General features: G+C 39.1%; 4 protein-coding genes across 13 annotated transcripts in view; 3 read left to right on the top strand and 1 right to left on the bottom strand.

Moving 5' to 3' along the window:
* Positions 1-680: 680 nt before the first annotated feature.
* On the top strand, positions 681-85,474 carry LOC130904318 (uncharacterized). 6 transcript variants are annotated; one of them, XM_057817032.1, is made up of 25 exons: positions 681-809; positions 20,199-20,320; positions 48,674-50,513; positions 50,596-50,787; positions 53,471-53,591; positions 53,875-53,968; positions 55,597-55,683; positions 56,060-56,176; positions 57,956-58,054; positions 58,201-58,352; positions 58,438-58,576; positions 58,687-58,809; positions 58,990-59,187; positions 60,763-61,397; positions 62,699-63,118; positions 69,085-69,334; positions 71,511-71,600; positions 72,464-72,730; positions 74,671-74,841; positions 74,921-75,098; positions 76,289-76,405; positions 83,283-83,528; positions 83,606-83,835; positions 83,912-83,966; positions 84,130-85,474. In XM_057817032.1, the coding sequence occupies exons 3-24, from the start codon at positions 48,881-48,883 to the stop codon at positions 83,945-83,947; spliced, it is 5,595 nt and encodes a 1,864-aa protein (XP_057673015.1). In that variant the 5' UTR covers positions 681-809; positions 20,199-20,320; positions 48,674-48,880; the 3' UTR covers positions 83,948-83,966; positions 84,130-85,474. The 6 variants fall into 6 exon arrangements, 5 of the variants coding, with proteins under 5 accessions (XP_057673015.1, XP_057673007.1, XP_057672998.1 ...); XM_057817024.1 differs by lacking the exons at positions 681-809; positions 20,199-20,320 and adding exons at positions 25,524-25,780; positions 42,433-42,492; XM_057817015.1 differs by lacking the exons at positions 681-809; positions 20,199-20,320 and adding an exon at positions 25,524-25,780.
* Positions 85,475-87,768: 2,294 nt separating this feature from the next.
* LOC130929615 (protein-glutamine gamma-glutamyltransferase 2-like) lies at positions 87,769-99,501 on the top strand. The gene is made up of 15 exons (XM_057856936.1): positions 87,769-87,778; positions 90,425-90,610; positions 90,681-90,914; positions 91,028-91,146; positions 91,232-91,360; positions 91,485-91,653; positions 91,751-91,883; positions 91,975-92,078; positions 92,167-92,255; positions 92,977-93,130; positions 96,973-97,061; positions 97,303-97,486; positions 98,584-98,744; positions 99,072-99,208; positions 99,299-99,501. Exons 1-15 carry the CDS (start codon positions 87,769-87,771, stop codon positions 99,462-99,464), a joined length of 2,064 nt encoding a protein of 687 aa, XP_057712919.1. The 3' UTR covers positions 99,465-99,501.
* An 8,189-nt stretch (positions 99,502-107,690) lies between these two features.
* szrd1 (SUZ RNA binding domain containing 1) lies at positions 107,691-116,174 on the top strand. Of its 3 annotated transcripts, XM_057817102.1 has the most exons (5): positions 107,691-107,940; positions 108,913-108,962; positions 109,094-109,235; positions 112,982-113,257; positions 114,218-116,174. In XM_057817102.1, the coding sequence occupies exons 3-5, from the start codon at positions 109,150-109,152 to the stop codon at positions 114,327-114,329; spliced, it is 474 nt and encodes a 157-aa protein (XP_057673085.1). In that variant the 5' UTR covers positions 107,691-107,940; positions 108,913-108,962; positions 109,094-109,149; the 3' UTR covers positions 114,330-116,174. The 3 variants fall into 3 exon arrangements, with proteins under 3 accessions (XP_057673085.1, XP_057673078.1, XP_057673093.1); XM_057817095.1 differs by lacking the exon at positions 109,094-109,235 and having other exon boundaries at positions 107,698-107,940; positions 114,218-116,168; XM_057817110.1 differs by lacking the exon at positions 109,094-109,235 and having other exon boundaries at positions 107,881-108,026; positions 114,218-116,170.
* atp13a2 (ATPase cation transporting 13A2) overlaps positions 115,571-144,179 on the bottom strand; it is a 37,944-nt gene continuing 9,335 nt past the window's right edge. For 2 of the 3 annotated variants that reach the window (XM_057817072.1, XM_057817065.1), the window contains 28 exons: positions 143,933-144,011; positions 142,713-142,880; positions 141,740-141,798; positions 141,563-141,629; positions 141,394-141,473; positions 139,424-139,501; positions 139,117-139,186; positions 138,869-139,003; positions 134,499-134,565; positions 134,202-134,333; positions 133,856-134,017; positions 133,107-133,217; positions 130,686-130,732; positions 130,428-130,616; positions 130,085-130,291; positions 129,853-129,963; positions 129,177-129,333; positions 127,945-128,056; positions 127,741-127,865; positions 127,478-127,638; positions 126,966-127,058; positions 126,775-126,854; positions 125,784-125,936; positions 125,539-125,635; positions 125,229-125,452; positions 121,891-122,042; positions 118,218-118,390; positions 115,571-116,193 (listed from right to left, as the gene is read on the bottom strand). In XM_057817072.1, coding sequence (XP_057673055.1) covers positions 116,029-116,193; positions 118,218-118,390; positions 121,891-122,042; positions 125,229-125,452; positions 125,539-125,635; positions 125,784-125,936; positions 126,775-126,854; positions 126,966-127,058; positions 127,478-127,638; positions 127,741-127,865; positions 127,945-128,056; positions 129,177-129,333; positions 129,853-129,963; positions 130,085-130,291; positions 130,428-130,616; positions 130,686-130,732; positions 133,107-133,217; positions 133,856-134,017; positions 134,202-134,333; positions 134,499-134,565; positions 138,869-139,003; positions 139,117-139,186; positions 139,424-139,501; positions 141,394-141,473; positions 141,563-141,629; positions 141,740-141,798; positions 142,713-142,880; positions 143,933-143,935 — 3,378 coding nt within the window. In that variant the 5' untranslated portion in view covers positions 143,936-144,011 and the 3' untranslated portion in view covers positions 115,571-116,028. The remainder of the gene's footprint in view (positions 116,194-118,217; positions 118,391-121,890; positions 122,043-125,228; positions 125,453-125,538; positions 125,636-125,783; positions 125,937-126,774; positions 126,855-126,965; positions 127,059-127,477; positions 127,639-127,740; positions 127,866-127,944; positions 128,057-129,176; positions 129,334-129,852; positions 129,964-130,084; positions 130,292-130,427; positions 130,617-130,685; positions 130,733-133,106; positions 133,218-133,855; positions 134,018-134,201; positions 134,334-134,498; positions 134,566-138,868; positions 139,004-139,116; positions 139,187-139,423; positions 139,502-141,393; positions 141,474-141,562; positions 141,630-141,739; positions 141,799-142,712; positions 142,881-143,932; positions 144,012-144,179) is intronic. The other variant, XM_057817081.1, reaches the window with a different exon arrangement.

Below are 144,179 nucleotides of genomic sequence, written 5' to 3' on the forward strand. Positions count from 1 at the left end.
AGTGACCTGAAAATGCCCCGAAAATCGGACCGAATGACTGTGAATGTTCTGGTTTTCAATGAACGAACGTTCCCAGCCTAAATGGATTGGGTGTCGAGCACAGTCAATGGCAGGCAGCCTTTTTTTGTTGTTGTTTTAATTGACACCTTTTTAAAACGATATCTCAATTCTTGACAGGAGCATATCGATAACATTTTGAGATACAAAGTATCACGATATATCACCATTTCGATATTTTGTCACACCCCTACATGTACCCAATAAAAAGTAGCATGAAACCAATGTTAAAATCATCATTTCGCTAGTAATGTACAATTTCCCTCTGCGCATGCGCTGTAATGTGATGTATGCCCATCTGATGAGTATCCTGATATGTTGGGGTACCCAGGCGTAACCAATGAGCTGTCAACCCTATTGCGGACTGCATTAGAATGTCTAGAAAAGGTCAAATCAATGTCATTTTGCATTGTAGGTACACACTGAAATTTCACCCCAAAAAGTTGCTCGCTGTATTTTTGTTGTTGTTGCTTGTTTGTTTTGTTTTTAAAACAATTGTTTCAATTGCTCAGTTGTTTCGCATGTGCTCGTGCAGCGTTCTCTCACCACACCAGGGAGTGAGGGAGACTATAGCAAGCTCTTGGACCACCACTGACCCACCCACCTTCAAACCACATGCACAACCCTCGCCTCGTTTCCTGCTGTCTTCAGATAAACTTCGAGAAAGCCGAATATTTTCATTTTTGGACCTGTTTGCTAAGCTCCATCACCAAGCCTCCTCCTCGAGGTGCCAGGTGCGACACCTACTTTAAGTAAGCGCATTGATAACTTTCCATCATTGTTTCGTTTCCAAGCGAGTCGCACAGTTTTTAAATTTTTGTCAAACCTAGTGTTGAACATTAGTCGAGTTTTCTAATAAGTTGATATTTTAGCAGGGTAACTAACGCTAACACCTGCCATACCTTTGCACTTTTTTATTGTTGATTTTCCACTGTGCACTACTATGTGGACATGTTTATTTTAAGAAAAGCATTAGAAGGGGAACAATTGAAGCAACTGTATACTTAACTGATTTATATCCTACTATAATAAACTACATTAGGAATCTTACCCAGAGATGGCGCTGTTTCCTTTTCTTTCTCACAGGTTTATACAGTCAAACTCGAAATTATAGGCCTACCCCTGACAAATTTGGATTGAACACTTTATTGTGCAAGTGATTATTTTTGGTAATAATAATAATAATAATGATAACAATAAAATGGCGACAACATACGTGTGTCATGTAGGGCACATTTGGTATCCATGTGTGGCTTTCATGAACCAAAAGATGATGTCTACATACAGTGGTATAAAAACGTTTGGTGTTTGGATCAGCAACTTTACTTTGATATATCAAGAAAACTGATGGACAATGTTATATGTCAGAATAAAATGGGAACCCTTATCATTTTGATAATTGGCACTAGTTTATTGGAAACCAAATTTGGCATGTGATTTAGATGTGAAAATTTGAACCTCATTAAAAGATGCATGCAATCAAATGCATGACCACACTTTTTTATACCACAGTATAGTGGTACCTCTATGCACGAAATTAATTGGTTCTGGAAGTAGTTTCATCACTTGAAAATTCTGTAAGTAGTAGGCTTGTACACTATATCGTTTGAACATCTCCATTGCAATGTGCGCATGCACAATAGTCTCATCGCAAGGTGTACGATTGTTTTTTTGTTTTGTTTTGTTTGTCATATAAACATTTGTTTTTCTTCATAAAAGCAGCAATTGTGCAGAGACATGGCTTCATGGGTCCCTTTTATATACACCAATCTTCATCTTTCACAGATTTTTGTACCCGAGTCCAAGACACCTGGTTTTGAGAATCTGCCGATACCGGGTCCCAATCCGATACCGAAAAAAAATTTTAATAAAATTTTTGACAGCCTCTCACTTACACAATAAATGATTTGCCACAGCACACTTCAGACTGTGTACCAAGTTTAATGATGATTAACACATTTGTGCCTTTGATCGTAGCGCTACCGAGGCGTCTCTGGCCAGATCAAAGCCACAAACCTGTCAGTCATCGTTAACTTTAAGTACCAAATGCCAACTGCACTGGTGACTAAGAAAAAGTTTGTTTGCACTGTGTTTCAAAAAGGAGGGTGAAAGCCTGTACGAGCATGAATCAGAAAAACATAAAAAAAATTTTTTTTACTTAAAAACCTGATTCCAATCCTCTGAAAATTGGCGCGATCAGCCCAACCCTATTTCAGATCATGTGATCGGACCGGGACATCTTTAATGAATACAATGTTGTCATAGTGAGTCAACCAAAGTCTTGTCAAAAAGCTATTCAATTCTAGTGAAAATTCTTCTAGTTTTAATATCGCAATATAAAAAAATTGCAATTTCAGTTTTTTTCCAACAGCCCTAGCAAGTAGAGACGTGTTTTCCATGTAAATGCCCTAATCCGTTCCAAATCCCCCCGAAATTCAAACATAAATCTTTTATAATGCATAAAAATGCATCAAAACATGTAACAAATACGTGTTACGATTACATTATTGTGCAGTAAATAAAAATAAATATAAATAAAAAAATATAAAATGAGAGTTGTGCATAAGGTAAAAAAAAATCAAGAATAGAGTAAAGATTAAAAGTTAATACACTCATGTAAACCTGTCGGAACACAAAGGTCGAATTAAGAAAATGCTGGGATACACACTTACACATACAGTAGGGTCCCTCATTGCCAATTGGATGCAAGGAAGATGCTAGGCAATAGCCAAGGCCCAGTGGCAGAGCAGCTATAAGTATGTTATGTTCAGTAAACTGGGAGCTGTGAGTACCAGCCATACTGTATTTTTGCCTTTTGTATCTTGAAATTTCTTTCAAGAGGCAATATTTTCCTGTTGAGGCGTGTTTTAACCTGAGAATTCTGTATGTACAGACGTTTGTAAATAGAGGTACAGTACCACTGTATGTGGATTCTCGGTCTCAAATATAATTAGATAATTTTGGTATGAATCATTATACTAGTTTTTCACGTTACATTTTGACATTTTACATGAATAACTGCAATTATTTGCAATTGCTTACATATTGATGACAAGCAGATCTCGCTACAGCCACTAAGCTCCTCATAAATCGCACAAAATTACGTAACAAAGTCAGGTTCTCTCTGTAGCAATATTGGTGATATGTGAGTATTTTCATGGCAGTTTCTAACAGGAACAAACCTTTCAAGGCTGTGTGCATTACTCACATTTAAGAGATGAAATGTGCATGAACCAAGCTTCATTCCCTGAGTTATTATTGTATAAGCCCACTGTAATAGAAGCCTTCAAGTGTTCAGTGGTCCTCCTGTGTGACCTGAACACTTCACTGGTTGAAGCAGCTGCTACTGCCTGTCTGCGTCTTCTCGGCCATGAAGGCGAGGTTATAAATAAGAGGCTGGAGGTGTTTGTTTGGTTTTTTTTCATGTACTTGTGTTGTTTGGCCAGCTGCTAAGAGTGTTTGTTTGTCTCCACTCAGTGCAGGTGTACTCGCTGGCTGGCCTCTAGATGTTCTGTTGAAAGCTTATTTCAAGGCTCACGCTATTTGTGCTTCATTGGCATCACCTGTCTCTATACTGCAGTGCCTTACTTCCCAATTTTGATTACCACAGTGTCCGTAAAATTCCTATTTAAAAAATGCACCCAAAAAGTCTGAAGGAGCTTCATGTAGGGCTTTGCAACACCGTGTTGCATTTTCATGATATTATCCCATATTGTACCTTTTTGGGAGAAGCATCAATTACTTGTGGCCTTTCATAGTTCGTTTGTCGCTCGGCCTCCGAACACTGTAATTAGCACTTACATACAGTAAGTCCATGGTCTGGCAGATAACTTCAGTGGTTCACACACATGATCTGATCTACTGCTACTTTAAAAAGTTATTTGACGTGCATGCTTTATGCTAACAAAACATCAGTGTTGCTTTTGGGAGCCCTTTATATTTTTGTCTTAGTCTAACACTAAATAGGCCTAGGCATATTTTAGTCATTTCAAAACGTGTTTGTCTTTGTGTTGTTTTAGTCGACAATTATTCAAAATATTTTTATCTGTAAAATTCATGTCTAAAAATAAATAGATAAATAAATGAAGGCTTTCAACAATTTTGAATGAACCTCGACAAGGATGATGCCAACTTCATGACGATAATAAACACGCACCAGGAAAATACTACATTATTTTCAATTAATTAAACCCACCCAGACGTCACAAACTAATATCTATACAGTTGTCTGAGAGTTTAAATGGATGATCTCAACGCTTAAGTTAATGCTAATGCTACAGTTTACATTTAGTGTGCGATGATCATTCAGCATAGACCTATACAAATTGCATATTCTCTTTTGGCAAGATAAGACAAATCTTACCATATGTTTCAAAACAAGCAAGCCTGGTGAGGACACCGGTGAGTCGGGAAGGGCACAGCATGTCACGAGTGACACAACCAAACAGCGCTACGATGCAGGCTGACTAACTAACCATTTAATAAGTAAATGTCACACATTGTGAACTTATGACGGAAATGATGGCGCATTTTTGTCTCGATCTTTTCTTGTCAGACGAAAACTGGCATTCTTCTTGTTATGATTTAGTCCCCCAAGACACGACTTTAGCTCCCTATTGTCTTGTTATCGTCATGAAAAAATGGTTGTTGACGAAATATTTAGGTTATCGTCATCTTTGAGAAAAACAACAGTGCAGCACGTCAAATCTCGACACAAAAATTGTCGGGTTTTAGTGTTTGTAGAAGAATCACAACTCTAATCAATATTGACAGACAGCAGTTTGAAGCCATCAGATTCACACATTACTGGATATATAGTGGTACCTTTATTTACGAAATTAATTGGTCCTAGAAGTAATTTCGTTAACTGGAAAATTCCGTAAGTAGGGACGCATTTTCCATGTAAATGCCCGTATCCGTTCCAAGCCCCACAAACGTCAGAAAAAAATATTTTATAAAGCATAAAAATGCATCTAAACATGTAAAAAAAAAATACATGATATAATTAGATTATTGCACACTAAACATAAAATGAGAATTGTGCGTAATGTAAAAAACAAAGAATAAAAGTTAATACACTCACGTAAAGCTGTCGGAACACCTCAAGGCCCGAGAGCTGAATGAAGAGGACGATGGACACATACAGTAGAGGTCCCTCTTAGTCAATTCGATGCCAGGAAGATGCTAGGTAATAACCAATGGCAGAGCAGCTATAAATATGTTACGTTCAGTAAACTCTGGCAACTGCGAGTAGCAGCCCTTACTGTATTTTTTTGCCTGTCGTATCGTGAAATTTTCTTTCGTATCAAGAGGCAATATTTTCCCATCGAGGCGTGTCGAACCTGAAAATTCTGTACATAAAGACGTTTATAGGTAGAGGTACCACTGTATACAGTATATATTATTCTTACAGTGAATGCAATGTTTGGTTAATTGATTGATTGATTGATTGATTGATTGATTGATTGATTGATTGATTGATTGATTGATTGATTGATTGATTGATTGATTGATTGATTGATTGATTTCGAGCCATAATGAAGAAATACAACGACAACAAGAGTAATATTTGTCCTACTAACTTTGTGACAGTGCATGCCTATGCTGACATGTAACTTTCTGCTTCGAATGTGATGTCTGCTTACGTCACACACAGTAAGAATGAAGCTTCAACAGTCTTTTGTGAGAATAAGCCACTAAAAGCCAAAGAAAAAAAAAGTATGCAAGTCTTTCATGAAATATGTGTCTGGCCTCTCAAAACGTTGCGGCATTTTTAATTATGATCATGATTCCACATTGGAACTCTGGTTACGTTTAAGAATTTTATTCTCAGGGAGGCATATGTTCACACAAATTCCTCTGCAAGAGCAATGCACATTTTTTATTTGTTTTTAAATATCTCACCAGCTTCTTGGTTAATCCTGACTGAGCTGAATGTCTCATGATGATTTATGACCAGCAGGGTCAGAAGGTTTCACAGCTTCAGTTGGGTGGCCAAAATAGATGGGTGCGTCTCCTTTACTCCCGCTTCGGCCTCAATATGTCTCCCTTATAACAATGAATTGTCACTACAGTGCTACAGTTCCGAAAGCATGTTAAACACATATCAGTATTGGGCCGAATATGAGCCTACCAGCAAAAACTGGAATGCTGATGTGTCTGAATGCCGTGTGATATTTTTTTCTGGTGTGTGCTGTGTGTGTGTGTGTGTGTGTTTTTTTTTATATATATATATTTTTTTATCCTCTCCCTGTATGAAAAACATTCAGGGCTAACAAAAGTAAATTATAAACCTGTTTAACATTTTTAATCTCAAATCATTATGTGTATTGGAAAATTAGCACCAAGTCAGGCCATGGCAGATTCTCCGCAATCGTCATCTTGACTGTCCAGTGTAGATCAGCTAAGTCAGCAGAGAGAGAAGCCAACCATGGATGATCACTGAAATCAACCTTAAATTTTTCATGATTACAATTGATTAATCGCTTCTGACTGGTTTGGACACCCTTGTGTAACCATATAAAAGTATGATTGCCTCATACTATGACATAGACACAACAAATAATGGTAGAGTGGCACCTCTACTTACAGTACGAACATCCCAGCATATGAATTTTTCAGTTACGACATGCCTCAACGGGAAAATATTGCCTGTTGTTATGGAGGAAATTTCAGGACACGACAGGCAAAAATACAGTATGGGCTGCTACTCGCAGCTCCCAGAGTTTACTGAATGTAACACACTTATAGCTGCTCTGCCATTGGTTGTTGCCTAGCATCTTCCTGGCATCCAATTGGTTAAGAGGGACCTCTACTGTATGTGTGTATCCCAGCGTCCTCTTCATTCACCCCCTTTGGGGCATGGTGAGGTGTTTCAACAGCTTTACGTGAGTGTATTAACTTTTATTCTTTACTTTTCGTTTTTTTGCAGAATGCACAACTTTCATTGGATAGTTATTGTGCATTAATCGAATTGTAATATGTTTTGATGCATTTTTATGCTTTATAAAAAAATTATGTCTGAATTTTTGGGGACATGGAATTAGACATGTGCCGATTACCAGTTTTAAGGTATATCGTGGTATGAAAACGTCAAGGTTTCCGTCATACCGTTCCCAAGGTATTAGCAATTTTTTATGTCCCAAAAATGCATGGAGAAATCCCTCCCTTGCAGCTGTAAGGCTCAACCGTCCCTCACCGGTTGTTGCGCAGTGTCAGTGAGTCAGCTGTGCTACACTATTGCTGGAGGAGGTGAAGCTCCTGAATGTTTTCCCCCATGGAAGAAAACAAAATCGCTGGTATGGGAATACTTTGGTTACGGAAAAGTTACAGGCGGCCGCGACTTAGAGGAGGAGGGCCAACTGACATGTAAAACATGTTTGCGGAGGGTGGCTGCCGAGGACGCAATACCTCCAATACGATTTCGCATTTCTACAAAATTAAAGGTTAGTAAACACAGTCATGAACGTTTACCACCAGCTACGAAAGTTAACTCCAGCGTGTTTAGTGTGTCTAGCGGTAGTAAAACGTGGTGTTTTTTTTCTCTCTGGCAACTGTGTTGAGAGAATGTGTATAATGTAAATATGATGCGACTGATACACACTACTTTTTATGGAATGTAATTGAATTATTTATTTTCTGATGGTAATAATGTCGAGCTGTGGCTGTGGGTTTATTCATTTGAATTTTATTTAGAATATTTTTTTATTATTATTATTATTATTATTTTTTTTTTTTAACTTAACATTATATTTATGTTCCAATTTGCTAATACGTTTTGAAAAATAAAAATCCTGTTCAATAAAAAAAGTCTTTACTGTATATCTCAAGGTAACACATTTTAGAGCTGTAAATGCAATATTGTGATACCGTGAAACCGTAATATTTTGGTTTTAGGTTATCATACCGTCAGAATTTTATTCCGGCCCATGCCTACTTGGAATGGTTGAGGGTATTTACATGGAAAACACACTTCTACTTATGGAAGTTTCAGTTTGCGAAACTACTTCCAGAACCAATTAATTTCATAAGGAGAAGTACCGCTGTATCTGGTTTTGACATAACATGCCATTGAACAGTTTTTGTTCTGCAATTATTCTAATTCTTAAGCCAAGTTGGCTAGTGGGATTGAAATTCACCTGCTTGTGGGATTTTGGCTGGTGTTAAAACGTGCGCCCCATTTCTTGCTTACCATTTGAATACAAAAACCCAAGTCCGCAGAAATGGCCTACCTTAGTAAATGAGTAATAGTAGTAATGCAGGTTTGCCGTTTTCTATGTTAAGGTTTACCACTGTTAGCTGCACGCATGCAATCAACTCAAGCTGACATTAAGCTACATTGTTTGGGTCGTTGGTTATTGCTAGTTCTGACTGTTTCGCTTTGGGTAGATGACTGGATGGTATTAACAACTAACAAGTTAATCAAAAAGTGTTTTTAACCACAGTTTTCATTGGTTCAATGCATGAATTGTATCAAATCAGATAAAAAATGACCGCAATAGGGCTCATTGCATTGTAGTTATTACTAGCCTGGCACAGGCTTCCACAATACGATATCAACACATAATCCTGATACAATGTGGTAATGTTAGTAGTTTACCAACAAAACATAAAAACAGTCCACTCCAAAACAAAGCTTGTAGATCAAAATAACATCACAACACTGTAAGTTTAGCTGAAGACAAAGCAACCTTAATTGTCTTTACTGTATCTTGGGAATTTTGACTTCTTTCATACAAGACGTACAGTAGTGTGGTTTGGATAGGCACTGAAATACTGCCAGTGGCTGCTGTGTGGATTGCAACCTCAGTTGTGGTAGGAGAAAAAAACAGACATGCGCTGTAAAAGGAAAGTTTTTTTTCCCCTCTGCTGACCACTTGATTATACTGTATATCTACACACAGACATGCCCTGAACACAAAGTATTTTAAGTTTAAGCTGAATGCATTGGAAAATGTGTCTTTTTCCCACGGTTAAGTTGTGTTTTTTCTATGTGGTCGTTAATTATGCAGCTTGCATGTCTCGGTAGCTGATTTGAGCTTTTTTTTTGTGCGTTCTTCATACAGTGATAATAGATTGTCCCTGCAGTGGGTTCTGTAATCCTTCTAGAGCGGTGCTCTTTGTAATTCGTACCCAATATTCATGTGACAAAATAAGAACATTGCACACTTTAAAAAAATCGGATACATTTTCCAATCAACAAAACGCTAAAAACATCATAGTGGTTGCAAAAGTTTGGATTTCAAGCCACTGTACATATAAAATAGCACTGAGTTATACTGGGGAAATCCATTACAATATTTTTTTCCATACAAGTTAATATCAACAAAATTATCCAGCGAGTGAAAGCCGGGCCAATGTTTATTCTGTATATCCTGGTAGCCTCTTTTTTTCCTCCTCAGACAGAACTTTTTGTCTCTTGTTGCTCTGCCATCTTTGCAGCATTTGCGCGAAAGCATTCGCATCAACTTCCGTCTTTATAATGAATGGGGAAAGGAAGAAGTGATGTATGCTGTAAAGCAATCAGCACATTTGTAGTTTCTTTTGTGTGGCAGGGATCCTGCCACCCTCCTCAAAGATAATTAGTGCCAGTGAAAGCAATGTAAACCCCCTCAAGATATAAAAGAGGTGTCATTCAACGAGTTGTGAGTCGACATATAGACCCTACTCACATGACGTCACAACCACGCCTCCGCGCCATGTTGTCCGTATACTCGTCGTGTTGATGCATTACCGCTACGTAAATTCCTCCTATTATGGCGTGTTTTTCTGCTCGTTAACATTAATAATCAAAATGGTGAAGGCGTGTATGGCGGTTGGTTGCAATAACAGAGAAGATAGACGGAGAGACTTGAAGTTCTACCGTATTCCGAGAGACCTGGAGAGGAGAGCGAGATGGACTGCTGCAATTCGACGAGAAAACTGGGCTCCAAACGATTACCACGGATTATGTAGTAGTCATTTTATATCTGGTAAGATGCATTTAATATATATTTAGAGGGTTTTGGGCTGACAACCACAATTAAGATCATTGCGAGGCTAATCGCCGACAACATACAGTTTCAAATTCAAGATGCTTATTTCTTCCACCATCATTACATTTTGAATAATATTTAGCTGGTACCAAGTGAAAGAAGCTGGCCTCGTCTACGGATCATCAGTTAAACAGGTGTGTCCAAACCTTTTGCAAAGGGGGCCAGATTTGGTGTGGTAAAAATGCGGGGGGCTACCTTGGCTGATTTACATAGAACGATATATTTAAACAAATTTTAGCAAGCCCTTCTGTGTGTCAAATTTGCTTTTTTTATTTTTTTTAATTCATAATTTCAACAGTCTCGTCTTTGTGGCTTTCTCTTTCGACACTCGGACTCTTGCGAAATACTGCTGCTGTGAAAAAATAAACTAGCTTCAAGTTGCTATAATTTCTCGCTGCGTATCTTCCCTGTAATGTTGTCGTACGTGTCAGCGTGTCTTGTTTAGTAATATTGCGTCACACCGAACTCTTTGAAAACAGCGACTGTCTCTTTGCAAATGAGGCAGACACAGTTGTTGGGTGTTTTATTGAAGAAACAGTCCAATATCCACCTATCCCTGAAGCGTGGGCCGTCGCAGTTAATTTTTTTTTTTTTTTTTTTTGATTGTCGCCATTTTAGAAATCACACAGGGTAATGTTGCTTAGAGTGCTGCTCAAAGTTTTTCAAACTTTCGTGAGAATAGGCTGATTTTGTGTGGACAAGATAGTTGTAGATATCAGGGTAGCAGATATCAGGCAGAGAGGGCGAAGACAGCGGGTCGAAAAATATCGATTTAGGCATCAAATATGGATCTGGCGAATGGATAGACTGAAGCTTTTCCACATAACGCCCTTTATGCAATGCATTCAATGATTTTACAGCGTCTGAATGCACCGAGGCTTCCATGAATTGCTCTATAAACTGAACGACTAATTGAAACCATTGAGAATAGGGCTAAACAGAGACAGACAATATGGCGGCCGGATACAGCGAGACGTCATTCTGTCACGTTGGTGAGTAGGGTCTATTATCACAAATGTTATGCAAATATTTTATAAAGGTTGAACAGCTACTTAGTGCTGCTTTAAGTACAGTACTTACTTCATGTCAGAATTTTTCTATTATATGGAACAATATAGAAATCACAATAGAATTGCTCACTAGTGACCTAGCTATAGAGTAATGTGGTACAAGTTACACTGAGTTGCCATACATTGTGTGTCAGTGTGTCTGTGGGGGGGGCGTGTCATGTGTAATTGCACAAGTGGAGAGGGTGCCACTACCGTCTGCACTGTATGTATAAACAAAGCTTTATATAAAGTTTGATTGATGATTGCTTTTCAGTGAGCGAAAAAATGTGCTTACCACCCTACCATCCTTACAGTTTACTAAATGACTTATTTGCAGGTTTGGCCGCAGGAGACGATTACTACAAGTTGACACATAAGGGATTTAATGTGGATCGTAATTAAAGTAGACAGGAAAGAAAAGTAGCTGTATGAAGTTAAAACCAAGCAAAACACATCTGCGGACTTAGCAGGATTCCCAAGTCTTTCATAGTTTTACTAGATTTTTCCCATAGTGTCTAAAATCAGTCCACATTTTCTTTGAAGCGGTACAAACCAGTTCTTTGATTTTAAAGTTAATCCACCGAGCCTTCTTTTTTGAGGCACCTTCTCTTTGAACATTTCGTCATGCGACTCCCCATGCGAATCCCCCTGGACTCTGGATTTCTTTTTATTTTTGTACACATGGATATGACCTTTTTCTTCTGATCGTTTGAATCAATGTAATGTGTTTGGATTATCTTCTTGTGTGCAACATACGTCCGAAAAAGGCCAAGGTGTGGACAAGAGGGACAACACACAACAGTCGTAGTACAAGACCAAATAATTTGATTCACTTAAAGGGCCTTCAATCAATTGAATACAATATTATGAAGATATTTTACAAAATCAGTGAAATTTCACCTAAAGTTATGAAAATAGACAAAGCCAAATTGTCATTTTTGACAATTCTGAAATGTTTCAATTTAACGGCATATCAATGTTTTGATGTCTTGATCTAAATCAATGTATCGTCTTATACTGTAAAATAGATACAGTATACTGTAGGTACTAGGGATGTCCCAGATCCGATCACGAGATTGGAAATCGGGCTAATCGGGCCATTTTTCAGAGGATCGGAATTGGGTGAAAAGAATCAGCTTTTTAATTTGAATACAATATTTTGCCTTAATCATTTTTAAGGGCTAAAAGTCACGATATAATCCAGAAAAACAATGGCCAAAAGTATTGGCACCCCTGACATTCTGTTAGATAATAATTTCTCCCAGAAAATGATTGCAATTACAAATGCTTTGGTAGTAATTGAGTGTATCTTCATTTATTTTTCTTGTAATGAAAAAACACAAAAGAGGATGATTTTTTTTTTTTTTTTTAATCATTATCATTTTACAAAAAACTCCAAAAATGGGTCAGACAAAAGTATTGGTACCATCAACCTAATACTTGGTAGCACAACCTATAGACAAAATAACTGCAAACAACCGCTGAGTTTCTACAATGCTCTGCTGGGATTTTAGACCATTCTTCTTTGGCCAACTGCTCCAGGTCTCTGAGATTTGAAGGGTGCCTTCTCCAAACTGGCATTTTCAGATCTCTCCACAGGTGTTCTATGGGATTCAGGTCTGGACTCATTGCTAGCCACTTTAGAAGTCTCCAGTGCTTTCTCTCAAACCATTTGACCCAAGTGTGTTTTGGGTCATTGTCCTGCTGGAAGACCCATGACTTCTGAGGTCTATCCCCTGGGCGGAGCCATACGGAGGTAGATTTGTGTCTTTATTATTCGATCAAAAAAAGTTGCTTCAATTAAAAAAAGAAAGTTCAATCAAAATATATATTTTAAACCATAAAAATGTCGCTTCAATCAAAAAAAAAATGTGTTTGAATGCAAAAATAAATTTGAAACTCAAAAAAATGCATGTGAAAGCTATTTTTCTTTGATTGATTTTTTTTTTTTTTTTTTTTTTTTTTTTTGGATTGAAGTCAGTGTTTTTTTTTGTTGTTGATTTGTGTTTGGGCCACATTTTGGCTAGGACATTTTTGTCTTTATTATTCAATCAAAAAATAAGTTGCTTAAAAAATATATAGATTTTCAAAAAGAAAATACCTTCAATCAAAAAAGGAAAAATTTCAATCAAAAAAGTTTTTGAATGCGAAAAAATATTTGAGATTGAAAATTTTGCATTTGAACGCTTAATTTTTCATTGAAAAAGTTTTCTTTGATTGAAGCAATCCTTTTTGTGTTTGGGCCATTATATGATTAGGACATTTGTGTCTAAATCATTCGATCCCCAAAAAATTTGCTTCAATCAAAAAAAATATTTTCAAAGAAAAAAATCGTTTTTTAATTTTTTTTGTGTAATAAATATATTTTCTTAATTATTTGCAAAGCAAATGACCATCTAAGGTGCTTGAAAAAGAATTTTTAACCCATTATAAAAATATATATTTTTGTTAATTTCATTCATTTTTGTTGCAGTTTTATTGCTTTACAACTTTTATATATACAGTATAGGAAAGTGAATTACATGCAATGACACTTTTAGGCCACCGGGGGGGCCTGGCCCCCATGGCCCCCCCTTAAAATCCGCTTATGGCCACAGGTAAGTAACAGGTGCTGTTAATTACACAAATTAGAGAAGCATCACATGATTTTTCAAAGGGTACCAATACTTTTGTCCAGCTCATTTTTTAAATTTTGTGTAAAATGATGATTTAATTCTTTTCCATTCTCTTTTGTCTTTTTTCATTGCAAGCAAAATCAATAAAGATATTACTACCAAAGCGTTTGTAATTTCAATCATTTTCTAAGAGAAATTGAGCATTATCTGACAGAATTGCAGGGGTGCCAATACTTTTGGCAAGCAGTGTATACGTTTTATATTGTGCAACACTCCCGGAAAAAACCTGAAGAGGAAGTACCGTAAACAATACAGTACAGTACTGTAACATGTTTGGAACTTTTGTTTACAAAAGAAAAAAAAAAAAAAAAGACTTTCATTTTTTCAGTACCAAATCCGGACTCGGTATCGGAGCTTCTCAAAATCAGGTGACTCAGACTCAGGCTTGAAAATATGCGACCGGGACATCCCTCGTACATACTGTGTATATCTGTAGTGTCACAGATTACTTGAAAAAGTAATTTAATCACTGATTACTGATTATGCCTCAAAAAAGTAATCTAGTTACTTTACTGATACTTTATTATCAAAGTAACTCAGTTATTTAAAAGTAATTTATCAGTTACTTTTTAACCAATCTTTCTCCCTTTGCTGCCTCAACATAAGAATGACAATCGAAAAATGTCATTGCATGTCATTGAATTTGTGGCATGGTAATACACGTGACCCGTTTTTTTTTTTTTTTTTTCCGTCATCCGATTAGAAAACGTGACATTTGATGTCACTCCCAAACTCAAGACAAGGGCGTAGGTTTACATAGGGACGGTAGGGACATAACTCTACCACCTTTTCAGGATGCGCAAATTGTCCCCACCAACTTTTAAGCAACCTTGTTTGAATTTTATAATGATTATAATTCATGATAGTTATTAATGATAATAATTTATAATGTTTTGTTGTAAGAATAGAATTGACCCTTCCATTATTAAGTGAAGTACTGTATTTTCATTATGTTCAGACATACATTTACGCCTTTTCACTCGCTGAATGTGCCGTCCCATTTTTTCCCTTCAAACGCACGTTTGATTGGCTGATGACTCGAACAAACAAACATGCACACTCAAGCAACCCCGACAGAAATGCATGTCAACATGCCGCGGGATATTAGGGATACGAGGGATATTAAAAAAATATTTCAGCCAGTCTCAGCAGCAGCTACTGTAAGTAGACCTCAATGTTGTGGAGGTGGGGAACACGCCACTAATTTTGTTACTGAAAGTCCGACCTGCATCACAGATAGCATAAAATTAAACTGTGTGAACTTGCTAACCTGCAAAACTCGAGTAGGAAGATAAGTGTCCTCCTGTACTGTATGTGTTTTCTACGGTTAACGTTAATTCAATTGTGCATTCATTGATTAATTAGAATTAATTATTTTCTCCATCATTCATTTAAAAATTATCTTATTTGCAGCCTATTTAGACATTTCTTTAACCCCCCTCGCCCAAAAAAATAACACACACAAACACACAACCACTGTAAATTTCCTTTATATGAAGAAAGAGGGATTTCCCCCATTTTCTCCCTTGAAAATAACAATTTTAACTTTTTTCCTTTTTTATGCAGGCAACACGTCAGCATATTTGTGAGAAATGTAGCCCTGACCCCCGTTCACCCAATCTGTTTGGTCTTATTAATATCCCGTCCCCAGCAAACACTGTATATGCAGGTTATGCTGTTATAGCGCCCCAACCAATGTTGAGTCCAAACCTGTGCCCTTGACTCAAGAGCAACATTTCTATTCGAAATGCTCTTCGTACATGACTACAGTATTCTTCATTCTGAAATATGTATACAGTATGAGGCAATAACAAAATAGTAACGCACAGGCACTAAGGAAACCAACTTTAATCAGACTACTGGTTTGGAAAAATGAACCCGTTACGTTACTGACAACACTTGTATATATGAGATTTTATGATAATCTATGAATGGTATAACAAACCACGATTGCTATAATAGATGTAAAACCATTTATTCATTCATTTTCCATGCCGCTTTTTCCTCACAAGGGGAGCGGAGGTGCTGGAACCTATCCCAGCTAACAACGGGCAGTAGGCAGGATACACCCTGAATTAGTTGTCAGCCAATCGCAAGATGTAGAACTAATGTTTTAAAATATTTTAAAATGATTTTTTTTTTTTTTTTAATGTTTGAAAGAAGTTTTCTAAAGAAGTAAGAATGTGAAAATACATTTTTGGCACTGAAAGTCTGGTTTCTGAAAGTTGTTTGAATGTGAATCATTTAACTAGGACACCTGCGGTTGAAAATAAAACTGATGGATGAATGATTTTGGTGGATTTCCGCTTGACTAATTTCTTTTCGAGCATTGGGAAAAGCAACAGAAAGCCATTTAATCCTCAAGCCATCAACTCCAGGCTCTTCCTGTGTAGCCTTACATTGACCCCAGTCTTTCTCACTGTAGGAGATTTATCTGCAACTATGCTAAGTGTCGAACAGAATGCTAATGAGGTGCGAGCTGCTAAGTCAGAGTTTCAAGATGCAAGCTTGAAGTTCTGAGCATGTTTGGTGTTAAAAATAGACTGCCCTGGCCTGAGGTTCGTTAGTTCCATCATTGGATGGGATTAGCAGCTTCTAAGCACTCTGCTCCATTAAAGTTACAAAGTACACAAACACATACTCACACCCAACCTCTTCTGGCATAAAACATTGTCATCATACATACATATTTGCATGTATATGCGGAGAGGCAGGTTTGTTTTAATGTCTGCTTGTATTCAACTCAACATCGCACAGTCTGAGTGAAGATAAAGAAGACACAAAGATGACAGGCCATGTCTAATAAGATCACACACACTGCTGCCACTCATACTTCCTGAACCGTAACAGCTATTATGATGAAACGGTATAAGCAGGCAGATAATACTTCAACCTCCTTATAACTGTATTAAAAACTACTTTTTGACCGGTGCGACATATTCTCCAACATACAGTATAGTCCGAAAAATGCAGTATTGCTTAAATAGTTAACATGCCGATGCAAGAAATGGGACAAGGGCAATAAGGCCTTCACTGCATCCGCTTGATTCAGCAGCTTGTCTCCTGTGGCTGACACACACACACACACAACCACATACACTCTAAAAGCGTCATTCCCCATTGTGACTAGTGCATATTTGCCATGTCACCCAGAAGAGTCAGTGCATTAACAGAGCCTGGAGGAGGAGGACCAGAACCACCAGAGCACTAAGAGTACAACGACAAAAGCTATGGCAACAAAAACAACAAAACATCCAAAAGTCAAGTTCAGGCTGTATTTAATTTCCATCAGTTTCAATATTGCTTTTCTATGGTTTTACTTTGTGATACTGTTCGGATCCTGTTTTTTTTTTTTTCTATTAATACTGAAGTCCAAAGTGTCTGTAAATTAAGCAACACAAACAATACAACGGTTGTGTTCCAATGTGCTCATAGTCATCCAAAATGAACAGCATTTTAAGTAACCATGAATTTCCCAGGGATGTTTAACTCATTTAGGATTCCGTGTACAGCTGTATCCAATGTTCTTTCCTTGACAAGGCACTGTTTAAATGTAGGAACTAATTAAGGCTGCAAAAACTAATCGATTAAATCGATTGATAATTAGTTGCCTACGAATTTGATCATCGATTTTTGCGGCAGCTATGAGCAGTGTTGTTAATAACGGCATTACAATATAACGGCATTATTTTTTTCAGAAGTGAGTAATCTAATTAATTACTATTCTCATCTTGGCAACGCCGTTCCCGTTACTGAGGATGGAAAGGCGTGGGTTACTATGCGTTACTATATTGGTTGAATGACGCGAGAAAAGTCTGAGGGAGACGGACTCACCGAGACGACAGAGCAGACCAGGAGTGGGGAGGAGGCAAAAAAATTGTGACGCCGAGCAAACGCGATGCTAGGTGGCGCCAATTATACCTGACTGTAGCCGATAGCCTACAAACTACGCTCACCTGATATGGTAGATATGGTAGACATGGTAGATATCACATATATATAGAACTAGATGCGAAATGACAGACACGGCGGTGTTAGCAACATGTACAGTATAGGAACTAGATGCGTTATTAAACAGCTGCCACCTTAAAGCAGTAGACTTCTTAGGAAGGCTCTGTTGTAGAGAACCTTCCTAGCGAACCTAAGTAACTTTGTATCTAAAATACTCCTGAATCGGCAAAATCTTGACTTGAATCTATCTTTAAATGATGAAACAGTTTTAAAATTTCCACATGTCAAAAGTAGACAGAAGGGAACTCATGCAATAATGGGAGCAATTTTAACAACTTTTAACAGTTGATTCAGGGTAAATTAGGGTAAAGAATTGGGCTAGGGCCAATTGTCCCAAAAACCTTTTAAACTTCACATAGAACAAAACACAAAACAAAACATGAAAGGTAACACCAGTTACTTTGCCAAGAAACTAATTACTCTTACATTCAGGTAACTGAGTTATTAACACAATTACTTTTTGGGAGAAGTAATTTGTAACTGTAATTAATTACTTTTTTAAAAGTAAGATTAACAACACTGGCTATGAGCAGTCCCGTTTGGGTCCTTGTTTGTTTGTGAATAGAGCAAGAGAGAGAGAGAGAGAGTTCACTGCTACACTCAGGTTAAGTTGCTGAATCAATAATTATTCACATAGGAGCTAGGTTGTCTTGAGTCGTGTGTGTTGTTGGATCCAGTGTGCCTCCATCAGAGGAAAGTAAATGAAGCCATTTGTATTCTTTGTATTCTTTGTTAATGAGACGTGACTACTAAGCACGGACCGCTAACCTAGTTAGCGATTATGCTAATCATTTTCTTAAGTGTTTGTTTATATTGTGTTTTGGTGAAGCATACTAGCACTTGAGTTACTGTTAGATAGTAACGTTGTCTCATTTCTTTTTATAAAGAAACCACACACAAACCCATTCATATAACAGCTCAGTCTCCTTTCAACACAAACTCCCATTCAAATTGTAAATTGTCATTCAAGATAGTGTGCTTTGAAATTGGATTTTGATTGTATTTAGGAATAACTGTTTGATAAAGTAAACTGATTCACTACAGTCTGCCTCCTCCTTATTTGATTTTGTTGTTTAGTTTGTTTAAAGAAAATAAATGAGTCATTGATACCATTTATATCAGCGCTTTGCCCTCAAGAAAAAAAATGTCAATCAGTAGCACTTTTTTTATTTTTTATTTTTTTTTATTTGAATGATCAGGACTTTCATGTGATTTGTGTACTGAGATTTTATTTTGTGTTTTATACTCAGAACCTTTATTAAAAACTTAAACAAGTTGTATGAACTTAAAACAGGACAGTTGTAGAGTACAGTTAAGTCAGGAAGCCGTAATGAAATAATATTTTTGAAGGAAATAGTCATCCATTTTGTCTTCATTGTTATTTACGACATGCCTAAAACAACTTCAAGTTAAATTGTGAAGGTAATTGAAAAAAGTGACATTTATCTAATTAATCGTCCAATTAATTATAAAAAATATTATATATTTATATATTATATAATTATAAAAATAATTGTTAGTTGCAGCCCTATAACTAATAAATGAACCTGATATTTGCATCGCAAAAAAACTGATGATATTTGCTTCTAGTACGAATAACCTGGGGAACAGCTACTCATAATGTTAAAGGGACAAGCATCACCTAATATAAATGACCTTCATGTGAAAGACTATTGTTCAAAGCACGGTATACAAATCGTGAATTTCCTAGACCCCTGATAATGGAAAAAAATAACATTTAAACACACACAAAAAAATAAAAGCCATTTTCTCACGTCAGTTATACTCACACATATAAACACTGATAGACCCGAACGCAGATTCATGGGACGATGGGTATTACTGACGTCACAAAAAAAGGTGGGATGTCTGGGATACTTGCACTTTTGAAATGGTATCGCCTTTGATCAAATGTCAGCCCCCGTTTTGGCTAGCGACTTTCTGGAAATACTGGGTTTTATTTAGCTTTTTCTCCACTATTACGCATCAGAGAAATAAAACAAGAATCCTTCTGCTGGGATGCACATAATAAAGATGTTTTCTGTACCTTTAAGTAGCCCTATATATACAAAATGGTTTTTGAGTCTGTTCAGTTCTAATGTCTGATGTCTTTTGTTGACACTAATAATGCGCAGACATAAAAAAAACAAAAAACAACAACAACAAAAAATGCATTGTAACATGAACGCATGTATTCTAAATTGTTAACCGACAAAACAAAATCCCAAAATCAGTCTGGCGAAGATTAGTTTCAAATTAACTCCAGAGTGTTTTGGTTGTAGTGAGAACAAAAATATTACCCCAAAACAGTTCTTTTGAATGTGAAATGTTGAGTTTTCACTTTTACGAGCATATTTCAAATTTGCACACAGGTTGGTGCCCTCCGATGGACTTGAGAGCCAGTCGGCGTCTTTTTTGTCTGACCTGTCCCTGCCTGGACAGTTCAAACCAACAAAGATGAGACGTTCCCGGGCCATCACAACAGCTGCACTTGGTATGATGTTTCACGCATTAGCGTTTCCCCTACTGTTGCCACTACTGTGTTGCTGAGTCATGTGCGGCTCCATCGTAGTTAAGATCTCCTTGTTGTATCTTTTATGCCTTTTATCCCTGTTAATAAGATTCAGGTTAGTATGAAAAAAACATGTAATGATATTGTTTTGGTTAAGTGTTCCCCAAAGTTTCAAGACAAGATGAACCAAGCCATTGCGTTAAACACACGGGCAATATTGTTGCTACCCGTGTTAAATAAAAACCTCCAGTCAGTGCATATCACTGGATACCTTATACTGTATTCCCATCACATACCATTGCACACTCACATATGCACAACAGGACCACATAATTATGTTCAGTCTTGAAACCAATAAACTAAATTAAAACATGACAAATGTATTACAGTGTCAATGATTAGAATACTGTAGTAGAATAGGACGTTGGTAACCGGCCCTCACCATAACAAGCTAGTCCACGTTGCCCCAACCATACAAATGTCCTTTATCTGCAACTTTTCCAAGCTGTTAGCATTTCAACAGCACAACAATGAGTTTATTACTGAACTCATATAAAATAGGCTGATATTAAAAGATACAAACTTAACCTCGCTGATCCAAAGAACAAGGAAATAGGTTGAGTTCTTCCCAACCATAGACTTCATAATGATATTGACGGAACACATTCCCCAGACACTGTCCCACACTCCGCTTCAGTCGGTTGCAGTTATTCTCAAAACATGCAGCGATCCAACGCCAGATTTAGACTGAGAAAGCACAAAAGCTGCTCGCATACAAACAGGAAGGATTGTCTCAGGAGTGATTTTTTCGAGGATCTAAGGCAGGGGTGTCCAAACTTTTTGCAAAGGGGGCCAGATTTGGTGTGGTAAAAATGTGGGGGGCCGACCTTGGCTGACGTCCTTTATGTAGAACAATATATTTAAGCAAAATTAACAAGCCATTCTGCGTGTCACATTTATTATTTTTTAAATCAATAATTTCCACAAAGTGTTGCAACTCGCCTTTGTGGCGTTCGCTTTCATCCCTTCTCGCTGTAAAATTAAACTAGCTTAAAGTTGCTACAATTTTTTGCTACGTATCTTCCCTGTAATCTTGTCGTACATGTCAGCGTGTCTGTTAGGTAATATCGCCTCACATTGAACTCATTAAAAACAGTGACTGTCTCTTCGCAAATGAGGCAGACACAGTTTTTGCGTATTTTAGTGAAGAAATAGTCCAATTTCCACCTATCCTTGAAGCATCGGCCGTCGCAGTCAACGTTTTTGTTGTTGTTGATTGTCGCCATTTTAGAAAATTGGGAGTAAAATGTCACGCGGGGTAATGTTGCTTAGAATGCTGCTGCCTTTTAGTGGGTAAATGAGAAGCAGCATTTAGTGTGGTAGTGTGTGTCTGGTAGCAGTACTGCTGAGCAATTTATTAGGTCTGTGTGCGGGCCAGACATTATTGATTTCATGACAGAGGCTGGGGGCCAGATGAAATTTGACCACGGGCTGCATTTGGCCCCCGGGCCGGACTTTGGGCATGTCTGATCTAAGGTAATTGTTATATTTTTTCGTACCATGCTTGCATTTTGAAACAGTGTGAAAAAAATCCAATGGGAAAAATTGACCGCTATGGCATTCGCGTCATAATTCGAAATATTTACGTAAAATAAATGCTAACTGCCTGTTTTTTTGCTTTTAACCAAGAATCCAGACTGTTTTACGTTCATATCTATGAAGAATTCAGCGATTTAAGCATTTATTCACAAGAATGTTCAACGTAAAAAGCTATGTGTGGTGATAAGGCGGCGCCACAGTGGCTTAAAGACTAGCAGCACATTCAACATATTTACGTAAAATAAATGCTAACTGCCCGGTTCTTTATTTATTTAAAAAAGAATCGAGACTGTTTTACATCCATTATATTATGAAGTCTATGTCCCAACATAGATATTTCAAAAGTTCAAGATCATCAATAGATGCATTTCAAGCTATTTAATTTTGATACTATGTCAAAATAACAAAGAAACTAAAGCAGCCATTACAAAATTGGATGAACCCATTTGAAAAGGAAGCCGAACATCCTTTAGAAATAATTTTTTCGTACAGTGGTACTAGGCATGTGCCGGTACGAAATTCTGATAACCTGAAGCCAAAATTTCACGGTTCCACGGTATTAAAAATTAAAAATAAAAACCTTTTTATTTTTCAAAACATATTAGCAAATTGGAACATAAGTAGAGTATAATGGTAAGTAAAGATAATTAGAAAAAATAACAAACAAAAAATGGATGAAATATTCTAAATAAAACTAAAATAAATCCTAATAAGTCCAGTCCTTTAGGTGAGCCTAAACCCACAACCACAGCTCAACATTATTACAATCAGAACAAAATAATGGAATTATTTTCCATAAAAAAGCACGTGTGTCTGACTCGTATCATGTTTACATTATACATACACTCTCTTTCTTAACACAGACAGTTTCCTGAAAGAAAAAAACACAACATGTTTACCAATGCTAGACACACTAAACATGCTGGAGTTAACTCTCGTAGCTTGTGGGAAACGCTCATGACAGTGTTTAGTGCCAGTGCCAGAAAAAAGAACGAAGCCTACAAAGAAAAGAACACAGTGCCTATACTCAAATATTGTGGAGGTCCAATGAAGTTTTTGGGTAGTTTTGCTGCCTCTGGCACTGGGTGCCTTGACAGTGTGCAAGGAGTCATGAAATCTGGAGACCATCAAAATGTTTGGACTGCAATGTAGGATGTAGTGTCAGAAAACTGGGTCTGCGTCAGAGGTCATTGGTGATCCAAAACGACAATGACCCAAGACATACTTCAAATAGCACCAAGAAATGGTTGGAGACAAAGCGCTGGAGAATTCTGAGGTGGCCATCAATGTGTCCGGATTAAAAGCCCATTGAACAACTATGGAGAGATCTCAAAATTTCTGTTGCAAGAAGGCACCCTTCAAATCTGAGAGACCTGGAAGAGTTCGCAAAAGAAGAGTAGACCAAAATTCCATATGTGAGGTGCACGAAACTTGTTGATGGTATTAGGAAGTGATTGCTTTTTTGTTATTTTTTCCAAAGGATGCGCAACTAAATATTGAGTTGAGGGTGCCTAACAATTTTGTCCAACCTATTTTTTGAGTTTTGTCTAAAATTGTGTCAATTTTTACATTTTTCCTTTGCTGTTGTGTTTTTCCAATGCCCCCCCCCCCAAAAAAAAACGCATTCACATTTGTAACATTTGTAATTGCATTAATTTCTGTGAGAAATGCTGTATTTATATATACTGTATATATACAGTATATATATACGTATATATGTATATATGTAGAACACAAAAAGCTGGAGAAATATCAAGGGTTGAAGGAAGAGTTGGAGAAAATGTGGGGAGTGAAGGCAACAGTGGTGCCAGTAGTGATCAGGACACTAAGGGCCGTAACCCCCAAGCTGGGTGCACAACTCCAACAGATACCAGGAAAAACGTCGTCCGACGTCTCCATTCAGAAGAGCTCAATCCTAGGGACAGCTAAGATCCTGGGCAGAACCCTCAAGCTCCCAGCCCTCTGATAGAGGACCCAAGCTTGAAAGGAGAGACCATACCGCCCGGGTGGGCGACACGACGACCCCCAATTTGGCCAACTTTCAAAATTGTCCGATATGCATGTGTGATACACAGGGGTGAAAGTAAGCGGGAACGGTCAGGAACGCAGTTCCGGTATAAGACTCAGGGCCGGAACGCAGTTCCGGTATACGGTGGTTTGATTCCAAAAATATGACGGCAACTGTCAAAATGCTATGTAAAAAAAAAATACAAATGCATTTCATCTCCAAGAAGAAAACAATCTATACCAATCAGATTTACATGCCGTATTTTTCGGACTATAAGTTGCAGTTTTTTTCATAGTTTGGCTGGGGGTGCGACTTATACTCAGGAGCGACTTATGTGCGAAATTATTAACACATTATGATATCTTTTAAATGAATTTTGAATGAAAATCAGTTTTTTTATGTGTTATAGAAATAACTGACCAAAAAGAGTTTTCTTTGCATTTCAGTAGTTTTAACCCAAATTAAATAGATAAATACAATTTCTGGCTCCGTGGCGATCTTCACGTCGGCAAGAAATTCAAACCACTTTCACCCCTGGTGATACATCATTGGAAAGCTTAAAATCTCAATTTTCTGGGGGAAGAAAATTTTGAACAGGAGGGCATTTAAAAAAAATAAAATAAACAGCAAAACCCAACTGGAGGTGACAGCACACGAGAGCATAATTAAAGACGTCATAATTTTAACGGGATATTATCGCGCACTCACTTTGTAGCAATCCAAAAACTCCATGTAGCATGTATCATCAAGTGTCAAGACACAGATATGAATGGTCACAGCCGGATATTTTGGGGATTATATGGGTGAAACACGGGAATATAACAAGGGTCGCGATGCAGAAATCGTAGACATCAAGGAATAGTCGAGATGTTCTTTTTCATATATTTACCCTTTTAAACGTTTTTTTTCAATTTGTCTATGTTTGGATCGATTATTTATCATCAAAAATATCGGGGAAAATGCGACAGTAACAAAATAAAATAAAATTAAGCCATAGCTATGAGGTAGATATCCGTGACTTATTTAAAATAACCCTTTTTTTCACTGTGATTTAATTTGTTTAAAAGTTTAAATTGTGCGAGTGAATGATTTTTTTAAAGTCTTTTTTTTTTTAAATGAAATATTGGACATTAATTAATGATTCTAAGCTAAAAATGACAGATATTTTGAATCAGAAATATAATTACCTTCTTTTTATGGCTGGGTTGAAACGAGCGGTTGCGCGACGTCTGTAAACGAGGGTTTCCAGGGTAAAACACAAAAATTGAAAATAGTTTAGGGGTTGAATACGCCATGAATCTGCTATGGCAGCATATAAACATATTGTTCTATCAAACACAACAGTTCTTTTGGCTTAAAATACAGCAGTTTATTTTAAAGAGGAGTGCAAGAGCAGAAACTGCTTTTTCAGTCTTGTCTGTGTTTTCCGCCATGTATATATGTGTATAGATACCAGTGAAAAAATATGCACTTGGACAAGCTACAAGTTTTCTCTCCCCCTTTCCTCCACCCTCTATGTCTCTCTCTCTCTTTCTCTCTCGCTCTCTCTCTTGCTTGCTATTTCGCTTGCACCTCTCCTCATGTTTGGTCACACTGTCACTTTCTGCCCAACATAGCGGCCGCCATTCGGCACACAGCTGCTGAAAGAGAGCGTTAAGGATAGAGAATCAGAGGGTAGAACTGAGAATTGCCTGACTACATGAAGCTGAAAACAAGGACTTGGCGAAAGCTTAAAGCTGGTTTAAAGTTGACACTAAGGCTCACAATTCTCAAGCTCGGATTGCTCATCGGGACACTACTATGAAGAGCGGGAATGGAAACAAGACAAAAAGATGGTAATTTTGTGACATTCTCCTGTGATCTTGAATGTACTGATCCTTGTCAGACTTTTAATATAAAATTTAATCATACGCTGGGGTTTGATCCTGGCTTTTTAACCTTAGAAATAGTTATCATTTGGAAAAAATTGACCAATTTCTCTGAAAAAAAAATGAAAAGGTGAGGTGGGATTTGCTATTTAAGTCCAGTCTAAAATTAATATTTAAAGCGCTAGACAATGTTTTGATCAAGTGCATCCCAGCGGAAAGAATGCTGTTTAATAATTAGGAAAAAATAAATAAATAGAATTTCACTTTTCTGCTGTGTAAAATTTTAAAATCACAGTTGTAGCCAATCAAATGTGAGTATTTCAGATAGTCCGCCATTGCTCGTTACATCAGTTATACCCACAATTTCCTTGGCCAACGCAATGGCAATGCTGTTTTCAAGAAATTGTTTGGAAAAAGAATTATATAAAGATGATAAAAACAATATAAAGAAAAGTATAATGTTGTGTATTTTGTCCTAGTACTTGTGTTGCTATCGGGTGTTCTGTGTTGCTGTAGATGGTTTTAGATGGCTGGTTCAGTTTGGCATATCATCTGCTCTGCTGCTGTGCTCTCAGTCGTGTAGTGTTAGTAGTCATTTCATACCCGCATTTTACCCCAGGAAAAAAAAAAAAAGATATAACAAAAATGAAGGCCGTGCCAGTATGCCACAGGGTTCCCTTTCGGCTGTACGAACAGGACAGAGGGTAAATGGAACAGTCCAATGCTTGTTGGATTTTCTTTTGTTCCCTACTATTATCCTTCTTGAATTGTCAAATTGCTTTCAATTACAATCAGTAATCAAATTCTTCTTCTGTCAAAGGAAACATCCAAGGCAACTTGGTTGTCTAATGTTCACTTTTCCCTTGATTGTGAAAAAAAATAGATGCGATGCAAAAGGAGAGAAAACATTATCTATACCACATTGAGTATACATAATCAGAGTTTACAACCTGTAATTACAGTAGCTATAAAATTCCAATACGACAACAATAAAAATGATGACATAATGAAAACAAGCTCTCAAATTCATCACAGTTTATCCTGAATGATTTCACAATTATCTCAGATGCCAAAATAGAAACTCCATGCCAATAAAATTTTAGGCATAGACTTCATAATAATATTGAGGGGACACAGGGCTAGGGGCTTATTAATAGGGGGCCTATCTCCGTCAAAGCTGACCGAGTGGAAACACGAAGAGCTTTTTATGTTGAAAATTCTTGTGAATAAATGCTTAAATCCCTGAATTCTTTATAGATATGAACGTAAAACAGTCTCGATTCTTTGTTAAAAGAGCAAAGAACCGGGCAGTTAACATTTATTATACGTAAATATATCGAATGTGCTGCTAATCTTTAAGCCACTGTAGCGCCACCTTATGATCACAAAGAGCTTTTTACGTCGAAAATTCTTGTGAATAAATGCTTAAATTCCTGAATTCTTTATAGATATGGACGTAAAACAGTCTTGATTCTTTGTTAAAAGAGCAAAGAACTGGGCAGTTAGCATTAATTTTACGTAAATATGCCGAATGTGCTGCTATCTTTAAGTCACTGTGGCGCCGCCCTACCACAACAAAGAGCTTTTTACATTGAAATTCTTGTGAATAAATGCTTAAATCCCTGAATTCTTTATTAATATGGACGTAAAACAGTCTCGATTCTTAGTTAAAAGCAACAAAAAAATGGGCAGTTAGCATTTATTTTACGTAAAATATTGCGAACTACGACGCCAATGCCATAGTTCCTAATTTCTCCCATTGATGTTTTTCAGAACGTTTCAAAATGCACGCATGGTACGAAAAATATAAGAATTACCTTGAATCCTCGAACAAATCACTCCTGAGACAATCCTTCCTCTTTGTATGCGGTACAGCTTTTGTACTTTTTCAACCTAAATCCGGCGTTAGATCGCTGCCTGTGTTTGAGAATAACTGCGACCGACTTTGACCGACTGAAGCAGAGTGTGGGATGGCCCCTTAGTCAAAGGCGTGGCGCAGTGTCTGGGGACTTTGTCCCATCAATATCATTATGAAGTCTCTGGTATAGTGTTGCTAATTTGTGTTTGTACGTTAGCACAGGCTGCTTCCTATATCCTCCCGAAATTCTTCCATATGAGCATTAATATTCTGAAAGATACTGCATATTACAAGATCATTTCCATTGAAAATGTTCAAAATGCCCTTTTAGTTTTATTTTTTTCTAACGCTATTATAGTTTTTCTTTTCACTTGGCTTTTGAGACAGACATATTTGTCATTATTATGCAGCACGTACAGTAAATGAGTTTTGCTCTGATTGTGTTAAATTTAAATATGGGAAAATACTTCACTCTGAGTCGCTGTTGGTGTAGTGTTACATTTGACTGACTTCAGTGCAGGCAGCATGGGATCGATTCCCACTCAGTGGTGCTGTGATTTTGAGTTCAAAGGCTTGTCTGTCTCTGTGTGTGCCCTGCAACTGGTCGGGGACCAGTTGAGGGTGTAGTCTGCCTTTCGCCTGAAGTCAGCTGGGATAAACTCCAGCACCCTGCCAACCTGGGCAGAATAAGCGGTGTTCAAAAGGGATGGCTTCACTGATTAGCTATTGGCAAGATCACCGAGGCCAAGAATTTATTATAAAAAGATCAGTACAGTAAAACCAGAAAGCATCACTTGACAAAACAAACATTGTTGGTCTGTCATCAACATTCCTGCTGGGGATCTTTCCAAACTGGTATGACTTCGAAACGCGTGACAAGTCTTTATGCTTTAAAAGTCTGCCTTTATAAGGGTAACTTTCGGTTCTTTTCTTCTTCTTCTCTAACGCCAGTCCAGCTTCCAAACTGAAATGTTCATGCAATGCAATCAATTGAACTATAATTTATCAGTTTTACCGTGCTTTTAACAGTAGAGTCAAAAGGAAATACGGTATTCATTCATTCATTCATTCATTCATATCAAACATTTTTTAAAGAGAAAGACTTTTGCTGTTTATTCAAGTTTATAGACCTGACATAACAACAATGCAACTGTTAAAGCAGCACTGGAAAAACAAGGCAAATCCACAATTAATTATTACATAGTAGAGTACAGAAAAAAATAAAAACACTTAAAATAAGAAATATTATAAAATAAATTGCTCAGTACTCCCTTTTAGCCAAAATAACTGCACTGCTAGCTCAGGCGCAAAAACACATTCACACTTTCATGTTCGGGAATCAAAACAATATTTCATTAAAAGTCTTGTTCTCCATCTTTTTTCATAAAATGAGGCATAGACTTCATAATGATATTGACAGGTCACATCCTTCATACACTGCGCCTCGCCTTCAAGTAGGGGGCCTCCCCACATCAAGAGGAGTTATTCTCAAACACATGTACGCAGAAATCTAACGCCGGATTTAGGTTGAGAAAGTACGAAAGATAGTAGTTCACAAGATTTACGTAAAATAAATGCTAACTTCACGGTTTTTTTGCTTTTAACCAAGAATCGAGACCGTTTTACGTCCGTATCTATAAAATATTCAGGAAATTAAGCATTTATTCACAAGAATTTTCAACAGAAAAAGCTCTTTGTTTTCATAAGGCAGCCGCAGCGCATTCAATATATTTATGCCGAACAAATGCTAACTGCCCGGTTCTTTGCTGTTTTAACAAAGAATCGAGACTTTTTACGGCCATATCTATAAAGACTTCAGGGATTTAAGCATTTATTTACAAGAATTTTCAACGTAAAAAGCTCTTTGTGGTAATAAGGTGGCGCCACAGTGACTTAAAGACTAGCAGCACATTTGACATATTTACGTAAAATAAATGCTAACTGCCCGTTTTTTTGTTTTTTTTGTTTTTTGCTTTTAACCAAGAATCAAGACTGTTTTACATCCATATCTATAAAGAATTGAGGGATTTAGAATTTTCAACGTAAAAAGCCCTTCCACTCGGAAACACTTGACGGAGATATGCCCCCTATCAATCGACCCCGCACCTCGTGTCCCGTCAGTATCATTATGAAGTCTATGAATTAGGTTTTTCAGTATTGTTCAGCCGAATGTTCCTGAATGCATATCAATACACTTTGTGTCAGAGACATATTTTCATAATCTACAGACGTCATCGGTATTGGCGAGTACTAACAAAAAACGTGCCGATGTTGTGCAATATGTACTTTTCGAGATCTAGTGTTAGACCGCTGGTTGCCCTACCCAAGATGGCCACCAGTTACGTAAACCGCTGTAAAAATGGAGTGCTTGTTGACCCTCCCAAGATGATGATAGACACCCAGTCGTGTGGTGTGCAATCATCCTTCTACTCTGAATTTCAATGAATTTAGATGTAGTCGACGTCCAATCCATTTGAAGTAGCAGCGAATGAACATTCCCACTACAAATGGATTGGACATCTGGCACAATCAATGGTAGACAATGAGTTAAGCAGTGGCTCACCAAGCATGATAGCATTTACCCTATTTTTTGCACTATTAAGCGCATTGGAGTATAAGACGCACCTTTAACAAATGGCCTATTTTAAAAGTGTTTTCAAATATACGGGCCATCGCATTATAAGGCGCAGTAGTAGTAGTGGTTGGGGTTCCGTTATGCATCCACTAGATGGAGCTGCGCTAAAGTGAATGACATGCCATGTCAAGATTTGAAGAATGCATTCATGCAGGAGTACATTTAATCTTTAAATGAAAATTCCGTAATTATTTCTTAAACGACATATTTTAAGGTTTTAGTTACTATGAATAAAATATTTTCTTCCATCACTCTTAGTTTTATTGGATTGTTAAAAACTTTTGGGTCACCTTGTTGTTATTGTTGTAGTTGTAGTAGCTTTATGCATTGCTAAATCATGTCATGATTAACTAATTTTGATCCATATCTAGGGCGCGTGTGATTATACAGCGCACTGTCGGCTTTTGAGAAAATGCTTAGGTGCGCATAATAGTGCGGGGTATGCTAATAATGTACTTTATATTCAAGTTATTATGCAGAAATTTAGTATTCGAAAAAAAAACGTTATTTTGTTATCGGTACAGTATGGTCAACAACCGATAAAACACAGCCGGGTGTCTGGAGCCAAAAAAAGATATCGGTGCAACACTAGTTCACGCTCTCACATGAGTGATCTAGTTGGAAGGCAGCGCCAATTTCCTCGTCCAAATCAATGTACTGTATTTTCCGGACTGTAGGTCGCACTTTTTTTCATAGTTTGGTTGGGCCTGCGACTTATGTGTTGATACTTATACTTAAGGTGTGCCCTGTACTTCAAGTTGGTGCAGTTGTTCAAAAGTGAAACATAAGATGAAGACTTGAATGATTTTGGTGGTGATTTGTAGTGAGATCGAGGGTTTGTTTTGTTTATCATTATCTGAAGAACTGTTAATATGTTAACAGATACTTAGTACTTTGTTCTCTGTTTTATTACTACTATAATCAGAGATGCGACAGAAAATTCGGCACTGAAAACAATCATTCGTGAATAGCTAAAATTGCATTTTTCGTTTTTCGGCTAATAGGCCAAAGGTTTACCACCGAAAAGTGTGAAGAACCTAAGTCCTCTTGTGATGACGTCATCAAAACACGGCGAGCTAACACTACTGGCTCACAGCCAACATGTCCGTTGTGAAAGTGTTTTGAGGAATCAAAGAAATATATCAATTATTAAATGAAGAAAAATGAAATAAATTTGCTTCATTGCTGCTACACGCTCGTTCTGAAGTTACTTTCCATTGATGTCCCGCATCACACCGAGTACAGTGTATTTGAGCCTATGCATGAGTAGCTTGTCAAGTAGCTAGTCAATTTGTCTACTGTTCGCTTGATTGAAGTAGTATTTAAATGAATAGATGTGCATTTGCTGTGGTTTAGTACAATACGTTTATAGCACGACCACTTCTTCTTTTTTGTCACTTTTTTCTGTGACTTCCACTCCCCCTTCTGCCAGTCGCTGTTTAATCCAGCTGGCAGCGACTTCGCTCAGGTTCGTCGCCGCTAGAACTCGGCCCACTCGCCTGGCTCTCGATTGACTCCACTTGTGGCACAAGAAAATGCCAAGTCTTATTTTAAGGAGTTGGAGAGATTGTAATAGCCTTGTAGAGTGTTTTACTATTTTTTTGTTGTTGTTGTGAACTACAGTTCCACACAAACGTACATCGAGATCTCATTTAGCTTAGCAATTGGAGGCGTGAGACCCATTTTTCGAATGTCCCAAACTTGCTGTTAGTTTTTCTGATGGGGTGCAAAATCTGACAGAACACCTGGAACACACCCTGCCATGGATCAGAGTCTGCACCTTTAATCTAAATGTCTCGAGCCTCATTAATCGTAAAGCAATGAAATAAAATACTTTTTTTTAAAAAGAATGAAATTTAAAAAATGAATGATATACATGTGTACTTTTCGTCGTTCGGTTTTTCGGCCAAATGTTTTCGGTTTTCGGTTTCAGCCAATAATTATGCTTTTGGTACATCCCTAACTGCAGTTGTATGAAAAAGTATCTGAACCTTTTGGAATTTCTCACATTTCTGCATAAAATCACCATCAAATGTGATTTGCTCTTTGTCAAAATCACACAGATGAAAATATTGTCTTTTTTAACTAAAACCACCCAAACATTTACAGGTTTTCATATTTTAATGAGGATAGAATGCAAACAATGACAGAAGGGGGAAAAATAAGTTAGTGAAACTTCTGCCTAAGGAGACTTAAAGAGCAATTGAAACAAATTTTTACCAAACATTTTAAGTCAGGTGTGTGCCCAATCACTGATGAGTGGTGTCTTGATGAAAGGCATTGTCTGATGTGCATCATGACTCGGTCAAATAGCCGTCTGAAGACCTGCGATCAAGGATTATTGATTTGGATAAAGCTGAGGAAAAATACAAAACCATCTCTAATACCCCTTTCCCACTGGCCAAAAAACCCGTGTCAACCCGCTAACAATTGGCTTTTGGTGGCAGTGGGGAAGGTGCAGCGACCCGCCTCGACCCGTGTCAATCAACCCGCCAAGCGACCCGCGTTAAAATCACCTCGGCTCTGATCGCCATGCAGTGTGAAAGCAAAACCCTGGGTCAACAGTCAACACCCTAATCTACGTGGTGACGTAGGCTAGTACGTGATGCGTCATAACAAAAAACAAAAACCATGTGCTCTAGCCCGGATCCACATACGGCGAACAGTCGGTGTAGCAGCGTTAGCAATAGCCATAACAGACGAAACAAAGGCTCTTCTACTCCTCCTGTGACATACACGACTCCTTTCAATTTCAAACCAAAATTTACGTCGCCTACGTTGCCTCAGCACAAGCACAGTGTTGATCCTTTGCTGCATTTCGACCATTTTGCGGGCAGTAAAACGCATGAAAACAGAGAACACAAACGGAAAGGAGGCTTCCATGTTGCTTTGCATTGTTAACTTCCTTGAACTGAATGAATTCGGTCGCACTTGTCGAAGCGCATCTTAGCGTGGTGACGTCACGCACCTTACACACGGCTGAGGATGGGTGGGGGTTAGACGGGCGGAAAAAAAAAAAAAAAGACACGGCTTTTTTCGTCAGTGGGAAAGGTGCCAAATGCCAATTGCTAGTGGGATGCATCGGCTTGGAAAAACGCGCGTTGACCCACTAGTTTCAGTGGGAAAGGGGTATAAAAGTCTGAATGTTCATCAATCGACAGTCAGAGAAGTTGTCAACAAATGGAGAAAGTTTGGCACTGTTGCTTCTCTCCCAAGGAGTGGCCGTCCACCAAAGATGACGCCAAGAGTTCAGCGCAGAATACTCAGAGAGGTAAAAAAGAACCCTCGAATGTCTGCTAAAGACTTGCAGAAATCACTGAAACATTCCAATATACAATGGCCAAAAATGGTGTACATGGGAGGACTCCATGGAGGAAGCCACTGCTGTCTAAAAACACATTGTTGCTCGTTTAATGTTCGCAAAAAGGCACTTGGACACTCCGTAGACGTTTTGGCAGAATATTTTGATGAACCAAAGGTGAATTGTTGGGGAGTAACACACAACGTCATGTGTGGAGGAAAAATGGAACTGGTCACCAAAATCAACACCTCATCTCCACTGTGAAGCATGGTGGAGGGAGCATCATAATTTGGGGCTGTTTTGCTACCTCAGGGCCTGGACAGCTTGTAATCATCAATGGAAGAATGAATTCAAAAGTTCATCAGGATGTTTTGCAGGAAAACCTAAGGCCGCTTGTTAGACAGTTGAAGTTAAAAAGAGGATGGATGCTGCAACAAGACAATGATCCAAAACACAGAAGTAAATCAACTTCAGAATGGTTTCAGAAGAACAAAATACACGTTCTGGAGTGGCCAAGTCAAAGTCCAGACTTGAACCACATTTAGATGCTGTGGCATGACCTAAAACAGCGATTCATGCCAGACATCCCAGCAATCTGACTGAACTACAGCAGTTTTGTAGAAAACAATGGGCCAAGATCAGTCCTGATCGATGTGCCAGACTGATCTGCAGCTACAGGAAGTGTGTGGTTGATGTTATTGCTGCCAAAGGCAGGGCCACAAAATATTAAATGTGATGGTTCACTTACTTATTTTCTCCCCCTTCTGTCATTGTTTGCATACTATCATTAAAATATGAAAACCTATTAATGTTTGGGTGGTTTTAGTTAAAGCAGACACTGATTTTCATCTGTGTGATTTTGACAAAAATCAGATCACATTTGATGGTGATTTTATGCAGAAATGTGAGAAATTCCATAAGGTACAGATACTTAATCAATCCACTGAAAAATATAATGTTTGTGCTTGGTCCCTGATTAAATAAAATGACCACTGCAAAATTTGACATGTGCGAACTGTTTCTTTCCTCTTCATTGTACCTCTTTTGGCTGGTGCAACTTATGCTTGGGTGCAATTTATAGACTGAAAAATATGGTCATTCGCTTAGTAGTACTACAAGTATATCAAACCAGAGTTAACCTTCCACTGAGCAAAAAAGTTCCTTCTGCTGCTAGATAGAGGATGAGCTCCAGGGAATGTAAAGAAGCCATCTTGTTAAAGTGAAAGAATCGAACGATTCACTTTTATTGATATGTTTGGCTCTGTCCATAAATTTACCAAAACCTGGTCGAAAATTCCCCTTACTTGCCACAGACACGTGCTGTTCTTTTTTTTTTTTTTTTTAAGATTTGGATTTAGAAGATAACGAGTTTAAAAAATAAAAAATAAAAAATAGGGCCCATGGTAGTTATTTTTGTGTAATTTTGGAGGCCATTTAATTTAAACAATTATATATAGTAATTGAGTGAAATGGGAGATAATTGTCTGTTACAAATGAATATATGCATATTATTAACATGGAGTTAGGAGAGGACAGCCCATTTTGTAAAAATGCCCTCAGACAGCATTGTCTTTATCCACGAAGTCCCGCCGAATCTTTTATTTATAACGTCATGACAAGCAGCCATTTGTGTTGCAACATGCATGAAGTGTGACTGCATGCCGCACAGTGTTAGCGCTAGACTGTTTTGACTCAAGGTGAAGGTTTCACGTTGCCCAGCATCAGGCTGGATTTCACAAGCCTTCCCCATTTATCTGCTGCACTTCCTGGTATGTGAGTCATGCAGAAGCTACACCATACTTAAAAAATAATCACCCCTAAGAATATTGGTTCAAAGACTGACTGTCCTAATACAGTGTTGACTTACGGCTTTACTTCCTGGCCCTGCTTGTGAGCAAAAGATTTTTTTTTCATTACAAATTTTTCATACACAAAAATAGAGTTATAATTAGAATTTTTATTTTATTTTTTTCGTTACCAGACAGTGTTGAAAACTAAATTCTTTGTTAGGAAAAGTCACAAGTACTGTAGTGTTGGCAGAATGACGTCAAGAAACTTTAGGCCATTTTCTCTCCTTTTTGAGTACGGGCCAATGAAAGCGAACAAGTGTTCTTATTTTGTATTTGTGTTGGGTTTATTTTATGTTCAATACGCCAAAGAATGTGCACTTACAATTGTGGCTGTACTGCATGAATCATCATGATGGCTCTTCACTCCAAAATCTTGTACCGTAATTTTCGCACTATAAGGCGCACCTGACTATAAGCCCCCACCTACCAAATTTGACCCGAAAACGGCATTTGTTAATAGATAAGTCGCGCTGGACTATGAGCCGCAGCTATCCTCCCTGTATTATTGGATATTTATACCAAAAGATATCAACCAGTAACACTTTATTTGACAGCTGCATCATAAGATTGTCATAACTCCATATCAACCTCTATGAAGCTTTGAACCAATTGGCTGCAAAGCTTCATTGCTCCAAGAAGCTTCATTTGGCCATCACTGCTCCCCAGTAACGCGTTACTGTAATCTGATTACTTTCTTTCAGTAACGAGCAATCTAACGCGTTAGTTTTTCTAACCCAGTAATCTGATTAAAGTTAGTTTCCTCAGTAACTGTACGTTACTATTTTGTTTTTGCCTCATACTGTATATAGAATGAAGAATACTGTAGTCATGTACGAAGAGCATTTGAATAGAAAATACCGCATTTGAGTTTGGGAGTGACATCACATCTCACGTATTCTCATCGGAAAAAAACGGGTCACGTGCAGTACCATGCTGTATGCGCGCCGTCTGCCACATAGCCTGGCTAGTGGCTACCTGTCAGGATGCTAACAGTAAAGGAGCCGGAGAGATACAACAAACGGCTGCATTTGCTCACTGGAGATACAGCCATTACTTCACATATCCGTCCAGTAAAGATGACAAAAATATCTCTGTGCGTTGCAAACTCTGCGCTGGCTCAGATGGACTGTCAACCGCTATATACTCGACATCCGATTCAACAAGGAAGCACCTGGAATTACAGCACAACGCGTCGCCAAAAAAACTCAAAACAAGACGACAGGTAACGAGACAGCCAGCAACTAGCCTTTATAATATGTGTAATTATGTACATTTTATAGTTAGAGTTTATAATCGTAGGTGGAGTTTTACATTTGTGGGACTGCGGGGAGATGCATGTTGAAACGAAAGTCAAAAGTTTGGACACACTTCATAATTTTTGCGTTTTATATATTTTCACTGCCATTGTAAATTCTCACTGAAGACATCAAAACTATGAACGAACATGTGGAATGGCAAAAAAGTGAAATAACTGAAAACAGGTTTTGTATTCTACATTCTTCAAAGTATCCACCTTTGAGGTGTCTCCAAACTTTTGGCCAATACTGTACAGTGGGGAGAACAAGTATTTGATACACTGCCAATGGGTTTTGCCAATGGGAAAACCCATTGGCAGTGTATCAAATACATACATCTTGATACTGTTCGAGTTCAATCAGCTGTTGAAGTTGTTGTTGGTAACGTTTGAAAGCTTAGGTTTAAAAAAATTCTAAATATCCATCTTGCCTCCTCTGGTGTAGTTTTGGCTAAGCAAAGCAAAAGATAGTCTCAAGGTGTTAGTCACATGATCTGTTCGAAAAATGATTTTGACCCATTGTGAAAACTACGTTGTAGGATTTTTGTTCATTTCATAAATTTTTGTTGTTTCATTGCTTTACAACTTTTATAGACAGCATTTTAATGGCTAAGTCTTTATTTCAAAGGGGAAGTTCAGAATTTTTTACATTGGGCTTCATCTTGGAGTTAGCGGGGATTTAATTAGTCGTTGGACTTTATTTAAACAAATTTCGTGCAGTTTGTCAGTTATTTGTTAGTTTCAAGGCTCCGGGATGGCTAAGCTAGGGCGAGTCAATGGTGGTTGAAATCAACTCCATCGACTAATTAAACCCCCGCTAACTCAAAGATCAAGCATTATGTGAAAAACTCAATTACACGTGATGAAATTTTTCTGTTATTTTTATGTTGAGGCAGCAAAAGGAGAAAAATTGGTAAAAAGTAACTGATACGTTACTTTTAAAGTAACTTAGTTACTTTGATAATAAAGTAATCAGTAAAGTAACTAGATTACTTTTTTGAGGTGTAATCAGTAATCAGTAATTAAATTACTTTTTTAAGTAATCCGTGACAACACTGCTGCTCCCTTGACAGAGACAGTCAACCTGTAATGCCACCTGTAATTCACACTGGTGTCATCCTAGCATGCATTGCAGCGCTACAGATGTAAATAAGCATTAAAATTCATGTTTTGTGCTAATTATTTCTTCAGTTACTCTTCCAGTTGTTTTATTAATTGCTAGCTCTGGTATTTGGTAAAACTTTATTTGACAGTGGCGCCATAAAACTGTCATAAGACCATCATAATTATGACATGACACTGCCATGAGCATTCATGAACGCTTATGACAGATGTCATTTTGTGTCATCCAGCAAATTATCTCACTTTTGAATAGATGTTAAAGATCCGAGCTGGACATAAATGGAGTGTTGGTGACATAATTTGCCGAATGATATTTAATGACATATATCATAAGCATTTATTAATGCCCATAATATTGTCATAATCATGTCATAATTATGAAGGTGTCATGGCAGTTTTATGACGCAGCTGCCAAATAAATTGTTACTTAATAACCCCAAAAAATTAACAAATAAACTGCAGTGGACGCAGGATTCAAAATGAGGGAAAAAAGTAGCGGCATACAGTCCAAAAATTACGGTAGTTTGGGACGGTTGTAAATTGGAAGTCCTTGTAAGAGTGCCACTCTACTTTGTCTTTATAGTGTAAAGCCCATTGAGAATGTGAGGGTAGTCCCTGACTGCATGTGTTTTTCCTGTGTTGTTCCACCTTCTAGCTGCAGTTAGGGTGTGCCCAGCTTGCACATAAGGCTTATTTGTTTGCCACTGGCTCACTGTAACGACGTTATGCTGGGAAGTGAATTTTAAAATACCCGCCCAGCCCCTCTGTAGGTTTGACTTGGCGGGATCATGAGTGAGTGTATGTATTTATCGTCCCACCTTGCCCTGCCACCAGCATGGCTCACTGTAACGACGTTATGCTGGGAAGTGAATTTTAAAATACCCGCCCAGCCCCTCTGTAGGTTTGACTTGGCAGGATCTTGAGTGAGTGTGTGCATTTATCGTCCCACCTTGCCCTGCCACCAGCATCTACTATTCCGACCTCAGTGTTTGGGAATTAGTTTCTATGCTGAACATCTCTTTTTCTCTCTTCAGAAAGACATTCTTTGTGATTTAGCAGTCTGACTCTGTGTGCTTGTCTTGGTATGGAATATGACTATTGAGTTTAGGTATTATTGTTCAGTTTCCTTCATTAATATGACATTTCCCTCGGTCGTTCAAAGGAGGTTTTGTTGGGTCTCATGACTTTGCTCATTCACCCACCGTGATTAGTGTTTGCCACCCAAAGACAATACATTAAGTTTGGCAGAATAAAGCAAACACATACAGAAAAATAGCTGTGGCCATTGAACTGTCATATTATATATAGGCTTCACTGTCGGATTATACTTTATGCTGAGTGCTTTACCGTCATGAAAGCTTTCAGAGAAATCACACAGAGATGCCAAATAACGCGACATAATGATTGCTACATGAAGTCCGTGCCCAGTCCACTCATTAATTTCAGCTGTTTCGACAAGGTTAGAGCCGCTATCCGACTCTTTCACGTTCATTTGTAGCCGCTGTTAGCCGCTAGCGTTAGCCTGTGGCTTGGCTACCAGAAGAAAGTACTGAAAGCATCCTCTCCTGAAATCGTGAGAACCAGGGAGGACAGCGGGTGAAAGCCCGTCTGGAACCCGCCAAGAGTTTCCTTAATGTCGGGTGAAAGTTTGGCGAAGCTAACTTAAGCCCGACTCCATCCTAGCTGGCGTTAGCCTACCGGGCTTCTGTTTGTTTGGCTTCTGAAAACCACGTGACTCCATACGTAAGCACACTGTCTGCTTTCTTAAAGGGGAATGAACATAGCCGAACAACACAGAGTCAAAGCGGGATGAAAAGACTATATTTTCTTGTTTTATTAAATTACCGAATTTGCCGACATGGTCAAAATTATATCGGTCATCGTAAAGAATTTCGGTGACGGTAAATTTTCGGTTTACCGCCCTGCTCTAGCCGATTATCAGCGCCAATATTTGGAAATTTGACCTTTATATGAAAAAGATACAGACGTGCCTTTCTCTCCTGAGTATTCACGCTTCCTCTGATTGGTTAAATGGTAATGGTTAATGCAGTTTAGGGCTGCAACTAAAATTATTTTTATATCATCAATTAATAGAATGATTAATTAAACGATTAAGTTATTAATCGGATAAATGTCACTTTTTTCAATTCAGGAATTTGCGTTACTTTGAAGATTATTAATAAACATAAAATTCTCCAATTTTAAGATAATATATTCCTGTCCCAAATTTTAGACTTTCTTGTGTTTTCGTATGTAGCATCAGAGGTGTTTTGACCTATCACAGTGACAAAATAAAGTCTCTTCATAACACAAGAATCTAAAAGCAATAGAGGGCATTTGTGTTTATTCTAAGATCAATTGTTTGCAGTTTTGTTAATCTTAATTTGTTACAGTTACAAATTACTTCTTCCAAAAAGTAATTTAGTAACTCAGTTGCCTCATTGTAAGAGTTACTCAGCAAAGTAACTGATGTTACCTTTCATGTTCTACATCCTACATTCTACAGGTATAACTTCTTTCGCATCAAATATGTTTATCTTAACTGATTGAAGAATAACAACTATATATAAAGTATTTTAGAGCATTTGGTATTTATTTGGATCAACTATATTAGTCTGTTAAGAAAACACAAATGTAAACTGACCATTAACCAGTACAAATCTCTGCAACTGTATGTTAGGCCTATTGCACGATAAGCAGAACACTCTTCTTAAATATTCCGTAACGTAACAGTATTAAATATAATGCAAGTTTGAGAAAGCTACCTTTGAAATTCTCTGGCCCCGCGCCATTATCGCTGTCTTGTTGTGTTTGCCAGAGTGTGCAGTGAAGCAGGGCAAGATCCGCCCACCTAGCCAATCATCATCACGTTTGCAACGGCATCACCACCCCCTTCTCTCCTCCCCCCTCCCGCTCTGCTCTCTCCCAGGCAGCTGCTGTGTGACAAAATCATACAAATCACACTTTATTCAACCAAATTGTAGTCAGTGTTGTCACAGATTACTTGAAAAAGTAATTTAATTACTGATTATGCCTTAAAAAAGTAATCTAGTTACTTTACTGATTACTTTATCATCAAGTAACTAAGTTACTTTAAAAGTAATTTACTAGTTACTTTTTACCAATTTTTCTCCCTTTGCCGCCTCAACATAAGAATGACAGCAGAAAAATGTCAACGCATGTAATTGACTTTCTGATAATTGAATATAAAGGGGAAGATACATAAGGCTTAATCTTTGAGTTTAGCGGCGTTTTAATTTGTCAATGGAGTTGATTTCAACCACCATTGACTCGCGCTAGCTTAGCCACTCCGGAGCCCTGAAACTAACAAATAACTGACAAACTGCATGGAATTTGTTGAAATCAACTCCACCGAGTAATTAAACCCCCGCTAACTCAAAGATTAAGCCTAATGTCAAAAATTCTGAACTTCAGGTTCGGGTTTAACAGCATATCAGTGCCAATGTAAAACAAAGCAAATTGACTGCACAATAATCAACAAAACACAAATAAATTGCACAGTGCAATAAACACATAGGTGGGGGCGGGCACTAATGCGCACGCACAGCTCGGAAGTATACACACGCGGTCAATTTGGCCACAAAACGTGGCACCAGCTCAGCACTTTACACTCAATCGGACTTACAGCACATCCCAAAGACGCAAAACAAACATGTCACCTGATGGCATAAATGTGCAAGACGAATGTGATGTAGACCAGAGGTCACGGAAGCACGGACCTCGGTCCGGTTCCGGACCCCCAAGCCGACTGGACCGGATCTCAAGCTGTCGCGACTAATACACGTTGTAACAACAAAAATAATTTTTGTCTGCGGGTTTGCAGAGCTGGAGGTGGGCAACAAACAAAAACCTTAGTGGTGACGCGCGTGAGCCAGCCAATGGGAGTGAAGCATTTGAAAGTTATTTTTAGAACAGCATGTCTCAGGGGCAGTTTACATGGCGACTCTGCGACACAAAGACGCAATGACTGAGTAGCGGACTTGCCTTGCGTGCATATGGTGTCGGCGAAGACGGAAGGCGAAAACGAAAAATTCTGAATCCTGCCTCCAAAGTGGAAGAATCCGATTGCCGGGAATTGAGTGGGGGTTTCCTCGGCATGCATATTAAAGGCTCCCGCGGCGCGAGACCGCGACGTTAACGTCAGCATTCGTACACGTCACATTGGGCGTGCGCAGCGGTGCTACTAAACATTAAAAACAGCAAATATGGCGGAATGTTGGCTTTAATTTACTGTTTTAATAATATTTTTAAATCAAATATTTTGAATGTTTCAATTTTTGTGCCTTTTTGAACAAAAGAAAAATGCCATTGCTTCGAGTGGGCAGGCATATTTTTTTCCGGGCTGAAGGAGCTTGGTGGGGTCAAAGTGCATCATTCTCTGTCGTCCTGTAAATCTGCGATGCCCCCTAGGGCCTGGCATGAATACTACATCGTTTTCATGCAGAATTGCGACATTGTTCAAATGGAGACACAAATTTGAAATTTTTCGTATTCTCGGAGAGTCACCATGTAAACGGCCCCTCACTCTCGCTTTCCAGACTTCGCGGAGTGACAGCCAAATACTGAGCCGAATGAAGTTGGAGGAAGAGGCGACAAAGGTACGGCAAATGGCGGCTCAAAACTACGCAAGATTGAAGCAGAAAACAGAGTGTTTAAGGAGGAGTGGACCAACACATTTTTGTTCATTTTACCTGGTGGCAGCACAAGACTGCTATGGCTCATCTGTTCAGAGAAGGTAGCGCTTGAAAAGAGCAGCAATTTGAAAAGGCACTATGAGACGAAGCACGCAGCTTTTTCGCAAAGTTTCCTTATGAACTCTGCCATCCGTTTTCAAAAAATAGCGGTATTAAGGGCTCAATACGATCGCGCCTCAATGCTCATGGTTCATTCATTCACTGCACAGCAACGCGCAAATGAATGCTCCCTCAGAATAGCGTGGATATTGGGTCAAAACGAAAAGTCTTTCAGTGATACACCGATTGTCAAAGATTGTTAGAGTGCAGTTGCTTAAACTTTGCTTCATGGAAAGCAAAAAGAAGAGGTCTGTCAAAATATAAAGCAAGTCCCCCTGTCAGCATCCACATTTAAAAAAAAAAAAGTCTTGAACATGCTCTTATGTTGCGATTTAATGATTCAATAAAAGCACTTTTTAGTTTTATGCACCTTTTATATATTATTTACAATTTTGAATGTTGTAATTATCAGCATGGCCACATAAAGATACGTTTGTATTTTTTGAAAAAAAAAAAAAAAAAAAAAAGAATTTGAAATATTTCCGGACCCGAGATTGTTGTAATTTTTTAATTTCGGACCCAGAGGATTTTTAATTCATGACCCCTGATGTAGACAATGCTTGCCAACTTGGGGCGATGACTACCTGGCGTTGCAAAAGCAAAGCTATGAAACGGCCGCTCATGTAGTGGATCCAACCTATCGCTGGAACCCACCAGAATGAAGGAAAAATACTCACCTTCATTCATTGACGTACACAGATCCACATTTCCTCGCATATCTCAATAGGTGGCTGCACTAGCATTTTCAAAATGCTTGTCGTACATGACTACAATATTCTCCATTCAACATAATACTCTAAAACTGTTATTAACAACCCTAATTGTCAGTTATTCCAATTATCCATAGGAGGTGTCAAGGGATCATTTCCTCTCAGTTGTTGACAGGAACTTCCATGAAATCCCAAATGCGCAAAGACTATTTCTGTATCCGTAGGATAGTGGTCAAAGATATTAAAACTGTCCTCATCTCTCACAAAGGGTCATCTTATCCTCAGTAATATGAGTGTGGTCATTTATTCCTTGGGCTGAATGAGCGCAAGCTACTGTTTATACTTGTTGAGACGTACGTTTGCAAAAATGGGAATGTTGATTATTAGTTTAACTTAACTTGCATTTAGGTCTCATTAGTAATCCTAAACAAATATAATTTAAGATTTTTTCTCACGGAAATATGACACTATTCTGACAACATGGTATGCACTGTCGGTGTCCTTCCTCATTTCTGCTCCAAGTGTAATCTCCCTTCTCCCTGTCATTGTGATGACCATTGTTCTGTCCCAGAGGGGTGTGGCAGAACTGAGTCATGGGGTTTTGTAGACACGCTGAGACCATTTGCGGACAGTCGTCCAAGATGATAATGCAAGCTAATGAGATGGTGAGGGACGAAATAAACATGCAGTGGCAGATACAGAATGAAAAACAAAACCACAGAATGCACTGTATGCTTATTACATGATGATCCTACAATTCTTAAGGCTTGCTGTCGAGGAGATAAATTACAAAAGTCAGTTGCTAAGCAGACATAAGTCCATAATGTCAAAGTCAGCAAAGGCGCCATTGTCGGATACCTCGAAAAGATGATTTTGGAGAGAGAACGAGAACCAAAAGTGGTATTTGCCATGTGGCATTTTTTTTCTTTTTTTTTTTTTTTGCCATGTTGCAAAATGGATTTTGCCTTGTGGCATTTTTTCTTTGCCATGTGGCAAAATGGATTTTGCCATGTGGCATTTTTTTGCCATGTGGCAAAATGTATTTTGACTGTGGCATTTTTATTGGTATGTAGCAAAATGGATTTTGGTTTGTGGCATTTTTTTTTTGTATGTTGCATTTTTTGGGAGTTATATGGCATTTTTGCAGGCCATGCACGTCCATGCCATTGACAGCTATGCAGGTCCAAATTTTCTGTTCATTTAAAATGGGAGAAATACATGTGGCTGTGATTTTTGTCTATACACTTACCTTTAGAGCGCATTGACATTCAACTGGCACCCAAGTAAGGCTATGGCATTGACGGCTATGCACGTCCAGATTTTCAATTCATATAAAAACGTGTGGCTGTGATTTGTGACCATGCACTTACCATTACAGCGCATTGAAATTCAACTGGCACCCAAGTCAGGCTATGCCATTACAGGCTGTGCACGTCCATGTACATTACAAAAAAAATGGCACATGGCAAAATCCATTTTTCCACATGGCAAAAAAAATGCAACATGGCAAGTGTGATTTTTATATATAATTTTATTTGCTGTTTCGATTACTTTGCTTTTATGTTCTATTAACTTAATGTGATTTTTATGATCTTCATGTGCTCTAAAGCACTTTGAATTGCCTTGCGTTGAATTGTGCTACATAAATAAATTTTTCTGGTCTTGCCTTGCCTTGCCCAAAAAAAATGTCACGTGGCAAAAAAAATGCCACATGGCAAAATCCATTTTGCCTAATAACAAATACCACTTTTCGTTCGTGGCCCTGCTGTTATTTTGACCGATTATTGTCTTGTCTTTGGTGTGTGATGATTTTTTTTATCCCTCATTTTAAGTTCATCGTGTACAATATTTACAGTTGTAGATCCTTGCATGGTCAACACCAAGTTCGACCAATTAAGGTAATGTGGCATGTGGGAAAGAATCACAGTCACTGATGCACTTTGACATGATGCCAGTAGAATAATAAAACACGCAATGCCTTTTAAAGTTACCAAAAATGTCTGGTAAATTTGACACAACACAGAGAAGTGCATTGTTAACAAGACTGCCCAATTTGAATTTGAGTAAAAATAATCAGCAAGTATATAAGACGAGGCTCCACACTCCTAAAAAATAGAGGTCACCTTCCAGCTGCAGGACTGTGTGGGTGTGTCTATTGAAGCCAAACTTCAGCTGTCAATCGATTAATAGTTTCACGAATAACAACTTCATAGTTACTCAGGGAAAGAGGAAAAAAAGATTGGCTCCTATCCAAATTCGACTCGGTTCCCATTCCTCATATATAGTAGCGTATCCTCATCATATTCAGGCTACTACTGCCTTTTCCCCTTACTTTCTGTATGTTTTGCATCAAGTAACAAACTGTATGTCTAGGACAAACAAATAGCTCAGACATTGACTTCACGCCAGTACCTCCATATCACCTCTCCTGATGCCATACTCCGCCTCATCGAGCCTTGGCATACATGTATTTACATTAACCCTGAGATCACTAGTGGGCTAAATAAAGTCAGGCCTAAATGTGTTAGGAGGTCAACGGAAATCTGAAGCGCTAAACCTGCGCCCATAGCCGCCTGGAAAGCAGCCACCACACGATCCTGTTTACTGGGATTGTTTGACTATCTTTTTTGACAGAGAGCACCAAATGTTTGAGCTTCCTTCAACAGGTGACTGACCTGTGCGAAGTAACAACAGCATGAGGAATGTCGCAAGTTCCAGCCATCCTCATGTTTACTGCATTCAGACACAACTATAATTTTGTTGTAAATGCATGAACACTTCTCATTTAATGTGGACCATGCAATACTAAACACTGGGGATAAATTGCTTCTGATACTGTAGCATTGTTTCAAATCATGAGTATATCCACTACTAATTTTACTCATCGCCACATGCCCGCCTCTTTCCACCAGGCTAACCCAGCACAGCCAAAACACAAAAACCAGAATGTGTGTTTTTGAATGATGTGAAATTTTACTGTATAGGGCCGAAAACACTCAGGTGATTTGAAGTTCCGCTCTAAGACCCCCAATTTGGCCAAGTTTCAAAATTGTCCTATATGAATGTGTGATACATCATGGGAAAGCTTAAAATCTCAATTTTCTGGGGGAAGACAAATTCTGAACAGGAGGGCATTTAAAAAAAATTTTTTTTTTAAATAAAAAAACGATTAATACCCTAAACCCTAACTTGAGGTGAGAGTATGATAGAGCATAATTAAAAACACCATGATTTTAACGAGATATTATTGCGTACTTACCTTGTTTCGATTCAAAAACTCTGTGTAGGCTGTAGCATGTCTCACCGAGTTTTAAGACACAGCTGTGAATGGCCACAGCCAGACTTTTGGGGGATTTTATGGGTGAAACACGGTAATGTAACAAGGGTCGCAATGTAGAAATCGCAGACATCAAAGAGTGGTCGAGATTTTCTTTTTCAAATATTTACCCTTTTAATTTTTTTTTTTTTTTCCTTTTCAATTTTTCTTTGTTTAGATCGATTAATTATTTATCATCTAAAATATCGGGGAAAATACGACTAACGAAAAAAATAACAATTAATCGATAGTTATGAGGTAGATATTCGTGAACTATTTACAGACACTATATTTTTCATTGTGACGTAATTTTTTTAAAAGTATAAAATATGCGCGAGAATATATATTTTTTTGAGTTTAACTAAATATTCTACTACAATTAATGATTCTATGCTAAAAATGATAGACATTTCGAATAAAAAAAATAGAATTTCTTACCTTCTTTTTATGTGTAGTTTGAAACAAAAGCGTGTTGGTGTAAACGGGGGTCTCCAGAGTAAAACAGACTCAACAGTTCTTTTGGCTTAAAATACAGCAGTTTTTTTTAAAGAGGGGTGCAAGAGCAGAAACTTTTTCAGCTTTGTCTGTGTTTTCCGCCATATACATCTACCAATAAACTACAAAGCAGATTAGCATGTCATGGCCCAACGCTAAAAATAGGCAAGTCTTTATATAGCACCCCCAAAATTTGATAACCATTGTAATTTTTGTCAAAACATTTTGGAAACAAAATGTTTGTGTCCGTTTGTAAATGACATTGCTTATTAATTACTTGTTTTATTATTATGTTAAATTTTTATTTTTATATGCACACTACATTCTCATTTGGTACAGGGGCTGACCAGTATTAAGTACCCTAATTTTCGCACTATAAGGCGCACCTGACTATAAGCCGCAGCCCACCAAATTTGGCACAAAAATGGCATTTGTTCATTCATAAGCCGCATTGGACTATAAGCCGCAGCTGTCCTCACTGTATCATGGGATATTTACACCAAAGGATTTTAACCGGTACAACCTTATTTGACAGCGGCATCATACTGTCATAAGACTGACTGTCATAAGACCAAATGAACCATCATTAAACTTTGAACCAGTTACTGCAAAGCTTTATTGCTTCAAGAAGCTTCATTTGGCCATCACTGCTCCCTTGGGGGAGACAGTCAACCTCTGCTGCCACCTGCTATTGACTGTTGTCATCCAACATGCCTCTTAGTATGCATTGCAGTGCTACAGATGTAAATAACAATCAAAAATCATGTTCTGTGCTAAATATTTCTCCAGTTACTGTTCCAATTGTTTCATCAATTGCTAGTTATGGTATTTACTGACACTTTATTTGACAGTGGTGCCATAAGACAATCATAATTATGACATGTCTCTGTCCTGAGCATTCATGAATGCTTATAACAGATGTCATTAAGTGTTATCTGGCAAATGATCTCACTTTTGAATGGATGCAAAAGATCGAAGACGGACAAAAATTGAGTTAGTGATAAAATTTGCCAAATGACACTTAATGACATAAGCATTCAGTAATGTCCATGATAGTGTCAATCCATAATTTTGATGATCTTATGACAGTCTTATGACACCGCTGTCAAATAAAGTGTTAACCTAAAAAAATTAAAAAAAAAAAATAAGCCGCACTGGACTATAAGCCACAGGTATCAAAATGAAGGAAAAAAGTAGCGACTTATAGTCCGAAAATTACGGTAAGTAGTGTCATTCAAAATTGAGTATTATCGTCTTTTTTAGGTCCATGTATTTGACCCTGTTCTTGTAATGCATTATTTGTGCCTTATTGATGTACTGCTGTACACCTAAACAAACATTTCTATAATAAAACAACTGTAATGTTAAGTACAGTGGAGTGTAATACAGTGTCTCTGACTGGATATTTTGGTTGGGTACAAATATTTTAAGGCGAACAATTATTCTTCTTTCTGTCTCTCTCCAGAATCCTGTGTTGGTGCTGTAGTCATTCATCTTCTTCAATCCCATGAGCCCAGAGTGAAAACTTTCTATAAAAAAGGAGAAGAGCTGGGTCTTTGAAAAGAAGCAGTCAAAGACATAAAATAATTCCGGCAGCCATTACCTGCATACTGCGGACCAGGATGAAATCCTGTTATTATGTGGACCTAAAGCTGTGTCTGACTTAGTGGTTATGCCACAGAGCAGTAGGAGTAGCATGGCCTCTCCTCCCCGTTCTTACGCTCCGTCACATCCTCCCACGCCTCATTTCCCAAATAATTCCTCGTCAGGTGTTCCTTTTGGTCTTCCTCTTTCAAAGGAAACTAAACCAAATCCGTGTCGTGTAACTCAACTGACCTCATTCTTGCCATCTTTTTCACATCCCTCGACCTTATCGCTTGAGACCAGAATTTGTCCGGCCAAGCATGGCATCGCGGTGTCGCTCTGCCTGGTGGATAGTCGCACTGCTTCCTCGTCCGGGCTTGCCAGTGACAAAGATATAGAAACGGAGCCAAAGCCAATTGGCTGGGTGTCCCCTAATACTTGGGACAGCCGCTTTGATGAGACAAAACTAAATACAACAATGGATATCTGCAAACCAACAGCTTTGTGCAAAGTTGAAGATAAGGGTGACGTTGAAAACACAAAGCAATACAGTCATTTTTCAGAGCAGATACCCGCTGAGGCAGACTATATCGATATTGTGCAGGCATCCTTGCTTTTTGGATGCACTCCATCAGCAACAACAGAACAGAAATCAGAGGTGCAAATGCAACCAAAAGCTCAAGTGGAGTCACATATGCAAACCACAAGTCAGTCAAAGCCACATAAAGAACAATTGCTAATTCATTTAACAGAGAAAAGACAAGCATGTAGGTATGGTAGAACAGAGGCTGCTCCATTACAACATGCAAACATGGCAGTTGAACCTTCAGCCACACTCAACCGTTTTCAATCCCATCAATCCTACCCCGTTGTCTCCGAATCATTTCACCACGTGAATAGCGTCCAGTTCTCAGAGCGAGAGACAAGTAAACAAGCGAAAATGGCTTCCCAAACAGAGGAGGTGAAGTGCCGTCATCGGGAATCCTACAGAGCAGCGCTCCAAAATCCTGTCACTGTTAAGTATGAAAAGGCCAAAGCAAGGATGTTGGGTGTTGTGCAGGAGGATGGAGAAATCCCGTATTGCGATGGCGGAAGAAGACAATCAGAGACTACAAGCGGTTGCCCTCAATGTCATGACCAAAAACGTATCCATGAATTCAGGACCCGAATCCAGCACTATTCAAATGCAGATAGTACCATCTCTATGGAGTCAGTACAGAAAAACACTGCTCCATTTTGGAAACAAGAAGATGCAAACCCAGTTTTCCGTATGCCCGACAAACTCGGACAAAATAAGGGTATCCATAGGACCTCTGTGCCTTTTCAAGCACATTATGACAAATCTTACACCGTTTTACAGAATGGAAGTGGAACAAACTTTGAAAGAGCTTTACAGCACACCTGTGATCCTACAGAGGCACATGTGCTTTCCACCAATCACCATAGCACTCCCACTGGGGCGAGTCCGACTGTCTCTTCGCCTATGTCACCACAAAAGAATAAACAGGAAATGGACGGAAGATGTTCCTCCCTCTCTACCGCAGTGGTAGACACCTCAGAGAAGTGCCAGTTGGTCCTTGTGGATGGTGAGAATGTTAGGAAGGGCCGAAACGATAACACCCGTGCAGATGTGCCTCAGCTTCACGTGGTCAAGTGTAAAAAAAGCACAGCCTTTCGACTAGTTTCACCTAAAATCAACAAGATGAAGGTCACCATTCCAGGTAGACCGCTCACAAACTTTATACTTATGTTTATAATAAACGTTTCATTGTAAATATGACAGATGTATCCATCCTTTTACAGATAGGGTAAATAAATCCACCACAAATAGAAAGACGGAGAGCTCCTCAATAGATTTTTCGATTCTAGCAACTGAAGTCAAGAGCAACTGTCAGCCGTCCTCTGTTCATAACAGTCACAGACCGGACCACCTTCCTCTGGGATCTCCAGATCACAGAGATCACCCACTTTATCAAGGAGTAGCAACACTCACAGGCAAGTTGTAATAGTCCTCCAATCCTCTGTCCTTCACTAGTTCTTCCAGTCAACATACTACAGTAGATGAGGCAATTTTATTTGAATACCTGTAAATACACTGCTGGCCAAAGTATTGGCACCCCTGCAATTCTGTCAGATAATGCTCAATTTTCCCAGAAAATGATTGCAATTATTAAATGCTTTGGTAGTCATATCTTCATTTATTTTGCTTGCAACGAAAAAACACAAAAGAGAATGAAAAACAAAAAATTAAACCATTACTATTTTACGCAAAACTCCAACAGTGGGCCGTACAAAAGTATTGGCACCCTCAGCCAATACTTGGTAGCACAACCTTTAGACATAATAACTGCGAACAACCGCTTCCGGTATCCATCAATGAATTTCTTACAATGCTTTGCTGGAATTGTAGACCATTCTTCTTTGGCCAACTGCTTCATGTCTCTGAGATTTGAAACTGCCATTTTCAGATCTCTCCACACATGTTCTATGGGAATCAGGTCTGGACTCATTGCTGGCCACTTTAAAAGTCTCCAGTGCTTTCTCTCAAACCATTTTCTAGTGCTTTTTGAAGTGTGTGTTGGGTCATTGTCCTGCTGGAAGACCCATGACCTCTGAGGGAGACCCAGCTTTCTCACACTGGGCCTTACATTATGCTGCAAAATTTGTAGGTAGTTTTCAGACTTTATAATGCTATGCACACGGTCAAGCAGTCCAGTGCCAGAGGTAGCAAAGCAACACCACAACATCAGGGAACCTTCGCCATGTTTGACTGTGGGGACCGTGTTCTTTTCGTTGAAGGCCTCGTTTTCTCCAGAGAACATTCTTCCAAAACATTTTTGGCTTTCTCAGGTAAGTTTTGGCAAACTCCAGCCTGGCTTTTTTATGTATCTGGGTCAGAAGTGGGGTCTTCCTGGGTATCCTGCCGTAGAGTCCCTTTTCATTCAGAGGCCGACGGATAGTACAGGTTGACACTGTTGTACCCTCGGACTGCAGAACAGCTTGAACTTGTTTGGATGTTAGGCGAGGTTCTTTATCCACCATCCGTACAATCTTTCGTTGAAATCTCTCGTTAATTTTTCTTTTCCGTCTACATCTAGGCCACAGTGCCATGGGCTTTACACTTATTGATGACAATGCGCATGGTAGACACAGGAACATTCAGGTCTTTGGAGATGGACTTGTAGCCTTGAGAGTGCCCATGCTTCCTCACAATTTTGCTTCTTAAGTCCACAGACAGTTCTTTGGTCTTTCTTTTCTCCATGCTGGTAGACACAAGGACACAGGACAGATGTTGAGTCAACTTTAATCTATTTGAACTGGCTGCAAGTGTGATTTAGTTATTGCCACCACCTGTGTTATGTGCCACAGGTAAGTAACGGGTGTTGTTTATTACACACATTAGAGAAGCATTACATGATTTTTCAAAGGGTGCCAATCAGGGGTCGCGTTAACCGGAAATTTTCCGTCGTTGACCGGTTTTTTAAAATGGTGACGGAAAAAACTGAAGTCCGTCAGTCATTTTGACAGGTTGCAATTCACACCCCAGACCACAGGGTGGCGAGTTAGCATATTAATTAGCTATTGTCTCTCTTAATGCATGACGTCGTTGGCTATTCTGTCAGAATATTGTAGTGTAACCGGGGTCTGGCGGCGGCACCGTGATTGACACATCAACGCGAGGTTCTTATTGGTGCACCCGGTGTGCCAGCGCGTCATCCAATTGATGGACAAGATTGCCGCCTGTGTATAGACCCCAATCACATGACGTCACAACTCCGCCCCCCTGACCGGAGCCACCATATTGTGTGTCAGCCCGTCATGTTTATACATTACCGCTACTTACATGCCTCCTATTACGGCGTGTTTTTCTGCTCGTTAATATTAATAATCAAAACAGCGAAGGCGTGTGTGGCGGTTGGTTGCTGTAACAGAGAAGATAGACGGAGAGACTTGAAGTTCTACCGTATTCTGAGAGACGCGAAGATGAGAGCGAGATGGACTGCTGTAATTCGCCAAGAAATCTGGGCACCAAACGATCACCACAGACTATGTAGTAGTCTTTTTATATCTGGTAAGATGCATTTAATATATATTTAGAAGATTTTGGGCTGACAACCACAATTAAGATCATTGTGTGACGTTGGTGATTGGGGTCTATATCGTTGCCTCCTTTTCTTTGGGGGCGGAGTTGTTGGCGGTAAGCAGAGTAAAAAGGGAGAAAAATACCACTACTTCCGTGTCTAATTTTTCGCCGCCAAGCAAGCGTTACAATATTAATTAAAAATGAATAAAAACTAAATACTATTGAATATGTCATTATTATCATTTTAAAAATTTAAGTGACGGGTAAAAATAGACTATGACCGGATTTTTTTGACCCTGTCAGTCAAAATGACAGACAACGAAAATGTCTAGCGCAACCTCTGGTGCCAATACATTTGTCCTGTCCATTTTTGGAGTTTTGTGTAAAACGATAATGATTTTTTTTTTCATTCTCTTTTGTGTTTTTTATTGCAAGCAAAATAAATGAAGATATTACTACCAGAGCATTTGTAATTGCAATCATTTTCTGGGAGAAATTGAGAATTATCTGACAGAATTGCAGGGATGCCAACTTAACAATACTTTTGGCCAGCAGCGTACATAATACAATTTTTCATTTCGCTGATCCCTGCAGGAGGCAGAGATAGGATGGGTAGGGCAATCACTGAGCTCTACGGAGACCACCAAGGATGGCGATCCAATGTGACCAGCCAGGAGCTCTTGGAGATGTTGCTGTACTTCCACTCTGTCATCAGGTGAGCTCTAACAGGGCAACTGACACAAACATACAAAAATCCCTAGAAATATTCTAATAGCCATGGTATTTGTAACGTAGCAATGACAGTGGTACACAGAACAACAAAATTAACTGCTCGAGTGCTCAATACAATATGTCTGAATTTACATTAAGTGGAAAGTAATTGTTCATTTATTACCATACGTAATCAGAACTCTGTGCAAGCAAGAGTAAATCAACAATAAAAGGCAATGGATTGGAAATTCATTTGTGATATGCCTTTCATGTCAATTTATCTTCAGGAGAGAAATCAGAGAAGCTGGGATGACTCTTATCTTTGATGCCAGGAAATCAAATCCTCTTCCACAGCTGTACAAGGCTTTGATGCTGCTGCAGGTACGAAACACACAAACATCACAACTGGAAACTTAACCACTGTAGTTCAATGGGGAATAAAAACTAATTGGGATGAGGGAGTCACACAATTTCAAAATTTGAGAACTTTATTATATTTTTCACCAAAAAAAATCAGTGACAAGATTATTTATGGTTTTAAATCACCTCATAGCACTTCCCAATAAGCTTGCCAAGATGCTATCTATGCTATTCAAACCATTGCTGCTTGCTATTTTTGGATTGCTATGATACGCACCATTGATGTTCTAGTCCCAGCATTTCCTTCCTAGTTTTTTGCAACATGCGTGACTATAATATTAATACAGGTAGTCCTTGGGTTATGAACGAGTTTCATTCCTATGCTGGCGATGTAACCCGAATTTCTGTATAAAATGGAATTAACACTTTTGGTACCCCTAAATACCCGCTAAATCTCAAAATAGCCAACCAAAAACATGTATTAAAAGTCACTGTACTGTCCTCGCCAAGACGTTGGAGCTAAATCCGAGCTAGACAGCGAGCTAAACTGTAATCTTTCCCCTCTCTCTCACTCGGTTGCGAGACTTCTTCGTGTGGGCATGTGCGCCAATACGTTCATTTTCGTGTGGACATGGGCTGAAAACAAAACAACAAGTCAACATTAAAATCCAAATACACATTTTGCCAAGGGGCAGAACAGTCATATTTAGGGATGGGAATTGATACGATTTTTACTATTCCGATTCCATTATCGATATTGCTCAACGATTCGATTCTTTATCAATTCTGTTATTGATTCTAATTTGGACTAATAGACTGTATGAGGTTCTGGGTTCAATATGTTTTATGGTTCATTCGCCTCGAGGTGTCGGTTAGAACACAAGGAGCGGAAAGTGGAGTTGGTCTTTGGCACTTTTAATCCAACTTGGCAACAGGTACAACTATATACAGGGAATGGCACTTGATATGAGAATCACTCAATGAGCAGATGAGAGCATGCGTGGAAAGATGTTGATGTATTTGACTATTTGTATGTGTGTGGAAGAAGACTGGAATGTGTGGGTTCATGTGTTGTCCTGAAAGGAAAGAAAATTACATCATATTAGTGCTGATGCAATAAATAATGCAAATTGACTGTGGAAAGAAAATTACATCATATTAGTGCTGATGCAATAAATAATGCAAATTGACTGTAAAGCAGTCAATGACACACATAAATGACTTGCACAGTATAATGAACTTAAAGGTGGGGGGCACGAGTGCGCGCACACAACCCGGACGTACGCTACGTGCACGAATGGTCATCTTGGTCATAACACTGGCGAAAACTAAGCACTTTACACTCATATGGATGTACAACATCATCTTAAGATGCTAAACTAACACATCCCTCTTAACACAAATGTGCAACGCGAATATAATGCAAACAACACTCTCCTCGACGGAGCGAGGACGAGATGGAGCAAGCAGCCGACGTAACAGTAAAAACATGAAACGGTCGCGCTAATTCATTTACAAATTTATTTTTAATTTTGTGATTCCATAATAACACAATATGCATTTGGTCACAAATGGTAATTATTTGTCAAATTGTAAATGCTATTATTTAACACCGATGTTATTTTTTAATACATATTGATTTTATGCAGGAGCACTCTCCCCAAGCAGTAAACAGTTTGGTTCTTCTATTGGACAAAGAAAGCAGCGCCCTGCCAGACCGATGCCCCACTATTCAGGTTCATCAACTCATATATTACATTTTTATACTTGATTGTTTGTTGACCGACATTTATAAAGAAAGGAATCATATCTAGAACAGAAGTATATCATAGTGTATACAGTATATAAGTGACTGTTACTGAACTGAAAGAGAGTAAGATACCCCTTTGCTAAATTGCTGCTTGCATACTCACCTACTATAAAATACACCGGTTTTCGATGATTCAGAGATAGCGTTCTTGTACTTCAGGTGCATGTTGTTCTGCTGAAAATCCTTTGCAAGCCATTTATAATTTTGTAAGATGGCAAGGTTGTGCCACCTATTCTAAAGTCTTATTTGACTCTCCACTTTCACACTTGTAATGTTGCCATTTCTTTGTGCGGACCCTGCAGACTGAAGTGGTGACATCATTGAAAGCCTTGACCAAACTGGTGGAAGAGAGTCAACGGACATTTCGTCTGGATGGAACACTATGTCACAACCAGAGCGACTGGATAGAACTTCATCGGGTGAGTAAGCTAGTACTCTGCATGATGCTACTAGGCATGTGCTGGTATGAAATTTTGACTGTATGATAACCTTGAAGACCAAATGTGAAGTAAGGTTGGCCAACCATGTTTTTGAATAATGTCAATGGCTAAACAATTATAAGCAAATTTTCGTTATATTTTTTAACGCAACCCTTCTAGATTCCTTGTTTAACCCATAGCAACGCCCTTGACAACGAAAATACTTGTCTTCGACAATCTTCGGAAATTATGTGACACAGAGAACTGCGAGGGAAGTCCGTCATAGAACAGTATTGTTGCATTGCTTCTCGGTAAGATGCCACGGTGGTGTGTGGCGATGTATTGTTTTCAATTTAAAGAAAAGTTGTATGAGTGGCCAAAGGATAGCAGGGCACGTAAATGGACATCTTTCGTTCGCACGAAGCGAATGAATTTCACGCCATCATCGAGTAGTGTTCTCTGCTACAAACACTTCGAAGATGCCTGCTTCCTCAACCGGTCTGCTTAGGATCAAGGATTTGCAAAAAAGTAAGTGTGATTTTTGGATAGATGACTGATGACTTTGTCAAAGCACAGCTGCCAACTGTTGTGGAATGAACAGTAGAAGGTAGCGACGTTTGCCGAAAGGTAACTCGAGGCAAAACCCCGATCGTGTTGTGGAATGAACAGTAGAAGCTAACTCGTGGCAATCCCCAATCATAGTTGTATTGAGTTCATTTTGCCTACACTTATAAATTCGTCAAAACTTTTCTTTTATCCCAGGCAATTGTAGGTGGTTTATTTACCTGACATGTTTCGGCAAACACTTCCGCCTTTGTCAGCGGGTCCAACGGTGGAAGTCTTCGCCGAAACATGTCAGGTAAATAAAAGCTAACGTCGCTAGCTTCTACTGTTCATTCCACAACATGATCGGGGATTCGTCAAAACTTTTTTTTTATCCCAGGCAATAGTAGGTGGTTTATTTACCTGACATGCTTCAAATCATAAAAATAATAACAGCCTACCAATCTTGTAATCTCGATGGGTCTTGTCTCCATTCCATGTCAGGTAGTCTGGGCACATTGTTTGCATCCTGATTAGCGTCTGGCTAATACATGTACAGTCCAACATTAAATTCCAACCTCCTCCTCTTCCTCCAACTCTTCAAAAACTTGGATCTCCTCACTTGCGCTCGATCTATCGCTTATATCGCTGTTTGAATCATTGTTTAAAGGGCTTTGTATGGCGGCCGTATGGAGCGCTGCCATCGCTGTTCTCGGTGTGACGTGTCACTTCCGGGTTCGTCCCCTTTCAGGCTCGAACTTCGGAAACGCGATTATTTTGTCAAATGTACAACATATAAATTATTTTTTTCATGCTTTATTTGTTGGACAATATTTAATTAATTGTGACCCTATTTGGCATTTTATGAAATTACTTCACATTTGGTCTTTAAGCAAAATACAGCGGTTTCACGGAATTGCAATTGTATCTCTAAAATGTGTTATTTTGAGATGTATGGGTTTTCACAACATATTTGCAAATTGGAATGTCATGGAACATGCCTGCATAGGTTTTCTCCAGACAAAACAACAACAAAAACATACATGGTAGGCTGACTGAACACTCTAAAGGGCCCATTAATGTAATTTTGTGTATGAAAGGTTGCTTGACTATATGTACCCTGCGATTGGCTGGCAATCTGCTGGTAAGGGCTCCAGAACCCCTGTAACTCTCGTGAGGATAAGCAATCGCTAAGATTGAATGAATGATTGATGACCAAATCTTTCATTTGTCTAGAAACTCTTTCCATTTGCGTTGGATCTTCATGACGCCTCCAGTCTGTTGCAAAGTGCAATAAGTCATTTAAAAGCTCCTCAGGGAACGGATTGTGTGCAGGTATTGTATTTACTGCAATCAAAGTCAGTTTTCCCAATACCCATAAATGGAATCATACAGTATGTGATCAGTGCTCAGTAGGTCAAGGAGTTATTTATATCCCGTAGATATGGCCTCAGTACCAACTGTGCTTGTTTCCCCTGCAGAGTGTTCAGCAATGTATGAAGGACCAGAGGACTCTGATGCGTGATGTACTGGAGGACAGTCGATTGGTCAGCCTGCAGAGAGAGGGTGGGGCCATCCTGGCGAGGCTGAGGAAAGAAAGTGACATCAGATACCCTCACTGTGAGGATCTCAGGTGAGCTGGAGTAATTCACATACTGCTTCTTTACATTTCAGTATCGGGTTTTTACTGAACTAGAGTGGCTTTGTCCTCCATGCAGTGATGCTGTGGACTCACTGACTAGCCTGTACAACCATGTGGAGGAGCAGGTCCACATCCTTGTACATAGCTCCAACAAGTCTCTAGAACACTTGGAGTATCTGTTGCAAGTCAGAGAGATGGAGCGTCACTTCACACAAGTTTGTACTACTACTTTTAAGACATCAGACATGACTGAAATAATATTTTTGATCCCAAGGTTATCTAAATGATGCATGTACCTGAGCAAAGCGATCTCTCCCATTCACAGCTCCAACAGTGGTTTTATATAGAGGGAGAGCGCCATCTGCAGGAAGCTAAATCAGTAGAGGAATCTGGAGACCAGTTAGAGCAGATCCTCAACAGCTTTACTGCTTTTCTTTTGGATGCTAACGTGAGTACTGTAATACCGGTAGTCTGCTTGTGAGCATTATGACTGTGACAAGCGCATGGACATTCCTCGAAGAGAAACATGTTAGGAATCTTACATAATACTTTCAATAGTATGTGGGGTATGAAAGTTGCCAGTACTGACCGCAGATAAGGATTTTTAAACTTTTCTGTCCCTTCACAGGATCGTAGACACCATGCCATGTCATTAGCGCAAGACGCGGAACATCTCCAACAGGCTGGGATGTCGTACCCAGAGACGCAGGCGTTCAAAAGCAGAGTCTGTGCATTCAAATCGGACCTGGACGACTTTCTGTGTAGAGCGGAGGCGTGCGGCAGGGAGCTACAAATCATGGTCAATGTGTGTGACTTTTGTGAGCAGGTAGGTTTGCAACTGTTTAATCATTTATTGTGCAATCAGCAGTGTTGTTAATCTTACTGAAAAAAAGTAATTAATTATAGTTACAAATTACTTCTCCCAAAAAGTAATTGCGTTAGTAACTCAATTACCTGAATGTAAGAGTAATTAGTTACTTGGCAAAGTAATTGGTGATAATTACTTTTTTTATTTTCCTCAAAAAAACAAAACAAAACAAAAAACATTGGCCACACTATGTGAAGTTTTTTGTGGAGGTTTTTGGTACAATTGGCCCGAGCCCAATTCTTTACCCTTTACCCTGAATCAACTGTTAAAAGTTGTTAAAATTGCTCCCATTATTGCATTAGTTCCCTTCTCTCTACTTTCGACATATGAAAGTTTTAAAACTGTTTCATCATTTAAAGATAGATTCAAGTCAAGATTTTGCCGATTTAGAAGTATTTTAGATAAAAAGTTACTTAGGTTCGCTAGGAAGGTTCTCTACAACAGAGCCGTCCTAAAAAGCCTACTGCTTTAAGATGGCGGCTGTCTACTAACGCATTTAATGCCATGTCTGTCATTTTGCATCTAGTTATATCTATATACAGTACATGTGATATCTACCATGTCTAACATATCTACCATAACATGCGGGCGTAGTTTGTCGGCTATCGGCTACAACATGTATTATTGGAGCTACCTAGCATCGCGTTTGCTCGGCGTCACAACTTTCTTGCCTCCTCCCCGCTCCTGCTCTGCTCTGTCCTCTCGGTGAGTCCGTCTCCCTCAGACTTTTCTACCAGTATAGTAACGCATAGTAACGCATGCCTTTCCGTCCTCAGTAACGGTAACGGCGTTGCCAAGATGAGAAAAGTAATTAATTAGATTACCCACTACTAAAAAAAATAACGCTGTTAGTAACGCCGTTATATTGTAACGCCGTTATTAACAACACTGGCAATCAGTGGGTCAATTTCCCAAATTTACTAAAGATTTATTTAACATAGCATTGTCCTGGTCTGGACGCCTTTCAATCACAGTAGTAAGAGAGATTGAGAACCATTCACACTTGAGGCTGATTTATGCTTCTGTGTAGCGGTGATTGCGGACCTACGCCGGTAACACAGACCCGATTTACGACCTGGCTACGAGTCACGTCAATGCACGTGACATGAACGTCGAAGGACTGTAATTGGTCCGCTCAGAACGTTGTTTCCGGTTCAGCACAACAACACCGTCGTCTTCTGTGTCGCCTATGTTTCAACATTTGTATTGACAACATTTGTTGTTCAATATTGATTAGCTGCAGCTGCAAATACACATGTTCCATCTCCGTTTCTTTTGCTGTCAATGACCGAATTGCTGTCAATGACCAAAGGCATTCGACAAGAGTCCCCCAGAACTGTACAAAGACAACGCCACACTTCTCTGGTGGCAAGGCGGTGAATTACAGAGCAACGCGTTCCCTTGACGCAGAACTTTGAAGGCTCAATGACGGCGTTGGATCTACGCTGTTGCTCCGCCGTCACCGGAACGCAGAAGCATAAATCAGCCTTTACTTTGCGAATACAAGTAAAACTGTATCATCTTTTTCAACAGGCCACATCTCTGGCTGTTGATTGCATCCACTATCTCGAACAGAATCAAACCAGAATCTCTAACACCCAAGATGGTAAGCCAAGGACAACACTTTTCAGTGAAATTCATCAAAACGAAGACTCTGAACTGACCGGCAGCCAGTGTGCCATCAGTGTATTATCGTCAGACAATGACAGTTCTATCCTCCAACTCTTCCAAGACAAGTTACTCCAGTTCAGCAAAGAGAGATTTCAGGAGGTGAGGGCCCAGGCCAGCGCCTTGCGTGGCTCCAGAGGGATGAAGATCTGGAACGCAGCATGGCTGCGCTGCCAAGAGGCCCGGCAATTACTTCAGGATAGGATGCACGATACCAGTGACAAGGTCTTTGACAGGCAGTACAGTGGCTTATGTGGGCGTCATTACGTGGATGTGGCCAACACCCTAAAAACACTCCCTGGTAGTCTGATGGTGCCGTCAACTCCAGGGCCCTGTCATCCAGATTGGGAGAGCATTGTGTCTGGGCAAGTGGATTTAGAGAAAAGAAGACCAATCCTGGGCAAGAACAACACAACTGAAACCGCATGTAACGTTACCATCACACCTGAAGACAAAAATGGCAGTCAGGGATCAAAGGTCAAATCAAAGTCATCAAACAGGTATGAAATCACTTGATTAGAGGTAAGAGATGAAACAATGGCTACGTTTACATGCGCACATTTATCCAGATTAAAAACCTGATCGGAATAAAATGCTTCATGTGCACACCCCACTCGGATTATTCTAAACCGATCAAGCCCATTCCAATCAACATTCTATTCAGAACTAGAAGGGTGGTTTATTTCGATTTATAATCTGATTGGTGCGCATGAAAACAGTTCATTCCAAAATTCCGGAACAAATCGTCTTTACCGAGCATGTCTGTGAGGTCAGTACAAGTAGTCCCCAGGTTATAATGTACCCGACCTACGTGATTTTTTACTTTACGACGCTGGAGTCTCGGCCGCTATTTTGTGTCCAGTTGTTTTTTTCTTGCCAGTACTGACCGCAGATAAGGATAACAGTACCTAATTCCCGTTGCCGTTCTTCATGTCAGGACCTGCAGTTTCTTTCAGCTGAGAGATCTGCCGTTTCCTTGTTCTCATGCTGCTGCTTCTCCCTCAGCACGACTCCTCTTGCGAGTCCCGGTCCGTTTTTTTTAGTTCGAACGGTGGGCTCGCGTTGAAAGAGGCTACGCTCACGCCCTGAGCAGCCATGAAATCCCCTCTCTCTTGGCTCCCTGGAGCCTTTTTCTCTCTGCTCAATCACAAGTAAAGCGAAAATAATCATTTACTATAATGGGTATTTAACACAACGTGCCTCACAGCATCTTATTTTTACTTTATTTTATTAATATGACGTATAATACATGATTTTGGATAGTTATTTTGACATTTAGGAGGTATTTAGGGGTACTTTAGGGCTTAATTTCACCAGTGTAGGAACGGAACTCATTCGTAACCCAGGGACTATCCATATACGCGTTTCTGTTATTCCCAGAAGCTTGTAGAAGCAGAGCGAGCGGAAGTCAGGGCCGACACGAAACTGAACTGGTCTCCATCCGAGATGAACACGGTGCTGAAGACATTACAAGATCTTACAATTATTGAAAAGCCTGACAGTCAATAAACGGAAAAATATGCAAAGTAATGCTAACGTTTTAAGTGACTCCGGCTTCATCTTCTACTATTTCCAGTATATTTGGTCAATATGCGCATGTCAAAATAATTTGTTCTCACCATACGCGTAATGCCTAGGTGTCCATGAAATAGTTCATCCAATCATAATTTTAATCCGAAGCTGATCTAATTAAAGAAATTTTGTCCACGTAAACATGGACAATGATTGAACAATTTGAACGAAAAGAAACCAAAATAGATCATGCTGCTGCTAACATTTGCATTATTTCCTCTCCATTTAGGTCAGGAAAGACAGCGTTGCGTGAGTCGAAGAGAAGTAGGACGAGAAGTGATCGAGACGCCGCCGCCCTTTCGCAATCCCACACTGTCGGCTGCCAGTGGTTCCCGTGGGGACGAAGCCCACGAGCTGAGTCCCAGGCCTCAATTTTAACACCCATCGAGGCGTCCGGGTGTTCCGTGCCCGCAGGGGAGCAGGTTCGACCGTCGTCCTCTTGCTCCCGCCACGGTCAGCCATCTTGCCGGATTCTGCAAGAGGCTCAGAAGTTTCAGCTCTCTCGCCACGGAAGCTTCTCCGAGGGCTCCTGCAATCAGGGTGCTGCGGAGGGCGGGGCATATCTCAGCAAACACGGCAGCTTGCCCACTGGAAGGGGCGAAGGAACGTTTTGTTTGGAAAGGCCACAAGAGCGCACTAACAATTCTCTGTAAGTCATTTTTTAAGTTATTGTTGAAAATGATTCAGTGTAAAGCACAATTCAGTTTATTTGACTAACGTGATAAATTTGCCTGCTAATCTTATGGATTTTTTTGTCTTTAAGCTTACAATGAAGTTGAACAGGTATTTTATTCTTCTGATCTTATCTACTTTCAGTCACTTCCTATTGATTTTAGGGCCTTTTCAGGTCACCTACCTGTTAACTGATTAGCTGCCATTGACGGCGCTAGATGTGCAATCCATTTGGACTGAGAGGGGTGAATGAACAAATGTTCATTCAGGACTGAAAGATGAGCATTCACACTAGGGGTGCGACAAAATATCGAAATGGTGATATATCGTGGTACTTTGTATCCCAAAAGGTTATCGATATGCTCCTGTCAAGATTCGAGATATCGTTTTTAAAAAGTGTCAATTAAAAAAAAAAAAAAAAAAAAGGCTGCCACTGACTGTGCTCGACGCCCAATCCATCTAGACTGGGAAAATCCGTTCATACAAAACCAGAGCATTCACAGTCATTCGGTCCGATTTTCAGGGCATTTACAGGTCACTTGCTTTTCATTTTAGGGCATTTACAGGTCATTTCCTGTTGAGTTTGAGTCACTGCAAGTTCATCTGGGTGATTTCCAGGTCACTTCCTGTTCTGTAACGCAAAATAAACAGCAAGGGACCCATAAAATACCCTAAAATCAACAGGAAGTAACTGAAAATCAACAGGTAAATGACCTTAAATGGCCCAAAATTAGTCATTGCCTGGCATTGGCTGCCACTGACAGCCATAGATGTTCAATCCGTTTGAAGTGGGAGGGATGGCTGCCTCCCAGTTCAAATGGATTGGACGTCTACTAGTGATAAACTCATTCCAATTCACAGCAGAAACTTGTTTTTCTATTTATTAGTTTTTTGCAGAATATCTTAGAATGATTTCCTGACCAATCTATTGAAAATCGTTGTATGGCCATATTGTCAGATCATTGTTATCGTGAGCTTTGTTTCGCAAATCGTATCGTATCGTGAGGCACCAAGAGGTTCCCACTCCTAATTCACAGTCAGTCCTCCCAATATAAATGAAATGGATGTCTATTGTTGTCAATGGCAATTTGTTAATTTTGGGTCACTTCCCGTTGATTTTAGATCACTTCCTGTACATTTTGGAATCTTTCAGATGGATTTTAGCAGTTCTGGGTCATTTCCTGTAGAGCTTGGGGTTTCCAAGTTACTTCCTGTTGATATCCGGTCATTTTTTCCCATTTAAAATGAATGGGGACATTGGGTATACAGTAAATATGGGCTGTTTTTGTCAAATTTTGTTGGAAGTGCGCACTTTTGTGCGCCTTAATATGCTGAAATGTTTTAATGTGTAAATTATGAGTTACAAGGGCGTAAGTTTGCATAGGGACTAGGAGTGGGAACCTCAGGGCACCTCACGATACGATACGATTCGCGATACGAGGCTCACGATAACGATTATCTCACGATATCACGATACAGCGATTATCGATATTTTGGTCAGAAATTGGATACATGATATTCTACGATACAACTGTTAAAACGGAAAAAAAGATATTTCAAAATAGAAAAAAATACTGTTTAAGTCATTTATTAAACAGTGACACCTTTTCTGTGCAGCATTGCTGTAAAATATCAATCTACTGCAAATTGTGCACTTACACATAGAGAGGAAACAAACCACAACCACTGATATCTCTTGGAGAGATTACAGTGTTTCCCATCAATGAACGAGACTGTGGTGGCCCGCCACAGTCTCGTTTGGGCCCGCCACAGTCTCGTTTGCCCCCCCCCCCCCCCCCGCCGGAAAAAAAAAAAAAAAAGATACTAATCAGATGCGTCAGTCAGCCGATTACACAGCTGTAGCCCACTCCACTCTACTACCCGCGCGAGCGAGAGCAGCATTTTAGAGTACTATTTTATTTATTTATTTATTTAAGAGACGCAAGGGGAACGAGTAGGAAGAATGCGAGAACGAGCGAGATAGCGAGAGATAGCGGTCGCATGTCGTAGCAGCCCGCTGCTATTTTGTTATTGTTTTTCTTTATTATTGTTACCACAATCAAGTGGGTAAGCAAATACAGACTTCTCTCCTTCTTCCCCATATCCGGGGCATTACAATAGTTTGGATCGGACTTTTCGGCGAAAGTGAGCGGTGGACGGCCGTCTTGGACGGAAAGCAAACTTTGATTGAACTTGCGCGGAGAGGCGGGGCCCAAAATAAAGCCTTGCTCTATTTTCAGAGCGTTGGTCACAGTAAAGTATTTATTAGTTCAAGCAGAGTAAAATGATACATATTCACGGTACAAGAACGTCGTTTCCGTGTCCATCGATTGGTAAGAAAAGGCTGTACGAGTGACGTGTGGCCGCTCCCGTCGGGGGGACATTTCGCGTGGAGTGGCTATTTTTCGGCACAACACCGACGCGCCAACTTCAGACATTTACGGCTGACGAAACTTGGATAAATGCGCCCCCCCCCCCAATTTCGCGAGCTCTGGGACACTCGAAAAATGGCTCTCATACCTCTCCTTGCTAAGTTAATGGTACCTCGATGTGCGTTTGTGTGGAAATTTAGTTCACGAACAACGGGGAAAAAACTATTCACCTTCTCACCGAATCAAGAAAAACTCTTTACACGGCCATTAGAATTCCCCCAGTCCTGTAAATGGGTCAGTTGACAGAAGGACTGTTATTGTTGTGGTAATGTAGTACTTATGAGGGTCAAATAAAAATGAAAAAGGAGGGCTACGACGGCGGTCTGAAACCCGCGGCTCTTGGGCCGCATGCGGCTCTTTAGTGCCGCTTCTGAGCTTTTTTTTTTTTTTAATGGAAAAAGATGGGGGAGGGAAATATATTTTTTGTTTTAATAAGATTACTAGGAGGACAAACATGATACAAACATTCTTTCAATTCATTAATATTGGAATGAAAAACTTGTGGTGTCATCGTACAACAGAGTAGTCACGTGGTGCGCTATAGGATCCACTGCAGGGAAAATAAACATTTAATCATGAAGGCTAATTATGTATTTCTAGCCAACTTAGTCATTTTTATAGTAGGCTAATATAGCTAGTATTGATAATTATAAGGCTTGTACAAGGCTTTTAATTTTTTGCTGCTCCAGACATACTGTATCAATTTGTTTGTTTTTTTTTGGGGGGGGGGGGGGGGGGGGGGGTCAAAATGGCTCTTTCAACAGTTTGGGTTGCCAACCCTGAGTCACTACGAGATGTAAGTCGTACTATTGCTACGAGAAAAAAAGTCGCATTATTACATAGGGTAACGTAGCTGTAATCAGCAACATATTTTACATACATGTACCGTAGCTGAGAGCTATAACATTAGCTTAGCTAATGAAAGATTTCAAATATATCTTTGTTATGGTTCTTCTTGGGGGGAAAAAATAATGAAAAGAAAAAAAAAAAATTCGCCGTGGCACGACATGGTGTGGTTGTCCGACTCCGATGCAGCCCACCACCACAGTTTCAAAAAATCCTATGGTCAGAGACCCTCCCACCACAGTCTCCTAAAATCCTGTGGGAAACACTGGATTATGATGAATGGCACCCTTAATTTCCTTTAAGTTTTAAATCTTAAAAAAAAAAAAAAAAAATCAGTGCTGTAGGTGTCAGTCAGCAGTTGAGCTCGGAGAGGGGCAATGATAAAATTGGTGGGTCTTTTCTTCGTATATGACCTTTGTTGCCAAAATCGTTGGTTTGAGCATTTCCACTGTCTGCTTCAACATTTGAGATGTCAGACTTGGTCAGTCACATTCTTCCTCACCTTAAAAATGACAAAATAAAACAAAAAATATTAGCAACTTAATAGCTTTTGAGTTGGAATCCAGATATATATATTTTTTGTGTTGGAAATATTGAGTGAATTACAAAACATATGAATTGAATCTATAGAAATTAAAAATGCAATAATTACCTATTTTTAATATGTAGGCTACATTAATTATCAAGCACATCACTTTATATATTTTGGAAGCTATTCTAACCATTTTTGTAACTTATTGTATCAAAATGGCAGTAATAGGAGTTTGTGTAGTAAACTAGATAGAAAGTGGTTCTCAAATAATATCAAATAAATCAGTAAATTCATGTGGGCTTGCTCAATATTTATTTTCATCCAGTTTAGGGTCCTAGTTTATTTTATATCATTCAACACCAAATGTCATCAAAATAATACATGAAAATTAAAAATCAATTGCATTGCAAAACTTTCTTACCTCAAGTGATGAAAGCAAAGCAGTGAAGAAATCGAGAGGCTGCAGCCAGACTCTCTTGGGGAAATCCGGTGTGCAACTCGTCATCAGCTCCCAGTGGACCTTATTTTTGTTAGACAGTTCTTGCATACAGCAAAGTCCTTGTTCACCTTACTTCCTTTCTGGTTGGTGTAAAATCTGAAGTGTGTCCCCATGTATGATTTGTAGCAATATTTTCTCATTTTTTCCTCCACCATTCTCACGAAGCTTTTTTATTTTTTCAACCCACTTGGAGCCTTCTCTCTTCTTCTCTAGACGACTTGTGCGTACTTTACCTTCACCGCCACTCCCGAGCGCCCCTAGTGGACCGCCAAGGAATTGCTCAACAAACACTGAGGAGTTTACAGCATCCATACTCCATTGTATGGCCAATATGTTAAATAAAAGTATCGATACTTGGCGGGAGCATATCGATAACCAATCGGGTTGCAAAATATCGCGATATATCGCTGTATCGAGATATTGTCACACTCTTAATAGGGACGGTAGGGCCATAACACCACCAACTTTTAGGGATGGTCAAATTGTCCCAACCAACTTTTAAGCAACCTTATTTGCATTATATAATGAGTTCAGTTATATAGGTAATTTAGATTGTCTTCCCATAAATTGTAAGGATAGAATTGACCCTACATTGTGTTCAGATTTAAATTTACCTCTTTTCACTTGCTGAATGTGCCCCCCCCCCCTTCAAACACACGTTTGATTGGCTGATGACTAGAACCCATACATTCACACAATCCCGACAGAAATACAGGTCGACATGCCGCCTCCTCCGCCTCCTTTGAAGAGGAGGGATATTAAAAGTTTTTTTTCCGGCCAGCAGCAGAAACTTTAAGTAATGTAAAAAGATGTCTATGTAGTAAAGGTTGGGAACACACCACTAATTTTGCAACCGAAAGTCCCACCTGCATCAGAGTTAGCATAACATTAAACTTTGTGAACTTGCTAACCTGTAAAATTCATGCAGAAAGCTGCTTAGAGACGTGTCTTCCTGTACTTTTTCTACTGTTATCGTTAATCCAACTGTGCATTTTGTGCATTTATTCCCTCATTAAAATGTATTGTCTATCTCTTATCATTAAAAAAAAAAATTTTATTTGCAGCCAGTGCACATTTTTTAACCCCCACGCCCCCCAAAAAACACACAACCACTGTAAATTTCCTTTGAAAAATGACTTTCCCCCATGAAAATAATTTAATTGTAACTTTTTTTCATTTTTACGTAGGAACCAGCTGTATTTGAGAAATATACCCAATCTCTTTGGTCTTATTAATGTCCCATCCCCAGCAAAAAGTGTACATGCAGGTTATGCTGTTATCGCGTCCCTACCAATGTTGAGACCAAACCTACGCCCTTGATGAGTTACATTTTTAAACTGAAAAATCTTATTGTCGTTACCATTGGAAATGAATTTTTTGTTAATTTTTTCAAGGAACATGTTAACACCAGGTGCGAAATCGAAAGCATACCCACAATTAGTCCAAAGGGAAGTTATGAAGTAATATTCAATATGCGTTTGTCTTTAGTACACAAAACAAACATTGTACTGTAATACATTATGCTATGATTACTTGTATATTAACTTTCAGAACTGTTTTTAGAGTTTTTCCAGTAGTTATAAAGGAGCCTATAAGTTTAGAAAATGACTTGAAATATTTTCTGCTGTTCCCAGGAGGTTGCATCGTGTCCTGGAGGAGCTTCTACTCACTGAACGGGAATACGTCCGCTCGCTAAACTATATCCTGACTCACTACCTTCCCCTGCTGGACAGATCAGACATACCACAGGACCTCAGGGGCAAGCGTTCCATCATCTTTGGGAACCTGCAAAAGCTTCATGATTTTCACAGCCACTACTTCCTGCCTGAGTTGGAGGCCTGCCATGGTGATCCCGCTATGGTGGCCCGTTGTTTTCTCAGACATGTATGTCAGTAGCCTGCGTATTTTTAAGCATGCTAGCTTAATTCAGTGCTTCTTATTTTCTGTTACACCTCCATTCAGGAAGGCGTAAACGTTTCACGCCCCCCACAACTCTTTGCCGCCACTGTAAATAGTATCATTTGTATATAAAATTATTATTATTATAAGTACACCTCTGCATAACAGTGTGTCCTTTTTAATATTAAAGAAAAAATATAGATTAAATTAGAATAAAGTATAACTTTATTAACATTGTTTTGTTTGTAAAAGAAAAGACTCAAAGCACATCAGTCTACTCATAGAAAGTTTAGTCATAGAATGGACTCTAGCAAGGGCGTAGATTTGTTCTCAACATTGGTAGGGACGCTATAACAGCATAACCTGCATATACACTTTTTGCTGGGGACGGGACATTAATAAGACCAAACAGATTGGGTGAATGGGGGTCAGGGCTACATTTCTCGAAAATATGCTATGTGTTGCCAACGTAAAAATGAAAAAAGTTAAATTTATTTTCATGAGGGAAATCCCACCTTCTTCATATCAAGGAAATTTGTGTTCAAGGAAAGTGATTGTGTTTTTGTGTGTGTGTGTTTTTTTTTTTTAATAAAGAAAATGTCTGCATTGGCTGCAAATAAAATTATTTTTCAATTAATAATGGAGAAAATAAATCAATATATTTTAATTAATGAATAAATGCACAGTTGACTAAATGTTAATCGGAGAAAACACATACAGTACAGGAGGACACTTATCTCTAATCTGCTTCCTACTCGAGCTTTGCAGGTTAGCAAGTTCACACAGTTTAATGTTATGCTAACTGTGATGCAGGTTGGACTTTCAGCCTTAAAATCAGTGGCGTGTTCCCCACCTCCACAACATTGATGTCTTTGAAAGGGGTGGAGGAGGCAGCATGTTGACATGAATTTCTGTCGGGGTTGTGTGAGTGTGCGTGCTTGTTTGTTCTAGTCATCAGCCAATCAAACGTGTGTTTGAGGGGAAAAAATGGACCGGCACATTGAGCAAGTAGGATAAATGTAAGTCTGGAGATAATGGCAATACAGTAATTCACTTAATAATGGAAGGGTCAATTCTATTCTTACAACATATGGGAAGACACTATAAATTATTATCATTAATAATTATCATTAATTATAGTCATTATATAATTCAAATAAAGTTGCTTAAAAATTGGTGGGGACAATTTGAGCATCCTGAATAGTTGTTAGTGTTATGTCCCTACTGTCCCTATGCAAACCTACGCCCTTCGACTCAAGGTACATTTTTTGACCATTTGATACAGAAAAATAAAATTTGATAAAATTAATAAATGATAACAAATTCCAATTCATTCACAACATTAACTCAAAGTACAATATACCAAACAATTTGACTGAAAAACAATAATAAAACAAAATAGTGTCATTGGAAAGAGGGACAGTTTTTATTTTTGCTGCAGGCAGTATCAGCTCCTTTGCTATGGTGTGGGGTTATTTTGCACTGAGCAACTTGGTATGCTACCTTGTGTGATGCCAAAAGTGCTCGCTGGTTTACAGATGCAATACTGGCAATATTCGGCACGTTTTTGCTGAAAAAAAAGTAATAATAATCGAGCGGCTTATCAATGTGATTAGTGTCTAATGTCTTTAAGTGACGTCTTAATTGATTTCTGCTGCAAACATTTTTAGACACAGTAAACAGACTGGCCTTTCCTCGTCTCCCACTGTATTAAAAGTCAAAGCCAAATACTACATACGTTCCGTCATGTTTCCTCATCTTAGCTCTTCATATTTACAGTGCTCTGAAAATGAGAGTCCCACTACCACCCACTGAGTGGATGTGCAATTACACTTTATTCTAGTACTGCAAAAAAGTATTTTCCCAGAGGTTACATGCGCCGCCTCCAGCATCGCTCTGTGCCCCCCTAAGTGCGCACGCCCCACTATTTGAGAAGTACCAGCTTAACTGAAGACTGTGATTTTATTAATCACGCTTCGTTTAATTACACTGTAATAAGAGTACACTTTTCATTTGATGTTAACTATTTTGGTAGGCAAATTTGTATTACAGAAATCGTCAATATTTAAAAACACGTGTTCCTCCACCACTGTGTAGTTCTTCAAAAGCACATAAAATGAGGATTAACTGACCTATTTTTTTTTTTTTTCTATCTCCACAGAGAGACAGTTTTGGCCTTTATTCACTCTACAGCAAGAATAAACCTCAGTCAGACTCCCTGCTACTGCATCGTCGCCATGACATCTTCAAGGTCCTCAACGTCTTCATCAAAATATATGAAATACAGTACACATATAGTTTACCTTCTGATGATGACAAATGCCGCAGCCATAAAAATATGTTTAAAATAATACTGCAACTGGAAAATGCAATTTTGCAAAACGCAATTTTGTGTGGAGATGCTTTGCTCTCTCCTGGGTCGCTTGCTATTAATTTTGGGGCATTTTCAGGTCACTTCCTTGTGAACTCATTCGCCGCCATTGATAGCGCTACACATCCAATCCATTTTGACTGGGAGTGCGATTGAAAGTTCGTACTACAGTATTTTTCCAGACTTGTCTCAATTTTTCTTTTACTGTAATTTATTAATTTTAAATAAATGAGCCCCTTTTCAAATGCAAGTTTGATTTGATTTTTATTAAATTGTTACTAAATTTTCTTTTATTTTACTGAAGATGTGTGATTTATTGTAACCATTGAGTTTGTCTTTCACAAAGGGTTACCAACACTGTGCATAGAGCGGTTTTTTCGTTGTAAATACATGGTGAAGTTCCTCTATTTTGTGGGTAGAACACATGAAGAGAAAGCCACAAAAACACAAACATGAAACATCTGAAACCAGATCATTTGACTCATCATCTCTGTCTCTTGTCTTTGTGATGATGGACATGAGTGCTACCACACAATGTACAGTATGTGTTTTTTTTTTAATGACATAGTTACAACACACGCTTTTTTTAGGTTTCTAAAGGTATGACAGAAAAGCTATGAAATCCCTCGGGGACTTTCCGTAAAATCATGTAAAAAGAAAAATATTCTTTATTGAAGCAGTTCTGGTGGCGTTAAGGTTCTGCCAGAGTCCTTCCATCCCTAAGTTTTCCTCCATCTTTCCAGAGAAAGCAGCAGGAGCTCGGGGACATGATGGACCTGTCCTCCTATCTGCTGAGACCCATCCAAAGGATCAGCAAATACAGCCTCCTTCTGCAGGACACGATGGCTCTGACTTCATCACACTGGGCACAAGATATTCCCGATGACATCCTGGGTGCCAACAATCCTGAAAAGGACCGGGCCGACATCAGGGCTGCTGCTGACCTGGTTCGCTTTCAGATGCGTCACGGCAACGACCTGCTCACCATGGATGCCATCCAGAATTGCGATGTAAGACGCTAAATTGAGATACAATGATCTCCTTATTACTGTGGCAGAACTCTTCCCAGTCCTAAAATGTGCAACAAAGAAAATAACATAATATTATTAGGAAATATATTCTAATAATATATTTTTCCCACAAACTAATTCTGTCAGATAATGCTCAATTTCTCTCAGAAAATGATTGCAATTACAAATGCTTTGGTAGTAATATCTTCTTTTTTTTTGCTTGCAATGAAACAACACAAAAGAGAATGGGGGAAAAAAATCATTATCATTTTACACAAAACTCCAGAATGGGAAAAAAAAAATCATTATCATTTTACACAAAACTCCAAAAATGGGCCAGACAAAAGTATTGGCACCCTTTGAAAAATCATGTGATGCTTCTCTAATTTGGATAGTTAACAGCACCTGTTAATTACCTGTGGCACATAACAGGTGATGGCAATAACTAAATCACACTTGCAGCCAGTTAAAATGGATTAAAGTTGTCTCAACCTCTGTCCTGTGTCCTTGTGTGTACCACACTGAGCATGGAGAAAAGAAGACCAAATAACTGTCTGAGGACTTGAGAAGCAAAATTTTGAGGAAGCATGGGCAATCTCTAGGCTACAAGTCCATCTCCAAAGACCTGAATGTTCCTGTGTTTACCGTGCGCAGTGTCATCAATAAGTGTAAAGCCCATGGCACTGTGGCTAACCTCCCTTGATGTGGACTGAAGAGAAAAATTGACAAGAGATTTCAACGAAAGATTGTGTGGCTGATGGAGAAAGAACCTGGATTAACATCCAAACAAGTTCAAGCTGTCCTGCAGTCCAAGGGTACAACAGTGTCAACCCGTACTATCCATCGGCGTCTGAATGAAGAGGGACTCTATGGTAGGATACCCAGGAAGACCCCACTTCTGACCCAGAGACATAAAAAAGACAGTTTGCCAAAACCTAACTGAGAAAGCCAAAAACGTTTTGGAAGAATGTTCTCTGGTCAGATGAGACAAAAGTGGAGCTTTTTGGGAAAAGGCATCAACATAAAGTTTACAGAAAAAAAAACGAGGCCTTCAAAGAAAAGAACACAGTCCCCACAGTCAACCCTCGCGGAGGTTCCCTGATGTTTTGGTGTTGCTATGCTACCTCTGGCACTGGACTGCTTGACCGTGTGCATAGCATTATAAAGTCTGAAAACTACCAACAAATTCTGCAGCATAATGTAGGGCCCAGTGTGAGAAAGCTGGGTCTCCCTCAGAGGTCATGGGTCTTCCAGCAGGACAATGACCCAACACACACTTCAAAAAGCACTAGAAAATGGTTTGAGAGAAAGCACTGGAGACTTTTAAAGTGGCCAGCAATGAGTCCAGACCAGAATCCCATAGAACACGTGTGGAGAGATCTGAAAATGGCAGTTTCAAATCTCAGAGACCTGGAGCAATTGGTCAAAGAATGGTCTAAAATTCCAGCAGAGCGTTATAAGAGTCTCATTGATGGATACCGGAAGCGGTTGTTCGCAGTTATTTTGTCTAAAGGTTGTGCTACCAAGTACTAGGCTAAGGGTGCCAATACTTTTGTCCGGCTCATTTTTGGAGTTTTGCGTAAAATGATAATGGGTTTTTTTTCATTCTCTTTTGTGTTTTTTCATTGCAAGCAAATTAAATGAAGATATTACTACCAAAGCATTTGTAATTGCAATCATTTTCTGGGAGAAATTGAGCATTATCTGACAGAATTGCAGGGGTGCCAATACTTTTGGCCAGCAGTGTATCGCCGTCAATGGCAGCCAAAGATTTATTACAAGTTATCATTTTGTTCATATGGCAATATATTTTAAAGTAAGAGTGTGTTAAGTAGTATCGTACTTTTGACTGTATTATGATACAGAATGCAATTGATCGCACCCTATTTAAATGTATTAAATCGCTCCTTTGTGACCATTCATCTCGTCTTTCATGACAGGTAAACCTAAAGGAGCAAGGTCAGCTCATTCGACAAGATGAATTCACCGTTTTCTTTCGGAAGAAGAGATGTCTCCGCCGCATCTTCCTCTTTAAGCATCTCATTCTCTTCAGCAAGACCAAGAAGACAGACGTTGGAAATGAAATTTATGTCTACAAACAGTCCTTTAAGGTTTGGACACCCTCGGCCCAAGGTTTAGTCCTTTTAGATCATACAAATACTGTACACTAATGTGTCTTTCTTCGGCCAGACCAGTGACATTGGCATGACCCATGACACAGGCGTGAGCGGCCTGAGCTTTGAGATCTGGTTCCGCAGGAGGAAGAGCGAGGACACCTACATTCTGAAGGCCAGCAGCATGGAGGTGAAGAAATCCTGGACCTCTGACCTAGAGAAAATTCTCTGGGATCAAGCAACTCACAGTCGAGGTATCAACTGGATTGTACAAACTATGAATAAAATGTCCATCAATTCCACTTTCAATCTATCCCTCTTTACTTGTATCCATCTGAATGAATGTCCATGCAGGTACATTACGGAGTAGTGTTGCACCGATACCGATACTGGTATCGGAAGGGGCTCTGATACGATACTAAAATGCAGATATCGGTATCGGCGAGTACTAAGAAATAATCACCCATGCTGTTCAATATGTGGACTTGGAGAATGGGTTTCCAATGCTGCCGTCAATGGAGCACGGCTTGTCGCGCTTTCCAAGATGGCTGCCGATTTCAAACACCACCAAAGAAGAAAACGAAGAAGTTAGAAAATGACAGTTAAAAAAAGTAGGGTTTCTTTTTTTTGTAAGAAGGAAAATAGTCAAGTCCTGTGGTGGATTTGAGCCAAGGAGAAGATTTTTTACTCTGCTCATTTAGAAGCCATATCTTCGATGTTAGAGCCTTTACTTCAACTGTAACGGTATGAACAATGACATTGATATGAGCAGCTATACAGATGTTAGCTTTATTAGAAGGAGGGAAAACAGTGAAAAGTAGGCTACTGAACTTGTGTTGTCCCCTAACAAAAGTGATTAGCACATCAGCTAAGCTAAATTGTGTTATAATGGCATTGGCTGTCAACACACAAAGTTTGTTTTGTTTTTCCCAGTTTCATTAAGGTTTTGCAGCATTGTCGGACTAAGTTGTTATATCAATAATTCAACATATTCAAGTAAGTATGCAGTAATTTAGTATTTAAAAAAAAAAAACACACACACATTTTGTATTTTTTGTGGCTGATACCACACAATATACCAAGGGTGGGAAAAGTGGTCCTTGAGGGCCGCACTGATTTCTGGTCTTTGTTTCAACTGATGCAACATAGACAGTTTAACCAATTAGGTTTTAGCAGAAGCAAGAAGCGCCTGATTGCAATCAACTGATTGCACTTGTAAAACATTAGATTGTTGAAAAGGTGTCCTCTTAATGGTTTAGAGCAAAAACCCGCACCCACCGCGGCCGTTTGTGGAATTAATTGCCCACTCCTGCCCTATACCTAGCAGGTATTGGTATCTCGAGCAAAAAATGATACCGGTACAACACTACTAGGCCTACTGTGTATTATTTTTTTCGGTCTTTATCTCTGTCTGCTGACTGTCGTCTATGTTGTTATGATGCAGAACTGAGGCTACAGGAGAGAGTGTTCATGGGACTAGGCCCCAAAACATTCATGGATATTCAACCTAGTGACGCCGCCATCTGTGACCGGGACGTCAGTGGCATCCTGACTGGCAGAAGTAAGAGCAGTCAACATTCTGCATACAGAACATATACTGTGGTCAGGACAAGGTTGTCTGAAAATATCAGTGGAAAGAATTTTAAAAGCAGGAACTAAATCCACAATAGGTATTCATTATAATGTATTTTGTAACTTAACGATTACTCAGTAGCGCAATATCTTGTCTCGCTATAGGTTATCAATATGCTTCCGCGAAAAATTGATATATCGTTTTAAAAATATGTCACTGTTTAATGAAGGAATGCTACCAAAATTTTCCACCCAACTTAACTTTTCCACTACCTATGCCACCACAAACTAATTTGCTGCCATTGGTGGCACTAGATGTCCAATTGATTTGGACTTGGAGGAAGCAAATTTGCCCCTCCCACTCAAAATAAAATTTCATCCAGAACTTTCAACGGCACTCAAACATGAAAATTCAAAGCCAGTCTTCCCAGTTTGAGTGAACTGGACGGCTATCGTTGTCAATGGCAGGCAATGGTTTAAAAACACTCATTTGTATAGAGGAATATTGCAAAAATATAGTGTGGTTGTTTTTATTTAAAGAAATGTTGCACTGAAATATTCTCATAGTGTGAGAGGATGACAAAAGTTTATGACAGCATGTAACAGTGCAAAAAAAAAAGGTTATTTTTCTATTTATAAATAGCTTGTTTTTCTCTTTAATAGTTTTATCGTAGAATATCGTAGATTGATTTCATGAGCCATGTATCGATAACTTGTATCACCATATTGGGAGATAATCGTTATCATGAGCCTTGCATTGCAAATTGTATGGGGAGGTAACCAGAGGTTCCCACCTGTAATAGCAAGGATCATTCAACGATAAAATTGAAAATTGGTTAAACAGGGGAGTCGAACTCATTGCGAGCTGTGTGTCACTTACAGTGATATTTCATGTCAAGTGGGTATTGCAAAAATTAACTCATTCCCAATCGATTTGAACTTGGAGGGCAGGCAGGACTGAATCAAGAAATAGGCACAGTTTAGCGGTTTTGGTCAACTTTCACAAAATGAGCCTGAATATGGTAATAAGTTTAAGACAATGAGTAACTTTTCTGAGTTAGGCTTACTTCAGTAGCTTTGCATGTCATAAAAGCAGCGGTGAGACACCTTGCTCCTTGGAATTCCATGCAAAGTCACCTTTATGTTACTCAACCCGAGCAATCAAGTGTCCAGCGTTGGTGTATGCCCAATCTTTGACACTGAAAGTTTTGACCCCCAAAGTTCGTCTGAAAGTGGAGACTTAGAACAGTTGGATGTACGTGCCGTGAGGGAATGTGATGATGGATGAGATCCGTCAGGTATTTGTGGCGAGGCCTTGTTGTTTGATGTTTGTGGATGAGATGGATCACTTATATTTGATCTGGAATTTGACTGGAAGCCAGTGCAGATGATATGCTGCCAAGGTTCGGTCTAAGTGACTTTCACGAACTTGTTAAGTCAACTGAGAGGATTTTTCCAATTGTGAACAAAAATCTTAAAGGGACAGACAACATCATTATCCTGTGCATCCCAGTGGGAAGAATTTTAGCAAATTGAAAAAACTCTGAACTTCATTTTTCGGAAGTGTGAAAAACATAATAAAAGCCATTATCAACCGGAAGTGGTCTTCGGGAGTGCTAGTGGTGTTTTTGGGTGATTAAACATTATCCTCAATTTTTAGAGCAATGTTCCACAATTAACATGTTGTCTGTCCCTTTCAGTGTTGTTACTCTTACTTTAAAAAAGGAATTCGTTATAGTTATAAATTATTTCTCCCAAAGTAGTTAGTAACTCACTTACCTCATTGTAAGAGTAATTAGTTATTCAGCAATCTGACATTGCTTTGCATGTTCTACACGTTATTACATGGTACATTCTATCACATCTTTCACATCAAATATGCTTACATACTGTACATTAACTGACTGAAGAATAAAAACACTATTTACAGTATGGTAGAACATTTGGTATTTATTTGGATCAAATGTATGAGTCTGTCAGGAAAACACAAATGAAACTAACCATTAAACCCTTCAGACCTAAGCATGCTGGCTCAAGGATATGACGCGTTCGCGTCTCTAAACCAATAAATACAGTATACTGAATTTAGTTGCTATTGCAACTTCTTCGAGATGATTGGATGAAACTTTACCCATTGAAATCAAATCATGAGGTTTGACACATCCTCTTTGCTATTTTTGGCTGACCAAACGCAACTTCAAAAAGGATAATGTAAAGTGCTCATTTCGCATTAAGAACACATTTAACATGAAAAATAACCAATAAAAAGCATGAAATATCCCCGACCAAAAAATTGCACTTTGTTCTGGTGTTTAAGTAAAAATCCACGCAGATTTTTTTTGCCCAGCACCTTTTTTGTTAAGCAGTGAGAATCTCTGAAACTGTATGCTAGGCCTTCTGCACAATAAGAAGAACACTATCCTTAAATATTCCATAATGTAACAATGTTAAATAATAATGCAAGTTTGAGAACGCTACCTTTGAAATTCCTTGGCCCATCGCCATTATCGCTGTCTTGTTGTGTTTCCCAGAGCGTGCCAGGAAGCAGGGTATAATCCGCCCTCCAAGCCAATCATCATCGCGTTTGCAACGGCATCACCACCGCTTTCTCTCCTCCCCCCTACCGCTCTGCTCTCTCCCAGCCAGCTGATGTGTGACAAAATCAGACAACTCGCGCTTCATTCAACCAAATTGTAGTAACGCACCCTCTCACATCATCAGTAACGGTAAAGGCGTTGCAAAGATTGGAAAAATAATTAGATTACTCACGACTGAAAAAAATAACACTGTAAGAAACTAGTGCTGTCAAATTTATCGCGTTAACGGGCGGTAATTAATTTTTAAAAATTAATTACGTTAAAATATTCGACGCATTTAACGCATGCGCGGAATGACCTGCTTATGCAGTACCTGAAACAGATTACAATGACACCGTTTTTTGCACATTGAGAGCTAAGAGGCAGAGAAAGGCGAGTGGACACAGGTGTTCATTGGACCGCGCCGTTTATTGGAATAAGCTTCGGCAACTCCTTCACAACAAACATAAGTATCATTTAGTGAAAGCGCAACAAAAATAATATTCCTATCTCTCAAAAAAAAAAAAAATGTTCACCAAAAGAAAAGTGCTTCAATATGTATTAATGAGGCCCTATTCTCACACAGTTAAACAACAATGCAAAGAGAACTGGCATTCCCAATCAAAATAGCTATGCAAAATACCGTATAGAGCCTACCCACGTACCACGTGCTCGCTGTATGGTTCCGCCCACTTGTCCGTCAAAACATAGTGTTAACCTGTTATGGCTATGTACATTTCTCCTATTTACGGCGTGTTTTTCTGCTCCTTAACATTAATAATCAAAATGGTGAAGGCGTGTGTGGCTGTTGGTTGCACTAACAGAGAAGATGGAAGGAGAGACTTGAAGTTTTACCGTATTCCGAGGGATCCAAAGAGGAGAGCGAAATGGACGGCTGCAATTCGACGTGAAAACTGGACACCAAAAAATCACCACAGACTATGCAGTAGTCATTTTATATCCGGTAAGATGCATTTAATATATATTTAGAGGGTTTTGGCCTGACAACCACAATTAAGATCATTGCTAGGCTAATCGCCGACAACATACGACGTAGTACGACATAGTTTCAAATTCAAGATGTTTGTGACTTCCCTTTCTTCCACCATCGTTATTTTTTGAATAATATTTAGCTGGTACCAAGTGAAAGAAACTGGCCTCGTCTACGGGGCTGACAAATAACCACAATTAAGATCATTGCGAGGCTAATCGCCGACAACATACAACGTAGTACGACATAGTTTCAAATTCAAGATGTTTGTGACTTCCCTTTCTTCCACCATCGTTATTTTTTGAATAATATTTAGCTGGTACCAAGTGAAAGAAACTGGCCTCGTCTACGGGGCTGACAAATAACCACAATTAAGATCATTGCTAGGCTAATCGCCGACAACATACACGTATGTATGTAGTGAGAGTGCTATCGCTAAACCATATAAACATTAAAAGCCTTAACTCCATTGACAAACGACATGAAATACATTAGACTTGACAGTGGATGTTAGCAATAACAAAAGATTTTGAATTGAAAATTTCGTAACTCACCTTTCCAAGCACAAGATAGATTCCTGCCGAATTTTCGTGGACGAGGACCTGTTTCACCCAACCAGCAACGAAGTATTTATAAGCCTCCAAGCTCTTGAAGTTTTTCATATTTTCGTGAGAATAGGCTGATTTCGTGTGGACAAGATAATTGTAAATATCTGCGTAGCAGATGTCAGGCAGACAGGGCGAAGACAGTGGGTCGAAAAACATCGATTTGGGCATCAAATATGGATCTGGCGACTGTATAGAACGAAGCTTTTCCTCATAACGCCTTTTATGCAACAGATCCAGTGAGTTTGCGGCATCAGAAAGCACCGGGTCTTCCATGAAATGCATTTTAAATTCCGCCATCAATTGAAAACAATGCTAATACAGAGTCAAAATGACGGACAAGTGGGCGGAACCATACAGCGAGCACGTGGCTCTATTGGCTCGAATATAAGACGGTGTTTTTTGCATTGAAATAAGACTGAAAAAGAGGGGGTCGTCTTATATTCGCGGTCTAGACATTATACCCATTCACGACGCTAGATGGCGCCAGATATCATTGAAGCGATGTTCTGTCATGACAGATCTCGGCTACTCTCCCCATTCACGACGCTAGATGGCGCCAGATATCATTGAAGCGAAGTTCTATCATGACAGATCCCAGCTCCACTCTCAAGTTGAACCAGTTTGCATTATATTATTGCAATGTTTTTCCTTATTCAGATTTGTTTCATGACTACAGTTACAGTTAGACTTCAGTTTGAGGGTTAATGCAGTTATTGCAATTTTGTTGTTTTATCATAATAGATTGCTTTATTTACTATTCAAAAACCAGAAGCCATTCATTTACGAATGTGATTGCACTTTAGTTCACATATTTAAATGTTCAGATATTAGGATTTGAATGAGGCAAAATAACATGCTTTTTCTCTCAAGTATATTGTTCTAATCATTTGTTTCGGATATACTGTAATTGTTTTCTGTATAAAAATTAATTTGGTGTTCAAAAAGTCTTTTTTCAAACTTGAGTCTTGAAAAAGAGGGGGTCGTCTTTTAATCAGGGCCGTCTTATATTCGGGCCAATACGGTAAAACTTACTCAGACTTTGGTCAAACTCCATTTAAACATTTCATTTAGCTCTCGTTTAGCTAAAAAATACACTGGCTGGCAATATTTAGTCGCAATTTACAAACGATCAGAGGTCTCGTACGTTGTGAAGCCAGCACTCAAATGACCATGAAGTACAATGGACCAGTAAACAGGGAACTACGGCATCAGTCGAGGGACAAAACACACTCATTGACTTGATTTCTAAGGCTACGTTCATACTGCAAGTCTTGATGCACGAATCCGATTTTTTGTCATACCTATTTTTTTTTTGGGGTGCCCGTTCAGACTGCCTTTGTCCATTGAGACCGTTCAAGTATTACGCATGCGCTCTAATTTGCTGTCCGACACATGCTGAGCAAGAAGACCCGCATGCGCAGAAGCATGAAAACAAATGACTACACATGATGGCTGTCAGCTGTCATTCCAGGGCGATCATATTTTTATTTCCAAAACGAGGACACAAATAACAGACATAAATAATCCCTGTTTAGGCTTATATTCAAAGTTTCTGTGGATCAATAGCATGCACAAAGTCCGTGTATGTCACACACACACATACGAGCAGTTTGCCCCGACTCTCGGCCGTGTCAGCAATCTTGAAATATTGCTCATATAGAGCAGAGAGAAAACCGATCATTCTCAGGCTTATCCTCAACCCATTTTTTTTTTTTTTTAAATGACTGTTGCCAAGCCCGACCCTTCCCCAAAAGCAGTGTTTAAGGCAAGCTAGGCGCTAACGGACAGCTGCACCGCTACTGTAGCGCTGTCTCTCTCGCTCTTTGATGATGTAATTGCTGCATGAATTCCGATTCGGGAGACTTGCCAGTTCAGACCTCCGCGACGTTCTTGAAAAATGTGGCCCAGATCGGATTTAAACCACATACGAAAGTGACCCAGATCAGATTTGAAATGGTCCACTTCTATGCGACTTGTCCCATTCAGACCGTCAAGTTAATGCCTCACTCCAGTATGGAAAAACACGAAAAAATCGGATTCGTGCATTAAGACCTGCTGTATGAACGTAGCCTAAGTAATTTAAAACTCGCCATTGACACCGTGTGGTGTATTTCAATCATTAGCTTATGTAGTTTAAGACACTGTGGAAGAACAATGTCGTCAACAATGGCAAGCTACTCATTTATTTTTTTGATTGAAAATTTTACAGATTTTATTAAAACGAAAACATTAAGAGGGGTTTTAATATAAAATTACTATAACTTGTACTATAACTTACTATGTACTAACATTTATCTTTTAAGAACTACAAGTCTTTCTATCCGTGGATCCCTTTAACAGAAAGAATGTTAATAATGTTAATGCTATCTTGTGGATTTATTGTTATAATAAAAAAATACAGTACTTATGTACAGTATGTTGAATGTATACATCCATCTTGTCTTATCTTTCCATTCCAACAATAATTTACAGAAAAAACATGGCATATTTTAGAGATGGTTTGAATTGCAATTAATTATGATTAATTAATTTTGCAGCTGTGATTAACTCGATTAAAATTTTTAAACGTTTGACAGCCCTATAAGAAACACTATTATACTCTAACGCGGATATTACCAATACTGGTCCCTTTAAGGTTGTGTTACTGAATTCCTTTTGGTGTCATTGATGACTATGCCTGTGTGTCGTCAGTCCCTGTGGCGTGTTGTTCACGCAGGACTCTAGAAGTGGCCCGACCGGACTCCTTGGGGTCCACCTCCACTACTCTCAGCCGGTCGTCTTCATCGTCAGGCCGTGGTTCGCTCTCACTCGCCGGCTATGCTGGACACACTTCAGCCGGCCCTATCCCTGACAGCGTACTGGACAATGAAGTCAACGCTCGCCACTCTCTACTTCACCACGACTGTGAAGGCTGGAAAACAGATCTTCGTACGCTAAGTGTGTCTGACATGCACATTAGACTTTTCAACGTTGATTTTCCAACCTTAAGCTTGTGACTTGAATTGTTTCTTCAGATTTGGCAGATGCCACAGATTCATCTGAGGAGAACACCAATGTGTTCTTCAGCGACTCCGGGCTCAGTTGTCTATCAGCACTGGGTGGGGAGGTCGTGGACTCCTCATCTTCGCTGGGCTCTCACAGTCCCATAGCCCGCTTAACACTGTGTCAAGTGAACAGCTCACCAGCAGTCAACAGGAAGAACATAGCCGTTGATGCCAAGCCTCCACACCTGGCTAATGTTCAGGTACATGAACAGGGTGCACAACTCTAAAAACCTTTTTTCCCCTTGTTACAAACGTGTTTTTTGCATTGCATTACAGGGAGATATGCCCAAAGGAAAATCAACAGAGGTTTAAGTCTCGATTCCTGGACAAGGTACACTTGCTGTCCTCATTGACATCATTTTTATATATTGTAAATTTGCGTCTGATGGAGGGGCCAATTTCACCAAGGGCATTTTTGTAGTCATGTGACCATATATTTTTTTTAGCTTCTCAATATTATTCAACGCCTCACTTGAGTTGTCTATTTTTTTTAGACGTCTGCTGTGTTCTGGTCCACCTAATGGCTTTCCAAGGTTTATTATCAAGCTTTATCACGTTGGTTCCTTCCATTCCATGTGACTTTGGCCATTATGTGGCTTCAAACAGACACATACGCACACACACACACACACACACACACACACACACATGTACAGTCAGACGTTTGTGGCCTTTTTGTTTATTTGGCAGTATTACCCACTCAGAGAGATCTTGTGGAATACAAAATAAGAAGTAAATCCACAACTGGTTAAGATTAAACATTTTATTTTTTTAACATCTAAAATGTACCTTTTTTTATGGATCAGCTTTTACTTTACACTAAGACGTTGTATACATTTATTTATATGCCCAGGACCAATTGCACACGCATGTTCGTGTTTGTGCACATTTGTGTCAAAATTGGGTGACGTAGGAATCATAGTGATCTTCAGTAATATCAAATACAGCACAGGACCACAGACAAATGCATGTATTGATTATTATTTGAAGCAGAAGTGCATGACTGATGTCATTTAATTCAACAATTCAAGGAAAAACTTGTTGCCCTTCATAAACATACAGTAAACAACAAATGGGTATATCTACAAATGGTTGATTAAATGTATAGATTTTTTATTTACTGTACGTAATTTTCCAAATATTTCATTTTACTTTGTGTGTGAATTGTGTGTTGCTGTGTTTTTTTGTTTGTTTGTTTGTTTGTTTGTATTGTTTTTAAAGGGAAATACCACTTGTGAACACATGGTTTGTGGTTTTACGGTGCTCTGTAGTGATAAAAGGCCACTTTTAGGATTAAAATAGTACAGAATAGTACAGTATTTGCTTTTTTATTGTCTGGTCAAACACCCATTGTTCACAATTTGTTTGTGAAACCACATTTTCTTTATTTACAGTGTTTACGTGAAGTGAGTCACTTTACTGAATTTTTTTCTTACTATGCACTGTTAAGATTTAGATTTCTTGTTCATGTTTTGGTACCAATAAAGCTATCAGAGTAATGTTATCACAACATGTGACAATCATTTGAATTTGCCTGTCATGAATGATAAATACAAATAAAACTGATGCCACCACTTTTGATGAATAAGGAAATATACAGTTGTGTGAGAAAAATGAGATCTGTCATTTAATTTTTGTTTGTTTGTTTGTTTTATTATAGTATATGAAAACAAAAACGGTACACAATGTAATTTTACTTGAATCTGTATTATCTACAGTGGAGCCTTGTGATAAGAGGGATCTGGCATATTTTTTAAGGACTAACTGTCATTTGGCAATTTTATCTGTGCTTTGACTTACGAGCAGAAAAATTGAGAGACGAGCATTGCATGGTAGCAACAAGCTACCAGTTCGTGAAGAATTCTACATAATAAAGAAACTTTGTGCTTCTTTATCATCTTCAGGCATTTGGATCTCTAAAATATTTTAAAATATTTTTGAAATGTTATTCCAGACAAGCTTCTTTTGTGATGGAAAATATTTGTATCTATTGATCAGTGAGGTTTTAAAGTAAACATTCTATCCATATGTAGACAAATGATATAACAATATTTACTGTTGTAGTTTATCATCTGTGGAGAACAATATACACTGGTGGCCAAAAGTATTAGCACCCATGCAATTCTGTCAATGCTCAATTGCTCCCAGAAAATGATTGTAATTACAAATGCTTTGGTAGTAATATATTCATCTATTTTGGTTGCAAAGAAAAAAACACAAAAGAGAATGATAAAAAAATTAAATCATTATCATTTTACACGGAACTCCAAAAATGGGCCAGACATAAGTATTGGCATGCTCAGCCTAATACTTGTTAGCACAACCTTTAGAAATTATAACTCCGAACAACCGCTTCCGGTATCCATCAGTGAGGTTCTTACAATGTTTTGCTGGAAATTTAGACTTTTGTTCTTTAGCCAACTGCTCCAGGTCTCTGAGATCTGAAGGGTGTCTTCTCCTAACTGCAGTTTTCAGATCTCTCCATAGGTGTTTTATGGAATTCAGGTCCGGACTCAATGCTGGCCACTTTAGAAGTCTCCAGTGCTTTCTCTTAAACCAGTGCTTTTTGAAGTGTGTTTTGGGTCATTGTCCTGCTGGGAAACCCATGACCTCTGAGGGAGACCCAGCTTTTTCACACTGGGCCCTACATTATGCTGCAAAATTTGTTGGTAGTCTTCAGACTTCATAATGCCATTCACATGGTCAAGCAGTCCAGTGCCAGAGGTGACAAAGCAACCCCAAAACATCAGGGGACCTCCGCCGTGTTTAATTGTGGGGACCGTGTTCTTTTCTTTGACAGCCTCGCTTTCCCCCCCCTGTAAACTCTATGTTGATGTCTTTTGATGTCTCATCTGACCACAGAACATTCTTCCAAAACATTTTTGGCTCGCTTAGGTAAGTTTTGGCAAACTCCAGCCTGGCTTTTTTATGTCTCTGGGTCAGAAGTGGGGTCTTCCTGGGTATCCTACCATAAGGTCCCTTTTATTCAGACGCTGACGGACAATATGGGTTGACGCTGTTGTACCCTTGGACTGCAGGACAGCTTGAACTTGTGTGGATGTTAATCCAGGTTCTTTATCCACCATCCGCACAATCTTTCGTTAAAATCTCTTGTCAATTTTTCTTTTCCGTCCACATTTAGGGAGGTTACCTACAGTGCTATGGGCTTTACAGTTATTGATGACACTGCGCACGGTAGACACAGGAACATTCAGGTCTTTGGAGATGGACTTGTAGCCTTGAGATTATCCATGCCTCCTCACAATTTTGTTTCTCAAGTCCTCAGACAGTTTTTTGGTCTACTTTCTTTTCTCTATGCTCAATGTGGTACACACAAGGACACAGGACAGAAGTAGAGTCAACTTTAATCCATTTCAACTGGCTGCATGTGTGATTTAGTTATTGCCACCACCTGTTATGTGCCATAGATAAGTAACAGGTGCTGTTGATTACACAAATTAGAGAAGCATCACATAATTTTTCCAAAGAGAGACTTTTCTCCAGCCCATTTTTGGAGTTATGTGTAAAATGATAATGTGTTAATTTTTTCCCATTCTCTTTTGTGTTTTCCATTGCAAGCAAGATAAATGAGTTTTTACCACTACAGCATTTGTAATTGCAATCATTTTCTGGGAGAAATTCAGCATTATCTGACAGAATTTTAGGGGTGCCAATACTTTTGGCCATCAGTGTAACTGGCTAATGTTACCTTTAATTATATTATAACTGTATTATTCAAGTACAATACTTCTTATGAAGTACAGATTTTTTTTTTTTTTGGGGGGGGGGGGGGGGGATGAATTAACAGCATTTGTTTTTGTTTCAGTACAGAAATCTAATTGAGCTCTGAGTGCTTTGAGTTGCAAGTGTGGTCACTGATATAAATTAAATAAATTAAGGCACCAATCTAGAATTAAATGGACTTACATCAAATGGACTTTGTCATGCCCTTCCGAAAGAGAAAGAGGAAGTCTTCCAAGCATGCAGCCTTCCACCTAAAAACAGAATTATGAGCAGATGAGGTCAGATGTGAACTGCCCACTCTAGTTACACGTGCTTCAAATATCCACCAGGACCAGGAGCTGTCACATCGCTTCAGGCAAATCACACACAACCGGAGTGTCGCTGCAATCATGAGTCAAGGTAAGTTGAAACAGGGTTTACCGGGGTTTTTTTTTTTTTTTAACTGTTAGAATTTTTTAATGATGGTTTATTTCCACTTTGCAACATGCTGCTCTGCAGGATACCTTTCTTCAGTTTATTTTGGGAGACAGTCGTTAAATTAATCCTAGTGGGAAAGGGAATGCAGAGACACTTTCATACTCATGAAACCTTCGTGTTGTGAGCAAGGTTTATGTTGATCTAAATAGATTGAGGCCTATAACATGTAAAAATGTTCATCTCTGGGTTACTGATGAAATGATGATTTACCTGAAGAAACGCAGAGGGGGATAAAAAAAATAAGTAAACCATCCACAATATCATAGACATTCGAATTAGTGTTTTAGTTTTTCGTGTTGCAAGAAAACATTAAATTGTAGAAGTTGCGTATAAAGTTGTGATGTTAAGAGAAAAAAAAGATAATAATTATCGTTGTTAATGGCGACCAGAACCGACCGTGTGAAGTGAAAAACCGCCTCGCTGTTAATGGGGACCAGAACCAACCGCGTAAAGTGAAAAACCGCCAAGTGGTGTCACCTCCCCACCCCCATTTTTAACATACATTTTCTTTAAATGTAATATGAATTAATATAGAACCCAAAAATGCATGTTATCATTAGAACATTAAAGAGTAGTTTGAAACATGTAAATAAAGTAAAATAAATAACAAAAATAATGTATAAATATTATAAATTATACGTACTGTACATTCATTCTTTCACTCCCTCTCATAGGATTCATGTGTGTGTGCGTGTGTCAGTATACATTCATACATAGATGTAAAAGTGTACGTCAATGTTTTTAGAAACCTTTTATTCTTTAGAACAAGGTACATACCTTGAGATTAAAAAATCTGTGATGCACTGAGGGTGTGAAAGTTCAGCCGCGAAGTAGTGAGGGATCATTGTATTAAAAGAAAAATAAATAGTAATTCTTATTTTTCTATGTTGTGATATTGAGGGAGACATCACAATGTTAAAAGTCAATTTGGAATAATAAATAAATGAAAAAAAAGGCATGTAATGAGGCAAACATTATGAGAGAATGCAATTTTCTAAGTTGTGAGGCCATACAGTATTGGTTCAAGCCAAAAACACTTGCTTTTTCATACATCAATGAAATTGCAATCTTCTTACTGGAAGTGGCAATATTATGAAATAAAAATATACGTCAGGGAATAAGTGGTGGCAACTCAAGAGCTGGAAGTTTTATAAGATGTGAAACCTCGTCTTTATTCCTTTGGAGTGTGTGGCCAATGAGTTCTGACGGCATTGTTCGGGCATCATTATTCTGACAAGCTGAAGACCTGCTGTCCAAATAAATGGTTGTCAAAATTTAAGAACTATGTTGAGCATTGAATAAGACAAAACTGTTTTGTTAAAAGAAGCAGTTACAGAAATTAAGTTCTTCATAATGGGGGGGACAAAGCCTTCTCCGTTGCTGCCCCTTCACTTTGGAATTCACTCCCTAAAACCATCCGCACCTGTTCTGATCTTCCCACATTCAAAAAAATTGTTAAAAACTCACCATTTTAAATTGGCTTTTAATTTGTAATTCTTTTCTGTTTTCCTTTGTTTCAACTGTAAAGCATCTTTGAGCTCCTGTAAAAGCGCTCTTTAAAAATGTATTATTATTATTACCGTATTTTTCGGACTATAAGTCGCAGTTTTTTTCATAGTTTTAGACTTATACTCTGGAGCGACTTATGTGTGAAATTATTAACGCATTATTATATCATTTCCCATGTTATTTTTGTGTTTTGGAGTGACACTGATGGTTTGGTAAACTTGTTAGCATTTTCTTTATGCTATAGTTATCTGAATAACGCTTAATAGCTATGTTACGTTAACATACCGGCCACGTTCGCATTTTGTTGTTCATGCATCATGTAACCTTATCATACTGTACGCTTATTCAGCATGTTGTTCTCTATTGTATTTTTATTTTAAATTGCCTTTTAAGATGACATATCTGTTCTATGTGTTGGATTTTATCTAGTAAATTTCCCCCAAAAATGTGACTTATACTCCAGTTCGACTCATATATTTTTTTCCTCTTCATTGGGCATTTTTGGGCTGGTGCGACTTATACTCAGGTGCGACTTATAGTCCGAAAAATACGGTATTATTATTATAATCCAAACGTTACGATTAGAGTTGTCCGATAATGACTTTTTAACCAATATCCCGATTTTGTCCAACTCCAAAAATCAGATACCGATATCCAACTGATAGATATATGCAGTTTTAGACTTAACATATTATGGCTAATTGTATAGTGGTGCCCAACTGTATGCCTTAATAATTATAAATATAACACCTTCAACATTCTCCAAATGAACATTCTGTGAAAAATAAGAGAATAACTTCAACCAAAGTTATGGGAAAAGTGCCTATATTGCACCACTACATTTATTGTTGAAATCAAAATAGTGCAAACATCAATTTAATTTTGGATCAAGTGCAAGGTAAAAGTGCCAATAAGGCACCACCATATGCATACTGGCCCAAAACTGATAATGAAAAACCGATGTCAATATTATCAGATATCATTTTAAAATGATTTTATCAACTTGAGTTAAGATAGAGGTACTATGTTGTTGTCAAGCAACTCTTGTGTTTGGTTAAGATTTGGCTATTGAGCGCTGCGACCTGAACATCGGCCGCAACAAGAGCAGCCATCACACGGAGCAGTTTACAGACGAGCGTCTGATCGTCAGACGAGGACAGGCCTTCACCATCTTTGTGCACCTGAAACCTGGCAGCAAGACGCTCAAACCCCATGACGCTGGCCTCGCCTTTGTTGTCCATACTGGTCAGAAAGCGACCGACTCATGTCGTGCGTGTGTGTGTCTTCATTTAGATTTTATATGTCACTCCTGCAGGTCCGCTGCCCAAAAGAGAATCAGACACCAAGGTTTCCTTCCCGCTCAGTGACTCCACAGTTGACACTGAGTGGAGCGCCTCAGCCACTCATGACCCCACTGGCAAAAATGTGGCCCTCACCATCATGTCCTCCCCCAACGCTCCCATCGGGCTTTACACTCTGACTGTAGACTACCACGGGCAGAAGACCAACTTAGGGCAATTCACGCTGCTCTTTAACGCTTGGTGCCCAAGTCAGTCATTTTCCTCGTTTAGACCTTTTTACGACACTATTTTTCATTTGGTTTCAATTCATTACCAGGAAAAAGTTCTAGAGTGTACAGTAACATAGTTCACCCTCACACAGATGATGCTGTATACATGCACAGTGAGGACAAGAGGAAAGAGTATGTTTTGGCACAGCATGGGCAGATCTTCCGAGGCACGCACAAACGCATCAAGGGAACACCGTGGAACTTTGGACAGGTATTTGCATTTGAATAATACATAGAGTAAGTTAAAAAAGGGTAACAATTACTTGATAAAACTGTTCCATTTGTTCTGACTGTAGTTTGAAGCAGGAATTTTGGACATCTGTCTGAAGATCCTGGATGACAATCCCAAATTTGTGTCGGACGCCGATCAGGACTGTTCGGCCAGGAGAAATCCTGTCTACGTGACGCGTGTCCTGAGCGCTATGGTAAGTATTTGAGGCCAAGGAAGACGTCCGGGTATGTCGTAGGGGAGCCTTTTGGGGTAGTGTTTCCGTCATTATGTTATCAATGCAAAGCTGCATCATTCGAATCACATTGTCATTATAATAGATCAACAGTAATGATGACAACGGAGTGCTGGTGGGAGAGTGGTATGACTTTACTGGAGGCGTTCATCCGGGGCGGTGGGTCGGTAGCGGGGACATTCTGCGCCAATGGGTGGAGAGCGGCCCGGTTTCCTTTGGTCAGTGCTGGGTTTTTGCAGCTGTTGGTTGCACAGGTCGGTACAGCTACTTCGAATGACTGTTCAATTGATCATGGTATTCTGAAGAAGAATATGCTTCAAACGCTCAATATAATTGGACTGTCTTCCACAGTGTCTCGTGCCCTGGGTATTCCTTGTCGAGTAGTCACTAACTTCGGTTCAGCCCACGACAGTAACGCCAACTTGATCATTGAAAACCTTTATAACGAGGATGGGGAAAGTATTTCAGATGGGGATTCAGTCTGGTGAGTAACAAACTAACAATCAGTACTACATGGGTAGTCCATAGTGCTAGTCATAATGGTGATTATGAAAATCCTTGTCTTGTCTTTGTAGGAACTTCCACGTTTGGGTGGACAGTTGGATGAGGCGTCCAGACTTGGGAAATGAGTTTGATGGTTGGCAAACCAGTGATCCAACTCCACAGGAGAAAAGTGATGGTGAGTTTGGATTTCTGATTTCAAATACTCAGTGAAAATCAGAATCTACAAACTAACCCATGTGAGATCAACTTCAATATGTTGCCAGGTGTTTACTGTTGCGGACCGGCTGCATTGAGGTCCATTAAGGAAGGAGAGCTTACCAAAAAGTATGATGCACCTTTTATTTTTGCTGAGGTGAGGTGATGCCTTAGACTAGATTGTTTAACTGTTAAAAAGAACTATCATAAACCCTTGATCACCTATAGTGTTAACAGGCATCTGTTTTCTTCCCACTTCTCACTGTTAAGAGTTGCGCAATGTTTTCTGTCCACCTTCTTGAGGACTATATACAGTATAGGGTATTTGGACAGTGCGCGAGACAGCTTCTGTTCTTTTTCACCCATTGGACGCTGTAAGAAGTCAACAAATCCCGACAACATACAGTTTTGCACAATCATGTGGTCGTCTGATTAACAGCAATGTACCACCTGTGTTTAAAATGTTTAACATTGTACATTTCCAAAGGTGTGCCTGCACGTTAAACTCTAAGATCTACAATTTGTAATCAACTAAGGATAGCTTTTTGCAATTTAAGACAACACAGCTATAAGCACAACAAGTAAAACTTACTGTAGCAACTAGCAAGGCTAGAACATTTACCACCACAAAAATGGCACAAGCCAATGTTTACTTGCTGGAATAAAGAAATCCCTTCGAAAACCTGTTCGTACAGCCAACTGTCAAAGTCATATTTCCATAGGCAAAAGTTGACTCTGCAATGATTCAAGATTACAACAGGGTTTTAGGTACTTTTGGTTGAAGTTTAATGTATATGACGACATCATCAATACCAAACAAGGGAAACAGTTCAGGTTTAGAAATAATGATGATATATCGTAACTGCGTGTTGTATTAGGTTAATGCGGATGTGGTGGACTTGGTGCGTCTGTCCAACGGAAAGATTGTTAAGTTCAGCGGCTCGACAAAATCTGTCGGACGATTTATCAGCACCAAAGCTGTTGGCTCGGATGAGAGGCATGACATCACACATGAGTACAAGTACCCTGAAGGTAAAATAAACAGGTTGCGTTACACAACCGCAACTCAAATGAAGTTGCTAAACATAAATGAGAAGTAGAATACAATGATTTGCAAATCATTTTCAAACTACATTTTAATTGAATACTCCACAAAGAAAATACATTTCATGTCCAAACTAGGCATGTGCCGGTATGAGATTCTGATGGTATGATAACCTCAAGCCAAAATATCACGGTTTCACAGTATTACAGTATTGCAATTACAGCTCTAAAATGTCTTAGTTTGAACAGGATTTTTTAATTTTTCGAAACATATTAGCAAATGGGAACAAAATCATAATGTTAAGCTAAAATAAATAACAAAAAGCAACAACAACAAAAAACCTGAAATATTCTAAAGAAAATTAAAACAAATGCAGTCCTTTAGGTGAGCCTAAACCCACAGCCACAGCTCAACATTATTATCATCATCAGAATAAAAATAATTGAATTATTTTCCATAAAAAGCATTTGTGTATGACTCGTATCATGTTTACATTATATACACGCACCCACACACACTCTTTCTCAACACAGACAGTTGCCAGAGAGAAAAAAACACCACGCTTTAACATCGCTAGACACTCTAAACACACTGGAGTTAACTCTCGTAGCTGGTGGGAAACTTTCATGACAGTGTTAACTAACCTTTAATTTTGTATAAATGCGAAATCATATTGGAGGTATTGCCTCCTAGGCAGCCACCCTCCACAAACATGTTTTACATGTCAGTTGGCCCTCTTCCTCCTCTAAGCCATGGCCATCTGTAACTTTTCTGTAGCCAAAGTATTCCCATACCAGCGATTTTGTTGTATTCGATGGGGGAAAAAGTTCAGGAGTGCCACCTCCTCCAGCCATCGTGTAACAAAGCTGACTCACTGACACTGAGCAACAACTGGTGGAGGAGGGCAGCTGCAAGCGAGGGATTTCTCCCTGCATTTTTGGGACATAAAAAATAGCTAATACCTTAGGGACGGTATAATGGAAATTTTTTGCTGTTTTGAAACGTTTTCATGTTTTAATACCATGGTATACCTCAAGACCGGTAATAAGCACATGTCTAGTCCGAACTGATTGTTTTTAGCATGTAATCATTAACTTAGAATTTTATTGCTGCAGCATGTTCCCAAAAAAAGCTGAGAGAGGTTGCAAAAAAGATTTAAATTTGAGGAATGCTCATCAAACACCTGCTTGGAACACAGGTGAAAGGAACGTTCCTGAATCGCTCAGTCATTCACAAGCAATGATGGGGCGAAATTCACCACTTTGTGAACAAGTGCATGAGAAAATAGTCGAACAGTTTAAGGACACTATTCCTCAACGTACAATTGCAAGGAATTGAGGGATTTGATCATCTACGTTCCATATTGTCATTCAAAGGTTCACAGAATCTGAAGAAATCACTACTTGTAAGAGGCAAAGTAGACAAATAGACAAGTCATACTGGATCCTCGTGATATTTGGGCTCTTAAATGGTACTGCACCACAGAGAACATGTGAGGTAACACAGTGGTACCAGTGTCCCAGCTTTTTTGGAAGGTTTTGCAGCCATAAAATTATAAGTTAATGATTATTTATATTTATACAATAAAGTTTATCCGTTGGAACTAAAGATACACGATAATATCGGTCACCGATAATTATCGGCCGATAATGGCAATTATGACGTCACACAGATAATCCAGATAATAAAAAAATTCCACCGATAATGCAATCCGATAATTATATACTTGATTTTGCCTCCAAATGCGCGCAACCAAAGAATTCAGCACACCGCCTCCTCAACCCCTCCCCTCTCTGAAGCCCCTGAGGGAGGAGGGGTTGAGGAGGCGGAGTTACAAGACAAGAAGTAGTTGAATATTATGGCGGCTGTTACAAAAAAAACGACGCTCTCGCCATCTGCGAAACATGTACCGTATAAGTTCCACGAGGCAGAAAGAACGCGTCCTTATTCAAAACCACTAACCCAGCAGCCATTTAAAAATGCATCATAAAGAATTTTGGAACAAATACGAGGCTGCTGCTAGCAGGAATGCTAAAGCTATTGTAAACACTAAGTTAAACTACAGGGCTGTGACGATACAGAGTCGGGCTGTTTGGGAATGCAGCCCAAGGCGGGTGGTAAATTCGCATCTAAGGCTAAACACCGGCACTACTGGAGACCGATAGTCGGCAAGTAGCCGTCTTCCGCTCTGGCCAGTCCGGCAGGCCGCCGCCGCCTCGCCATAGGCGGGGCGGGCCGACCCCGGTTCACCGGCCTCTGGACCTCCGGCGAACACCCCGGTTTCTCGAGCGTTCCCCCACGGCGTGCGAGCAGAGCCAGGACCCGAATACGCCGCGGCGAACCGGCCGGGGCGGGCGGATTATCCGGTACGAATGTAGCTGCCACCGCCGCCGAGACGAGACACGTGTTTTTTTTTTTTACCTTAATGACCCGAGAACCAAAGCCCTGGATAAAAGAAATAATGCAGTTTGTACGACCACCATTCTTCATGAAAAAGTGATGTCCGGTAAGCAAGCTTATCATGACGGCACAGTGGTTATAAGATCATTTAAACATGGAGAAAACGAAGTCAGCCAGTCAATAATGCATTCAGAATGTGAAATGACGAGCGGTCAGATGACTTTGTAACGCTGCCTTTATTTTCGGCTTAATAAAACTCAGGCACAAAACAACACGCACGCGGATGCGAGCTCCAACTCCGTCCAAATAGTACTGCCATGTAGCAGTTTAGCTGCTGTAACGCAAATGTCGTGAAAGCCGCAAATGTAAACAAAGCTCTGCAGAATGGGTACATGACATCTCGCTCTTTTGAGGTAATCATTTTCACAGTGTGCAACAAAGCATATAACATTAGCAATCACTTTTCAAATTATTTAACTTATTTGTCTGCTCAATTACAGTCACAGTAGATAATCAAATTCTTAAATCAATATTCTGTAGCCACAAATATTATTCAAAATCTTTCCTTCTTCAAGTTTTTTTTTTTTAGGATTGAGTATAATAATGTATTGCTTAAAACAAGGCTGTTAAGATTATTTTCAGCTAGCTATTTTTCTTCCAAGAAATCTGAGAGAAATACACTTGAAGCGATCGCAGATAATTTCACTTATTGCCAATAGATTTACACTTAAAACTGACTAGTTTTAAGGAGGTGTGTTTTGCAGCGGATTAATGTTATATATGTTAGGAATGGCTTACTTTTAAACGCATTTTTGTGTAACTTAGGTATTTACTCTGTAATTGTTGCCAAAGGTTTACCATTACACAATGTCAGACAATCTGTCATTATTTAGATGTTTGAATTGACGACTTGTTCATACTTTATGTTGAAAAAAAGAGCAATAAATTATATTTTTGCACAGTGATATTTTCTTTTGTGTATACTTTAAAATTTTACATAAATCTTTTAATAGAATTATCGGCTTGACATTATCGGTTATCAGTTGGAATGAGGAGGAAATTATCGGTTATCGGTATCGGTTGAAAAATGCATTATCGTGCATCACTAGTTCGAACGTTAAATAACATGTCTTGTCGTGTATTCCATTAAACATACGTTGAACATTCATTCATCTTTCGTTCCACTTATCCTAATGAGGGTCACGGGGGTGCTGGAGCGTATCCGAGCCAACTATGGCATTAGGCGGGGGGGGTACACCTTGTATTGGTTGCCAGCCAATCGCAGGTGGTTTAACATGATTTGCAAATCCTCGTATTCTGTTTTTATCTATGTTTAACAATATGTCCCACCATCATTGGAATTGGGGTTGTATGTACATTGATTATCACCGACTGTTTTGACCACAGATTATGCCTCTTGATGGTTTAGGTTCCAAGGAGGAGCGGGAGGTGTACGAGAAGGCCCAGCACCACAACAAGTTGCAACAGAGAGGAGAGGAACCAGGTCTCCATCTCAAGGTAGATCGTATTTCTGTCATTTTGCTGATTACAAAATACAATTTAGGTTTGTGTGTGTGTGTGGGTGTCTTCAACAAAATACAATTTTAACTTCATTGGTTGACATAACTGTTATGTAAGCACTGGCAAAAAAACAACAAAACACAATGACCTTGATGAAGATACATAATTCTGAACAATGCATTACACTTGTTTTCTCTACTGTATGTTTCATAAATGAATGTTTTTCTCCTTACTGAAGATCAAGCTGGCTAAAAATATGATCGTGGGTTCGGACTTTGAGGTGTACGCCATCCTCACCAACAATAGCATGGTGACAAAGAATTGCACACTTCTCTTCTTCGCAAAAGCTGTGCTCTACAACGGCAAGCGAGGAGAGAGCTGTGGATTTGCTTCGGACAGATTAGAGGTGCCCTCCGGAGAAGGTGAGCATCTCCACATTATACATGTACACAGCGGAAAATAGCTCACTGCTGTCCTAGTCATTTAAATATAACAGGGTTTCTACAGATATCAGCAAATATAATTCTAATTTAATGCCCGTGCCTAACTGCACATAGTTTCACACACACAAATTGTAAGTAGAGTTGTCCTATAATTACTTTTTAACCGATGCCCGATATCCCGATATTGTCCAAATTGAAAAATCTGATACCGAAATCAAACTGATAACGATATATGTGGTCCTGGATTTAACAATTTATGGCTAATTGTATTGTGATGCCCCATTGGATACTTAAATAATGATAAATGTAACAACGTCAAGGTTTTCCAACAAGCATTCTAAGAAAAATAAGAGAACAACTTCAACTGAAGTTAAGGGAAAAAGTGCCTGTATTCCACCAATATATTTGTTATTGAAATCAAAATAGTGTAAAAATCAGTTTTTTTGGATCAAGTGCAAGTGCGAAGTGCCAATATGGCAATGCCATATCACATATGGCTCACACAGTGCTTCTTGTTCAAAATAACAAAGGCACACAGCTTCAGTACGGTGAATGAGGTTTGTAATAAGTTTATAATTCATTATTTTTCAATCATTTATTGTTCATTTATTTTTGCACCATAAATGCAAATATTCTGCTCACATAATAAATCCAAAGCATCTTAGTTTGGACACATCCAATCCTCAATAAGTATAACCGCTGTGCTAAGCTTGAGACCAGCCCTTGTACAAAGGCAGAAGGCTTGTACATTCACTTTGAAGTTTTTTTAACCATCAAGTTTACATAATTTTTTATGCCCCAAACCTTTAGTTTAATGCTTTTTAAGGCTTGAATTTTGACAAAATCCGTCTAATGACTTTTAACACTAGAAGTCCCAGCGAATTCTGGATCATGAGGATTTGCCATTGGGAAAGGACAAATTGGCCTCTGCTGGGCATTCTAGTGTTGCTTTTTTAATGATCTGCATAAACCCTGTATTGGTTTACTGTCATCAAAATTACACACTCAAAATGTTCAAGAAAATTACTCATCTCATCTGTAACAGCATTTACATTGATGACTGATTGCCTTTTTAGAGAGAAGACTGCACCTTAAACTGGAGTACAGCATGTATGGGTCTGTGATCACATCCGATCGCCTCATTCATCTGTCCGCCATCACCATTGACAAGCAAACCATCGAATACCACAAGGCAGAGAAGACAATAGTGCTGGACGAGCCACTTGTAGAAATCAAGGTATGGTTGATCCGAAATATGTGATCAGTTCTACTGAAATCTGACTCTTCTAGCAGTAGTGTCAAAATGAGACAGGATGTCCTCAAACTGCAGTGACTTTTTTTTCTCCCGGAACGTAATTCTCCCGAATGAGGAGGGCATGTACTTGCACCTAAATTGTGGGTCAAGAATCGTGATCGGAATCGAATCGTGAATTTACAGTATGTATCGTTACAGCCCTAGCACTTACTATGTTCTCTTTGATAGCTCAATGTGACCTCAGTTGACAAACTTAAAAAAAAAATTACCTATGATTTTTAAAAATGTGTACTAAATGTACTTGCACAGCTGCTAGGAGAAGCCAAGGTGAAACGGCCAGTGTCGGCGAGGCTGACCATGCAAAACCCATTGCCAGAAACACTCCAGGATTGCAGTTTCACTGTTGGGGGGGCAGGTCTTGTTGATGGCAAGCCCATTACACTCAAGTATGTCTTGAATCCAGATCCAACAAAGCCCTGAGGAGGGAGGAATGGATAAGCAAATGACATTCGAACTATCTTTTGTTTTTCTCGCAGGATTGGTCGTGTGGGCCCTAAACAGGAAGCCACAACCACCGCTGTGTTCACTCCCACCACAGCCGGCTCCAGTGTGCTGCTTGTCAGCTTTGACAGTGACAAATTGATGAACATCAAGGCATCCATCAGTGTTGTCGTGAAGGAAGACGACGCTCCACACATCTAGTTCCACACCGCGACTTTTGGACATTTTGGATGTCGTAGCGGAATGCTTACTTTTATTTGACTTGATCTAATGCGCAACACACATCCTTGATTTAATTTCATTAAATGATCATGTTAGTGCTTCGGTAGTCTTCAACAATAATTGATTATATTGATTATATTTGCTTTGCAAAATAAATGGCAATTAAACCAAGTGACTAAAAATGTACAACATGGATATTCCCTAGCGAAACATATAATATAGGTCCTACCGCTTCACAGTGACGTAAGATTAATTATTATTATTCAGTAATTGCAGCCCAAACTGTCATTACATTATGCATTATGACTTTTTTTACCCTTAGAGGGCACTCATTGAACTCATTGGCTGCCATTAACTACGCTAGACATCCAATTCATTTTAACAGGGAGGGCATTCACCCATCTCAGTCAGTGGCGCCTCCAGAAATTTTTCATAGGGGTGGCCAGATGGGGCCACTTAAAATCTTGGGGTGGCACACCAAAACTAAAAGCCATAATTTCAGGTTTTCATTATATTATTGCAGTAAAAAGGTCAGTGGAAAACTATCACAAAGACTTAAGGACACGGCTACTGATATACTTTGGTGTATTGTGTAATATTTGATGTTATTAATGACTTAACGTGCATAGTCCATAACTGTCCAGTCAACATTTTGAGTTTCACAACAATTCTGTTTTATTGTGTTATGTATATATATTAGGCATAAGGTGTACATTTAACAAAACAAAATAATTACTGGGGAAAAGCAGGTGCTTTGGGTTAAAATGCATAACTGATGCTACAACAATCTAACGATATACTGGCAAGCAGGGTGGCCTGTGGGGTGGCCAACAAATTTATAGGGGGGGCCGTGGCCACCCCCTAGTGGCCCCACTGATTTCAGTCAAAAGGATTGGATGTTTATCACTGTCGCATGCAATGAGTTAAATACTATGAAAACAATATATAATTTAGAGCAGGGGTGACCAAACCAGTCCTCAAAGGCCGCTGTGGGTCCTGTTTTTTTTCCGACCGATCGAGCACAGACCATTTAACCCAGTACTTCTCAAATAGTGGGGCGATGCCAGGGGTGGCGCGTGTGACCATTTGCATGTGGGAACATTTTTTTTGCCGTACTAGAATAAAGTGTACTTGCACATCCACTCAGTGGGTGGCAGTAGCGCTCTCATTTTCAAAGTGCGCGCAGTTTTTTTGAAGTAAGCAAGAGCACACGGAAGAGACTCATGAAGAGCTGGAGACTGCTGTGCGCCGTTTTCGAAAGCCATTTTCCGGCCGGACTCACGCAGCAACCCACTGTCTTCTCCGGTTCTCACGTGTCCGCCCGAGAAGTGCCATTTTCGGCTTGGGATCGTCACGACGACCACCCTCACCTATGGTTCTCCCTCGGCCGCCGAGAATGCGCTTTTTTTCGGGCCGTTTGCCTTTTGGCTTCGACATTTAATACAGTGGTAGACAAGGAAAGACCACTGTTTACTGTGTCTAAAAATGATTATAGCGGACAGCCGGAAACCAAATCAATTAAGACGCCACTTAAAGACATTAGACCCCAATCTCATTGATAAGCCGCTTGGTTGTTTTTCAGCGAAAACGTGCCGAATATTGCCAACAATCATCCCGCTTTGTCAGTGTGATATCAGTAAACCAGTGAGCACTGTTAGTATGCTCAGTGCAAAATAACCCCACATCACTGCAAACTGGAGGTGATACTGGGAACAGCGAAAATAAAAACTGTCCTTCTGTCCAAAGACACTTTTTTTCTTCTTCTATTCAGTTTTGTTTTTTCGGTCAAATTTTTTGGCATATTGTCCTCATGAATTAATGTTTCTAATCAATTTGAATTTGTTATTATTTACTGAATTTATTTTCAGTATCAAATGGACAAAAATGTACCTCGAGTGTATTTTTACAGTTTGGATGTGACTTTTTCTTTTTTTTTTTAAATTCAGGCAAATTGATGCGCGTTGTCTTTTCTGTTACAAACAAAACAATGTTAATAAAGTTATATTTTATAAGTTGATCTGTGTTATTTTCTCTAATAGAAAAAAAGTATACAATGTAAGGCAGAGGCGTACTTATAATAGTAATAATATAGACAAATTATAATATTTACAGTAGCGGCAGAGTTTGGGGGGGCGCAAAACATTTACGTCTTCCTTGGGGGGGGCGTAACAGAAAATAATTGAGAAGCACTGATTTAACCAATGAGGTTTCTGTTAAAAGAAGGAGCACCTGGCTACAATCAACTGATTACACTTGTAAGGCACCAGCTTGGTGTAAATGTGTCGTCCTGTTTTGTTGGAAAGAAATCCAGCACCCACTGCGGCCCACTGTGGAATGGTTTGGGGACCCCTGATGTAGAGTGTGCTACTTGGGCCTTAACCAGAATGTATTTCCATTTTTATTCACTTTGCTTTAATTAATTTAGCATTTATTATCAGGTATTGATTAATAAATGTACTTATAATTATTTAAAAATAATATAAATGGAATGATATGAATGACGTTATTGTAATTGTACAATTGTACAACAAAATTGAGGTGCTTTCCAAAAAGTGCAGATAATAAAAAGGCAGGTAGTAAAATATAGAATGCTTTTAAAAAAAAAAAAAAAAAAAAAAAAAAGAAGAGGGTAAAATCAAATATATAAACATATTGAAACATCAGCAACAGGGACACAGGCATTACAGTCCAATAGTTGGTGGGTGTGAGAGTTGAGGGAGGCTATAGGTTTTGGGGGGAAAAAACTGTTCCTCAATCTTTTTGTCCTCGCTTTAGAGCTGATCTGGTTCACCAATCGCCGCATGTATAGACTTTCAATTGTATTCTTTCACTTTTCCACTTGTAAGAAAAACAATCATGTAAATTGGATATATACAGCACAATTATAATAACTGCAAATATTTAAGTGATTTTTAATGAACCTATAAAGGGTTCAAGATCATCTTTTGAACAGCTGTCCACTGTAGTGACCACTTTCACTGAGAGGGTTAAGGCAGGGGATGTCACAACGACGGCCCACGGGCCAACTGCGGCCTGCTGCCCTGTTTTTATTGGCCCTCATCAAATTAAGAAAATATCATTGAATATGACCCACACATCTTAAATTCATCTTACGTTCTGTTGCACTTTTTAGTTTTAACACTAGATACAGCAAGTCACTTAAATAATGCCTCTCCATTAGCTCAGGAGTCAAAACCTGACATGTTGAAATCAATGTAGGAAGCTGTGTAGAATTTCTTATTTTGTTTTACATAAATAAACTTAAAAATTAACTACTGTGATAAATTGAGCTATCTTGGTTGTGATTTTTAAAAAAAATTTTTTTTTTGCTGTCATGAGACATTTTCTCCTTGTTTTGTAAAGTTTCTTCCCAGAGTGTAAGATACAGTATATATATATATATATATATATATATATATATATATATATATATATATATATATATATTTTTTTTTTTTTTTTTTTTTTTAATAATAATTGGGTAGTCGTTAACATCAGCCAGTAAAAGCCTTTTAAAATGATATCGGATAATATCAACATCGGTTAGCAGCTTTGGGCCAATATACTACATGTTGCTTTCAAAGTGAATGCAAAAGCCTTATAACTTTGTACACTCGATGGTCACAGCACACAGACCATTAAATGACTACAAATTAAGATGCTTGGGACTTGTTATGTGAGCAGACTATTTGCATTCATGGTGCAAAAATTAAATGAACAATAACTGATTGAAAAAAATTAATTAAAAACTCATTACATATAACTACTGCGTTACCAGAGTAGTCACTAAGAAAAGTAATAAAATACAAAAATCTTTGCAAAAGCCTAGAAAAGTGCATCTTGGGAATAACTTATTGACAAAACATTGTCTGGACTAGTCTGTACCTTTCGCCTGCCTGTATTTGTAATGCTTTGTCATCACTTTGGACTATTTTGATTTCAACAATAAATATAGTGTTGCAATTGAGGCACCTTTCTCCTAACTTCAGTTGAAGTTGTTCTCCTATATTTCACAGAATGTTTATTTGGAAAACCTTGAAGTTGTTACATTTATTATTATTAAAGCATCCAGTGGGGCATCACAATACAATTCGCCATAATATTTCAAGTCCACTGTCACATACATTGCAATCGGTTTGATATCTGTATCGGATTTTTGGAGTTGGACAATATCGGTTATCGGTTAAAAAGATTATCAGACAACTCAATTTTTTTTGCTTGCAGGGTTTGAGTCTTCACTTTCCTTGAGTTATATATTGCTGGCCAAAAGTATTGGCACCCCTGCAATTCTGTCACATAATGCTCAATTTCTCCCAGAAAATGATTGCAATTACGAATGCTTTGGCATACTTTCATTTATTTTGCTTGCAATGAAAAAACACAAAAGAGAATGGGAAAAAAAAGTAAATCATTATTATTTTACACAAAACTCCAAAAATGAGCCGGACAAAAGTATTGGCACCCTCAGCCTCAATTGGTAGCACAACCTTTCGACATAATGACTGCAAACAATCACTTCCGGTATCCATCAATGAGTTTCTTCCAATGCTCTGCTGGAATTTTAGACCATTCTTCTTTGGCAAACTGCTCCAGGTCTCTGAGATTTGAAGGGTGCCTTCTCCAAGCTGTCATTTTCAGATCTCTCCACAGGTGTTCTATGGGATTCAGGTCTGGACTCATTTCTTTTTTTCAAACCATTTTCTAGTGCTTTTTGAAGTGTGTTTTGGGTCATTGTCCTGCTGGAAGACCCATGACCTCTGAGGGAGACCAAGCTTTCTCACACTGGGCCCTACATTGTGCTGCAAAATTTGTTAGTCGTCTTCAGACTTCAAATGCCATGCACACGGTGAAGCAGTCCAGTGCCAGAGGCAGCAAAGCAACACCAAAACATCAGGGAACCTCCGCCACGTTTGACTGTGGGGACCGTGTTCTTTTCTTTGAAGGCCTCGTTTTTTTCACCTGTAAACTCTATGTTGATGCCTTTTCCCGAAAAGCTCTACTTTTGTCTCATCTGACCATAGAACATTCTTCCAAAACGATTTTGGCTTTCTCAGGTAAGTTTTGGCAAAGCCTGGCTTTTTTACGTCTCTAGGTCAGTAGTGGGATCTTCCTGGGTATCGTACCATAGGGTCCCTTTTCATTCAGACGCCGACGGATAGTTGGATGTTAGTCGAGGTTCTTAGTTTATCCACCATCCGCACAATCTTTCGCTGAAATCCCTTGTCAAGTTTTCTTTTCCGTCCACATCTAGGGAGGTTAGGCATAGTGCCATGGGCTTTACACTTATTGATGACACTGCGCACGGTAGACACAGGAACAAACAGGTATTTGGAGATGGAGTTGTAGCCTTGAGATTGCCCATGTTTCCTCACAGTTTTACTTTTCAAGTCCTCAGACAGTTCTTTGGTCTTCTTTCTTTTCTCCATGCTCAATGTGGTACACACAAGGACACAGGACAGAGGTTGAGTCAACTTTAATCCATTTTAACTGGCTGCAAGTGTGATTTAGTTATCGCCACCACCGGTTATGTACCACAGGTAAGTAACAGGTGCTGTTAATTACACAAATTAGAGAAGCATCACATGATTTTTCAAAGGGTGCCAATACTTTTGTCTGGCCCATTTTTTTTTGTTTTGTGTAAAATGATAATGATTTAAAAAAAAAAAAAAAAATCCATTCTCTTTTGTGTTTTTTCATTGCAAGCGGAATAAATGAAGATATTACTACCAAAGCATGTGTAATTGCAATCATTTTCTGGGAGTGATTGTGCCTTAACTGACAGAATTGCAGGGGTGCCAATACTTTTGGCCAGCAGTGTATGTGAGCTGACCATTTGCATTCATGGTGCAAAAATTAAATGAACAATAAATGATTGAAAAATTTTGAATCAAAGACTTATTACATATAACTATTGCGTTACTAGAATAGTCACTAAGAAAAGTAATAAAATACAAACATATTTGCAAAAGCCCAGAAAAGTGCATCTTGGGAACTACTTATTGACAAAACATTGTCTGGACTAGTCTGTACCTTTCACCTGCCTGTATTTGTAATGCTTTGTCATCACTTTGGACTATTTTGATTTCAACATAAAAATTTTGTGGTGCAATTTGGGCTCCTTTCTCATAACTTTGGTTGAAGTTGTTCTCCTATATTTCAGAGAATGTTTATTTGGAAAACCTTGAAGTTGTTACATTTATCATTTTTAAAGCATCCAGTGGGGCGTCACAGTACGAGTCCACGGCCGCATATATTGCTATCGGTTTGATATCGGTATCAGATTTTTGGAATTGAACAATATTGGTTATCGGTTAGAAAGTAATTGTCGGACAACTCAAATGTTTTTGCTTGCAGGCTTTGAGTCATTCACTTTCATTGAGTTGTAGACATCAAATCCATTTCGACTGGGAAGGCTGGCATTGAGTGATCATGTTTCACTGCCGTTGATGGCAATAGACGTCCAATCGACTTTGACTGACGGAAGCTAATGGTGATCTCAGCCCCCCCAGTCAATGGCAGCCAATAATTAAACACTGAAATCAAGGGCGTAGATTTGCATGGGGACGGTAGGGACATGACACTATCAACTTTTCAGGATGCTCAAATTTACCCCACCAACTTTTAAGCAACCTTATTGGCATATATAGATTATCTATATATAGATAATTATTAATATTAATTATTATACTATCTATATTATATAATCTAAATTGTCTTTCCATATGTTGTATGGATAGAATCGGCCCTACCATTATTAAGTGAATTACTTTCATTATGTTCACGCTGACATTTACCCTTTTTCACTTGCTGAATGTGCCAGTCCTTTTTTTTCCCTCAAACACACGTTTGATTGGCTGATGACATGACCCACCCCACACACACACATACACGCGCACTCACAGCCCAGACAGAGATACAACATGTCGGCAACATGCCGCCTTCTCCGCCCCCTTCGAAGACGAGGGATATTAGAATTTTATTTCAGCCAGCAGCAGCAACCACTGTAAGTAATGTAAAAATCATCAATGTTGTGGAGGTGGGGAACAAACCACCAATTTTGCTACTGAAAGTTCGACCTGCATTAGAGTTTGCATAACATTAAACTGTATAAATTTGCTGACCTGCAAAACTCGAGTAGAAGGCTGCTTAGAGAGAAGTGTCCTTCAGTATGTTTTCTGTTAACGTTAATTGTGAGAAATGTAGTGAACCGAGGTTTAACCCCTTCTCCACAATTTTCATTTTTATTTTATTTATGTGGTCTTAAAGCAGCCCAAAAGAGCTTTCATTTTTGTTGTTGTTTGGTTGTTTGTGGACAAAAGCAGTTGTATTTTACCTGAAGGAAGGCTCCATTTTTATTCATTTTTGTTATACGCTAAGGTGTTTTTTCAGCTATATTTATTTATTTAAACGATGTGGAGTGGTCTTCAGACAATTGTTTATTTTTTGCATTCCTGGATAATTAAGAGATTACTGTATATGTTAATATAATTTAAATTCTGTTCAAGTATTGCAATTTAAATTTGAAAAAAAAAAAAAAAATCCAGACATTTTAAGTTTTCAAAATGTTTCTTTAGTAGTTTTTGAAAACAAAGGTTGAATCGAACGATGTATCACTTGAACTAATACATATGAAAGTTAGTATAAGTCAAGATTTATTTTGCATTGACCATTTAGCCTATCAATTAATTAGGTTCATATTCGTGAGATATGTATCCCTGACCCCTGTTCACCCAATCTGTATGGTCTTATTAATGTCCCGTCCCCAGCAAAAAGTGTACATGCAGGTTATGCTGTTATATCGTCCCTACCAATGTTGAGATCAAACCTACGCCCTTGACTGAAATAAATAAATAAAAACACCATCTTTTATTTACCTGATTCCAGTCCTCTGTGTAACTAATGAAAGCGGAAAGATTTCAAGTTGGCCCTTGCATTCTGAGGGAAAAAAATGTACATCCCTGGGTTAAGGCCAGCATATTTATAGTGGCACCATTGCTTAGTTTTAGTATTTTAAGTGTTAATATGCAAAGTTCCTATGCGATCAATGTAAAAAGTTAAAAACAGTTCATCTTTAGAGGTGATCTGGTTCGACATGTGCCTAAAAGCTGTCACTCAGTGGCGCTTCTATCACTTTTCCGCTTGTGAGAAAAACAATCGTTGAAATTAGAGCCCTGAACTAGTTTTTCAGGTGAAGCATTGTGGAAACACCTCATCAGTGTGTTCGCCGTTCCCGGAGAGCTCCGCGGCCGCGGCACTGTAGTAAACCGAGGACACCGTACGAACAGCCCAGTCGGCAGCGGGGGCCGATTGGGGTGGGGGAAGTCGTCACAGTGACGTGCCTGTTGGCTGAGAGGCGGACCCGGCTGTGCCGCAGCCGCCGAGCAGCGTGTCGCCAGCAACATGAAACATGGATGAGGAGGTGGCGGAAAGTTGGGAGGAAGCGGCTGATAACGGGGTAAAGAGACATGAGACCACCCTGGCACTTATTCGAACACCCATGACTTGAATCGCGCTCGCTTTCGAGACTACTCGATGTGTGCGGTGAGTCCCGCGGGCCAACAATGTGGCTGGTGCTAGCGTGTTAGCACGGGCAAAGTTAGCGGGCTAACGCCGAGCGGCTGGCGACGTAGCTCGGCTGTAGCCAAATAAGCTCGACAACGAGCCATTTCAAGAAGAACCCACCTCTACGCCGAGCGTGTATCCCGCGAACCCGGTTCGGTGACATCAGTTTCCGTTTTTGACCGAGCTAATGCTAACGCTACTATGGCTGACATGAAAAATAGAACGTAGACGCCGGCTCACCTTTTGCTGTAGCGCCGCCTCTCAAGGCGTTCACTTCCAATTCTACTTTCAAATTTGTTATATCTTAAATCTAAGGCTTCATTTCACTTATTAAGACGACTCCTGTACACGTTGTCGGCCGTTTTATTCAGCCCTGTTCCAACTTTTGACAAAGTTGACGTGTTGCATTTGAAAGTTTTAAAATAGCTCTAGCATAACAGTTTGTTTCCTTGGCGAGCAGCGATTGAGAAGCGGCCAAAGCGGCCATTTAACGACGGTCCCTAGCGATCAAGTTTGCATCCTAAAGTTAGCTTAGCGCCAACCGATGACGTCATCATCGCGGTCCGAGGAGGCGCGCCTAACCGGAAGTAGCTTGCTATCATGATTCTAAGCGAAACGTAACCCATTTGTTAACCAATAATAACATAAATGTTTCATAGGTGTTGCCGTATTATGTTGAATGAAGTCGGTGAGCTTAGCAAATTCATGTCGTGACTTGACAGCTGCCCCTGTGTAACCAATTTATAAATAGCTTGTAACTCAACCCTGCTTTCCTCCCCACTTGCTCAATACCTTCCGCACCCTTGTTTCTTCTCTACCATCAATTTTCTTTACAATAATTCATGTTTGCATGTCCATTCTACAGGAAATGGAAAAGCGGTTAGAGGAGAAGCTAAGAATCAGCCAGAAAGAAAAGTAAGAAAAATTTGATGAATTTGGGATGTAGAGACATTATTGTTATTTCACATAATTTCTCTGTTTCAAGGGGTCAGATGATGTCCCATTACATTAAAATTTTAATGTGGGTTTTTTCTATATATTTCCAGGGCGTGCGCAGTTGGTTGGGCGACAAGATCACATAATTTCTGTTTGAAGGGGTCAGATGATGTCCCATTACATTAAAATCTCAATGTGGGTTCCAGGGCATGCGCTGTTGGCTGGGCAACAAGAACAAACAACAATTAGCGGGTGAAATCTCCAAACTATAAACTCTTGAGAAAACACAGAAAATCGGAGAGGGTTTTAGAGAAAAGCTTCAAATTTGTATTAGCGACAAAATCTGAGTAATTCAAAGCTTGTTTGAGATTTGAGATGATGAAAAATGTTGATCTGACTCACCTGACTCAATTATGCAAAGCTCATGAAAAATTGAGGTCTTTCCATTTTGAGGCGTACAGTTATTTTGTTTCAAGAAAACTTGAATTTGTATGCAAGGCACAAAACTGAAATGGATTGTATACTATGTAATTTATTTTTAAATCCCTAAACAAAAATATAGTTACTAGTAGGGGTGGGAATGTCGGGGAAACTCACATGCGATACAAGGGTCATGATGACGATGATCTCACAATGTGGCGTTGCAACAATTATCGATAAATGGGTCAGGAAATCATTCTACAATAAGCATATTGATTTTTGCTCACTTCCCGTTGATTTTGGGACATTTCTGCGGCATATGCTGTTGATTTTGGAGCATTTACAGATCACTTCCCTATGATCCCAGGTCACTTCCTGTTCATTAACCCAAAATCAACAGGAAGTGACCTATAAATGCCCCCAAAACCTGGAAAACTGGCTTTGAATGCTCTGTTCAGTGCCATTGACAGTGCTAGACGTCCAATCTATCTTTTTGTATTCAACTCATTGCATGCCATTGATGGTGATAGTTGTTCAATTCATCTAATCTTGAAACACTTTGTCAGCAAGTCATGGGTTGGCTTTGAATGCTCGTGTTTCAGTCAGTCAAAAGGTTGTCGATCTGTTTCCCTATTTGTATTGTAAATTGTAGTTTCTGTCTGGTTAATGTTAAGCCTGTCGTGATATGCAATGAGTCAATTTATCGCACGGTAAATAAAAATGAGGGTTGTAATTTTCCCAGCTTCGATTAAACGCAGCTGGCGTTGCGTGCATACATTTGTGTGTGTGCTTCTTTGGGTGTGCTGCATGCACTCGGCACAGGAGCGTGCTGATTGCATATGAGCCTCCTGTTCCTTTCACTGATGTTTATTGGTCATCAGCAGGCCAGCACGAATTTAGGTTCAGACATACAAAATAAGGAAACATCTATTTTACACATTGTAAAATGTTACCATTACTACATTGAAGCTAATGAAAAAAAATGTAGGCTACTAACCACTGTAGCCTGCTATAAAACATTGGCAGTAGGCATGTGCTGGTATATTTTGACGGCATGATAACCCTAAGCCAAAATATCAGTTTCACGGTATCACGATTTTACAACTAAAGCTCTAAAATGTGTTACTTTGACATATCTGGGTTAAAAAAATTAAAAAACAAAACTTTCCCCCCACTGAACAGGAGTTTTATTTTTCAAAACATGTTAGCAAATTGGAACATTAGTATAATGTTAAGTTAAATAAAATATATATATTCTAAATTAGGGGTGCACGATATCCATTTTTTGAAACCGATATCGATAACTTCCTGCTCCTCAAAGCCGATATCGATAACCGATAATAAATATATAACCTGAGTTTTTGAACACCTGGAGGTTTAAAAAAATAGTGGTGGATTCAAAATAGATTTGCCTTTGATCTCATCAGATTTTTCATAATAACATGAACAAAACAGTGCATTTCACTTCTGCACTGCCCGACAGCCAGCTAAGATGAATGCACTTCCATACACCACAAGGCTTGGTCTTTTGCTTTTATGGGAAGACACTCGTCTTAATATTGTAAAAGTACAACAGAAAAATACACATATTCAATACTCAATATACAACAAACTGCACAATATACTTATACACACAACTATTATATGTTTTATATTGTAGCATAGCACACTAGCTTGTGCTACTAAAGCATTGGCTGGCTTCTATAACACAACTTATGAAGTTCTGTACATATCACCCTTCACCACAGAAGTAAACATATTTTGCACATCCATATGTAATAGTAAACATAAAATACTTACATATATTTCCGACGCGGAAAAGTAACAGAAAGCATTCACGACTGTCAATGCTACCACTGGACACCATAATGTGTAAGTGATTGAACCAAACTACTGTAACAAAAAATAGGTGCATTGAATTATTCTGACCAGCAGGTGGGAGCAATGCCCCGCAAATGGTCAACTGATTTCCCATACTATTGTGTAAACAGCAAAGCCAGAACAGTACATATTATCGGTCCTTTTATAAATGTTATTGGATTTATCGCGATGACGTCATAATTCCTATTATCGGACCAATAATTATCGTGCACCAGTATTCTAAATAAAATAAATGCAGTCGTTTAGGTCAGCCTAAACCCACAGCCACAGCTCAATATTATTACCATCAGAACAAAAATAATTATTTTCCATAAAAAGCACATTTGTGTGTCTCGTATCATATTTACATTACACACAGACTCTTTCTCAACACAGACAGTTGCCAGAGAGAAAAAAAATCGCTACGTTTTACCACCGCTAGACACCCTAAAGACGCTGGAGTTAACTCTAATAGCTGGTGGGAAGCGTTCATGACAGTGTTTACTAACCTTTAGTTGTATAAATGCGAAATAATATTGGAGGTCTTGCTTCCTTGGCAGCCACCCTTGGCAAACATGTTTTACATGTCGGGTAGCTCACCTCTTGTAAGCTGCGGCCATCTGTAACTTTTTGGTAGCGGAAGTATTCCCATACCAATGATTGTTTTCTTCGATGGGGGAAAAAGTTCAGGAATTTCACCTCCTCCAGCCATTGCGAGGGATTTTCCCTGCATTTTTGGGACATAAAAAATAGCTATTCTTTTAGGGACAGTATGACGGACAATTTTTGCGGTTTTGAAACCGTGACGTTTTCATCCCACATTACCTTGAAACCGGTAAACTGACAGTCTTCACCAAAACGCAGAATTGCGGTTAAAAAGTAACACATCAAATATGAAAACTCGCTGGTTAACAGCATTTGTGGACGATGCAAAAAAAAAGAAAAAAAATCTATTACTAACATGACTAAAAGAGAAGTGCATTTTTTTTTTTTTTTTTTAACAGTTTAGTACAGTTAGTGGCTCAGCAAACGCACTTTGAGTGAACATTTCAAAATAAAAGCATAGGTTCAAAGTGTAGATGAAAAATTTCTGGAGTTAATCCCAGATACAGATTCTACACTAAAAATAGTTTTAAAATGACACCCATTATGAAAAATCTGATAGGCGATGAATAATTTGTCTTTAAATTTGCTAACGTGCACGTTACAGGACAAGATGACAGTCATTTTGGATCAAATATACACTTTTGATGTGCTCTAATTGGCAGAGAACAAAAATGGCATTGGGTTTCTTACCTATTTCATATTCTGCACTTAGCTAGCTTTCAAATGACTCGCTCTGCATTGTGTTTTAATATTTATTATTTTATTATAGTTTGTTTTATTTAAGAATAACAATGTATTGCATTTGAATGGGTGATTTATTAGGATGTATTGTCACTACTGGTGGAATTGGTTAAAAAAAAAAGACAATAATATCGCATATCGGCAATAATTTGAGACAATATATCACCTGCTAAAATGCTATCGCGACAGGCTTAGTTAATGTAAAAGCAGTGCATTTTTACAGCAAGAAAAGTTTGTATATCACTGTCAATGGCAGCTAATGAGTTAAGAAATTACAATTTAGATATTTCTTATGCATTTCTTGTTGGTCCATGAGTGAAACTTCACCTTGTCGAGACCACGTCCCTCATCATCGTTTAATTTGCCGACAGAGAGTCAAGTAACCACCATTGTTCCTCACGCTCGCCACTGAGGATGGCCATGGTCATCCAGGACGATTCTCTACCGGCAGCACCTCCGCCTCAGATTCGCATCTTGAAGCGGCCCACCAACAACGGCTCACTTGGGTCGCCCCTGAACCAGAATAGGCCCACACCCCAGGTCAAATCACTGGCGCAGCGCGAGGCGGAGTACGCCGAGGCCCGCAAGAGAATTTTGGGCAGCGCCTGTCCGGAGGAGACGGGCCAGGATAAGAACAACGCTGACAGGTGATTTATCAATTTGACACAAATGAAAGGCTCATTTATAGAGTATATGTTTGTACAAAAGGCCATGAGATGCAGTTGTTTCAAGAGTTGTCCAGTAATGACTTCTTAACTGATAACCCGATGTTGTCCAACACAAAAATCCGATACAGATATACGCTGTCGTGGACTTAACGTGTGTGTGTGTGTGTGGGGGGTGGAGAATCATTTGAAACTTTTTTTTCTTTCAACATTCATGAGATTGGGGATTATACTGAAGTTTTCATTGTAAATGTACAGTATTTAACAAGACAAAGTGCAATTAGAGACCAATTGCATCACTCGAATGCACACTTTCAGCCTCAAACTTGGAAGTTATAACGTTCACTCCGTTTGCCAACTTCTTGAGGTAGACTAGAAACCTTCCTTATTGCCTCCCAAAACAGGCCTCTATTTCCTCATGCATTCCAACACCCACCAGCACCCCCTGCTGACTGATTCCCGTCATTCAGACTGAGAACTTCAGTGCATGAGGACCAATGTAATGACAATTTCCAAGATGTATTTTGCTGGGCTTTTGCACAAGTTTTCTATTATCATCATTATATATGTGTTTAATATTTTTCTTAGTGATTATTTCTTGCTGGCGATGCAGTAGTTATATGTTAGGAGTTTGTAGTTCATTATTTTTCAATTTTTTGTTCATTTTTATTTGAGCGACATGAGTGATTTGGGTCTTTCCCTCAGTTAACAAATCCCAATCATTTTAGAGGCAGTTAGGGGGAACTCTGAAGTACAGCCACAGTGCTAAGTGGTGACCAGCCCACTCTCAAAGACTAAGCATTTATGTGAGCTGATGACCCAGCATAAAAAATATTGATACCGATGAAAAAGTTTAGTTGTTACAATGCGTGAATTTCTAATTTGGTTCTTGATCTTAGTTACATCGTCAACATTAGCTCTTGTTGTATGATTTTCCTCCAGAGCCCCTCGCACCAACTCTACGTTGCCTTCAGAGGACACCAGATCTACCAATCACACGGTCCGACAGCCAACCAGTCCGGACGGTACCCAAGGGTTCCGACAGCACAGATAAATTGGACCTCGGGGCTTTTTGGGGGGCCCCTGGAGTGAGCAGACTACACTATTTGGCTCCTAACTTTCTTCCCGCTTGCCCCTCCCAAATTCCGTTTGGACACTGTGACTATGAAAGCCTGGACCCACTGTGATGATCCCTTTAAAGGAACACCTCACTCCACCTCTCCAAACAAAGACTACCAAAGAAGAGGCGGAGTGAGGCCCATCCGCAAGCAATAATAGTCAAGACGTCACTTTATAGCTGTGCTTTTTAATCTGTCACGTTGGCTCACCAACTTTTTAATTTTTTTTTTTTTTTTAACCCGTTTTTGGAGTATTACAAAGGATTCTCTGCTTGGTCATTTTCACCTAAATCCTGAGTTTAGAGTACTTGTCAGCACAGCTCCTGTGATACATACACCATATGAAAAAAAGCCATCTTTTTTCAGGAAGCAAAATTTACCATCTCGTGGTGTTGCAATGTAGCTTTAGCAGCGTGCTCCTAATGAGCATGTTGCCATTTATTTTGAGCCATTTTGTGTGTGTTTTGTTTTGTTATTTTGCCAGCCTTGCTCCTCGAACTAGCACATTTTTTTTTTTTTTTTAATGAAATGCCTGGGGTAAATCAAGTGGGACTTGACGGTCCCTTTTTTAGTAGCTTTTCTGCCTTTTAGACATACAAAATGGAAGCAACGTCAGCAGTATTTTAACTCATGAACAAAGATAGAAATCAGGTTCTCAATTTACTTTGTACATAGTGCATTGCTTCTTGAAAGCTTGCCCATGCCTTCTCCAGTACATGCAGGAGAAACACTTCAAAATGGACCCAGCATGTTGTTTTTTTGTTGTTGCAAAAACCTATGCCGATATGGTGGCTGTTGTCTGTTTGAACTGTTGTCGTGGCTTATTGTGCAAAAGGTCACTGCTGTAAATGATGACTGTATCGGATTATTCAAACATGATCCGTCGACGTCAGCAAGTCACCAGTTGGCTAAAGAATGTTTTATGTCCCCCCCCCCCCCAACGTGTGTTGGTTTTTGTTCACAAAGACTTCAAGAAAGCCATATATTTTGTGGTACAAGCCATCGGCGGAAAAGTCCAACTCTGCCAACGTCGCTTCTTTACTTCCTGGTGGTGCAAGTCAACGGAGAATGTGAGCAAAAAAAAAAATGGAACGCCTCGCTATAGTGCAGCAGAAAACTCTGCCAATGCAAACTGCCTGTAAATATATAGATTTAATAAACTGATTTGCAACAAAAAAAAAGTCATTACACCATTTTATTGAATCGTTTATCCACAGTCAGGTCCATAACTACTAAGACATGGACACAATTTAAATTTTATTTTGTTCTAATCACTGCACTAGATTTGAAACTTAAAAATGTTAAATGCAAACTTAATCTTTTAATTTGATGCCAATTTTTTGAGTGGTATTAAATCCTCTGATGACTATACTGTAAGTTCCATATTTAAGGCTATAATTTGATTTGTGATTTGTCCTATTGCTTGAAGTCCCTTTAAAAGTAGTTATGTATATACACGCATGGTTAAAACTCCAACAGCATTCCCCAGATTTAAATATAAATAGCCTAAAATTGAAACAGTTTGCAATAAACATATTTTTCCCCATTTCATATCCAGTGCAGTTATGCTGTTAGCCAAAAACATGAGTAGTGTGTCAACGTTTGTGGAAATGACAATTTTCAGAATTTTTCTCGCTAGTTTATGCCATTGACTGTGTGCTCCGAGGGGTACAGTATTTGGTTGAGGGGGGGCCATGAACGGTCACACAGGATGGAGTTGAGGTGTTTGAACTTTTTCTTGGATAAACGCTTCCGGCAGAGGCAACGAAGATAGTTCAAGACACCAACATCAACTAGCATCTGCAAACAAAAAAATATAAAAATCAAAAGATATTTCAATGTGATAAATTGAGCAATTTTTTAAAAATAACATTTTCTATATCTAAAACAAAATACTGAAAATTAGTTTCCTACATTTACTTCAATGTCAGGTTTTGACTCCTCAGCTAATGAGTGAGCAGTGTATAAGTGATGCTTCATCTAGTATTAAAGCTGAGAAGTGCAACAGAATGTAGATCAATTTTAGCTTCTTGTGCGGACCACATTCAATGATTATTTTGTACTTTGTAGTAGGCCAATAAAAACTGGGCAGCGGACCGCAGTTTGGACACCTCTGCTTTACTACATACACTGCTGGCCAAAAGTATTGGCACCCCTGCAATTCTGCCAGATAATGCTCAATTTCTCCCAGAAAATGATTGCAATTACAAATGCTTTGGTAGTAATATCTTCATTTATTTTGCTTACAATTAAAAACACAAACAAAAATGGGGGAAAAAATTAAATCGTGATCATTTTACACAAAACTCCAAAAATGGGCCGGACCAAAGTATTGGCACCCTTTGAAAAATCATGTAATGCTTCTCTAATTTGTGTAATTAACAGCACCTGTTACTTACCTGTGGCACATAACAGGTGATTGCAATAACTTAATCACACTTGCAGCCAGTTAAAATGGATCAAAGTTGACTCAACCTGTGCCCTTGTGGGTACCACATTGAGCATGGAGAAAAGAAAGAAGACCAAAGAACTGTCTGAGGACTTGAGAAGCAAAATTGTGAGGAAGCATGGGCAATCTCAAGGCTACAAATCCATCTCCAAAGACCACCGTGCGCATTGTCATCAATAAGTGTAAAGCCCATGGCACTCTGGCTAACCTCCCTAGATGTGGACGGAAAAGAAAAATTGACGAGAGATGTCAGCGAAAGATCGTGCGGATGGTGGATAAAGAACCTCGACTAACATCTATACAGGTTCAAGCTGTCCTGCAGTCCGAGGGTACAACAGTGTCAACCCGTAATGTCTGTCGGTGTCTGAATGAAAAGGGACTCTATGGTAGGATACCCAAGAAGACCCCACTTCTGACCCAGAGACATAAAAAAGCCAGGCTGGAGTTAGCCAAAACCTACCCAAGAATGCCAAAAATGTTTTGGAAGAATAGTCTCTGGTCAGATGAGACTAAAGTAGAGTTTTTTTGGGAAAAGGCATCAACATAGTGTAGAGTTTACAGGGAAAAAATGAGGCCTTCAAAGAAAGAACATGGTCCCCACCGTCAAACATGGCGGAGGTTCCCTGATGTTATGGGATTGCTTTGATGCCTCTGGCACTGGACTGCTTGACCGTATGCATGGCATTATGAAGTCTGAACACTACCAACAAATTTTGCAGCATAATGTAGGGCCCGGTGTGAGAAAGCTGGCTCTCCCTCAGAGGTCATGGGTCTTCCAGCAGGATAATGACCCAAAACACACTTCAAAAAACACTAGAAAATGGTTTGAAAGAAAGCACTGAAGACCGCTAAAGTGGCCAGCAATGAGTCCAGACCTGAATCCCATTGAACACCTGTTGGGAGATCTAGAAATGGCAGTTTGGAGAAAGCACCCTTTAAATCTCAGACACCTGGAGCAGTTGGCCAAAGAAGAATGGTCTAAAATTCGAGCAGACCATTGTAAGAAACTCATTGATGGATACCGGAAGCAGTTGTTCGCAGTCATTTTGTCTCAAGGTTGTGCTACAAAGTTAGGCTGAGGGTGCCAATATTTTTGTCCAGCCCATTTTTGGAGTTTTGTGTAAATTGTTCATGTTTTTTTTCCCTCTCTATTCTCTTTTGAGTTTTTTCATTGCAAGCAAAATAAATGAAGACATTACTACCAAAGCATTTGTAATTGAAATCATTTTCTGGGAGAAATTGAGCATTATCTGACGGAATTGCATGGGGTGCCAATACTTTTGGCCAGCAGTGTAGCCAGTGGAGAATTTCTTCCTCAAACGCTAGAAGAAAATTTGAAAAATGGCGATAATTCTACATTACTGTTGACACTCACCTCCACAATAAAGCAAATGAGGAAATTGAGGGCAGCCAGAGCAACAATCAGTAACTTGAAATTGAAGTCAGAGAAGTCGTAGAGCTGCATTATCTCCATGAAAAACTGACCAGGATACAACACCAGACAGGTCATCACGGCAAACAGGATGAGGAGTAAACACAGGAAAATCACTGCAAGGATAAAGATAAACTATTGTAAAAACTGCATTAGAAAAAGGCAATGTCCAAGCACTAAATACTTCCTTTGTGCATGCGCAGTTTCAGAACACATATCAAAAATGTCACCTTTGACCCCCGGATGACATGAGTCAGGTACGACCAGAGGTTTGGTTCCTTTTTTCCCCCCGCATGACTGTGGACCTATCGCAAGGCCTTGCCCCCTTGTAAAACTCGATCAACCCAAGGCTCTGTCAATTCCTCTCAGTGACAGTGATTGATTGAACCAATGATTTATGGATGGTGGCAGTTCAAATTTCTGAATTTGCACTACCACAGTTGGCAATACCTGTTTTTTTTTTTTTTTTTTTTTTTTTTTGGATGAAATGTTTTTCTTCTTCTTTTCTTCTTCTTCTTCTTGGTTTTTTTTCTTTTCTTTAATTAATTTCGTCTAAAGCAGACAGAGGGTTGCAGAATGCAGTGGAGGGGTATGTCCGTAACTTTACAGAGAGGAGATCTTACAGAATTGCAGGGGTGCCAATACTTTTGGCCAGCTGTGTAGGTGTGTGCATGAGGAGACTTTCCTTTGTGTACGTCCGTGACCAAACGTTATTACATCTTCTTTTTTTTAATAGAAAGTTTATGGTGTTTACTTTGGACTTTTAATGCTGAGGTCTTGACAGCCTAGTTATATTATATTTTATTCTATTTGTGTAGTGACAGTAGGGTAACCACCTGTCCGGTTTTAGGACGAATGCTCAGCCTTTTCAATGATGTGTCTGGCATCCGGCACAACCCATTAGCCGGTCGCTATTTGTCCGGCTTTTAAAGAAAATGGGACGCGGTCAGTTTATGTGATGCAACTACGCCCCACGGTTGTCACAACTGGTCTGCGATTGGCCAAGAGTGGCTTCAGTTAAAAACGTCCTATATCATTGGTTCAATAAAATGTAAATAAAGCTTCACGTGTGGCTACCTGACGACATCATTTCTTCGCTGAGATTTTACAACAGTGTTAGCGGACATCTTTTAACATTGAATGGACGAAAGAGCACGTTTTCCTCGCCAAAAGCAGTTAAGACTCGTTCCACGGTTTCTGCATGCTTTGCCGGTGTGACGTGGACGTGAGCAGCAGGCGCAAAGCAGCCATAGAACGTTACGCGGAGAGCGTGAAACAAACGAATGAGGCTAACAGCAGGTGGGTCGATGTTGAACACATTTTTTTCCGAGAACCCCTCACCGTCTCTGGATAAAATAACTGCAGCTGAACTTTGTAAAGTTATTTATCTTATAAAGGGTTCACTTCTTTTGAGCAGTTCAATGCTCTTATTGTTTTTACACAAAAAAAAAATTATTGTTGTGAGGAATTTTGTTTGTTTCAAATGTTCCTTGTTAATACCATTGTTCTGCCAAAATATCCGACAGCGGCGAAATGTCTACCAATTGTGAATATGACACCCTAAGTAAAACTGTACGTTTTCCTCTTTTTTTGTTTAGACGCATACAGGAAGAACATATTCAAAAATGTCTTAAGAAAATACTTAAACGTAATAATATCAAATAAGGGTGGTTTCAATACTATACAAATGAGGTCAACATACTGTAGACCCTACTCACCAACGTCATAGAATGACGTGTCGCTGTATCCGGCCGCCATATTGTCAGTCTTTGTTTATCCGTATTCTCAATGGTTTCAATTTGTCGTGCAATTTATAGTGCAATTCATGGAAACCCCGGTGCTTTCAGACGCTGTAAACTCATTGGATGCGTTGCATAAAAGGCGTTATGTGGAAAAGCTTCAGTCTATCCATTCGCCAGATCCATATTTGATGCCTAAATCGATATTTTTCGACCTGCTGTCTTCGCCCTCTCTGCCTGACATCTGCTACCCTGATATCTACAACTATCTTGTCCACACAAAATCAGCCTATTCTCACGAAAGTTTTAAAAACTTTAAGAGCAGCACTCTAAGCAACATTGCCCCGTGTGACCCTTTACTTCCAATTTTCTAGAATGGCGACAATCAATAAAAACAAAAGTTGACTGCGATGGCCGACGCTTCAAGGATAGGTGGATATTGGACTATTTCTTCAATAAAACACGCAACAACTGTGTCTGCCTCATTTGCAAAGAGACAGTCGCTGTTTTCAAAGAGTTCGATGTGACGCGATAATATTACCGAACAAGACACGCTGACATGTACGACAACATTGCAGGGAAGATACGCAGCGAGAAATTATAGCAACTTGAAGCTAATTTAATTTCACGGCAGCAGTATTTCGCAAGAGCCCGAGTGTCGAAAGAGAACGCCACAAAGACGAGACTGTTGAAACTATGAATTAAAAAAAATAATAAAGCAAATGTGACACACAGAAGGGCTTGCTAAAATTTGTTTAAATATAGCTATTGTTCAACGTAAATCAGCCAAGGTAGCCCCCCGCATTTTTACCACACCATATCTGGCCCCCTTTGCAAAGGTTTGGACACACCTGTTTAACTGATGATCTGTAGACGAGGCCAGCTTCTTTCACTTTGTACCAGCTAAATATTATTCAAAATGTAATGATGGTGGAAGAAATAAGCATCTTGAATTTGAAACTGTATGTTGTCGGCGATTAGCCTCGCAATGATCTTAATTGTGGTTGTCAGCCTTAAACCCTCTAAATATATATTAAATTCATCTTACCAGATATAAAATGACTACTACATAGTCTGTGGTAATCGTTTGGAGACCAGTTTTCTCGTCGAATTGCAGCAGTCCATCTCGCTCTCCTCTCCGGGTCTCTCGGAATACGGTAGAACTTCAAGTCTCTCCGTCTATCTTCTCTGTTATTGCAACCAACCGCCACACACGCCTTCACCATTTTGATTATTAATGTTAACGAGCAGAAAACCACGCCATAATAGGAGGAATTTACGTAGCGGTAATGCTAAAACCCGACGAGTAGACGGACAACATGGCGCGGAGGCGTGGTTGTGACGTCATGTGAGTATGGTCTATAAACACTCTGCTTTAAAGCTACCACAAGGAAACAAAATGCTTAAAAGCTATCCGGGGAAAACACGCCAAAAGCACTTTAAGGTAATGGAAAAGTTCAGTTGTTGTCATGTGATCAACAACAGAGCCTTATCCATAGCGTGCATTTGGCAAAAAAAATCCTTCCTCAATCTTTCATTGTACCTAGTGTAGGAATTACTGTACAGGTACCACACTCGGAGTATTAAACCATCTGGTTTTTGCTATTTTAAAGTTAGAAAAAAGATGCTTTAAGTCACGACCACACAGTATTCCTATGCAACTCTACTCTACTGCTAGTTGTCCGACTTTCGTGATTTGGGGGCATGGTTTTGCGATAGGTCCATTGGATATGGCTTTGGTTTCTATTGGGAACATTAACATATACTCAAACTGCACATGCGTGTAGGGGACTTTCAGTAATTTCTGCACTGCCTGCCTTGGTATTATTTGAACATTAGTAACATAACATTTGAAGCAAAGTGTCAATATCTCTTACCGTTGTGGTAGAGAGGTTTCTTGTGAGGGTAATTCTTAGTGACCACCACTGTCATGAATATGTACTGGAACCCGGACAAAGAAAACACGCAGGTGTTCTCCATGTTGGGTAGGTTGTCAGTCCCAAACACTGTGGAATTGAGGGGAATATACCTGAGGCAAAAATCACAGGATATTTAATTAGGAATTCACCAAATTGAAGACCAAAACCAAAAATGAGAAAAGCTAGCCTGGAAACGAAAACAACAAAATAAATATTACCTTGAAAACTAGAGTTGGCCGATAAAAGCATTTTAAAATGATATTGAATAATATCAACATCGGTTTTTCATTATCGGTTTTGAGCCAATATGTATGTTGCCTTCAAAGTGAATGTAAAAAAGCCTTCTGCCTTTGTACAAGGACTGGTCACAGCTTAGCACAGCAGTTATGCTTATTGACCATTAGATGTCTCCAAACTATGATGCTTGGGATTTGTTATGTGAGCAGACCATTTCCATTAATGGTGCAAAATTTAAATAAACAATAACTGATTGAAAAATAATGAATATGTTCAGTCCACGACTGCATATATCGGTATCGGATTTTTGGAGTTGGACAATATTGGGCTATCGGTTATCAGTTAAAAAGTCATTATAGGACAATTCTATTGAAAACCATAAGACAAGAATCCCGGATAGGCATTTTCTACACTTTGCCAAATCTATCCATGGTAGGGTTGGGTATCCTTTGGGTTTTATCAGATACCAGTAACTACTCCTTACGTGGCGCAAAGTGCACGAGGCAACATATTTGCAATGTTTCTTATCGCAATTTTGTAGCTTTGGCGCTAAAAGAGTTAAATCTTCATCTTTATTAGGGTCTGATTAACACATGTTGCTTCAAAACCGGTAACAAATTGATACAATTGTACTGATCTTTATCCACTTATTATCTTCTTATTCACGCAATATTAATCAGTAATTGCGTAGAGCCGAGGAGGTACATAAAATGCTTTATGTGCAAAAGCCTACTGTGGCAAAAAAATAAAATACAATTCATTGTTACCAAAATACAGTGCTGCTCGAAAGTTTGTGAACCCCACAGCGATGGTCAGATTTTTTGTAAAAAAAACTAAAATAACCTTATTAAATGTTAAGTTATACCCAAATCCACAATACTGACATTCCAAATAATGGACTGAAACTAAAGAAATAGTTATATTGTCATTCTTTATTTAACAAAAGTGGTTGATTTAAGAAAAACTCAGATATCATGTGTGCAAAAGTATGTGAACCCCTTCAGTTAATAGGATATTGCGCCTCCTTTTGCAGAGATTACCTCAACCAAACGGTTTCTGTAGTGACTAATCAGCCTCTCACATCTACTTTGGGGGATTTTTGCCCATTCTTCCTTGCAGAACGCAGTCAGTTGAGAGAGGTTTGATGGGCGTCTGGCATGAACTGCTCGCTTCAGGTCCCGCCACAGCATTTCAATGGGATTTAGGTCAGGACTTTGACTGGGCCAGTCCAGAACACGAATCTTCTTCTTTTTCAGCCATTCCTTGGTTGTATTGCTGGAATGCTTTGGATCATTATCATGTTGCATGATCCACCTTCTGCCAAGCTTTAACTTCAAAACAGATGGCGTCAGGTTATGTTCTAGGATTTGACAATATTCCTCAGAATTCATGATTCCCTGGACTATGTGGAGTTCTCCAGGTCCTGAGGATGAAAAGCAAGCCCAGATCTTGACATTCCCACCTCCATGCTTCACTGTTGGGAGAAGGTTCTTTTGGTGGTATGCAGTGTTGACTTTTCGCCAGACATGGCGGTTTTGGTTGTGACCAAACAGTTCAATTTTGCACCTACATCAGTTGATGAAAACTCTTTTTAATTTAGTCTCGACAACACAACTGTTAAAAAAACAAAAAAAAACCTACTGAATTGATTGATTAGGAAATCAGGTTGAAATAATAGAAAATTCCAAAATGTTGAGGGGGTTCACAAACTTTTGAGCAGCACTGTAAATGTAAACATCCCAACTCATCCCACCTAAACCTTTGGAAATATCAGAAAAGGTCACCCCAGTATTTTAAATTGTGCGAACATTAAGCATTTTAGCCAGTCACACAGTTTGCAAGTCAAAACATTTGCAATTTGACCAATTTACCATAATTTTCGGTTTATGAGCCGCTACTTTTTCCCACATTTTGAATCCTGCTGCTTATAGGCCAGTGCAGCTTATTTGTTGATTTATTTGGGTTAATAGCTAACATTTTATTTGGCAGCGGCATCATAAGACCGTCATAATTAAGACATGACAGTATCATGGGCATTACTGAATGCTTAAGACATGTCATTAAGTGTCATCTGGCAAATTATGTCACTAACTCCATTTACGTCCAGCTCAATTGCATTTTTATTTTTATTTTAAGTTGCCTTTCATGATGACATATCTGTTCTATGTGTTGGATTTTATCAAGTAAATTTTCCCCCAAAATGCGACTTACACTCAGGTGCAACTTATATATGTTTTTTTTTCCTCTTCGTTGGGCATTTTATGGCTGGTGCGACTTATACTCAGGTGCGACTTATAGTCCGAAAATTACGGCACTTAATTTTTCGTGAAAGTCCAAAACATTTTATCACAAAGCGTAGGTCTGCCATTTCTAAAATGATGAATAAAACTATTTACAATCATTCATGCCACTAATCTTTTAGTCAGCATGTAAGCCATGTAGTGAAGTGTTACACACTTAAAGAAAATAATCGCTTCCCATTTTTAAACAACAAAAAGCAGTGGCTTATATTTTCACAACTCTATTTTGAAACCATTAGCTCCATTTTGTAGCTCTTAATGAAATTAAGCAGTTCAGTCTGTGGTCATAAATTTTCACGAGGAGAACAACTTGTAGCTTCATTGTAGAGTTATAAGTCAACTTTCACTGAACTTTGAGAAAGGATAGCAATACATTTTGGCCGATGAAGTGTGTTGATGTCAGCTGTTTAGAGGTGTGGCCAAGTCTCATTGGCCATTTAAATGCAGTAAAATCATTTTACTCTGAAAGCAAGCGCTTATTAAGGTCGTTTCCAACTCTAATGTTGACTTAACACGCACGCACACACACACACACACACACACACACACACACACACACACACACACACACACACACACACACACACACACACACACACACACACACACACACCCAAATGAATAAAATCACACAACTGGAAAAACTTGTCTGTTGGGGTGCTCATGCATTAACAGTTATCACTACACAGAAAATTAATCTTAATGACAAAAAGAGGCAGGTAACTAACGGTGTCTACAAGAAGATGTCTTTGCACTGACCAATCCTGTGAGGCCGTGATGAACAGCACAGCCAGCTGTCCCGCGATAATCACGCTGATGTGAATGAAGAGGCTGCCTAAAACGGACAAGGTCAGCAGATTGGCCGGAGGCCGGTTGGGGCTTAGTTCCTCACTGGGGCCGCCTTTGCCCATCACGATAGCTAGCAACGTCACCAGCACGATGTCAATGAACAGGAACTGTAGGTCAGCCAGATTGGTGCTCACCTGGACAGGGTTTTAGCACATCAACAAGGATTTTCCCTGTGTGTTTTTGGCTTTTTCGTGACCAGAGTGTCAGTTGGCGGACTTACTGTGTATAGGATGAGCACGGAGCAGAACTGAATTATGCTGTACACAGCCATGTATCTGAAGAGGCTGAACGCGGTGACCAGAGAACATCGACCTTCTCTGCAAGGACAAGAATGAGAATTGATAGATTTGATTTTTTTTTTAAAATGTGGACTGAAGATTTTCCAATGAATATAGGATCCCCGATCCCCTGATGTAGTTAACCACTATATACCACCTTGCTGGCACACATAGTTGAACTGTTCACCTTATGAGTAGTGGTACACAGCTGATGTTTTCAGTTTTGGAGGTGAAAGGCGAAGCAATGGAGGCCTCTGCCTCTGACAGAGACACCCCAGCATCAGCGGCTCTTAAGGCACCGCAGTCATTCGCGCCATCTCCACACATGCCCACTCTGTAACTGAGTAATAGAAATAGAACAGTGACTTTAAGAGTGAACCCCATTCCAGCTCACTCTGGGCGATAAGACGAAATTATAGAAAATTATGTACATTATCATCATGAATTCCTTCTATCGCCCATTTTTATAAAAAAATACACTGCACTCTGATGTCCTTACAATATAGCAGCAAACCAGGGTTATGATAAATCAACACACAACCCAAACATATGGTGCGTGAGTTAATCAAAGTTAACTTCCTGGTTTCCACTGATTTTGATAGACATCCAATCCATTTGAACTAAGAGGGTTGGCAGTTAGTGATCATGTTCCAGCGCCATTGCCAAGCAGTTTAATCACATGGATTGGATGTCTATGATTGTCAATGGGAGGGAATGAAATAATGAAAATTATGCAGTTGTGACACATATAGGCACTACTGCAACATTAGGAATGTATCACGACTAACAAAGAAAAATGATAATTTATGAATACATTTTTTTCATCAAATACTTTACAATATACACATTTGTCATATCGTTATGTTTAATGTCCCATGACGTCACATGAAAGACGATTTTTACCATACGGCCCAGCACTACCTTAAATTAGTTTCCAGGTAATCAGCTGGCACATAAAGTATAAAACAAATAACTCTCTCATGCATGAAACATTATGATGAAGACGCATTGAATGATAAAAAAAAAAATAAAAAAAATTCTTGTTCTGAAATGTCAAATGAATTAACAAATACACAAAAAGACTCTAAAATTACGTTGGAAACCACACTTCTTGCTTACTACAAACATTAATCATGTTCATTTGAATAAAATTAATTCATTCCTGTTTGTGTACTCACTTCAGGTTCTGGAGTTCTTTCACCAGCTGTGTTTTTTGGTCAGGTGCCATACGGGCAAAGACAGTCGTTCGCATCAAAACCTGCACAATAACATGAAGATTGTCATGTAGAAACTGTCTGCACAAGCATATTATACCTAACTTTTTATAATTTGAGAAGTTTCAAAAGTGGAGAACACACATTTTCATTACCTTTGGTAGATGCTCAGGGAAGTGATCACAGAGGGCAGCAAATGAACTCCCATTAATAGCCAAGTGATAGTCATAATCTGCCTGGTAGAGACCCTGAAAGAAGGGGGAAAACCGCATGTAACTACTCAATTATGATCCCAAAATGTATAAATGATTAATTGTTATCATTTTCGTTAACGTCATTGTTAACAAAAACAACACTGGTTGAATATAAATGTATGTGAGGCTTACACTTGTGCATTTGCTTCATAAAGAATGATTCTGCACCACTTTTTGCTAAAGTGATTAGCAATGCACAAAAATCCCTTAATTGCCACACTGAGACACAAGCAATCGAATGATGAATACTTAAAGTTGAGGTACTTAAATGTAGGCAAACACTACAAAGAAAAGGCATGAAATAATTGCAAATATTGCACAGAAAAGGGTGTTTTCTAATCTACACTTGAATACTGTAATTAATTACCAAAAGATAACTAGTTACTCTTGAAAGATATTTGAGGTCAACTGACCTGGGTTGTGATTAATGTGCCGTCTCCATCTTCCGCCGTGAACCTCAGGGTGGGTGCGGTTTGAGCCGCGCGGGCAGTGGCCTCAACAAAGATGACCCGCTCATCAGAGCTCACCATTCCGCAGGTTTGGGCAACATTGACTGCTGTTAGAATGTTGTCACCTGTGAGTGAAAAAGTTTTACAATATTCATGAATAATATAATATGGCTAATGCTGACTGGTCAGCAAGGTCGAGGACCACATTGTCAATAAGCGCATCCTACCGGTGACCATGACAGTTCGAATCCTCGCCTGCCTCAATGTGCTAATGACCTTGGCACTCTCAGGCTTTACCAGGTTCTTCAGCATCAGCAAACCCAAGAACTGCATGTCTTTTTCTACCTCCCCTCTGTGGATAAATATACACACATATCCATTTTAGTATTCACGTTTAAAAGAATTAAATGACCGACAGACGGGAATCTCACCGTTCAGTTGAACTCAGATCCTTGCTTGTGTCCATTGTTTTATAACCAAGCGCAAGAACTCGGAGACCTTCACTGGAAAAGCTGCAAAGTTTCTTTGAGAACTGTGGCGGCACTGTAATTATAAAGTATCGATTAGTTCTAATTATTCATCCAATATGGATTTGGTTCCTAATTCATAAAAAATACAGGGAACCAGTACTTTATAGTATCATAATGTACGTAGCTACTGATGGCCATCCAATTTAAATCCTTTGCCTGGCATTATACATAACTGATCTAAATTGCTGCTTGCTGAACAGAAACAATATTTGCAGTATCGTATTTTCCGGACTATAAGTTGCACCCCCCCCCCCCCCCCCCCCCCGCCCCCCAAAGTTTAGCAGATCCTGTGACTAATATTCAAGTGCGACTAATGTTTTTTTTTCACTGACAGCCGTGAGAAAGGTGCTCTAGGTATGCCCGCTACTTGCAAAGTTGGCGAAGTTGATCAGTAGTGACGCTAAAGACTTGAGTGAATTTGGTTGTGATTTGGAATGAGATCGAGATATTTTAAACAAGTTATATTTTTTCTTTGTTAGATGAAGTTATCTAAATCACATCTGTTAACAGATACCTATTCAGCCCGTTGTTCTCCGTTTTACCATTACGATCATGTATGTGCTTGGTCTCCTATTAAATCAACACTTGGTAACTTTTCAGTTTTGGTCAATTTTAGCGACTTAGATGAACAAAAATGGCAATGTTTTGCCTTAAGGAAGACTTCCCATGAGTTTCCTATGAGGACCAGCGCAAAGTGTCGTAAAATCTTGATCTCCTGGTCGCCTGCAGATGGATTAAACGACATTTCTGTTTCCAGCGGCTGTGTGAGGGATGAATAGTAAGGAGGTAATGAATGCAGTTGTTGCTAAACAATACCATAAGACGATGTAGAAAATAAGAAACGTTTGATTTTGTACCGTGTTCCCCCATCGGCCCACCTAGTTATTGTACCTAGTGTTGCTTTCAATAAAATTACCTTCCCAAAATGCGACTTAGGTTTTTTTCTCTCCTCATTGTGCATTTTCTGCCTTGTGCAACTAATATACTGAAATTCGCCTTGTACACCAAAAAAACAGGATAAATAATATTTTTGGGAACATTTAAGCGAATTTGGCGCACACTCTAGTGGTGGCACAGTGGATGAAAATCTCCTAATATCGTAACAAAAACTCAGCGTATCACTAGTTCCTGACCAGTCTCTTGTCGGCAGAGGCTTGCGACCATCTCCGGAGAGCCTTTCATGAAAGCTAAAGCAGAGCGTCCGCCGTAGGCCACCGTCACCACACTCATCCTCTGCAGGGCGGAAGAGAAGGGAAACCGCTGCACAATCGCTACAGGCTCACTTGTAGACTGTAAGAATAATGAAAGTACAGGTAAAGTCTGAGTGGAGAAGCAAAAAGGCAGGAATAGAATATTTTAACCTTAATAGGATGACACTTTAAAACATCTATTGCCATTATCTCTACCAAGTAGGTTATATTTTCATTGTGGTTTATTTGTTTGTGACCAACATTTCACTGGATTACTGTAAATCCCAAATCCTTTTGGAGTGATGGATAAAGAACGATCTAAGTGTAATACAGATTGTACTCAGGTCAGCAAACACGATCGATCAATATTCAAGACTGTCCAGCCTTATGACAAAAAAACAAAACAAAAACAAAAAAAACACTTTAGCAAAGCTCGGCTCTTCATAAAATCAATAGTAAAACTATTGACAGTTTAAAAGCTAAGAAAAAGAATCAAGGCTTACACACTCTTTTAAATGCTTTGTTTACAAATTTGACTGTTCAAATAAAATTATGAAGGGAATGTTCTGATTAAATAATAATTATGGGTTGATGACACAGTGATGGCAAGGACACTAACAGTTGCATAAAAAGGTAGCTGCTTTGAAGGAGGTCTTGTTACGGCTAATACTCGGTGCCCACCAAACTCCGCATTCAGTACCCCGCCGTCATCCCCTGGTTCCTGAAGTGTCTGGAATGAAGTCAAGCAGAGATAATTCCTGTTTGGACACTTAACTTGACCAATTATACTGTTGAAATTGTAGGCGTGGATTTGAAATCACGTGAATAAAATCAGGTTTTTTGCTGCGTACCCAACCGGTGGATTGAAACATTTTTAGCTCCAAAGGGTCACCAACAGGCTGCCCTTGCAGCAGGGCCAGAGTGTGACAGCAGGCCAGGCAAGACAGTAAGGGCCCCCGTGGGAGAAGCCTAGGGTCAGCCACAACCTCCGAAAAACCGTCATATCGCCCCTCCATCACTCCCCACATGTCAAGCCCATCCTCTGTCAGAGTTCCTGTCTAGAGATCATAAGTGGTAGTGACAGTTCATTTGTAGCGCTAGGTTTATTAATTCAAGTGAACATAACTATGGGCTATCTGAGGAACTATTTTGTGTATTTAGTATATGGACCAAGACCGTACATGTGGTCCTCACCTTGTCAAAACAGAACATGGACAGCTTGCCACAGACATTGATGCGTGGCGGGCTAATACAGAAGATGCCGTTTTTCTTAAGCCTATGCTGGGCATAGAGGGTACCGACTGTGATAGCGGCAGGCAGTGCCGGAGGAACCACAATGGTGATGATATCCAGAACCCGGATCACCACCTCAATTGGGCTCATCTAGACACACACAGAGGAAATGTAGGATTCCAGTTTTTTTTTAACTAGCGCTTCGAAGTGCACACTTACTTCGTATCCTGAGAGGATGATAAAGCTGTAGATGGTCCCAATCAAAGCTGGATGAAGAAGAGAGATGTTTCCAAATCTGAATTACATTTCTAAAATGATACACATTATAGAGGCAAAAGACCTCCTTGAAGTCCCCCCCCCATAAAAAATATGCCAATCATTTGCGCTACAAAAGGTTTTGTTTGTGCTGCTATCGTTTTTAAGATATTTATCATTCTTTTATAGGTCAATCTGAGGTCAGCCAGACCCCCATTTTGATTAAAAATGACTAAAAATGGTGTCAATCATTTATGCTGCTATCGTTTTTGAGGTATTGAGATAATAATTTTGAGTGTTGACGTCACGCAACCCATCATTTATTGTAAAATGGACCGGAAATGGTGCCATTCATTTATGCTACGTTTTTGCTGTAGAAATTTTTGTGCTGGTATCGTTTTATACACATTGAAATATTAATTTTGAGTGATGAAGTCAATCGCAGGCCCTTCGTCATGGCTGACAGAGCTTACCAACTCTCTCAATAACAGAGGGGTGTCCCAACAACAAGCGCAAACGTATCACAAATGAATGGCACCATTACTGGTCCATTTTGCAATAAATGGGGTTCTGCATGACTTCATCATTTGAAATTAGTATCTCAGTATGTCAAAAACGATAGCGGCACAAACCAGCACAAGCATAAATGATTGACACAATTTTTAGCCATTATTGGGGGGCTGGTTGAACTCAGATTGACCCATAAAACATTTGTAAATATCTTAAAAACACTAGCAGCACAAACAACTACAAATGACGCACAAATGATTGCCAACTTCATAGAGGTAGGCAAAAATTGTGGGAGACGATCTCAATGATGTAATCAACCACAACAGAGTCCTTCAGAAAGTGCAAGTAACGTGGATTGAAATTTATATACAATGCGGCATGCGGCATCAAGTCCCACTTAAATTATTAATCATTCAATATTGATATATTTTTATTTTAAAAAATAATTATAAATTAATAAAATGTTACAAAATCAAAATTAATACAATTAAAATGCATAACAACTAAAATGCACTCATGATATGGTATTTTTTTGTTTTGTTTTTTTAATTTAATAGCATTTAACTTAATTCCTTCCATTTACAACAAGAGATGTCGCATTCATACACTGGTATCAAAAAGTATCGGAAGAGTTTGGAAATTCTCACATTTCTGCATAAAATCACCATCAAACGTAACCTGTAATCTGAGAGTGTCTGCTAGAGACTTACAGAAATCACTGGCACAGTACAATATCTCTGTGCACACATCAACTATATGTAAAACTATAGCCAAGAATGGTATCCATGGGAGGACTCCGCGGAGGAAGCCACTGCTGTCTAAAAAAAAACATTGTTGCTTGTTTAATGTTCGCAAAAAGGCACTTGGACACTCCACAAAAGTTTTTGCAAAATATTTTGTGGACTGATGTAACCAAAGTTGAATTGTTTGGAATTAACACACAATGTCATGTGTGGAGGAAAAATGGAACAGCTCACCAACATCAACATCTCATCCCCACCATGAAGCATGGTGGAGGGAGCACCATGATTTGAGGCCGTTTTGCTACCTCAAGGCCTGGACAACTTGCGATCATTAATGGAAGAATGAATTCAAAAGTTTATCAGGATATTTGTAGGAAAGCAAGCCTAAGGCCGTCTGTCAGACAGTTGAAGCTAAGACGAGGATGGATGCTGCAACAAGACAATGATTCAAAACACAGAAGTAAATCAACTTCAGAATGGTTTCAGAAGATCAAAATACATGTTCTGGAGTGGCCAAGTCAAAGTCCAGAACCATATTGAGATGCTGTGGCATGACCTAAAGACAGCGATTCATGCCAGACATCCCAGGAATCTGACTGAACTACAGCAGTTTTGTAGAAAAGAATGGGCCAAGATTAGTCCCGATCAATGTGCCAGACTGATTTGCAGCTACAGGAAGCATCTGGTTGAAGTTAATGCTGCCAAAGGGGAGGGGGTACAAAATATTAAAAATGATGGTTCACTTACTTATTTTCCCCCTGCTGTCATTGTTTGCATACTATCCTCATTAAAATATGAAAACCTACAAATGTTTGGGTGGTTTTAGTTAAAGCAGACACTGTTTTTTCATCTTTGTGATTTTGACAAAGATCAGATCACATTTGATGGTGATTTTATGAAGAAATGTGAGAAATTCCACAAGGTTCACATACCACTGTATAATAATAAAATGTGTATGTAATGTAATTGTTATGCATGCCACGCTGGGCTTTGAATCCATTTTGACCGCCCAGTTCAAATGGATTGGACATTTATCTCCATCAATGGCAGTCAATGAGTTGAATAAATGCCCTAATAATAATAAAATTAAGCAAGTTCCACAGACACTCCAAACTCTTGTTGAAGCACTTACACAGAGAACCCAAGATGAGCAGGAACTTTGTAGCATCTCGGTAGAAACGAAAGTCGGTGGGCTGAGGGTACAGAATAGAGCTGACCAAGCTACCTTTGGCAGTAAAAAAACCTGTGAATGACACAAATAAATGAACTGCTTTTGCACACACTGATGAATAAGAACAGACATCCGACTACATTTTGGTCAAAAAGTGAACTTTATAACTAAATGAATCTCAGTAAATACATTATTTACGTGATGGGTGAATCGCTGTTTTTTTTTTTTTTTTTTTTTACTTTTTAGCAGGAATCATCATTTTGTTTGTTTTATCGAACATGTTGTATTTTTTTGTCTCCAACTAGTCAAGTCTGGAAAAAAAAAAAAACGTCTGCTTTATTAATTCACACATATTTCCAGACACGACGACACAAATAAACAGTCAATTCAACACATAACAATGAATGCCAGTGGCGGAACAAATGAGAACAGGGCCCGGGTGCGATGAGCATAAACGGGCCGCCCCGAGCGGATTGTCCGACGTGGGGGCGTACTAGTGGGCAATTATTCACGGGGCCCTCAAGACGATTGTAGGTGTGTATGGGCTATTTTAACACTTAAAACACTACATTACAGCTCTATAACCATATTACCTTTCTGTTTGACCCTACTCTCTCCCAAACACGCCCACTTTATGCCTGCAAACTGGGCCACTTCTGCTCCTAATCAATACCATCTGTAACGGCAACGATATAAAACACTGTACTTACCTGTGCCTGTGACAACGGCAACAGCGCCACCGTCTCCGGGACGCCCCTCTTTGGCCCGAATAAGGTGCGTTCCACAGAACAGTGAATGTTTGCGCTCAGCTTCTGAGCTATATTTTTTCTCTGAATCCACCACGGGAGTTTTCAGCACTGGGACGCTCTCACCTGGACACAATAATAGCTAATGTCTTGCATTTACATAAACAGACAGCACATATACATTGATAGACAAAAAGCTCCAGGCATTTAAGGAAATAAAATAGGGGTTTATTGGTAGTATTTTATCTTCAACACCAGGAAGCATTTATAATCTTTGAGCTAAAGTTTCAAGTTGGTTTCGTCTGCTGACCTGTCAACATGCCCTCATCGATTAGACACTCCCCTGCCAGCAGGGCTGCATCACAAGGCATCAGCAGACCATCCTTGGGTAAGCATAAGCAGTCACCAGGCACCAGCTCCGTCGAACTAACATTCTCCAGCTCTGAGATGAGATAATTGAGTAATAAAAAAAAATAACAATAATAACAAAATAAAATACAGGTACATAGAACTCATGCATTTACAGTACACAACCGGAAATGTTCCATTAAATAAATGTGGAAAGTATGTAAAAAAAAAAAAAATAAAATAAAATAAATAAATATACCTCCCGACTTCCTTATCACTGTGACATTGGTGACCAAGCGGGCCATGTTGTGAAGAGTGACTCTTTGCTGTGGAGCGGATAAAGTGCATGTAGTATTTATTAGCGGTGTAATGATACATCGATTTGGATCAATATATCGATTGGTGTGTTGGAAAATGAATAAGTTTATTATTGTGAATTGTATTTGCTAACATGCTAGTCGATTATCATAGCGAGGCCTGCTTCCATCGTTTTAGTACAAAATAAAATATATTAAAACTATAGTGTAACCAACCATAAAATAAATCTATAATATGAGTGCATGAAAAAGAATGTTTGTGTGGGCAGACAAAAGTGCCCTTTATGCAGGAAATGTAGGAACTAAGTCAGGGGTCCCCAAACTTTTTCCTGTTAGGGCCACATAACTTTTTCCTTCTCTGATGAGGGGCCGGGGTCAATTTGTAACAGAAAAAGTGTGACGATTGCAGGAGTAATGTAAAAATGTAAAAAAATGTAAAAATTTATTGTTTTTCAGAGAGCCACAATCAAATAACCCTTTCTGGATTCTTCACGGAAAAAAAGGAAATAACATAAAAATAATATAATATAATATAATATAATATAATATAATTTAATAATAACCCTATTAATTAAATAGAAAATAACCAAATAAACTTCTCTGGGTTTTTCACAGAAAAAGCCAGGAAATAACACAAGTTAAAAATAAATAAATAAATAAACAAATAAAATTGTTCAGGGGGCCGGACCAAATGTGGAGGCGGGCCTTATCCGGCCCGTGGGCCGTAGTTTGGGGACCCCTGAACTAAGTGATAAGAACAGAACATAGTTGACGATCCATGTAACACCCTCGCCATATGATAACAGACGGACAGATAGTTCCAAGATGGCATCGTGCACAGAGTCAGACCACTCAAAGCTGACACCGACAGAACATAATCAGCGTCGCCCCGGCAACAGTGGTCACGAACTCTTTTGGCCAATCCAAGACTAATGACACCATTGGGCACCGCCCCGACAGCCCCTCCAATCTGCCTCCCCACCTCCCGAACCTTCAAAAAGACTGAATTTTTCCGTAAGAGGTGAACACTTGTCAGGATGCCGAAATGCGTACTGCCAGAATTGGTCCCTGGGCCCAGTTTTTTCCCCCTCTTTTTGCCTGACAGTTTTTATTGTTATTCTCCTTGCTTTTTACTGTTCTCGACTCGTCTTAAATGGTCTATTTTGTCGGAAGACGTCAATAGAGCTTTTCTGTGGTCTGTCTAAGTTAGTGTTCTCTTAGTCAGACAATGGTTACAAAAACACAAATGCACATCAACAAATGATTAATACTGTACTTAGTTATTTGATTTACATTTACCATAGTTTTCTGACTACAAGCCACTACCTTTTTTATCTCAAGTTGAAGCTCGAATAAAGAAGCGTCTTATTTATGGATGGGGGGGGGGGGGGGCAAGATTTTCATTTAATTGATATATTTCACTTAACGGCTTGGCAGTTTATGATGACATTGATATGCGTTCAGACACTGAGTAGTGTGAGTGTTCTATTATGACTACACTCTTGAGTTTCCATGTGTACTAACGTGTGCTCAAACTATATTCTCCAACTCACCCTTAGCTAGCGATAGCATTCCAAAGACTGTTTGGGAGAAGGCATTTTTTTTCCATGAACATGCCGATCTATTCACAAGTCAAGGGCCAAGAATGGATATCCAAATTTTGTCACAACATGGCTCTTGACTGGTATGCTCTAGCGCAGACAAAGCTTGCCAGCCGCTTTGTTAAGCTTCATCAAAAACTGCGGATTATATAGATGAGTCTATGTGCCGCTAGAGAAGAACGATTTAAGGCTAACCATGGGTGGTGAGACGAATGTTAAAAGGATGGATATCCACTGTTTGCTACGATGAGAGGACGCTCTGCTAGCGCTGAATAGCCATTTTAAACTAGCAGCCGCAGGACTTTATTGTCAACTAAGGCTCCACCTCATAGTGGATGCCATTACAGAAGAACAGTTTAAGGCTATTCGTGGGTGGTTCTAAAATGAAACTTCTTTTCCAGCCCAGCTCAGTTCATCAAGCACGATGGGTAGAACGCGGTCCACTGCAAGCTAAGTCAATGTAAAGTCGATTTGATGTTTTTCTTCCTCGCTATTTTCTGTGGAACAGTCTGCCTATGTAAATGAAATGAGGACACTAACAGGTAATAGTTAGGTGCGTCTTGTCAGCGTACAGGTATTTGGTCAGTGAGTCTTGTAGTCAGGTACGCTTTATAGTACAGAAGTAGTGTAACCCACATGACAAAAGTGCACAAAAATTGTGTATTTCATTGTTTCATAAGATTTGCAAAAATATTTGATTCCACATTTAATTAGAATTATTTTGATCAAAGTTGCAATAGTGAGAGTTAGTTCACATGAAGCCCCATCTTTGGCTTTCCTTCTCCTGCATTAGCTTTGGGGGTCCATAAAACTCATTCTTAGGGCTTTTAGTGCTATTCCTCTGGGGTGTTGCACTGGGAGCTTCTAAGACTCAAGTAAGTTAACTTGTGTTCACATGCATTCTGATATCGGAGCTCTGATTAAACATTCAAAGTTAACTTTGGTTTTCACAGGACAATTCTTTGTTAATGAAAATTACCATAACATTTCTTGAGCACAATTAAATCAAATTCATTTGAACTGCTAACATCAATCGCCATCATCATTTAGAAGAGCTGTTTTGTTAAAAACAATTGTTTTAACTAAAGGAATAGTTTCCCTGGGTGATCTATTTGTTGGGTCTACCCTCATGACTTTTAATGAAGTTAGGGAAAAATATGACATTTCAAGAAATGACCTCTTTCATTCTTTTCAGGTCAGAAATTTTATCATCAAAGTTAAATCTTTGCTTGAGGATAATATAGTCACACAAATAGAGAAGCAAGTACCATACTTCTTTCTCAGGGGAAGGCTGACATTCGGAACTTTTATGTTAGTTTACAAAATTATTCAGGTTTGGGAAATGAGTCACTGAGGGGGGTCTGGGAGAGGGAACTTGATGTTGAAATAGCTGGGGAAATGTGGAACAAAATTTGGACAAACGCAAAAAAAATAACTGTAACTGAACAAGAGCAATTAAAATAAAGATTTGCATCGGGCACATGTTGCTCCCAACCGTCTCTCTAAATACAGTGATACCTCGGCTCACGAACGCTTAAGCTCACGAACTTTTCGCCTCAAGAACATCAAATTCGCGAGCATATAGTCTCTGCTGACGAACTAGTTTTCGGCGGACGAACCAATTCACGCGGTCGAAAAGCGCCACGAGAAGCTGACGCACGCTCACGGCGTCCCAGTTCGTCCCCTCACTTTCGTTGAGTGCGGACGTAGTTTGTGTTTGATAGAGATTTTGGACCATATTGAGTGTACTTTTGCTATTATGGGACCGAAAAAGAGTTACCTACAGTCCTTATGGAAGGTGACTCGTGTTACCAATTCGCCCTTGACTGGTAATTGGCGGTGCTTTCAGCTTCCCACCGTAGTGAGAAGTGGACCGGCGAGTCACGTTGGCTCGTTGTCGTCGGTTGTCTTCGGTTCGCCCGATTTCCTCTCCAGAAAGGTGGCGGCGTGCATACAAACACCCAGAGGCGTCGGATGGCTTTTATTAACAACCAAAAGCATGTGGTGGGCACAGCAGTGGAGTCTACGCTAACTGCGCACTTTGCCGGTAACACTCTCCTTCCAAACAGTAACTCCCTCCCTCCCTCCTCCTCCCACTCCATTCCATCAAGCCATCAACTACCATCACAAAGGTAAATAAAACGACTTTATTATACAGTACAGTTTATTTCTTTAATTATAACACAATAGCACATTTATTATACATAAAATAAGGTATATTTTTGTGTAGTTTTAAGGCTTATTTAGTAGAAAATTATGTTTTATGGGGACCTGGGAACGGATTATTCTCATTTTAATGGTTTCTTATGGGAAATAAATGTTCGGAAGACGAACTTTTCGCCTTACACACACTTTCTGGGAACCAATTATGTTCGTGAGCTGAGGTATCACTGTATAGGAAAGATGTTTATCCTGTTTGTCCTAAATGTCAGACAATAAATTGGTGCTCTTACTCACTGCTATTGGTCCTGTATTAAAATACAGAAATATTGGAATGATGTCCTGTTTGAAATACAGAAAATTCTAATAACACCGCCTGATTTGATTGAAGGCTCTTGAATCGAATCGAATAATACAGGCTAATATGTATAGGGAAAAAAACACATCAAATCTTTCTTCAAAGAAAGTTAAATTGGTAAAATTACACCCTTATTATCTATCCATTTTCATCACTCACACAAAATGAGTTCAAATCAAGAAAAAGTCCTTACCTTGCGAATCTCATAAAGTGAGACAATGATGGAGATCAGCGAGATTGTAAGTATACATGCAGAGTAGGAGTAATACTCATCAAACATCCACAGGCCCATGCTAAATATCTGAAACACATAGAATGGGTTCAGGACCTGAAGGGGAGGAAGAAGAGGAGATTTTTATTAGCATATGGAAAGTAAATGATCACATACCACGGCTAAAGGATAAATAGAAATGAAATTACAAAATATAATATACAGATTACCTCTTCTCTTAATAGAGTAAAATACGATTTCACTGGTACGTCAATCAGGTTGGGCCCATATACTTGTCTCCTATAAGATGGAAAAAAATTTAAAAAATGAAAAACTAATTCCTAACAGAACTATTCTTTTAAACTTTAAAATATGTTTTCCACACTAAACACAAGAGTTGCAATTAAAATTAGCTGTGCCTTTTTACAGCAATGGCCACAATTTGAGGAAATAAAATTTGTAATATATAATTAAATAAAGCAATAAAACAAATATGCAAAAAAAAAAAAAAAAAAATTCAAAAATTGTAATGCTGACCTAAAGTTCTGCTCATGGTGACTCAAACCATTTTTGAAGCCATGAAGGTCCTTGCAGGTCCAGTCCTCATTGAAGACACTACAGTCAAAATAAAAATATGATTGTGACCATAATGCCAAATTTTCAATATCTAAATGTATATATAAATGGAACTTTGTGTGTGTGTTCGTTCCCTATGGACTCCAAAACGGCTCAACCGATTTTCTTGGATTTTTCAATATTTGTACTGTAAGTGTCTTCAAGTGTTATTAGGTAGGTTTTGTATAGAAGTACCTCCGAGAAGCCTTGAAATTCAATAATCGAAAAAATCGGATTGCAGAAGGAATGGCCGGATTTTAACCAAATTTGACACGCTCAAACACAGTGACATGAAAAGTATTTCGCAGAAGTTCCAAGGTTGCGGAGGCTTTCAATAGTGCAGAAAATTGACAAAATCCCTAAACCGATATACTGTGGTACCGCTACATACGAAGTTAACTCGTTCCAGGACCTTGTTTGTAAGTCGAAATGGTCGTATATCGAGGAGGATTTTCCCAAAATAATACATTATAATACCATTATTTCGTTCCACAGCCCGAAAACCTACACTAAATCCTTAATAAATACTGCCGGTACTATTGCAAACAGCAATTACACAGAGCAGAAATAAATTATTTTTTAAAATCGGAATAATAATATGATGATAATAATTATATTAATACCTGTAATAATGTAACAAATTGGGTTTTAATGTGGCGGATGTGTTTTGCATGCTGTACCTCAACCTGTGGCTGACTTGACTGTGAGATAGGTGCGGTAGAGATTTTCCTTTCTCTTTTAATGTTCTGTTGTTGTTAGCGACAACTGCGACAGACACTAGGTGTGTTGTCTTGAACAAGTTCTGAAATAACTGATTAAAAACCAGACAAAGCTGGCAATTTTTTTGACAATGTTACCACAATAATAATTGTCACCATAACTTATGAAGACTGGGGAAAGGAGGTCGGAGGAGGATCGCGAAATCGTAGACATTCTACGGCCGTATTGTCGAGCCAGTTCACGGACGCGCACACCACGCTCATATTTTTCTATCATTTCCATTTTCATTTCAATGGTATCACCTTTTTTCACCACCTGCACTAACATTCTTGGAACCCATGTTGATTTCTCTCACAATAAAATCCACAATGCGTCCGTCTTGCGGGAAAACAAAGAAACTGTAGCGCTGTCATGAATCGTCGTTTTTCAAGCATGTCTTCGGATGTAAAAACAAATGGTGAGTCAAATTTTACGTCATATGTCGAAAAGATCGTGTGTCGAGGCGATCGTTTGTCGAGGTACTACTGTATTCAGATTGCTCCCAAACTGTAAGTCGGATTTTAACGAAATTTGGTAGATTCGTTGTTGGGGTCGTAGGGAGTCACCATGAAAATTTTCACACTTTAGCACCCTCAAATAGTGCAACAAATTGACAATCGATAAACCGTTAATAGGACTACTTTCAAAAGCTCTGTTTTTGGAATGTAGGTCACACTATGCGCGACAAGGAAAAGTAGGTCACAGTGCAAGCCAAGTCTGGGGTGTTAACAAATTGAATTTGAAAAAACTACATTGCCCCTGACGGTGTTAAAAGGTATTCGGGTCTTACAATAATGTGGTCTTCATTTGGTCCTGCAATCTTACATTGAGACTCATTTTTAAAATCTTCAGCCATTTTTCAGGGGAGCAAAATTAAACAACTTGTGGCCTAGTGTGGTTGGCGGCCAAAAATCATGGGGAAGCACTGATTTCGAGGTTTCTTATGTGTGTATTGATTTAACAAACCTTGGCCCCAACTACCCAGCACAAGTAGTATGCCAGAAACGTCGGGCTATACTGCTTGTTTAATATAAATCCCAAACATTTGTCTGATGGAAAACTACCCCGCTAACTAAGCTGCTTTGTAACAAACCTATGGCTACTTAAAAATTAATTACGTCCTTACGCATTACCTCACAAGACAGAAAGCTGCCTTCTTGTCCAGCCATACATATCGAAGGCCTTCAAATAGGTAATAGCGCAGAAGTGTTTTCTGTAACAAAGAAAGGAAAAATACTTATAGCAAGCCACAAATACCATATTTAAAAAAACAAATAAATGAAAACTGAATTTGTTCTTCACATTCTCCTGGTTGAGCTGAATAGTGTCGTTACATTCGGTAACCTCTGCATCACCCAATGAATCCAAACTAATGCAGAGAAGAAACAAAGGACACAGTTAGTTTAAGAATCTTTGCAGACATGCACGTACTGGTTTCAGGTTTGGGGACATTCAATAAGGCAAAACCTTCAAGCTCACCTGCCCTGCTCCATTTCCTCAGTGAGCACCTTCACTACATGCTTCTGGCCAAAATTGTCCTAAAGACAAAACAGTAACACAAATATTTGTTGTGTTAACATTATGCATGCCTAACAAGGCCGTAGTTTAAACAAAGAGTCTCCAATATTGAGGCGGCAGTACTTGAATGCACAGAGCAACTAAACAAACACAAAAAATAATGATAAGAGTCTTGTCTTTGTTTTTTTCATAACATGATTCTTTTGAATAATCTTCTTCTTCTAAGTCTTATCAGCACACCTTTAAGAATTACATTAGTACATCAAAAAACAAGGATACTATGTCATTATGACATCACTAATCAGAGAGAAGTGACATGATTTTGTGAGTCTGAAAAGATGCCCATGAGGCTGTGTTCAATTTTGCGAACAAATACAAGTGGATTTTTTATCTTTGAAGAAATGTTTACAGATGATAATAAAAACAAAATGAAAAATCAGACTTCCCATTGATTAATCACTACGGGTCAATTGTTTTCTGTTATCTTGAGTTGGGAGCGGCTCATGTAAGAGAAAAATTTGTAGATCACATTTTTTAGAAGAGATACCGTAATGGTGATTTGTATGTTTAATGACATTACACATTAATGTTTCCATAGAAGTCAATTAAAATATTTATTTCCATGAAGCCAGCCTGTTACACCAGAAAATGTTGGCGACCACTGGTTCATTTTTAACTGCTGTGGAACCTACAACAGTTTATTTCTGTTGACATGGAAACTTCTGATTACAAACAAAAACTACCGTAATTACAATATAATATGTCGCTTTAGGATTCTTAGAACCCATTTAGTAAAAACATGATTTTTTTTTTTTTTTTGCTTTGAAACCAATCCACAGTGGCCTAAAAAACTAATGAAATGCTAACAAAAGTACAGCACAGTCTTATGGTTCGTCAAAGAAATCCAAAAAAAGAGAGGTTGAATTGTTCTCACTCGTAGTAGAACAAAATCTGCGAGGGCCAAAGGACAGCGGCAACAGCGAGCCCAAAGAGCTAGCCGAGGGTGCCAGTGAAACAAAACCAAGAGAAGGCCAAGGGACAGCACGGCGATAAGGTGACACAACCACACCCGCCATCTGACCCACTTGTAGCCCTGAGCATCCTGATGGGGGGGGGAGACAAAAAAAGAGAAAAGAATGCAAGGTAAACTTGTGAAAACAGGTCTGGATTGACAACATAGAGTTACTTAGTTTATCAATATTGGCACAAAAAGAAACATTTACTATGTCACATCAAAAGGGTTGATTCAAAATTTTACTGACCAAATCATTCACCAGAAAATTTCATTTTGTGGTCATCAAAAATTGGGCATTTCTGAACTAGTATTCAATTCGTTATGCTGTTTGTAGCACACTGTGAACTCAAATGTCATCATTTCGAGTGTAATATTCTCTTGCATGTACTAAAATCACCCTAAAGCACAGGTGTCAAACCGATTCCAGAAAGGGCCTAGTGGGTGCAGGTTTGCTTTCCAACCAATGAGGAGGACACCTTTTCACCAATTAGATCTTTTACATGTGTAATCAGTTAAACTTTGTCAGGTGCTGCTTGTTTCAGCAGGAAGTTCATTGGTTAAACTCTCCGCGTTATCGGTTGGAACAAAATCCAACACCCACTAGGCCCTTTCTGGAATCGGTTTGACACCTGTGCCCTAAAGCATGGCATTGTCTGCATCGTAATTTGCATTTTTTAAAATTTATTTATTGGATAACTAATGTTTTCTGCAAGTACTGAAATTTTGGTGACAATCAATCGCGTTTTACAGGCTTTTATGCTTTGGTGAGAAGTTAAGAACCCATGGTGAACCGCATACATCCATAAAATCTAAAACATTATGACGTTTATAAGTAACCATGAATGTCTATGTGCACATTAACTTTAACCGCTGCTTTCAGAAATTAAGCCTTATTATGATATGGCCAGATTCATAGTGAGAAGCAAGAAATTTGTTATTAAATTTCTAAGCAGTAGACATGATAATAGATGTCTTTTTGAATAAAAGTATACTATTCTCAGAAAAGCTTAGTTCCATTAAACGTGTATAAAATATGACAGTTACTTATTTTTTAGGAGGGAAAAAAACCTCGTGTACATTATACTTGAGAAATTACCGTATTGTAGTTTGCCTCTCATAACGTGGCAATTGGTCCTTACCATGTGTTTGTCAGGCAGAAGCAGGATGAGTCATGCAGGCCACCTGTGGGAAGTCCACTTAGCAGTTCAACTCCACCTTCTAAGGGGAAAAAAATATGCATCAAATGAGTCACTAAACCTGCAACAAACGCAATACAAATAAGATGCCATTCTATCGCAATGGCAATTAAGAAGTAGATTATTAATTTTAAAGCAAACATGGCAGAGATTAGGACAATGCCATGTACAATGTTGACACAGAAATGGG

This window comes from Corythoichthys intestinalis, chromosome 2 (assembly GCF_030265065.1).
Source record: "Corythoichthys intestinalis isolate RoL2023-P3 chromosome 2, ASM3026506v1, whole genome shotgun sequence".
Classification (NCBI taxonomy): Eukaryota; Metazoa; Chordata; class Actinopteri; order Syngnathiformes; family Syngnathidae; genus Corythoichthys; species Corythoichthys intestinalis.

Excerpts from the sequence above, each read along its gene's own strand:
- LOC130904318 (XM_057817032.1), top strand. The coding sequence starts at position 48,881 with ATGCCACAGAGCAGTAGGAGTAGCATGGCCTCTCCTCCCCGTTCTTAC. Across the intron at positions 55,684-56,059 it reads ACCGATGCCCCACTATTCAG|ACTGAAGTGGTGACATCATT; the intron begins GTTCATCAACTC and ends CGGACCCTGCAG. Across the intron at positions 59,188-60,762 it reads TGTGTGACTTTTGTGAGCAG|GCCACATCTCTGGCTGTTGA; the intron begins GTAGGTTTGCAA and ends CTTTTTCAACAG.
- LOC130929615 (XM_057856936.1), top strand. Across the intron at positions 90,611-90,680 it reads CGCCTTTGTTGTCCATACTG|GTCCGCTGCCCAAAAGAGAA; the intron begins GTCAGAAAGCGA and ends TCACTCCTGCAG. Across the intron at positions 91,147-91,231 it reads CACCGTGGAACTTTGGACAG|TTTGAAGCAGGAATTTTGGA; the intron begins GTATTTGCATTT and ends TTCTGACTGTAG.
- szrd1 (XM_057817095.1), top strand. The coding sequence starts at position 107,893 with ATGGATGAGGAGGTGGCGGAAAGTTGGGAGGAAGCGGCTGATAACGGG. Across the intron at positions 108,963-112,981 it reads AGAATCAGCCAGAAAGAAAA|AGAGTCAAGTAACCACCATT; the intron begins GTAAGAAAAATT and ends ATTTGCCGACAG. Across the intron at positions 113,258-114,217 it reads GATAAGAACAACGCTGACAG|AGCCCCTCGCACCAACTCTA; the intron begins GTGATTTATCAA and ends ATTTTCCTCCAG.